This window comes from Anarrhichthys ocellatus, unplaced genomic scaffold, assembly GCF_004355925.1.
Source record: "Anarrhichthys ocellatus isolate YVR2014 unplaced genomic scaffold, GSC_Weel_1.0 scaffold3, whole genome shotgun sequence".
NCBI lineage: Eukaryota > Metazoa > Chordata > Actinopteri > Perciformes > Anarhichadidae > Anarrhichthys > Anarrhichthys ocellatus.
In genome coordinates, this window is record NW_022280033.1 from 7,815,079 (window position 1) to 7,921,330 (window position 106,252).

Below are 106,252 nucleotides of genomic sequence, written 5' to 3' on the forward strand. Positions count from 1 at the left end.
CCTGCGGCCTACTTCCCTCCCCCCCCCCACCATCACTTCAAGAGGAGACTGGGCCTCCCCTCTGGGTGCAAGAAACACCATGTGCCAAAACCGGAGAGGACTTCCCACTGCCCCGTAGACTGCGAAACCTCTGGTGAACTTCCCCCTGTCCGGGGACCCGTAAATTCTCCACGTTGCCCCGCCGGCCAAGATGAAGAAGGTGGCGGCATGGTTGGCAGAGGACGTCTATGACTGGCTGATCAAAGAGGGGATGCCAGAGTACATCGACGCCCTCCGGCAGACGGACGGCCCCGCTCTGCTCAGGCTCAACGAGGTGCACTTCCAGATGCCCCCCATCTCGCTGGTGTCGTCCGACGGCGGGCAGCAGCTGCTGGAGCGACTGGAGACGCTGCGGATAGAGAATCACATCGAGGCTCACAAAAACGGCCACGCAAACGGACATGCCGGCGGGCTGCCTAACGGGACTAGCAAGCCTCAGAGGAACGGCACGATGGGGATGGAGATGGTCCACATCCCCATCCCCACGGTAGAAACTATGCGCACCTCCTTCCCCATCGAGTGGGGGAAGACGGGCATAGCGTTCTTCTACGCGGTGGTGTGCTTTGTGGCCACCACGGTCGTCATTTCGGTGGTTCATGAGAGGGTACCGGCGAAGGAGCACACCCCGCCGCTACCCGATAAGTTCTTCGACCTGTTTGACCGGGTGGAGTGGGCCTTCTCCATTTGTGAGATTAACGGCATGCTGCTGGTGGGACTGTGGCTGATACAGTGGATTCTACTCAAGCACAGGTACACTCTACATATTATTTTAAATTTTTTTTCTTGAAATGGTCAAGTTATTAATTTTCTTCGTCTGTTTGTCCCAGGTCTATTATAGGCAGGCGATTCTTTTTCATTGTGGGCACACTCTATCTGTACCGGTGTATTACAATGTACATCACCACTCTGCCTGTTCCGGGGATGCACTTCAAATGCTCTCCAAAGGTATTACACACACACACTCACACACTTATTTCTAATGTAGGTCTGTTGAGCATGAAAGGCTTCTTTCCTACTTACGCTTTAGGCAAAAACGTGCTGAATGGGCAAATTCAGCAAAAACTGAGATGTCTTTTGTAAGCTGAGAGCCTGTGAGTGCTCTCCACTAACAACCGATTGTAAGATACAGTATATGCATGTCCACTGTTTTTGTGAGTCAGAGGAGTTCGAGTGGTTGCTTCACTTTTTTGAATAGGTCCTGTTATTGTAATATTGCAAATGCTCTACTAGAAAGCACTTTCATATCCTGTTATTTAAATCCACCGTGTGTTCATGTTGTGAAATCTTGTGGTTTTGTTCATAAAACAATCCCTGTGAGAGTAGATTAGAAAACCAATACAGTCTGTGTCGTCTTTGCATCTCTTAGCTTTTAGTGTAACAATGTGTGGCCTCTTCTACACCCGTCCACAGTACTGTATTTGGACTTTCTGCTACTTTTCATTTAAATAAACGAATACTTATATTTTAAAGAAAATATAATGGGACAATCTTCTTTTTTTTTGTGCCACTAAATGTTATCGAATAGGTTAATAGTTATTCTACAGATGATATCACAAGAAATGCTGCTACTACAACTGTACAGTAGGTGTTGCTTCTTCTCACTGTACTTTTGATACTTCAACTACATCTCACTTCCAATACATTTGTCCTTTACTCTACAAACTTTGAATGCAGGAATTTACCGTGTAAAGTATTTTTCACTGTATTTCAATATCTTCTTATGTAAAGCATCAGGATACCAGATAGCTCTGAAATGGGATTTTCTCCCCCCCCCCCCCGCAGCAGTTGTAAGTGCTGCTGCACTTTCTCCTCTACATCCTACTTTTACACATCATATCAGCAGCTATGAGTGATATATCAGTTTGTAATACCTTTGTAATAACTGGCTGCGTTTCTTTCAGCTTCTCGGGAACTGGGAGGTGCAGATGAGGAGAATAATGAAGATGATTGCTGGTGGGGGCCTCTCCATCACAGGTTCCCACACCATGTGTGGAGATTATCTGTACAGTGGCCACACCGTCATGTTAACGCTAACGTACCTCTTCATCAAGGAGTGTAAGTTCCACGGTGTCTAGACTATAGGTTTAGTGAGAATGTACACAAAGGTTTTTGCTTTAAAGCCACATGTGGCGCTTGTTTTAACCTCCTCAAAGTCTGTTTTTATATTTACAAATGTGCAGCAGATCATTTTGACGACCACAGCTGCCATAAACTAGTGCACTCTTCTTCAGTAGGTCAGTTGAGATGTCAAAAGAATGATGTACTATTCAGAGATATAAGAGTAATAAGCAGGTCGGCACTTACAGCTATCGAGGCGGATTTATTACGACATAACGCTCAATTTCATAACTGATGTTTTAGGTTCTCACACACGCACACCACCGTCCTCGGTAACATCTGCATCTTCCCGATAAAGCCCGGTGCTGCTTTGGCTTTCGCAACACTTCTCTAAATTGTAGCAGGAAATGTTCCGCTGTTCACATGTTAGTGTTAGTGTCACCGTGTTAAGACACCGCGTTAAGACGTGGTTACATAACCACATTTTCTGTTCCTCACCAGGCATTTCCTTTATCTTAACGTAGCTGGTTTGCCCGCTCACTTGGTTCACCGCTAAGCACATGGGTCAGAAGTCAGATGCATCTTAACTGCTTCTGGGTCAAGTTGTAGACATTGGTACATTTCTAAGGCTTTGAGTTATTAACTCTGCTACATCACATTACTACTGCAAAGCTTTTCCACCACAGCAGTGACATCTAGTGGTAAAAAGAAGAAACGTTTGGTTCATATTTCCTCAGCCACAGTTTGAATGTCTGAGGCCAAACACAATGTATTTGCACCAGCCCCAATGCCCCGTTTAGCTGTTCTTCTCGAGTTGATGCTGCTGGGTTCCTCCTGCGTCTCTCCTGTATTGAACCCTGCATGTTTTTCATGTTTGATTGGCAGATTCCCCAAAGCGGTTCTGGTGGTACCACTGGTTTTGCTGGAGCTTGAGCGCTGTGGGGATTTTCTGCATCCTTCTGGCCCATGACCACTACACTGTGGATGTGGTGGTTGCATACTTTATCACTACACGCCTCTTTTGGTGGTACCACACTATGGCCAACCAGCAGGTGAGTGCAACATGTGACATTAAAGTAGAGGGTTTATTAAGTGGAACCTGTATTTCAGTACCGAGGTTACATGGAGTATGTACACAGAGAGGGGTGTCCAGGTGGGAAAACATGTCATGTGACTTCCGGTGTTGTCGTCAGCTGCTTGCAGAGGCCTCGCCATGTACAGTCGTATAGCTTGTTAATCAGACACATTTTCTTTTGTTGGCTTTGAAGTTGAAAAATAACTTAGTTTAAAATCTATACATAGTCTGGCACATATCATCCTGTTGTTTTTACACTTCTGCTTTTGTATTAAACAATCGAGGTATGACCTGGATTTTTGGACAAAGCGAGGCTGTTTTGAATCTTTTCTTCTAGCGTCATCGAACTGACTTCTGGCCGTTGCTTCATATTTAACGCACAGAAGACAGTGGTATCAGTCTCCTCATCTGAGAGAGAAATGGATATTTCCAAAAAATACCCAACTATTCCTAAGATTTGTGCATTAATGTGAAGAAGAACCTGATGTTTATTTGGCTAATTCAGCTAATTTAATACCTGAAACTCATTTTTGTCTGGTTATTTTAGCTATGAAATGTTTCTCAAGTACAACATTGTATTCTGTCCGTGTACGTGACCCCACTTACACTATTTGTGTCTTTTTTTAATTTTTATTTCAGTCGCTGAAGGAGACGTCTCAGAGCAACTTGTTCTCTCGTGTGTGGTGGTACAGACTATTCCAGTACTTCGAGGAGAACGTCAGCGGCACGGTGCCTCGCAACTATCAGGCGCCGTTGTCATTGCGATCGCTGCAGTGGAGCCGCGGCGTGAAGTACAGCAAACTGGACACCCAGTGATCCCTGTCCTGTTGAAGCAAGCGAGGACTATGACTTCCATAAGTGCTGTTTTTACCCGATGGAAGACGGCACTGACAAACGTAGCGCTGACCTTTCACCTCCAGTAACAGACACATCCCTGTCCTCATGGGTAGCACTGTGACCCACCCGGCTCCTCTTTTAGTTTCTTTAGTTGTTCTTCTTTCTCTTCTGGTAGTATTGCCACCACAGAGCACTAATTTATATTTGTTTTGTGTGATTTGTTTGTTTTTTCCTCGTCGTGGGCCACACACCGGTTTATGAAGCATTTCGACAAACTTCTCAAAGATTTTTTTGGGCCACAAGGACTCTAAACTTTTCCCCTTTCTGCACAAAACCGTAGTTAACGTCCTCGTGTTCTTACAAAATAGTGTCGATCATTTGATAACCAAAATGCCATTAGCATTTTTCTTTTCTTTTTTTTTTTATAGCAAATTACTTTTTGTAAACTGTCCTTGCTAAAATGAGTCAACGGTGCAAAAAAATATTTTTTTTTAGTATGTCAAACTTTATTTTTCAAAAAGAAATGATGTCCAACAAAAGATTTTTAGATTTTTACCTTTTTCAAGATGGATAACAGAGCATAAGAATCTAATGTGGTATAACGTACTTCCAGTGCCTTTCTAGCTTGATTGTAAAACAGTTCAAGTACTCCGTGTCTTGTGTCTCCGTGCTGCGGCACGAGGTGGTACTTCGCTAACAGTCTCGTTCCCATGAATGTAAAAACAACTACGCCAGCCTTACCACAAGATTGGTTTTCACACAAATTAAGTGCAGTGAGTGAAATGTCCTGTTTATTTATTGATGCTTTATGATGTCAGTTTGTGCTTCGTTGGATAATGCGGTTCCAGCAAAAGAAAAAAAAAAAAAAAAAGACTGTTAATTGTATTTTTCTTTTTGTCTGTAACATTAGATTTTTTTACCAATCAGTCTTTAACCAACACCAGCCATGTTCAAAGCCTGATCATTGATGCTAAATTGTCTGTTAGTTTTACTTTTCCACAACTACATTATTTGCAAAACATCACTTCCTGATTGGAAATAGGAGACGACGTGTCTCTGAGGTGCCGAGTTTAGTTATACTGGACCTTTTGACATGTCTGTGCATCGTCATCATCAGTGTCTCCTCTCTTGTTCCCCACATTGAGTCCCATTTTGACACCAGATTCATCCTCATTACTGTCTGGTCTTGTAACCTTTGTGGGGGTGATGAGATCTAGAGGAAAATGTTCAACGTCAACACTGGTGTTAGGGAATCTTAGAGTATAAAGTTTCTGAGCATGTCTGTAATGAATCTGTGTGAGTACTTTGTGTGGTTTGTCACGCACTAAATCGAGCTGCTACCTTCCAGTTTAAAAACTAGAAGCAGCAAACACTCGACATGGAACTTGTGTGTTTGTGGGGAAGAAGCTGAAGCATGATGCACAGAGCTGGTGATGTATTTGACCGTGTGTGTGTGTGTGTGTGTGTGTGTGTGCAGGATGACATTGATTTCCATTAATGTGAAAAAGTGTCTTTATTGATAATCCTAATCATGTACATGTTGGCTTTTTTTTTTTTTTGTATAACTATGAACTGTAAAGAATACATGTTGCACAAGTTCATCCGTAGGGAAAGATTTAACGTTTTGTAAAACTTTAATTTCAAGTTAAACTGATAAGCTTTGATAAAGAGAAACTGCACTAAGCTTTAGATTATACAAATCCCAAATAAATATTAAGGATGATGTGATTTAATTTCTTTAAACTGTATCTAAAGAAGGTGGTGAGAAAATAGCATTACTTCCAATTGACTAAGCCGATACCTTTTCAATGCCGACAAGAGTCTTGTTTGAGACAAATGTCCCGTAGCGTTGTCCAATCATTTCACTTAAAGAACGGTTTCTCAGTTTTTAAAAGCACAGCAGGTTCCTCACATTCAGACATTTTTTGATTTGAAGTAACAGTCCAAACACGGCTCTCTATTAATGTCTTAAGGGTCTGGTAAGGATGAAAGTTGGAGTTAATGTTTATCTTCTTGTTTGCCAATCAAGTTGGATTTATTTTTTCAGCGTTTGTTATCCTCGTATGTTCCTCTGTAAACTTCTCAACAGCGTTGTCCCAGTTTGTGTGTATCCCAGATATTTGTAAGATAAAGGATTGTACTTGGGACGCTTTTGAATAAAACCTTTTACTAAAATGTATTTTATTTACTGTCCCGTGTCTTTTCTTTTTAAGTTTATCACGATCTGTTTTTCATGCAGCAGGTCGCGTTCTCGTGGCAACTCATTGTGCCAAAAGATGACGTCATGGCAGACCCACTAACGGCCAGCAGATGGTCATATTGAGTTGCATAAATAAGACGGGGTGGCCTCTCCTTCCTAAATGTGTTTATGCGTCCTGTTTGTGTTTACGTGTCTCACATAGTTCCCTTTTCCATTAATGTAGCTCTTTCTGGGCCTCATGTTATCCCTTTAAACACGTTATGCTGATGTTTCAAACTGTAGTCTTGTACCCTCTCCTCTCATCCACCCAGGTGTTTTAAAGTCTGCTGAGGTTTTCAAATACAAACACACGCTTACGCTTTCCAGTCCCTCGCAGCGACTGTTACATCTTTATAGTAATAACTTAAAGTGCCTGAAAATGTGGTTTAAAGTTTTTAACAATGAATAGTCATCACTTAAAGCTTGGGAAGATACATTGTCAAGCAGGTTTTCTGGGCCTTTAAGACAGCCATGTTAATGTACTCTTTGAAGTCTAAAGTCAACATGTCCAAAAAGTTTATCTTGCCAATTATCAAATGACTGATCCGTGCTGGTTGCTGTGGAATCTCGCCACAGCAGCCCCTGGGGATACGAGTGATCCAAACGAAAGCTAATTATATCACGACCTCAGGTGCTGCTGAACTGCAGCAAAGGGGGTTTGATGAGTTTTCTCCAGTTGCCTGCTAAAAAGAGCAAGAGGTTCCCTCATAATTCCTTGCATGAAAAAGGATCATCTGTGAGTCTCGAGCTGGCTCCTGGGCCCGCTGGGGAATTTGCTGGCACCCTGGAGAGACTGTTCTGACCAGCCAAGCCCAAAACTCCCACACAGCTGACTTCAATAAATAGGCCAGAGTGATGCTCTAAAGATAGCAGCTTAATGTGGCTGAACATATTTTTAAATATGCAGGTATGCGGTCTGCACTGTGGACAGAAAACAGACCGTTCTTAATTACTGCCAGCTTGCTTTGGATTTTAAAATGCGGGGTGTAAAAATGAACTGTGTGTCTCAGCTCGTCGAGGTTTTTTTCACATATTCTGCATTTTACAGCATGAATAATGCGCCTTACCATGTTGCTCTGGTGTTGTCCACTCTGCAGCTGCCTGTTTTCCAATTTTCCAATATGGCCACCCTCTACGCTCCGCTCCGTCGTCCATCAATCGCTTTTCCACATTTCTACTGCCTGTGCCTCAATATATGAAAATACAAACTTTATCTTTTCACACTTACACCCCTGCATCATACCCTCCCTTAAGGCCGTGAAGCCAAGAGAAACAGCAGTCTGATTCATGGGTTCCCAATGGGAACACATGTGAACACAAACAAAGTCTATTCTATTCTCAGCAGTGCTGCGGTCGTTCATCGTGATACCATACTTAGCCCGTGAAGATAATGTTGTTGGAGTGGAGTTTTGCCTATTAATGGTTGAACCCGGAAAGTGGGTGGTTTGAGAGAGAGAGAGGATTGGGCTAATAAAACTGCCATGGTGTATGCAATCATGTTCAAGAACATAAAGCCTGTTGATTGTTCGATGTCTCGTGAAGATTAAGAAGTTTCCAGTTTGAACATTAATGCCTCCACACGCCTCTCTGCGTTTGCGATCACTAATCTAGTGCTGTGGAGTGTTTTTAAGCAGCGTGTGAATGAGAGTACATATCCTCCTCTGATTGACATCTATAATAGTTGATCAAGTCACAATAGGCCTTAATACTGCATCATTTTTAAAGTCGTTATTGTTAGCAAACAAGCTTAGTTACACATCCTGCAGTAAGACTCCAAAACAGTGAAACAGTTAAACAATGAGCTGAAACTCACTATGAAGCTCCGTAAAGATAAGCTGCAGATTCAGGTGATGATTCACATTGTCATTTGACACAATGTTATGATAAAATATTGATTGTAGTCAATATACGGCAAGGGTTGGCAATGTTTTTTCAAACCTTTGTTATATTTGTTGAAATTCTCATTACATCTCGCTGGTTTTTCCATTGTTGCTGACCCCAAGCTTAATAATCTCTGTGCTGTTTTGGTTCACTTTGCTGCAAGCACGGATTTGAAGGACTGCAAAAAAAAGACTAAACTATCAGCACTCAAAAACAACAAGATGCGTTTTTATATCCATTTTATTGCCAACAACTTTTGACACGCCGCATGGTCAAGAGAGAAACAAACACGATCAACAGCAGGCTTTCCTCTCAAGAGACTTGATATGATCGAAGCACTCCAGACCCAGAACCAATGAGGCTGTTGCTGCTGAAGACAGTTGTAATGATGATAGTTATTTTCATCACACACACCATTATCAGTGAGATGTAATGCCACCCTCTCCACCATCAGGGCCCCACACACAATTTTAAGAGACCATGAAATGACCCCCCCCTCAGAGCTTGTTAATCTCGCCCGCTCTGTCAGTTGGGCCAACTCTCCCTCCAGCCTCTGACCACTTGAAATTGCACTGCAGTTTCCATCTACCACTCGAGAGGTGACTCAGTAACCGGCCTAACAGCCAATATGACAAGGTGATTGTCAGTGGTGGAGGTTACCCTCGGACATGCTGTGCTCTAAGAGAGTCTGAGAAACTCCAGCTCAGACTAAGTCGGGTCACGGCTTGTGACATTGCTTCCTCTCCCTTCTCTAAATCTCACAGGTTTTGGAGCAGGTTCCCGTCCGAGGGAGAGCGACATACTGAGTGATGTAACGAGTCAAGAGTCATCTCACGCCAACTGAGGGGACTCTCTGGAAACAGTTTCTGTGACATCTGTCCACAGTCCTCGCCACCAGCGCTGGCACAGCAGACCGATATGCAGATATGGACGTCCTCGGTATTCTCACCGCTATACCTGTGAGGACGATTTTTAATGCATCATCCTTCAAGAGACACTCTGATCTCTGGCTACCGAGTGGTTTATTTCTGTTGATGGATTTTGGAAACGGGCCATGTTCGGATGAGCAGATGGCAGCCTGATTATTGTCAGATCCTTGTTGTCAAAGTGTAATTTAGATAGAGACCACACCGCTCCTGAGCTGTGGCTCTATGGGCATTTATTGATCACTGTAATGTGGATTTAGTTTCTCCTCTTATTTGAATATGTGTACTAGTATGTGCCTTTCTTTTAACACCAGGTTGAAAAGCAGTGTTTGACTGGGTGCGGTCAGAAGAATGTCCTTTGTTACACCTGTAACCACACCTAACAGTGATGTCACAGGGTCCTGGGGGATGAAAGTGGTGAGAATGAACCAAAATTGTAAAGTTGCGGGCCATAAAACCAAAACAACCATCTCAAAGATGCTAAAAAGCTCTGTAGATCTGAGGGGGACTACAAATCTGGGTTCATCAAGTGACCCTTTTCACACTAGACATAGTCAAAATATTGTATCTTTGTATTCTCATTAAATATGATTATATTAGAGCAGATTTAATGTAGTGAATATAAGAATATCAATACATATTTGTGATTTATTGCTGGCTATTGGTAGACAGAACCTCTCTTGATATTTGAATTTGATATTGATACGAAGGCTTCATTGGTCGTTGCTCCTGGCATCCACAGCAGCATTGTGTTCTCTGGCTCTCTTGGCTCTCAAGGCATTGTGGGAAACTATTGGCTTGCTTCTTGCTGGTCATTGGACAATATCACAACTTCCTGTAAAAGCCCACAATGAAAAATCCAGACCTGATAGGGCGTTGAAAGGCCCGTGCAGTAAAATCAATAGAGAATGATTTTGAAGTACGGCAGCCGACTGCAACGTTGACTGAAAGCCACAAGCCTCCATCCTCCTATTTTGTCTTCCTTTGATTGTTCTCAGTGTGTTGCTGAGTAGCTCTGATGAGGATTCTTGTATTCTAGTGCTCTGTATCAAGCCCCGCTGTCACCGACTGCTACACACGTGGATTATTTTCTATTATTTTCTAAGTCATGGTGACTTGTTAGCTCCGGGATGGCATTTGGAAAGAAGAACAAAGATTTGATCAGCAGGTGGGGAAACAGGGGAAGTGTCAGCGATAAATTCAGACTATATAAAGTCGTATGTAACACTTATACGTGTTACTTCAGTCAGTCACAGCATGACTGGAGAGAAAATACGGACCATATACAGGGAGTGATGAGGCTGTTAAAGCCAGAGAGCAAAAGTGTCCCTGAGGAATATACCGGAGCACTATAGAGGTGCTCCAGTATATGATCTGTAGTTCAGTAGAGCTGAAGAGATCTCAACCCATCAAACAATCTTCTAGGCCACTGTTAATTTGAACGACTTACTCTGAATCAGTAATCTTTGATATTCAAAAGAGACTCTGTTCTGATGTTCTGTAGCTGCTCCATTCAGGTCTTTTTTTAAAACTCAAAAGTAGAGCCTGTAAACGCAGGTTCAGCCGCTGTCTCATCTTTATTGTAATTTAAAAAAAGCTGATTTATGTACCTGATCCTCTTAAGTCCACTCTGTGAAGTAGTCGTACTTTCTTTGGCCGTAGGAGACCTTTCGCTCTGCGATGACAAATTTAAAATGGAGGACAGGTTTGTGTGACAAATAACCCGACTAGAGATCAGATAAAAATGAAATATATATACGTCTGACATGGCCTCAGAAGCAATGGTGCTAGAAAATAGAGAAAAAACTGCAGCTGCAATCTAAATCTATGCGGGTGAAGAGTGACACTGTTTGTCTTGATGAGCATGCACAAGGTGAATGGTTTTTCCATCATGAAGGCCTGCATGGCTGATTTACTGCAGCACACGCAAATGAAGAGCGATCAGGCCTGGAACATGAAGACGAGGAGTGTTTAATAGCTGACTTTTTACCAGATACCTCCGAGTGCTCTTTCGGGCTGAGTCATCCACCAGTTTGTTTTTTTTCCGCAGCAATACAGTAATGTGTGCTCATCCAGAAAACTATGGTCAGATTTTTTTACTGTACGCTGTTACGCAACATAGGCACAGATTCACCCAAGCATCTATGAAGAAAGTCTCTCTGTTTCTGTGAATATCTCACACACTATCCGTGATATCCAAGAAATAGATGGCCACTCAGCTCGTGCATATTACATTAGTGAGCGGTTGCCCCTGGAGGCCCGACCAGTTATTCTGGGTGAGCTCCTCTGGCGCCATGCGATGTCGATTGGAAAGGAAGAGGGCGTCGCTGGCTACTAGGCAACTGCTACGAAGCGCAGATCAGGCGATAAGATCTCAATCTCCCCTAATATCAATCAGTCTAGTCTTTGTTATGCAAATAGGGAAATTACATTTGCACTTAATCCACAGTGAACCTCGAAGGTTTCTTAAATTAATCATCAAAGCCAATTGTTGCATTCAGCTGCCAAAGAAAATGAATTGTGTCATCTTCTTTATTTTTTTATCACAGTCAGTCAAATCTTTTCAAGAAGATGAATAAGGGAAACACTGTACACAATAAGAACGAGACAAAGAGAACAAAAGATGTTCCAGTGTGGTTTTATTTGGCTGGTGGAGAGGGGATCTCAGCTTGTGGAGGTGACTGAGAGATGTGGGCATTGTTTTTCTCACGTTTTTCCCACCACAGGCTCTGAAGTGACAGCTGAGACAAGACGCCGAGTCTTTCCTTCCCCCACTGTCAGCACTGTGGGCAAATGTCAGTCAAAGACATCAGCCTTTTGTTTTGAGCGTCAGCTGTATCCTCAACATCTCTTCTTGGTACATTCTCTTTATTGTGTATGCAGCATCAGCTCATCATCTCTGTTCTTCGCTTTGTGTTGCTGTATATCTTAAAAATACTTTTAAATCACTCCTCTCTTTGCCTCTGACGTTTCTATTTCCTATTATTATTGCTGGACAGTGTTCACTAACAGGTCCTGTAAGTGCTTTCAGACACTATTTGTTTTACAGCACCTTCCAGTTAGGCTGATGGTAAATGGTTTCACAGTGAGGGGGGGATTATTAACCCCGTAGAGTTTGTTGACATGCCGCAGGTGGTGGCCTGTTGAATGTCCAGCTGAGCCAGGAATGTGGGGGCCCTCTAGGTGTCAGGCTCAACCGTGCAGACGGGAGAGAGTTCTCCTACAGAGCTAATGCTAGCACTGTTAGTATATTAACGGTATGACACGTCCTCAAGTCATTGTTTGGGATATTAAAGCACCGTAAGAGGCTTTGGAGCATTCTACATATAGGTCTTTAGGTGACAAGTTGAGAAGGGTGTAGTTCAGTGACAGGCTGAGGATCGGCACAATGGCAGCAAGCTAAGCAGCATCCGAGGGCCCTGGGGGTCTCCTGCTGGTTTATTGCCGTGTCCCTCTGACCGCATGTGTCTATCTTTAGCAGCGCAGACTTTTATGAGTTTGTTGAAGTGAAGGCATGCTGTGGCACGGTTGTTCCAGCTCGCTGCAGACGCTTGGACCAGCCTCCGCTGTGACTTTACATTCTGTCCTTTCACTGGTTGTGCAAAGGGAGCTCAGTTTGCCGGGATCCCTGGAGGGAAAGCATGTGCCGAAGAATTCAGGGGTCCAATAGCTGTGATTTTACACTTCTGTGCGCCACAACTGCCACTGTCTTCTAGCTGTCAAGTGCTGTACTTAAGTTCACTTCTACTTGACTATTTCCATTTACTTGCTCTTTTTTTCTACTCCACTACAAATCAGAGGGGGGAATATTGCACTTTTCACTTCACCGCATTTGTTTAATAGCTATAGTGAAAGTTACTTTGAATAACTTCTAAATGGTAATGAAATGCTCTCAATTTGCTAGCCGACTGATGGCTTTACATGACCTACACAAGTAAACGAGGCCGTCAGTGAGAAGATTGATTCATAAATAGTTGCTCTTAATAGTTGTCAACTGGGCCACTGGGTTGCAAAATCAAATCAAATCATACTTCACCAGAAACTCCTTCAAATCAGACTACAGATTCGGCTTTGCTCCCGCTTTTGACCTTTAGTTGGAGCTCTGGCAGAAGGTGGAGAGCTCATACGCTGTACATCTCTGAAGAAAACTCCCAAGTTACATCAAACTCCATCTAAGCTACATACAACATCTTTCTCTTTTCATAGCAGCCCTTCACCTGAAGCTGAATAACAGGCTAAGGTGATTTGTAAAAGCTTTACAATAATCTCATTTTTAAGAGGAAAAATATTTTTCACATTTCTCAGTTCCTCTTCGGCACAAACATTCAACTGACCGCACAGTTGTTGCCCATCCATCCATTTTCCTCCGCTTATCTGGGGTCGGGTCGCGGCGGCAGCAGGCCAAGCAGGCTGACCCAGACTTCCCTCTCCCCCGCAACATTTTCCAGCTCATACTGGGGGATCCCGAGGCGTTCCCAGGCCAGCTGGGAGATATAATCCCTCCAGCGTGTTCTGGTTCTTCCCCGAGGTCTCCTCCCAGTTGGACGTGCCCGGAAAACCTCCAGTGTGTTCATTTTCTTATCTCTGTTTCCTGGACTACAGATGTAAATTAGCTTATAGTTAACTCTGGTAAACCAAACAAACTGAACACTGTCATTGTCAAATAAATAAAATAAATGATTACCAATATCATCAGTCTCATTCTGTATTGTCTAAAAATCATCAGAAACATACTGATTTAACAACAAATAAACGATATAATGAAATGACATTAGATATCTCACATGACAAACAATTTATTACCAGAAGACTATTTGGTTTCATTTCTTAAAATATATTTTTTCCATTTTTTTCAACAGTACATTTACGGATGGATATTTCTATCAGTAGAGCATGTTTTTGAATAATTGTTAAAATTATCCGACTTTTGAGGGCTATTAATTTACATAATTCTGTTTATTAACCCCTCAAAAACTAAACTTTTTTCGCTTATTGGACATTATCAGTCAGGCTGGATAAAGCACAACTTGTTTTTCCACAAGATATCAAAGCTCAGAATGTGTTCTGAATGGTTGATAAAACCATTATTAACTCATTGTATGTGAAAGCTTTGTGCAGATTCATTCCCTGACCCTCACAGAACAACGCCTGGCATACAGCCTCCATACAGTATGGTTTACAGGGGGAGGAAGGTGCTCTCTAATACTGGCTTCCATTAAACACATTCCTTGTTAACAGCCTGATAATGGCACACTAGTAGATCCTATAGCTCTCCGGTGATGTGACTCATATCTCAGGTGTGTTTACAGCTTGTTACACAAGAAAAAGAAGCTTCTCTGGAGACAGACTACCTCGCCTTGCAACACATGTTTCGAGCTCCAAGAAACAGTCCAAGCAGGTCATCCTCTCAGGCGGTTACTCATCGCAAATGTGTGGCGGGTGACGACCTTGTCAAACACGCGCTTTCGCTAACACAAACACAAAGGAAGAGAGGCAGAGATGGAGAGAGAGAGAGTGAGGCAGCATCCATGTAGGCCTACTGTATGTGTGAGGCTGAGAGGGCTGAGGTGAGCTAAAGATGTCAACGGGTCATTTCATTTCACTCAAAACCATCAATTACATCCCACCTCCACTGCTGTATTACTTTGTTGCTTTAGTACAGCTGCTGCACGGCCAGCTGGGGAGGAAAGGCGGCTACTTGTTGTCTCGCAGCCTGAGAGATGAGAGGAATTCTCCACAGCTTATGTCACATGTCCCTTTTCATTCAATACATCCACGGCTGGTCACCATAATATTTTGTTTACAGAGGTCAACTCCTCCATCAAATGCCTCAGTGCAATGGAAACAAACACACGCAGGAATTTTTCCTGTGATGACGACATCACAACCCTTTTGGCGCTGCTCCTTGATGGTAAAGTATCAGACAGCTTGGGACAGGCGTGAAAAGAGACACCTCTGTGTCACCCAAGAACTGATAGGGGAGCAAAAAATAATCCGGTTTCGAGCGAGCGAGTGCAGAGTGGCACAATATCCATTTTCTCAAGAAAGGTGAGCTGATTATGGAGCCATCTGGAGTCAGGCATGAGGGATAAGAGCTGATGAAGATATCCGTCCGGCTGTTGTATGTTTTCTCCTGAAGTGTCCACTCTGTTTGTCCATACAGCTAACACCTTCAGAGCAATATACTTATCGTGACTAGAAAACATCAGTGGACTTAGAGCGTGACAACAAAGTCAACAAAGTATTTTCATTTGCTAAAGCCAGTTTATTTTAATCACTAAAACAAAGGACATAGAAATGAAATACTCATTGTCTGCTAGATATGAATAATTCATTACCCTAAACTGTTATTTTCAGTTGACATTTTGCTGACAAAAGATGTAACTCTGAGACAAAGTCCCTCTGTCACAAGGTTGAAGACCCCATCAGAGTACGGTGGCCCTGAGAGCTCAACACGTGCAACTAAAGCAAACACAAAAAGACAAAACACAGCAAAATAGAGAGCATATCTTCTCCAATGCGACAACACGTGTACAGCATGACGAAATGTAATGCAAATATGAGGCTAATCTCACCCACCGTTCGCAGCTAAACTCAGCTATATTCCATGTAATCACCAACAAGAAAGTATACAACGCGACAAACACTGCTCAAAGAGGAGGTTAGGGTAGATGGCTGGGTAAAGCACCGGACGCTTATTTGGGAGACCACTGTTCATGTCCTGTGCTTAACCAGAAGTCACAGCGTTGATTTATTGTCAAGTAACTTCTGTAGTTATTTCAAGACAAACCATGACCTTTTCCCAGACCCAAAATAGTTGTGTTGCCTAAACCTAACAAATGGAGCAAATGGAGATACACAGAAAAACTGTAAAAGATAGCGGTTAGCTCGCACTAAGTACACAGATTAACAAATTGTGTGTATTTGCCAGCATATGTTGTCAGTTTCAATGAATTTGGAGGCTAGGTTGGCTAACGGTAGAAAATATTTTGCATTAAGATTTGAACCATGAAATCAGAATGTTTAACCTAGATTAAACTTAAAGTTTCTGGATTGGTTTATGTTTCCTGTATTGTTGCCACACATGTTGTCAAGTTGGTGATTGTATTTCCCAATTTGCCCATATTCTATTTACCTATATTTGCTGTGTTTTTTGCTTATTGCATTGTCAAACTGTCGATTGCTCGTGTTTGTGGCAGTGCTTTGAGCTCTCAGGGCCACCGTGCAATTGACTGAGGTCATTTACACAGTTAGTCACCCAGCACACCTGGAAGATGACGGGAATGCAGCATTCCAACCAGTGACCCGTGACCTCCTGTTCGCCTCACAGACACATTTCTTCTCTCCGTCACACCAGAACCAGAGCTTATTCTCACACTTACTGTCATCTTCTGATCACAATACAGATTTTTTTTCTAATTAGACTTTTTCTGCTCAAGCAGTAAAAAAATGGTTGATGGCTATATGGGGGCAGGGGAAACAAGCTGTAAACTACTGACATATTATATCTCTGTAAAGGTGATAAGGTGATGAGGTGATGAGGAGATAGCAAACTGTTGCCTTTTTACACATCCAACAAATACGGAGCAACATCAGCATTCACTTGTATTTGTGTTTCTGTCCACTTGATGAATTTAAGTCCAATATTCGCTCTATTTTCATTATTCTCTAAGTCGCAAACTGTAGAAACAGCTCTGAGTGAACCACAACAGTAAAACAACGAGTTAAAAGATGGTAAAAGATCTGTAAAGCTGAGGGGGAATGTAAAGTCGGGGGAGGAGTTCTCTTCGGGTTTATCCCTACAGATGTAGGTTCTTTGTTAATATAAAAATATTGATCATAGACACTTTAAAGAAGATTAGCCTCCTCTTAAATAATCTACTGGAAGTCAAGTTAGCTTTGACCGAAGATCTTCACAGAGATTAAGTGAGAAATAGATTAATGATGAAAGTAATCATTAGTTGAGGCCCAGGAAACGGTGAACGATCACCTATCTGAGTTTGATAGTGCTAATACAGGAAAGCAGGAAGTAACTATCATCATTGCGTTTTGCTAAGTCAATTTCCTGAGCTATGGTTCCACCCATCTCCGGTGTGAGCGGAGTGATCAATCTGCAGTTCTGGATATGATATCACGTTACGACGTGAGACTACATCTTTGTGTTGATATTGCTGCTGAAGTGCAGGATTTGCTGTGTAGTGTTTTATGGGACAGGGGAGGCTCAGAAATAGATTGCCCCGGGGCTAAAGCATCTCTCCCGTCCTCGTCCCAGGATGTCTCTCTCCGTCTTCCACCTTCTCCCAGCGCCCATATCGCCTCTCCTGGGATGGCTGGTCCAGGCAGGCGGCCAGCTGGTGGTGTCTCATTGGGACGGCAAGCAGAGACACCAACAGCACAGTCAGATGTAGTATCAAAGACAACGGGGGCTTAAGGGGGACGATACTCCAGAGACACAGCAGCATACAGTACCTCTCCTACCATTGCACTTACAGTAATCCCGTCTAAGGTTTCCATACTGGCATGATCATGTGTGTGTGAGTGTGTGTCTGTAGGGAGTTCAGCTTTGTGAACGGTTACATAAATCTCTGCATGCAAGTGTGTGTGCGTGAGTGATAATGATGTGCAAGCATATGTCTGGGAATACCCAAGATACCTCTCTCTAGTTCTTCTGTGTGTGTGTGTGTGTGTGAGCATGTGTGTGTGCGTGTGTGTGTGAGAGAGAGTGTATTACAGGAAAACAGTGACTAATGTCTGCCCTCGTCTCTTCCGTAAGCTGATCTGTCCCTGAGGCGAATGAGAGGGCACCGGCTCTTCTCTGCCCAGAGACGCTTCAGAAACAAGGCAAGGACGAGCACATGGAGCCCTTTATTACAGCGCGGCCATGCTCAGAAATCATGAACTCAATGGGACCCGTGAACGGCCACTCTCGCAAACGCAGCCAGAGCATATATCTCTGGGTGCAGCGAGGTTATCCTTGGCGTCCATTACCTATTGCCACAACTCACAAGGGAGATGACCCGTGTAGTGCTCAGACAACACAAGCTGGAACTGGTAGTGCAGCATTACTCACTCTGTGTAAACATGGGGAATAGTCGAGTACGCAACACAGATGCACCTCTTAGGCCAGTGATGCTGATATAGTCGTGGTGATGATGTAATCACAGTGTACGGGCGCCAATGGGGGTATTAATTGTGGTAATGACATAAGATCAAAGACATTCTAGATTGATGATACTCTGCATCTTTTTGTCTGGATGCATGAATGCCCATTTTGTGATTAGGATTTCAGTAGTGCTTTTCTCAGTGCACCCATATTCCCAGTGGATATGGACAGGGTCACAGAGAGTGACACTTCATTTTCCACTGTCATAATGGGCGCAGTGTCTGCTGCATACATAATTAATCGATCACTGTTTTCCACATTGATAACAACACGACCCGGGTCCTCACCTTGTCTTTGAATGCCGAGTGCATTCACTTCGCCACTCATCATTACTGTGAGACACGTGACCCACTCACAGCACAGAAGCAGATCATATGTGTTTCACGATGACTTGATAACGCTCATCAGCTAAGCTGGCCATCACAAGTGTCACATGGGAGATGAGGGTTTTACAACCATGTTATGGTGATATACTCCTCTTAGATGCATTTAGGAGGGCTGCAGGTTAAAAGGGGGAAAGAAAATGTCAAACAGTGTGTATTAAAACTCTGGAAAAAGACTCATACAGACACGCTTTTCCGGCAGAAAGCGTTCATCCCTCACCCAATAAGAAGTTGGAAGGATAAGAATGCAAGAAGTAGACAAGGGTGAGATATGTTGAACCACACCAGCAAAGGGAAGATCTGTTCACTCTATTTTTAACTCAGAATCTTAATGAAACATCCCCCTAGCGCCCATAAGCCCCCCGCCCCTCAATGAATTCATTGAGTTGAAACAGATTTAGGCAGCAGAATGAAAAATGGTGCATATAAATGACAGGCTGGGGTTTGGAGATTAATATTACAGTGGGGAGAAGCGATGATCTACTGAACTCTCTTCGGTCCGCGCAGCACACCGAGGATGAAAGTGATGAGCTGCTGTTGCCAAAGTATGGAAACTGATTACTCTAATCATGAAGACAACGGGCTCCGGATCGGTTGTGTAATTAACTTTACTTCATGCTGGATGCATCATGATAACAGACATTTATATTGTATCTTCTGCAACTTTGAATCATCCATTTTGTTGTATAAGACAAGATTTCAAATGTAACTTAATAGACTTTTTGTTTATCAAAATGGACTGAATTTGATGTTTCATATCCAACGCATTTAAAAAAACTAACTTTTTTTTATCCTTTGAGTTTAGATAAGATAGGATCAATCCCCTTGACAAAAAAAGGTGCATTAATCCTATAAAAACATGCATGTATGAAATAAACCAATCTTCACATATAGAGGGCAACCTCTATAAAGGCCATCTGTCTCATTGCTTTCACTCCACCGATGTGTGCCTACACCATGTGACCATTGCAAACCAGCTACCGTCCAGTCCACTGTCCTACGAAAGGAGTGCGGGTGCGGGACAATTGATTTTTTTTTTTTTTAGTTGCAATAGGTCGGGGAAGGTGATGTGGGTGTTTAACATTGCGCTCAAAAGGACGGCTCGGGATCGTGCATATAGATGGTAAACAAATATCTGACAGCAGCAGCAGCAGAGAGGCGGTGAACTACAGGAGTTGCCTCGGCTCTTTCAGTGCCCTGTTTGACGGCCTGCCCGCGTCCCTCGGAGAGAAAGAGCTGCTGTAATTGGTTTCTCAATGAAGGATCATCAGCGGCTCCCCGGAGGCTTGGTGGACTGTAGCGCAGCGCTCCTTTTCTCCTGAAATAAACAAGTGGACAGCGAAGGGAGCATCACCATCCTGCGCGTTCTTATAGGGGAGGGAGGGGGGGATCTGTGTCCGTTTTCACAACCTGTGCGAGTACTGGGAGATTTACTCGCTTTTTTTTTTTTTTTTGCCCCGTATCGCGGAGAACCGCAGGCAAAGTTTAACGTTAAGAAATTCCAACATGAGTGACCTGGAGGACGACTTTGCCAAGATCCTTCTGCTGAAGGAGGAGAGGATACGGGACTTGGAGAGGCGTCTGGCGGACAGGGAAGACGAGATCCAGGAGCTGAAGAGGAAATTACACAAATGTCAGTCCGTCTTGCCCAGCGCTCAACTTATTGGACCGAGGACCCGCAGGGCGCAGGGCATCTCCGCGGAGCCTCAGACGCACCAGGACCTGTCACGGCAGGCGTTCCGGAAATACGCCAAGTCCGACTGGTAAGAGCGGGCATTTGTGCTTTGTTTGCTCCGTGACGCCCATGTGCAAACTTTGTGTCCTGTCTTAAAATATATTTCTGAGTGTTTCTCTCTCTCTTTACTACCAGAATCATAATGTTTTGCCATTGATGGTGTGAATGTGTAATTGGGAAGCACAACTGTCTCTCACAAGAAATGTGCTTCAATGAACGTTCATGTGTTGATGGCAAATCTACACCCTCGAATACACTCTCATAGGTTATTGTGTACTTCCGTGTCCTCTCTCTCCACAAAGCTTTTCTTTCTGTCTGTTTTCTACCTTTACTTTTTTTTTTCTAAATGGGAGATGGAGACGTTTGCCATGAATGGACAAGCACTTTCATTCTTGGCGGCCGATGACGCAGCTCTAAGGCGAGCTTCAGAAAGAGCTCCTAATTGATCAGATCCATCAAGGCAGTCCCACGGGACACAAACAGGAAGTGCGATGCATTATTGGCTTTTAGTAGCTTGACGCTGAGGACCCGAAGTGCATGTCTGAGGATATTTAATACTCCATTAGAAAACGCTTTGTTTGACCATATGCTTCCTTCATCACCTTTAGGTGCTCGTTTTAGCTTCACGATATGGTTGTTCTGATTTTTGAGGGTTTCAAATCAGACCTGAGACTGAATAGTAGCTGCTATCTCATACTTTTCACTTTGCTGTAATTGCTCCCAGCAAAAAGTTTGACCCTCTTTGTCCTGATCTTTTATTTTTTTTTCTCATTCCTATTATAATAATCTCAGCAGGATTAATTACTTGCTATATTGATATCACACACACACATGCACACACACACACACAGGCAGAAACCTGACTGAATTAATGCCATAGACAATGGGGTTAATGTTGTTAAGATGGCTAGACAATTTCCAGTCTTCATTTGTATTATTAACTGGCGCTCAGTGTGCGTTCAAACAAACACAGAAGTCTTCAGAAAGAGTCCTGAGGGAAGAAAAATAAAACAAAAATACTTAAGAATGAAGTGCGGAGGTCATGAATGAAACAATGACTAACAAGCTACATTCAAAGAATACTACCGGTAATCGTATTCCCAACCTTCCTCAGGGCTCATTATGAGTATACCCAGCTGATGAGGCATGCTGTGCTTGAATGGGCCTTCATTGGTTAACTAGGTTAATTGCACATGGCCGTACACTCTGTGCAGTGAAACGGAAGTAAACCTGTTTGCATTCGTAAGGTGACATGAATGCTCTCAGTGCCACCAGTTTGTCTGGAGGAGGGGGGGGATCTGCGGGGTCGGAGAGACAGTGTGACCCCCATTAGAGTCAGGACGTGGCACCAGCCGGCGTCCCGCCCTGCTCATCGGATTACCGCAGCATGGAGCAAAGGATCCTGTTTCTATTGATCTGCATAGGAAAAGGGCTGAGCTGGATGGTTAGAGAGGTGAAATTTAAAGCGCAGAGGTGCTTTGAAGGACAGTGGGAGGGCCTTTTGATGATGGGAGGATGTGGGGATGCAACCCTGGACTGGAGAGAGCCTGAAGTCTCCAGGCACTTGCAGTTTCCCGATATGTAGGAAACTTTGCTGCTGATCAGGCTTTGTGTCCTGCGCCCTTCCCTTGACAGAGATTAAAAGAAGACATGATGTTTTTTAATTGGTTCAGAGGAGAAAGGCTGCCTTGTCTTCATTAAAACACTGCTTTGGAGGTGGAAAAATATACTTATATTACTTTGTATTACTTTAATGACTCAAACAGACAATAAACATAATTGTTTGTTAATCAGGTGTTCCTCACAGTTGCTTTATCTCATTCATATTTTTATATTACTCTGATGTCTGAAAGCAGGTTTAGAATTGTTTGCTTAGATGTGCATTTGTTTTTCACTGATGGCGCGTGTCACATGTCAGTATTTGCAATGGAAGAAGTAATTGTTCATTTCACACTGTACAAGCTATACCTATTTCAGTCACCCACTAAGGCAATGATACATGCAGCATAGGATCATTAAGTGTTGGGCATGTCTGCCTGCAGAGCAGAGAGGCATGATGCCACCGTGTTGTTGTTTGCATGAGTCGACGCATTATCCCACCACAAGGGGGCAGCTGCGATCTATTATTAGAACAACTGGCTCTCTCCAGGGTTGTTTACACGCTTTTCGTCAGGAACAAGATGCTATTTACCCCCAAACGCAAAAAAAAAAAAACCTATCCTAACAGCCAAAACAATCTCCTTCACTCTCCTTTTTATAGTCAGTCAGCCTGCTATACTTCCCACTCGTCTCAGCGCAGTGGTCGCTGCTGTGGCTCCTCACCCTATCAGATTGTCCTTGGCAGTTTACCCTCGTCTGAATTTGTCCAGGGCGCATGAGGCCAAATGCTGTTCGCTGAGCTTTCAGATGACTCATTGGGATAATATGGACAGACACCAGCAGCGCGCACAGTCACCGCAGACATGATCAAATGAGGAATGTGGAGCTGCTGTGGAGAGTCGTGAGCCTCTGTATCTTTGGCATATTCATGTCTGCTGGTGCTGCTGCTGCTATCGTTTTTCGCCGTTAGCACCTTCACTTGCCCCTCAGTCTTCAAAATGAATAGTGGACAGGGATTTGGGAAAAGCGGAAATATTATTGTCCACTTTGTGCCCAAAGCATAATTTGGGTTGAAATATGGAGCATTGCATTTTTGTCCATGTAGACAAAAACACACAGGTAGTCCGACACAATACATGCAGTCTCCTTCCCCAATGGTTAGAGAAAAAAAAACAAAAAATTCCGCGTTGTTTATTGTAACACTGAGGCTCATTACGTTTCCATCACCGTCAACCTCCATTAAGGCTCCGGTGCTCATCTATTTGTAACTTGGTAGCCTCGGGGCGATCTGCCGAGGTATGATGCCACGGTTCTCCGAGCAGTGGCTTTTCTCACCGAGTCCATTATTCATGTGAGACGAGCGCGCGACTCTCTCTGGAGTGGCAGACTGCACTGTGCCATGGATTCCTGTAGGCGCCCTCCTCACCATGCGCTCTCCCCGGGTCGCAGCCTGACGCACTCGGAGAGGACTGTCCTCCGCCGAGGGAGGGAGGGAGGAGAGAGGGGAAGAGAGAAGGAGAGAGAGAGAGAGAGAGAGAGAGAGAGAGAGAGAGAGGGGGCAAACTTTACGTGATAGTGGTAGAGACGCTTTACGAGCTCACCTTGGCAATCGCGTCAACCACCGAACATACCTTCGCTTACATTCCCAAAATCCGCAAGTGACGGACAGCGACGAGGATCCCCCCCCCTACAGGAGAGACAGGGGCTGCATCCTCTGACGCTGTTCATGCCGGATAAAGTTTATGAGCAGCGTGGCAGAGGAGAGGGGACAAAGACTAGACTGCATACCTTTCGATAAACTTATCGGGAAGTCGCTCGTCGCCGTCTGAAATGGGCACCTTGCGTGACCTCCAGTACGCGCTCCAGGAGAAGATCGAGGAGCTGCGGCAGAGGGACGCGCTCATCGACGAGCTGGAGCTGGAGCTCGACCAGAAAGACGAACTCATACAGAGACTACAGACCGAGCTGGATAAATACCGCTCCGTTATCAAACCGGCGACCCAGCAGGTCCACAAGCAGAGCGAGCTGCACGAGCAGCAGCGGACGAAGAGGCAGGCAATTTCGGCCGAACCCACAGCCTTCGACATCCAGGATCTTAGCCATGTCACCCTACCTTTCTACCCAAAAAGCCCACAGTAGGTGTCCAAATTATAAAGGCATTATGTTCATAATATATATTGTTTTGCAGTAGCTGTTGCGCTCCAGTTCTGTTGTCACCTTTCTGATTCCTGTGCGTAATGTTACGTGTGGCGCAGCAGGTACGGCACCTGTAGCAAATATGGATGAAGTGTGTGTGTGTGTGTGTATGTGCTACAGAGCACACACACACACACACACACACACACACACACACACACACACTAGATATAAGGAAATTGTGACATAGTGTCGTCAACTATGACAATGAGCGAAACAATGTCAGGAAACTGCATGATGACAATTATCAATAGGATTATCAGCAGCTTGGTGATAAAAGGCTGGATATCAATAAGCCTGATCCCAGCCTAGCATGAGAGAAAATTAAATGCCATCCAGTGATGGGAATTATAGGTTTAGAGAGCCAGTGACGGCAGCTTTGTCTAATGTACCAGTGTCAATTTTATACAAGCTGCAGGTTCTGTGACAGGCAGTCTTAACAGGCTCCCTGTGCATGTTTACCTTATGATTTGTTCTCTCTCTCTCTCTCTCTCTCTGTCTTTCCCTCTCTCTCTCTCTCTTTCTTCTTTTCAAACTCTCCCACAAACATCTCTCCTGCCCAGCTTCGTCAGCAACATGAGGTCTGGCACTCAAACTGCCACTGGCACTAAAATAGCAATCTGTTGTGAAATAATTCAGCTGTGTGTCGGGTTTGAAGTTGAAGGTTGTGATATTATGAATCAATACACTTACCCCCCTGGTGGACAGGACAAACATCCACTCTTCATTCTTCAAGCGCATTGAAAAATAGACGTATTGAATATAATCGATACATTTAAAAACTAAATCCATCTTTGAAATTGTATACCAGGGATGTCAAATCCCAAAAAAATGAGCAGAATGCTTTAATATCTACTTTTAAATCCATTATATGAAACAACGCTGTCATTGTGTTGCTGTTTTCAGACTTTGCAGAGAGATCAGATGTGTCAGGTATGAATGTAATTCATCTCTCGACACGCAAACAAATGAAGCTCCGTGGATTTCATGAAAGAAGATTCAAATATGAAGGGGATTTCTTTTATCTGAGCGGGGAAAGGCCATTAGTCTTTGTTGTAGCTGTCAGCTTTGTGCGTTGGCTAAAAACACAGAAAGCACACTGCTTCCTTGTGTTGTGTTTTTGTTTTCTTTGCCTCGCTATAAGCGTGAGACCCTGGATATGTAGCTTGGAATGGCAGATGAGGAGAACCAAATACAGTGACCATTTCATTATGATATTAAGCTTTTATTTTGTATACATATTTTCATTAAGAGAGTTCCCAAAGAAGCTTTTAGGGAGACCTTGATGGTAAGTTTGTTATTATCATCCTTTCGCAAAAAAACAACAACATAAAAACCCAAGAACAACCATTATCCTGCATATTGACATTTTTCAAACAACCCATTTTGATGTCTCGGCCATTATGGAGTTTCAATGTAATCATCTGTCAATTACGATGGGGAAAGAATGATTGATCCCCACAGATGAAACAATCAAATGAACTGCTTCTAACCGAGTTTGAACTTCCATCAAAGTCTCAACTATAGCTTTAATGTTCATAGCGTCAGCCACACCTTTTCATGATATTTATCCCTCTTCTGATAAGCAGATGCATGAAAAATTAAGAGAAGCCGACTGTTTAATGCAAATTACTTGAGCCTGTTTGAGCACTGTTCTCTTATTAGTTCGTCATTATTATCACTAGAAATAAAGAGGAATAGAAAACCTTTCTTTTTAATAAATTACGCAAGTGCCCTCAGGAGATGAAAACAGCTCCATTACATTTTCATTTTGTTTTGGTTGTTGAAGTGTAGCGATAATGTCTGTTGGATTTGGCTAAATGTTTGGATTTTTCTTCCATTCTCACTCACTTTATCTTTTTTACAAGACCCATAGACCATTCCTCACACATAAGCTATCCACCCCTTCCCTCTGTCCCCCTCTTATTTTGGTTAGCCTCTCCCACGTTTCTGCCACCCCTCTTCTTTTTTCCTCCCAAAAGAGCATATCTTCTCCTTTTAAGGAAGGCTGAACTTGCCTCAGCCCTAAACTTCACTACGGGATGAAGGCAAATATATCATCCTCACAAAGGAGAGGAAGGCAGATGTTTTTATAAGGGTCTGGTTATAAGACGTTGCCTAACGTTGCTATCAGAGGCTCAAGTCGGGGGTCCAGATCAGGGTTGAGAAAGCCAGACATCTCCTGGGAGTAAAGTAACAGAAAGAGGGTCAACGAGGCACATTTCCAGAGGGCTGGAGGTCCATTTGGGGAAATAATGGTTTCCAATCAGTTCCTGTTAGTTAAGTTAATGATATGCAGAGTTCTGCCATAAAACGGATACAATTAAGTAAAGTTAAAGCATCATTAACTCAGTTGGAACATCACAAGAATCATCACAGTCCAGACTCACTTCACACCTTTATTAAGAATCACTCCCTATGCATATCAGCACAATGTAACTTTACATTTTCAACTTCAAGGTTCAAGTTTGAGCTTTTACTTGTCATGGATACAAGTATAATCCTGAATAGACCTTTTCAGACTTCACAACATAAGCATTCAAAATGGGCCGTTTTGTATTTCTTCTAGCAATGTTTGGCAGGAAGTAAACAGCAAGGCCGGGTCCTGACAGAATGGCCTTGAAAAAGTATGTATATATATATATATCAATCTGCAACATAACCAAATATTTGTCTGTCAGGCTAATTTAGTAGTACAAAAATTGAGTTGCATAGTTTTTGGGTGCTTTGGAGGACTTTTGTAAATTATTTCGGGGTACGATGAGTCAGAATTGAAAGAACATTTTTCATATCTTAATATAAAAAATCTGTTGCTGTTTGGAGCCCTTTTAGTTGGGGGCCCCAGGCACAACAGTTATGTCTGGTTCACAGGTAAAAGCCCACCAAGGCCAGGGCGTTTTTTTCGCCGGTGTTTCTGACCGTGACTTGGGTGTGTGATGCAGATATGGCAGGTGTATTGCTCAGGACCCAAGGCAGCGCATTGTTGAGTGTGAATTGTTTGGATGAGCGGTTCTGGAGAAAGCCGCAGACAGCAAGACCACAGGCCAAGCAATCGGTCTGTTCTGAACAGATATGTTTTTAAACAGGCACTGCAGTAGTTAAGTCTAAATCATTGTCTCCTCTGTGCGCAGTCTCTGCTTAAAAAAGTGAAGTTTGAAGAATATAGATTGTGGGACGGGAATTTAAAAATAGGTGCAACACCTTAGTCTTCTTTCAATTCCCAGGAGTAGGGCGTCAGGATTGTTCTGATGCCCAAGGGTGGAATAAGATACCATTGGATCATCTTGGTTGCTGCACTGTCTAAAGTTGAAATAGATGAAAATCCTGACACTTTAGATGCTTGTTACCCCATTGTCTCTTTCTTCTTTCTCATATCTGGGGAGTGTCTAACAAATGAGTTCCCTGAAGTAAATGCTGAAAAGGCATGTCCTAAAATGACGGGGAAATCTGGGATAATGATGCTACCATAAGAAGGCATTGTCTGAAAATCAGACTTTTGTACAGTGGCATTTACATGGTGAAATTTAAAATATACTAGTATTTCTGACCTGTCACTGATATTATTATCCAATGAATCCAGTGTTTGCACTTTAAAATAACTAAGTAAGTAATCTGTGTATTCCCAGCAGATTGTGACAGCTAGCTGATGTTGGTCTTTGGTAATGTAGCTCCTATAGTCTCACTCCTCTCAGAGAGTAAAAGCAGAGTTGTTGGCCTTGGTACCCTTAGTGAAAATTCACCAGACTGTTATGAATACAGAGCACACATTATGAGAATCTTGTTTTTTGATATTATTGATAGCATGCCATTTTGAGACTCAAACCAAAACGAATCACTCAGCTGATGGTGTAAAATGTCAGTTGAGTAGATGCTGGCGGGGTGGAACATTTTGGCAGTTTTTCATCTGAAGGAGCAACAGTGTCTCTCCACACATTTGATAATGTGTCTCAAGAGTTGAGAGAGAAGCAGTCGTGTGACCTTATAAATTCAAGATAAGCCCTTGAGGAGAAGTCAGACACTGACTATAAAACATAACCTCACATCATAAATGTGCAGAAGGGGGTTTGCAGACACTGAAGTTTAAGAGCTTGAAGTTTGTGTTGCTGTGTGTTTTGTGTAGCACTTTGCTTTGGGCTGGCAGCAGGTCAGAGGAGCCTGTGTGTTGTGGGAGCACTGCTTCATAAATGCCTTCCAGGTTATTTGCCCTTTTAGCTTTAAGCTCTTCAGGTGATCAGCGTCAACAATGCGCCCAGAAATCAGTTTCTGAAAAGGGCACAGAGAGCAGAAAGGCAAGGCAGTTCACCAGTGCCCTTGAATCCTACTTGCAAGAGCTTGAGAGTGCTTTTAGGTTATACAAGTTTAGCTTCACAAGAGGGGACACCTTGTTGAATTAACCCAGATACATTTTTTTTTTAAACTTCATTCGTCCAGCTGACACTCTGTCAAAACCTGCCAGACGAGCAACTTTGACTCAGATGATTAAGCGCTTCAATGAATGAGTGATCTTGATTCACTTTCTGGAGACGGGTCCGCTTCATATTTCTCTCTTGTCTCTCTGGACACTTCTTTGACAGTTGCTTTGGCAGTTTGAACCTTCTCTGCGCCTGGCTCTCGTTCACATGTTGTCAACACATGAACGAATGTCTCTCTCCTCCGTTGATGGTTCATAATTAGCATCTAATTGTCTCTCGTTCCAAATGATAATTTGACATAATGTCCCCTTTAAGGCCGCCTGACAAATTGCTCTGTGCACCTAGCTGCACTTTGGTGACTGCACGTTTTACAGTTAATTACATTTTCTCCTTTCCTTACAAAGACATTGCAAAAAAAGACTTACCTGTGGAATGTCTTAATGACTCCACAGTCTTGAGGCCTTTTTGGCTTTCAGAAGTGCACCTCTGAATCAAAACAACTTGCTTTGAGTTGGCGACTCATCAGTCAGTACAGCAGCAACAAGGCAACAAATTTATAAAAAACATTAAGACAAGACATTTCTGATTTAAAACAAGACAGTCAATAAATATATACAAGATAAAACACATGCATCAATGGCTTTAAAGTGAAAAAAGTGCTTCGTTAAAGTGTCGTTTTATTGCCTATTTTTGTTTCTCCGCAGCATTGTCCGGTGTGAGCTGGGTGGGGTGGTGGGTGGGGTTGGGGGGGGGGGGGGGGGGTGATGGAGCAAACCGCTCTGGGGACAAAACTGTTCCTCAGCCTGTTAGTCCGGGTTTTGATAGTCCTGTATCTTCGTCCTGTTGACAGGGGAACAAACAGAGTGACCCGGGTGTGTGATCTCGTTGCAGATGTTGCCTCCTTCTGGAGGCGGCCAGCATACACTGTGTCCAGGTCAGGGAGGGTAACTCCCACAATCCTCTGTGCTGTTTTAACCACACGGGCCAGATCCCTCCTGTTCTCTGCTGTACAGCTGGCGTACCACACAGTAAAGCACTGACAGAGGATGCTTTCAATCACGCTTCTGTAGAAGTTTGAGTGAACTTTTAATTTCCACAGAAATAATTAACATGCCTGCTTGTTGAATTGTTATCTCAGCCAGGGTTTTTGCTTGAGATATGTGTGTGTGTGTATTTGTGATACATTTAGACTCTCTAATACTAATTGATATCCCTAATCCGATCTCATTATGTTTTTCTACTATAATACCACCGATGCCATATGAATCTGTGTTTGCACAGTGATGGTCTCATTTTGTTTCGCCTTTGTCTTCAGGTCCAAGGATCTGATCAAGGAGGCCATTTTGGACAATGACTTCATGAAGAACCTGGAGCTGTCACAGATTCAAGAGATCGTGGACTGCATGTACCCTGTGGATTATGGAAAGGACAGCTGCATCATTAAGGAAGGCGACGTGGGCTCACTGGTCTACGTCATGGAAGGTAAGAGCACCCATGCACCAATGTAAACATCTATCCTGCAATGAAACACAAGCCACAATGAGAAAGAGTAGACTTACCCCAAGAAGAATAGCTACTCTTGTTAAACCGATTCAAGTAGATCTGTAGGGCTGCGTCTGGCGAGCTTTAGGAGCGCCAGCATGACAATGACAGAAAAGAAATGAAAGGGCATTATTGATGGGTATCTGCGGAGCGATGAACTCAAATTCAAAACTTCACTTTGTGATGCTCTATTATTCACTCATGTCCCATTGATTTTATTTTGTGGGATGCTGGGATCCTTTCTATTTCATTCTTTTTTAGCGGTATTGTTTCAGCATGGGGTATTCATACTCATCTTTTTCTTTTGAAAATGATCCTCGATGATACAGAGTGTGAGAGCTCTGATGACATGAACAACAGTCCACGCTGCCTGGCGCTGATGGGATTTGTTGAAAGGGCATTTCTTCGCACAACCGACACCGCTACAAAATGTTCAGAGGGCCCTCGTCAATGACAATAGATTTGACCTCAGGGAAAATGGCCTCAATCAGTGCTCGCGCAATATAACTGATCATTACATAGAGCTGAACTTCGACACTCACCGACTTAATATAGATTAAAATATATAACGTCTAAATCACTATTATTGCTCACTGCCTCTTTAAAACCTTAATTACTTGCATTTAGCTCTCACATACAATCAATTGCATGGACGGTGTAAATGATCTAATATGGATTGAAAATGTTTCACGATGGAAATACATTCAACCAAAAACAACATGGCACAATGAAGAGAAGGAGAGAATAAAGAAACTGCAAAGCCATAAGCTTGAATCTTTTTGGTTGGTATATAGCCAGTGGCATTTAAAGGTTAATACTTTACTAGGAAGAATGCTGATATTGATTGTTGCCCCCATTGTTTCATGTTGGCCACTTACTATTTTAATTATTGAGTTGGAAAGACAATTCCCAGATGTGGGATGGTAGAACCAAAATAATGAGAAAGCAAATTTTCGAAACTTTTTTTTGTCAGTTCAGTTCCATCACAACTCTATAATTCTATAAATACATTCTCTTCAAGCCGAGGCAGGTAGCATTTGTCACACGTGAAAGGGCTCCAGAGATGGACGGTGTCTGTGTTGTGATGCCAGCAGAAGTTTTATGGCTGCTTTCCGTCTTCATCTGGTCTTTAGTGAGTCACTGGGTCTGAATTCAAAGACTTTTTGTGGCGCATCTAAGAACTGTGACTTTAAAGGTTATTGTATTAGGGAGCTGACTCGCTCATATTGATTAGTAGACCACCAGAGATCTCTCTCTCTCGACTGCCATCTTGGAGAAACGGATAAAGGGTAATTATATTAAGCACAATAAAACAAAAGCATAATGTATTACTTTAGGTTAACCAAAATTTGCGCTTATGCATGCGCACACATCAGGATGGGGAGCAATTTCTTCAGTGTTCAGCACACCTGCCGAGCACACCTTTCAACACCATGGACAGCGTCTCAGCAGATGAAAAAGTTATGTTTTGTCTCCCGAAATTCACCAGAACATAGTTGATTTGAAAACTGTCTAATAACACTAGTAAACACAAAATACAAGGATTGCATTTGTGTAATATAACATATTTATTGATTGTCAGATACCCTTTGAAAACTAAACGTTATTAGCCAGTGTGCACAAGTGCAGGCTGCCTGCTAAATGGCCGACTGTGACATATTTTCTGCCAGCTATTGTATATTGCTATCTGGCCGTCTTGATATGATCTTTTTTTATCGGCATTTCCACTGTACGTGACTGATAATGTACTCTTGCAGTGTGTCCATAAACGGCCTTTATGAAGGAAGGAGTAAGCCTCCTGGAGCTCTTTAGAAAAGACAGACTGTCTCTGCAGCGTGACAGTTAACCGTTAGCCTACTGTCAGGTTCTGTCAGAAAGAGCCGCAAGCGTCAACGCAACAGCCTTAGCAACGAAACACTGATTGATTGACACACATACAGGCAAAATCAGTAATGAGTTCAGACACTGTTTATGTTTTTATATTGGGTAAGGTAATAATGAGTAGCATAGAACATGACAAACATCTACGTGAGGGCTGAAAACAAGTATAGTATCATCATCTTAATCGGTGTAAAAATTGGGACAATGTGGTCGTGAGTGTTTTACAGATATTAGAACTCAGGACAACCAGCTTGAAACCAGGACAATCCCACACAGAAGAGGATGAATCCTTCTGACATTATGACCAAATACCTGCTAAACTAGTGACATTTCAATCAGCCTCAGCTGTACGCTGTGCGTTTTGGGCTAATTCTAGCACGCTAACATGCTAGATATTAAGATGGTGAACATGTTAAACATTATACTTGCTAAACCTCAACATGTTTACCTTGTAACTGTGAGCATGTCAGCATGTTGATTTTTCATCTCACAGAGATGCTAGAGTGGCTGTAGACTCTTATATGCATATCAGTCACAGGGGCCATTGTTCTGCAGAAGTACATTTTGCTGATAATACTTTACATGGTGGTATTGATACTTTTACTTCAGTAAAGAATGTGAGTGCTTCCATTCACATCACTGTTGCACTTGTCATCACTTGTCGCCCCTTATCTGCAGACTGCAGAGAGTCATATATGTAAAGAGTCTGACATGTAACTGGCATCATGCTAATTAAATGCAAGACTGTGGCCTGTACAAAAGTCACCTGAGAGCAAATTTGGGTATTTGGCACTGTAAAAAACAAATCGTGGATTATGTCTTTAATTCACTGGCAACCAATGAAAGAAATTTGAAGCCACATCCCTGTTTATTGATCCACCGTGTTCTGTTTAAAAAAGCTGTGGATGAAAACAGGAAAAAGAAACCGGTTCAGTTTTCCAAAAAAAAAGCGAAGGCACGAACCCCAGATGCTGAGCTGGTTGTCAAAAAAATCTGCGGTCTTTAATGATTGCTACCATTTAATAGGTACTGTATAGATTTTAAGCTCTCCCTGTTATGAAGGCTGTGAGAAGTCGATTGTACCAGAGGTGACTCGTCATGCTAGGTCACAAATGAGCAAGCGCCACACTGACATGATGAATAAGTTCCTGTTGAGTGCAACAGAAAGAGAGGGACGCAAGATACGAATCTGTAAGATAAATAATTGTTGAAGGGCTTTGTGATTTCCTCTCACACAGTGGTAGGGGAAAGACCTGTAGAATGAATTAAAACAGGGCTTCAATTCAGCAGTGCTCATGTGCCACTAATATCAAATGTTTGGTTAATTGATTTCCATTTTGTAATCCTTAAGGGAAGCTTAACATATTTATCTTCAATGAACGTTGTCAGCTCTCTCTTGCGGCCCCAAACTCTTTTCTGCTCCACTTTCTGTTCGTCTGCATGTTTCTCTCTCTCTCTCTCTCTCTCTCTCTCTCTGCCTGCAGTTTTCACCCTAACTGGCCTTGATTTGTTTTGCATAAAAAGCAAACGTTAAAAGCGTCCGCCCAGGGGTTGACGACTTTGTGTCAAGGTCTGTAGAGGGCCATCATAGTCTGTGACTTTTTAATGCACGCTGTTGGGATGTGTGACTGTGCCACGCCGTGTAAAACATACTGCTGCCACTGGTGTCATTTCTTAGTGAGACTTGGCAGGCTAATCATTAACGCTTTGCCACGGGGCTGACATCGTTTATCACACATCATCTAACCAAATGAGGGATGAGTAATTTTTTTCTTTTATATTGATCCCGGAAGGGGAAATTTGTCTCTGCATTTGACCCATCCCTGTAAAGGGAGCAGTGGGCTGCCAATGACAGGCGCCGGGGAGCCGTTCAATATCTTGCTCAGTGACACGTCCCAGTCAAGGATTGAACCGTTGACCCTGCGGTTACCAGACAACCCTCTTAAGCCACGGTCGCCCCAGAGTAAACTACACCAATGCAAAAAATGCAAAAAATGGAATCATTGTGTGTTACATCATAACCATTTATTTTTTTTTTTAAAGTTCCGAAAGCATATGCATAATTTATTACCCCCTATAATAAAGAAAAGACTGATATCACAGCCTCCCTGTTTGAACACCTGTTTGATGCACCTGATAATTAAAGATCAGACGACACACGAGCTGACGAAACAGAATGGATTCCGGCTCTGGCTCGCATCTACGATGAGGCCGCCGTAGCTGCCTTAATGAACGTTTGCTGTATTTTGGGCATCCGCCGGGCTGTAACTGACGGTCCACTTTAACATATTGATTGCAACTGAGACAATAGCTCTCACGTTTCCATGGAGACAAGAGACGCTTTTGATTGGATGCGTCGTCCACGAAGACCCGTACAGGTGGCTGATGATAATAACTAGTATAATCACATCCAATTACTATCAAGTACTGCCATGACAGTAAAACCCCATTGATTTTGTTCATAGTCGTTACTCAACGTGATCTAACGAGAGGTAGCCCTGGCTGCTGTTGCAGTAGTACACAGAGTACGCCTGTCAAAGGTGTAACACAGCCAAATCCTTAGCTTTGATATCGTGATCAGTTCGGATGGCATGAACACATGGAAAACTGAGCTGAGGCCAAAATGCAAATGCACAGGAATATAAAGGGCATACGATTGATCTAATTTCAGTCTAATCTGCAGTAACAATGGTGATCATTACACCTGTTAGCTGAGGAATAAAAAGGAGGAAAAAAGACTCAAAGTATATGGTTTTGTGTTGATACCAGAATAGGCTCATATTTGAAGTTTAATTTAGCTTGAGTTACAATAACGGATTGATCTTCCAGCATTAAAAGGTTAGCTTTAGGTTTCGTATACAAAATATTTATGTTTTTTGCTGCGAGTAAAGACTATTTTCATTACTGATTAATATGCCTATTTATTGTTAATTGATTGACAATTTTGGCTACAAAATGCAAGTAAATAGACAGATTGACAGATTTAAATGGCATGTTTGTCCCACCAGTGGTCCAAGGCCTCAAGACATTCAATACATCAACAAATATCCCCATTTGTGGAGCTGGAACAAGAGACCTTGGGGCATTTTTAAACCAGCTCAACTGAATTGCTTCAGTTATGTCTAGATATATAGGCCTTTAGATAGTTAAGTTAAATGGTTTGGTGATATAAGAGTAAACATCTGGGCTGTACTCTCTGTCTGCACATAACAACCACTTGGAGAGGAAAGCATTACTGAACAGTTTTGTCAGCTTCATCGTGATAACAGGATGTATGAGGTCTCTTTTAACTAGGTTTCATTTTGCCAACTTCGCATTTTCATATGAATGAATTTAATTTAGGATTCCTTCTTTGCTTCCTTCTTTTTCACCCTGTTTGGGAAACAAGTACAAGTGCATTCATTGGCAAAAAAGCCCGGCCTGGAGGATGCAGGCATAGGTGATACTGACTATACATTATTCATAGTATATTTTTGTTATTTTTTATACATACTTTTTGGGAGAACGAGCTGTCTTTACTACGTTTACTGGGAGGGCAGACTGAAAAGTGAGGAGAAAGAGTGTTAATGTTACAGTACGAGTCAGCTCCAAATCCCAGGTGTTCACAGTGCATTGACAGGTTCTCTGACAGGTTACCATGTTCAATGCGACCATCGATGCACTGTAGACCATTTTATTCAGCTGGAGATGTTCGGGGGATTTAAAAAGACGCCTAGGATTTGGCACTTTCTCAACACAAATTGGACAGAGTCCCAATTATTTTATTTGACCTGCTGTTAGGTAAGACAAATACAATATTTTGACAGATTTCTTCAAGGAAAACTTAAACAGCATCCTTTTTAATGTCTGAATGTGACAGAAACAAACGTGCTGTTTTGAGGCTTATGCCAAACTACTTCTGTCAGTCAATTTTCCTTTTCTTTTGCTGCTTTTACTGAGATATACCTCTGAATAACAATGAATGGCGATGTTTACCCACTGTGACTCGATACTAGTTTCTTTCGAGGGGGAGTATTTGATGGTTTTTTGACTCCTTGACACTCAAGACGCTTGGTAGACATGACTGTGTGTGTGAGCACTGACACTGATCTGTTTGTGTGCTTCTCTAATAAAATATAAACAGCATATTTTACCCTGTTAATAATCCCCCTGTAGCTTCCACTAGCACTTTATCTTACATGTCACCTTGTACACTACCTTACAGGCTGAGTTATTAAAACCTGACATGAAAACAGATATCCAGAGTTCCCTTTAACATTCAGTATTTTATCTGTTTTTATACTTCATCATCAGCCCCAGGATAAAATATATTGGTTCTTCAACCTCAAAATAATATGAACTTAATGGCAACCAGCCAAAAGAACAACCAGTCTACCACCTGAACAAGTAACAAGTGGACCAATTTGTTGAAGAAATACAACAGATGAATGTCTCTGTCTGAGGCTCGTCCTCTCACTGTGCCACAGGCTTGAGTCCATCGAGAGATGCCCTCTGTGCTCACTGGCCTATGAGGCAGAGTAAAGGGAGATGATCACCCGTCTCCTCCTGAGCAGAGTATAGAGATGTAATCAACAGGGGGCACCTGAGTGTGACTCAGTGTCATGTGTGAGAGGACATGAAGCAAATTACTACTGTAGCCACTGCCTTTGATAAACTATCGGCTGATTATTATGATATATTCGCATACTAATAAGCTAATATGGAGATAGAGGATGCATTGGGTTACAGAACTGCGAGTGCACAAACCCACTGCACCGCATTGTTGCCTGGCAACTTAACTAATCCAGCCCAGGAAAGCAAAAATGCTCACAGAATTTGAGTTGATTGGCCCCAGAGAATACAGCATGTAGCACGCATTCAATACAACAACCACTGCCTATTGTATCTTGACAGCACTGTACAGCGGCCAATTGTAGTTCAATAATGAACCTTAACCCACCGCTGAGGCTCAAACTCACCCTGCCGGCTTCTCAGGGGAACCCAATTTCAACTACTTTGGACTTAAATCGAATTGAGGATTGACATTGTGTGTGTGTGTGTGTGTGTGTGTGTGTGTTTCTTAGTAACATGGCATGCAATACTATTATGACCAGGCGATTGAGTCACATATAGCTGTCACTCTTCAAGGCTGTCGGCTCTCATGTTAACCCTATTGAGGTAAAAGGTGAGGGGTCTGTAATTGGACTGACATTTAAACACACTCCCTAGTCAGGATCAGGGAGTAGCCCTTTATCTGTCCACTTAAATGTGGCCGCCCCTCCCCGTTATAATGAAATGGAAGAAAGTGCAGAGGAACTAGGTTGACAAAGTTGCGCATTACTAGATGAAAACACGTGTAATGGCATTTTTCCATGTTGCTGCAGCCGGAAATGTCACAGAGTGATATTAATTCTCTTACACCTTTTAGAAATCTATACAGCACGTGTGCATGTGCGTGTGTAATCCTTTTTATTCACATGACTGTCTGCAACTGTTGAGGCATGACAAATCAATTACAGTGAAATAAAAAATCAATTAAAAAAATAAGATATTTGAACTTTTTAGCATTTTGATTTCTGATTCAAAGCTGAGTTTTAACCAGATGCAAAGGCTAGTTCAACGCAATATCAGAAATTGTTTTTTTTATTCATGAATGAGTGGTGAGAAGAGATGAAAACATGTGGACAGTTTTCTACACACGACACCACATTCAGGTGGCTTGTTGGATTTTAAGAAGGAATCCACCAGCATTTGCTGACACACAATAGCCAAATTATCTGAAATACCTCTATCAAGATGAATAAATCGTCCGCTAATGTGTCATTTATGTGCAAATGGTGTGCATGCGTGTGTTGCAGACTAATAATCCCACCAACGCTGAGCAGTGCACCATCTGCCCTGAACTAGTGAAAATACTCTTGTCTGGCAAGTGTCTGTTCTCATTTGCCCTCTCTACCTCGAAGTCCTTCCCTTTGTTACTTTTACACAAACGCACACACACAGGTTCAAGTTATCAATTCAAAATGCTTAAATACAAAACCAGAGACATGCACCAGTTTCCCCACCGTCACTCCTCCTCACATTTTACCTACTTTGACCCCAATCTGTCCTCTTGTCACCATCTTTCTCCACTTGCTCACTTCCACCTTTTTTTTTACAGCCTCATTCTTCTTTGTCTCTCTTAACCCACACACCAGTCCATCTTACCTCATTTTCATTCTGCTATTCTATTGATACTCTTTGCCTTTCTTTCCCATACTCCCCCTTTCTATTCTGTCTTTTAGTGTGAGATGGCCTTCATTTTTTTACACCTGGATAAGAATTGATCCCCATTTTCACTCCGCAGAGGCCGATGAATACACCTCGGAGCAAGAATTAATGTGTGATTTGTGAATGATCCCTGAGCCTTCATCACTCCTTTGTGGTTAACACCACTTTTCAGAGTTCCTCATCTGGAAAGAGAAGGTGTGTGTGTGTGTGTACATGTGTGTGTGTGTGTGTGTGTGTGTGTCTTAAGAGGAGTGGAGGAGGAGGAAGAAAAGGCAGAAACAGACAAAAAGAGCTTACAAACACCATTAAGTATTAAGCAAATGTATATTTTGACCCTCCATTCTTTGCTTTGACTTAAATAGGTATAAACTGTACTGTATTGAGGACGTATTTGTGTGTGTGTGAGTGTGTGTGTGTGTGCCTGTGGAGGTGGTGGCCATGGACTTGGAGTGATGCTGAGTGTCTGTTGTGACTGGATAAGCTGTGTGTTTGCTGAGGTTCACACTGAGGATACAAGATAGGGCACGAGTAATATGCTGTGCTACAGGGATAGATGAATCCCTTCCTTTTCATGGGCCCCTGGTTGTGTTTTAAAATGGGGGAGCAGACTTGGAAAGATACATGCTTGGCGGAATTTTGGGGGGTCATGTCCCCAAAATTCCTTTAATTTAAAACAAATTTCATGCATTTCTACACCATCTAACCTCTTGAATGGAGTCAGAGAAAAACGGACACTTGCCTGGATTAGATAGTTAGAAGATGCTATGAAAACCCCAAATATGCAGAGTATAAATAGCCATGTGACTCTTTCAACTGGCTCCTTCGCAAACATCCAATCTCCACCGCTGAATTATGTCTGTTCATCGAGCTAATGGGCTGGCTGGCTAGCAAAGTTAGCCGACATTTTGGTAACAGTACAATTTAAAGATTGATTGATTGGAGTCAGTGGGCCAGGCGGGTTCATTCGACATACATCATTCATCACAAATGAGTGATTACTTGTTTTTGTCAGTTGCTGACAGTATTAAAATGATCATCTATATAGGCTGCTTTAATATTATCACGGGATTGCGGGGACTGTATGATGATAAGTTTAACAAAGACAAAACGTGGGGTAGCAAAAGATTTTGCTCCCCCTGATTAAATAATGGGGATGCATTTGCTCCACTTGCTCCTTTCATCCTTAAACCGGCACATGCACTGCACACACACACACACACACACACACACACACACACGTACTGTATATATTTGCATGTGAAATAGCTGCAGGAATAAAGGAAATGTTGTACGCTCTGGCTTTAACCCACCTTCTCACCTGAGGACAGTGTGACGATGTCGAACCTTGAAAGTTGGTCTGTGTTCAAGGCTTTTATTGAGAAAAACTGAATACGGTGAGCTTGGAAAGGCCATTTTCATCAATCAGTATCTCTGGAGTCAAGGTTTACAGGAGACTGTGAGATAAGGGTTTCTTTTAAATTACTGTTCTCTGACTACATCTCTTTGATATTTTTTTTTAAAACTTTGATTGCTTCCTCCAATGTCTCTCCACTCCAGCATAGGAATTTACACATTTTGTGCTGTGCAAAGTACAATTCACTGTTATAAGCTAGCATATCTCTGTTAAATATCTCAACTTTTGCGATACTAAGAAAAACAGCCTTGTTTTAAGCTTAACAAAGCATTTTTTTTTTACATTAATTAAGAGATTTTGAAATGATTACATGAGCCAAGAAAGCTAAACAATTCTCAGCCCATCAAGCAGCACGTAATCTTTAATCAGGAGGAAAGTCTTTTTCTTTTTTCCCAAATACCTACAAAGCTAATGACTTTCCCATCAGCCTGAGCTTCACTTTGTGTTCAGTGCTAATTTGAATGTGCTAACATGCTAAATAAGATGCAGGACTTTGTCAACATTCCGTCCACTAAACATTAGCATGTTAGCATTTAACTCAAAGCTGTGCAGTACACCCTCACAGAGCCACTAGCGTGACGAGACTCCTGGCCTTGTTGCGTATTTGTTTCCCTTTATGCATGGAAATATTCAATGTGTATGTTGGTGAAAAAAACGTGTGTCCCCAACACTTTGACAACACTGACAGGGAATACAAATTTCCATACAAATGCCCTCTCATGTCTACAGCGATACAGCGGCTACTGAAATGGGAGAAGGCTGCGGAAATGAGAGGGGCCCATTATTGTAGTACTTCAGATGCCATATTAATTTGTATTCTGATGTTGACGCTGTCTAATTAAGTCTGGTCTGCATAAAAGGAACGCCGCAGTATGTGCACATGGCATGGACCCTAACTGCTAATTACAACACAGTGATTTTGTCTGTGAATATAAAATGATCATTTTCACTGCCCCCTGCTCAAGCCATCAATCAGCTTGTCAAAACAACAACCATAATCAGAGTTTGATGACTAAGAGACTAGCAGGGAGGGAACCAGGACTATTATAATGTTTTAATGAAAAAAAGAGATAGGAGCGGGTTCTAGACAAGGGAATTTAACTGTCGTGTCTCACCTCACATGTCCTCTTTCTCTCACTGTGTGAAAGTAGCCTACAGTGTGAGGCTGACAGGCTCCAAAGGTAGACGCGGTACTGCTGTGTGTTCTTGCTGAATCCCTGTCCCCAATGTAAAATGATATAAAGAGGATGAAACCAGCTGGCCCTCATATCCCATCGACGACGTTCTTTTTTTTTTTTTTTTTGCGTCTTTAGGTCTCACAAACCACTCGTACGGAAACTGCAGTGCAATTTCCCACTGTGCCGATGGCAGGAAGCCCTGCATGAGGGTGCCTCAGTTGAACTGAAAAAAAAATGTGAATTGCTCTCATCTCAAATGATGCGATGTTCAGCATCAGGTGTCCGTCCTCGTCTTCCTGCGTCGGCCCCCCCTGCTTTCCCTGTGTTTCTCTTCAGCGCTGCCTTCTTACATCTCTCACCCCACTCGCATTTTCACAGCCTTTTTATTTGCCTTCTGTTGTTCCTGAGTGTTTTGACGTCAGCCAGTTTGAACTGACAGCCGACATGTAAAGCGGTGAATATAAACACAACTGTCTGCTCTCGTCGGTGGTGCACAAAAACGAATGAAGGTGAACTGAGTGCACTCCAGCCATAACAGACAACAGTCAGAAAATGCTTATTTTGATTCTATTCTGCTTTTCTACCTTGATGACGGGAGTCTTGAGAAAAACACCGACATGACCACAACAGCGACCAATGAGATTCACAAAGAATCTTGAAGTTGAAATATTTTGGCACCACTTTTTTACAGCATAAGTGGATTTCCGCTGCACAGTATAGGAACTGCACTCTCCTCCCTCCATCTACAGATTCGGGACGCTGGAGAAGCTTTCACAGACTGCTCCACAAGTCTGTTAACAGAAGGCTGATGACAGTCAATAAGGGTCTTTTTCTTTGGAGATGATGCAGACGTGCCGCTCTGTGGAACAGGGATAGAGGACTCTGGGTAAACATCAAACTGTCTTTATGTTTATAGGCTGCAGCTTTTCCACCTTCTCTAACCACATCATCGTGTTGCTAAACAGCGCAGGTTGTTGCTCAAGGGTTAGAGAATGGTAAAGCAGTATAACATAATTAAACTGACTAGTATCATACTGTTCATTCAAGTGTGTGGTCATTTTGGAGGCTGTAGTTTGTTGTGCTGTTGAACGGTATTATAGAGAGATGTTTCTGTTATTTAACCTAATAAATAAAAAATAATAAAAATAAACAAAATAAACACCTGTAATATAACTCTAAGAACAGCACTGCCAACGGCAGCTTCCAGAATAATAATAAAGTTGAATTAATACCTCTTTAAAACATATTAAACAAAAACTGGCTTAGCCACCTGGCACAAAGTAATAGTGGGCAGCATTTCACCTCGGTCATCAGTTAAAAAAAAACAGCAATCCAAGCAAACAAGGACATTGCTGAATAAATGCCAGCGTATAGTTTTTGATAGACATCTGTGTGTTGGTGCCACTGACCAGGGATCTAAATCCAAAGGGGCAGAAACAAGAAAACGACCCACACCTTCATCTCGTCCTGCCGGAAGGAGAGCAGCGGGCTGGTGGAGCGCTGGGTCTAACCTCTGTAACGGCAGCTACAGAAGGTTTGCTGATCCTGCGGGGGGTCAGGGCAGTCCCCTGATATCAGATTCCCGGATGTTTAATTTGAGCTAATTTCTAACTGGGCGTAGCTGCAGCACGCTCTGCTCCCAGGAAAGCAGTCTCTCTGCGATGGGGAGGACGTGGCGAGGGTGGGAGTGATTTTCTTGTTTCTGCCACTTTAGATTTATTCCAATTAACTAACTTTCTTTCAGTACACGGACCATGGATTCATTATTGACAAGCCCTATCGTGCAGCTCTACTTCTTCCTTCTCGTGACTGAGGGCAGACTGCCACTCCAGTGACTCACCACCGCCTCTCGGGGGAACTGGTGGTATTACAAAAGATGACGGGCTGGGTCCGGCAGTTTTATTGCCATGTACATTACACATACAAGGAATCTGGCTTGGTGATTGGTGTGCGTGACAATAAACATAGTAACCAATAGTAAAATACATAATTTAAAAATGGAAAATATTCAAATTTGCAAAAGCAATATGATAAATAAACAAACAAACAAACAAATTAAGAACACCGTAGCTAGGCGATGATATGAACAGAGTAGATAGCCGCGGCGGCAGCAGCCTGCAGCGCATGGTACAGCTCTGGATTGGATCTAGCTGTTAGCCGTGACAGCAGAGTTGCACCCTGCTGCTGCTGCTGCTGCTGCCCATTCAAAATACAGTAAACCAACACAACCGTGTGTCAGGTACAGAGGTGGCCACTCACTGTCTGAGAGTGTCTCAACATACGCGTTGCACAAATCAAAGACAACACGCCTCAAACACTGGCGGTCAGCTAAGCATCATCCTGCTGCTTGTATTGTTTCCGCCTGCAGTTATACACACAAGGATTCTCTGAAACAACAACTTTCAGTGTTTGTCATTTTCAGCACCGGGGCGCTTTAAACTTAATACAAGTCCCTCCCATTCTGAGCCCCCCTACCCAATTAATAACACAACAGTGCCCTGACTCTCTTTCTCTCTCTTTGTGTTCATTCTTGCTGTTGGCTCCAGCTTACATCCGTATTTTCTTAAACTTTAGGGTTTGTTTTGTTTTTAACTGGAGGGAAAAATAATGTGTGCTTTACGCCTGAATGCTGCATGGTCACAGTTCTGTGATCAGGAGGAATGGCCAATTTAACAAAAAACATGTTTTAATTTAATAAGCGATTAAATATCTTCAAACCCAAACACAATCAGTTGATTGTGATTTCCAGCTCTTTGAATAACTCTTTTTTTTCAGAAAGTAGAAAGAGCTGTTGCTTTCATCTTGAGATCTATTTATTTTATTTTTCATTTCCTGACGGCTGCCCACTTTGTTGATTCATGTGTGCCATTTTTCATGACTGGGCAGCTATGAATATTTGTTCAGCTTAAAGTGTTTTTTGAGAGGTCACATTGGGTTCTTTGAAAAACAAGGTGAAAACACAAATAACAGCTCAGAGCAGATGCACAATGAAAGGCTGACACTTCAGGCCTATTTAAGTCAAACTTTTCAACGGGCTGCGATATTTGAGCTCTTTTAAACCACATCTATTTTTTTAACAAATGAAAAGCAGATAGTGATTTTTAAACTTCAGAATTTTCCGAGGCCATTTCAGTCCCTGATGAATAGATCCCACGCTCGACCAAAAAGAGCTTTCAGCATCAGTCTTCTTCCTCTCTTGGCTTCCTCTCCACAAAACCATTCCCACTGTCAGAGAGAACACAACATTTTTTTTTCTCACAGATCTATCATTGCTGAGCTGAAGTCCCTTTGTGTCAACTTTAGAATTTGAACACCGAACACCTTCAGTGGTAATGACCCCGTCTTTCCAGTGGGAGCAGGATGCAATAATGTTCGGCTTGATGTACTTTCAGTGTTGCTCTAATGGATAGGGATAGTATCGGGAAATCAAACCTCTGAGCAGTGACGGAAGAACACGGCCCAACAAGATGGGATAGTGGTTGTATGTTATGTTATCCTCTAGGGATTTTGAATTCCCCCACATCCTGTTTCCTGATGTACATTTTGTGATGCTTGAAAAACATAAAAACTGTCAATGAAAGAAGGGAAGTAATAATTAAACCGTATCCTGCGCCTGGCCCCTAAAACGTTATTTATAGAAGCGGCCTAATGGCCTCAGTGTGAAAGACTTTACGTGGAAATCAACAGATTCCCTTTTAAGAACATTGTGTCACATGCAGTTCACAGAGGCACAGCTGAGTAGACTCATTACAAAAATGCCTTTATCTTTAATTTAACCGTGTTAATCGTAGCCATGAGGTTCAGTCTAAAAGACAGATATCTTAATAGAAAATATCTTTTAATTTGGTCAGATATCCTTCAGATCGTAGAGGATTATTTAAATCACTCCTGTCAGAGGGTTAGTCGGAGCACATTTGCATTGACTTTTCATCTGTGCAGTCTTCAGCACCAGTGTGAGATAAAGTCAACCCAAAAGACAGCAGCTTTTTGATTTGGGATGCAGCCAGATTCGCATCTGATCTAGAGCCAGAGGGAAGTCTGCTCGGTCCGTCTGTCCTAAAGCCCCGCTGTGTGCATTCAAATGATCAGCCATTAACACAGCGACACCACCTCAGGGGGAGTATACACGCTGGAATACATTGACAGGAGAAAAATAATAATCCCTATTGCCAGTTAATATTATACAGGTGGAATGTTATGCATATTTTCTTTCTTCCTTTTATTGAGTTTTGAATTTGCTACAGACAGGACAGTAAACGGCTGTTATTAAATGGCTCTGTGAGATGTAAATTTGCTGTACTTTGATATCAGATCGACTGCCCAAGAGAGCATGTATTTGCCTGTGGTGTTGCTATTTGAATGGGATTTGAGTAGAACCTGCATATGTGAGGGGAATTACAAGTAACTGTGGAGCTATTGTAGTAAAGAAGTGTGATAAAAACAGGTTTTATTGAGGACAAACACAGGAAATGAGCTGGTTCACATGTTGGTGTGCGTGGATAGATTTAATGGGGACCTCTGAATAGCAATTTCTTTGCTATATTGCTAATCATTTAATAATTGGATTACTTAATTTCCTACCAATTCCCTCACAGCCTTCAGCCAGCAAGTCCTCCAAAACAAGCACTGTGCTCCAACTACTCACCTCTCTCAGGGATTAATTACGTGGCCATCAACAGGAAATGATTAGCTTTGTCCGTAGTCAAGTGTTACGTTTTTGCTCCCTTATGTTGTCTGTGTCCTTACACAAACCCATCCACAAGACACTGCTGTTATTAAACCTCAGACCGCCCTTCATTGCACTTAATGAAGCTCTGTGTCCTGTGTCCTTTTGAGAAGGGCGGCCATTATCTGTATTGATACAGAAATTAACTGCAAACGTTTTGAGTCACTTGATGTTTTTCTTCTTTCCTTCAATAATATATTAAAGTATAGTTCAGACACCAAATGTATTATTTACATCTGAAATAGTTTTTGGCCCCAAAAGTAGAAGAATTAAATTATTCAAAATGACTTTTAGTCAATGTCCCCACAGTGTTATATGTCTGGGGAGAATAAGAAGAATTGTTAGAACAATTTTTTCCTGATTTTGTATTCATTTTCCAGTCCAGAAACGTACAAGTGACTCTGGATCATTATTGAACCACATGGTGCTTGCGTTTGGGCTCTAATATTTTGGGTAGCCGTTTCTCTTTGGGCCCTCTGCTGTCTGAATAGGTTAAAACTGTGATATGTCAGTCCATAGTATCTTCAGCTAATAGTCCATTAGTTCTAACCCTACTTGTATTACATTATTACATTACAGTCATTTAGCAGACGCTTTTATCCAAAGCGACTTACAATTCAGAGTCTATCACATTTCTACACCGTAGGCACAGCTACGGGAGCAATTTTGGGGTTAAGTGTCTTGCTCAAGGACACACGCTTGCTGGCTGACCTACTCTTACCTTCCATTTCTATTATGACCTGTTGATTATACAGGCTTTATTGTGCGCTTGACACTGAAACAGGAACTTGTTCCTATTTAAATCTGCACACATTATAATGCTAAGCTCCAGTTTCTTTGAACAATTGTATTCTTATTCAACAGTTTCAGGTGGATTTTTGTCTCCTTCTGCACTTTCAATTGTCAGTCTGGTTGAACTAATTATTGTACAGCGTTTTGTTCTCCACGTACAAAACCCTTCTTACAAAGTAACATTATTTGTAAAGAGGCAATCTACGACCTTTTAATAATGCACGGAAGATGATTCGAAACATATCGAGCATTCCTCTCAGCCATCAGACTGTAACACATCAAGCTCTTGTGGCAGGCAATCCCAAACCTTTGAATAACAGTGTACATTGCATCTAGTTCACTGCAGAGACTTACTTTGTTTCTTTCTCCTGAAACACAATGTCCATGTTGCTACTGATGGATCAAAGCCAACCATTTTTGCTTTGCTTATTGTGATGTGGCAAGGCGTTAAGAGGCACACGAGGGGTCACAATTGTTGATGGACAGTCTCCTCCCTCACACAGAAATCAGTACGAACTGAACACCTGGTGAGATGAACAAACAAACACACAGGCTTTTGTCTTTGCTTACAATTTTCAAACTGAAAAAGGGGCTCAGGGGCTTTGGGAGGTAACGACTCAAATGAATCATCTCAACAGCCCTCACAGTCCGTTGATTAGTTTGGCAGATATATGTTGGGCTCATCGATTCTCAATGGGTGTTCTTGCAGCAAATCAAAGCTCAATAATAACAGTCATTACTTTGCAAAACTTGATTGACACTACAAAAGATAATTCAGCCATACTTGGGTTATGAAATGTTTTTACAGTTTCTCTTGTGAACAAGCGTTCCTTATTTTTACTGAGAGAAATCCCAATGTGCACAGGAAGATGTCTGTTTCATGCTCATGAAAGCAGAAACACCAGTTTGTTTGGAAATTGGAATTGGAAATGCAAGATGCTACAATCTACAATGAGTGTTTTCATATGTTTTGTGCACTGAAAAACAACCTTCGAAAGCATGGCACTCGTAGATGTAATCTATTATATTCGGACTCAACAAGCTTCTGAAAGCAGTCTGGTTAATATGAGCCATGCTAAACTGAAAGAGGTTTTTTAATCTATTTAAGGGAGCTCTTAAGTTGATAATAAAGAAAGATGCACATTGTTAAAAAGCTGAATGGCGAGACATCCCAGTTAGGTTTTTTGATCTCCAGCCGTGTCTCCCTTCGAGTGGAAATGGGGGTGTTGCAGGAAGCTGAGACACACAAAAAAAAATGCTGTGAAACATGGGCAGTTAAAACAGCGGGGAAGTAGACAGTAAGATGGTGACGTGGTTTATGAGCTGAAAATTGCGTGTAAAGTTTCATGCTAGGTGTTAATGGATGATGTATTGTTTACCACGATGCAAAAGCTGCACTATCGTTCCAATAAAGTGCAACAAGCACAATGTGGAGAAGATAATTAGTCCCGACACATGGCAAGTTTTCTGGAGGCTTTCTGTCAAAGGAGTTCACGGCCTTCTGCAACAAGATAAGGTGTCAAACTCTTTCCTCCGTGGATGACTCGCCTGCTCTTATCATCATGCCATATTTCACCAGTAGCCTAGAGCCGACTTTAACTGTTTTCTTTGGGATTTTTGCTCTCTGTGAGTCAGAGTTATGGTCCTGCTGGAATGCTGACTTTCCAGGAAAGTATACATGCTTGGTGAAGCTTTTCTAAACACAGTGGCAGCAGCTACTTTCACCCTGGTAATCGTGGAAATAAGCCGCTTCATCCGTGAAAAATCAAACATGAAAGAATTTGGAATCATAAACATAAACGGACGGGACATTGACGAGAAGAGCAACGGTATGACGTGCGTTGCAGAGCTCAAGATTCCGATGCTCTGCTTTGCATACATTTCGCCATAGTGTTGCTCACTTGTGACAGTGAAGAAAAAATAAAGAAAACTCCCCGACAGGAACAAACTGTCAGCTTGCTGAGATTTGGGAGGTGTGCACGTTGGCTCCTCTTCGACCTTCGGTTGCCGATAACACCCTTCTCTGCGTAGGTTCGCCAAGACGTTGACGTGTATCTCTGCAGCCACATGATTCCAGCTTTAATGTTTTTTTTAACATGGGATTTTGTTTATTTTATTGGAATATATTAGATTAATAAATTCAAAAGAAGTTAAATGGTAGGCAATGCTTTTTTAATGCAGAAATAGATCTGATCTTAATGGTGACTTTGTGAATCAAACAATACTGCAGTAGTCTTATTATTTGTGTGTGTTTGAATTTACTGGTCCTTACCTGAAGGCGTAACGTACTGTGTCTGTGAGCTATGGAGTGTTACGCTTTAAGTATAATTTTCACACGTTGGTACTGCTGCATTGCTATTTAACAGGGCCACGTACAGGCTTGGTAGGAGGCCAGTAGCCCCTGGAAACGCCACGTTGCAAAATAATCTTATTTTTTTCCAGCCCAGTGAGTCAATGGCACTGGCTGGGTGCCCCCCAAAATGCAGTAAAGGCCCCCAGACAGCTATCATCCACTCCATTTCTTCACCGAAATTTTGTTTGCTGCACATATTGAATGTAGCAGAGGACTCTCACGCTTGGTTAATCAGGCGGGAAAATGAATGTGCAATTTGAATATCAAATATGCCTAATGACGCACCTGTATTTCTTTGCATGTTTTCAGATGGTAAGGTGGAGGTGACGAAGGAGAGCCTGAAGCTCTGCACCATGGGGCCAGGAAAGGTGTTTGGAGAGCTTGCTATTCTCTACAACTGCACCAGGACCGCCACTGTCAAGAGTGAGTCTCCACAGACACCTGGAAAAACATCCGTCCAAAGTGCTCACATCATTCTGTGTTGAATGTCCACAGGTTCCCCCAGGTGACGGATCATGTCACCTGTTCACACACACACACACATACCCACGTCCACTGAAATCTGCTCCCTTGGTGTGGAGGATTAGGGCTCTTTCTGCCTGTAAGACATCAGTCTTGCGTTGACACAAAGAGGATGATCAACCAGTCACTGTATAGCACAGATAGCATTGTTCCTCGGTCGTGATGAAACACTCATCGTCCCCCTCCGTGTTTCCACAACACTCCAGGCAAGTGTCTTGCGAGACCCCCCTGTGAGGTGCATGTCAAGGTCTACTCTTTCATGTGTCAAAGCTCCAGCTATCAAGGACGCAGAGTGGGTGAGTAGGTGGTCTAACTTGGGATTTGAACAGTCAGCCTAATAGAGTAAGAAGAGGAGACAGAGAAAGGACAGGACAGATGGTGGACTGCGCACATTTGAGACGTAACGTGTTAGAAGAGAGTGTGTCAGGAGGAAATATGTGTGTTTATGTCAGGCAGGAAATAGGGAATAGCTGGAAACGTGTCTTTGGATAGAATATTAAATGGACTAAATGGTGAGATAAGGTGTCATGGGTGAAAGCATTTCTGTGCAGATGAATGCAGCTCAAATCAAGTGTCTGGGTAAGTGCTCCAGCTGGCGCTTACGGTATCATAATTCAGTATAATCACTATTGGCCTGGTAAATAATTCCACACACCGTGAGGCGATGGATTTCTGCGTGTGACCCAGGTGGGAATGATTGCATGAAGGGCAGTAGGGGTCCCTCGGGCCTGTCGACGAAAACGAGGAAGCGCCAGTTGGAGTGTTGAGGAAACCAGGGTTGATGGTGGTGGCAGCGAGGTCGCACTCCCCTTTCTGACCCCTTTCATGTCCTGTGATCACCTACCACTGACCAGCCAACCCGACGGAAAACTCCCGACTCCCGTTGCTACGGCAACGGGTGCCCGCAGGGAGATGAGCCAGCTCTTAAGGGATAAAATATTCCCCTTCCCACAGGCGACAGTGCGTCTGTCTTTTTCTTCTGTAAATCCTCTTGCCTGCCACCAGCCCACCGGCAGGAACTTTCTTTCGCAATCTTTAGAAGTGTACGTCAGCGCTTTGCTGGCGATGTGGCGGCTTCATAAGAACTCTGCATGGAACAAATGACGTAATTGTCTACATAGGCAGAAGTGTGTTTACGGTCTAACAGGGTCGGTGGCAGTGTCTTTACACAAGAGTGTACCGAGGAATTCAGCCGTTAACATAGGATATTAGAAGTGACGGCTTTCAATGGAAATCATGCAACTACCTGATGAGTGTGCATGAGTTATCAGCTTCCAATCAGATAACTTAATTTGATCTGCTCGTGGAACCCTGTAGGAGGATATATCCTCACTGTAATTTCATCATACATTGCATGGCTTCATATGCATGAATAATTACATATCAGTAGAATTTAGATGATTAACCTGCTCATGTGGACTCCATAAAGGTGTGTACAGTACCCCCTTCTGTCCTATTACTGCAAAGGAAACTCAAAATGTAATGACATTATTGCTAACTGTGATGATTATGAGATTATTGGAAGCTCACAGAAACAATTAAGAGCCATTATGTGCAATAACTAATTTAAAGAAATTGTTTGCAGTTATGATTTGAACACAGTCAAAGTGATCAAGCACACCTGAAGGCTTTAATGTCACATTGTGTTTAGGTAGCTGACATAATTATGACATTTGTTTGTTTGTTTCAATTTGTTTCAAAAACATGATTTCATTCACTCCAACAACAGTAAAATGAGCTTGAACTGTTGCAATCCAGCTGCTTTTAGTCTTAAAGCGCTGTACCAGCATATTTTAGACCTTTAACTTTACATTAGTGCCAACTATTTTCCAAAGCATTTTGGATTTTTCATTGTTTCTTTCCTATAATCCTCCAGGCCTCATTTGGTTTCTATTCATTTTAGAACATTAAGAAAGTCACTGACTTGAAACTGGCTAGATTTTGGAAATTCATCACAGCCAGTGTCTGTCTGCTGGCTTTCCAAATCAATTTGCACTTGCAACAATGGGATAAAACGACTCTGACAATAACAAGAGCAGACACAATATTCACTGTGATTGATTGTCTATCATACACTTTATTTTCAGTTCGATGGAAGTTGTTTGTCAAACCACACTGGTATGAATAGAAACCAGATCGCCTGGAAACACATTTTTGACAAATGGTTGGCAGTAATGGAATGAGCAATATCCATGATTTATAGAAAAATGTCTGATATGAAAAATTATGGATGTAGTCTATTAAATTAGAATAACATACAAAAACATAACACACTAAATCAATAATACAGGTTTCATTTTCAAAATGTTTAAAAAACACTAATTTGTGTGCAGAAATGTGCAATTATTTTGTCCAGTTACACAATTCTAATAAGACAAAGTTGCAAGCTCTTCAAAGTAATATGAGGATTGATTGAATTTGTATTAATTCTTGCACATCATACAAATCCCCGGAGGGACTGATATTTGCTTTCCACCAACCCCCCTCCTTTTTCAGCCTTTAGGGGATTTCACGTGTGAGCACTTGCTTGGACTCTCCCAGGAGAAATGGATCCCGTAAAGTAAGCCCTGACTTGAGCGCATTGTCTCCAACAAGCACCACCAATCAATATGTTGTGTTTAGTTTCAGGATACAGACACTCAAGTGCAGAGTTGTGGACACATTTGGGGTTTGGCTCTGCCAGTCCTGGGGAATGAGGTGGGATTTCATATGCAGCCTGAGAGAAAAATGTTCCCCTTGCCATCAAATTCTTATCAGATAATTTTCACATGATATCAATTGGGAGGATGCTGGCTGAAGATTAGAGAATAAGAAAGGGGTAGGAGTGAGACAAAAGAGAGAGCTGGACAGCAGTGACAACAAAATGAGGGACCCACCTCAAGGGAAGCAGGACAAAATTGGTATTTTTATTTTGTCTGCAGACTGACGGACAGTGGCCTTCTGCTAAAAAATATTCTTTGATAGCATCAAAATGTCACTGTTTCATGAAGACTGAGACAGCATAACAGGATGCAATTCAGCATGGTGCGGCATGAAGCTGTGCAGCAGTCGACTGTAGTGAGCATCACTGCGCCACATGACAACAGCAGGAAAGCAATAATTTTATCTTGTTGTTGTGGCTCAGGCTTTTGTTTGGAAAAAGCTTTAACTTTAGAGTGCAAGAATGTATTTGCAAACTTCAAAATCATGGTAAAAGGTTTATCTCGGCTAATAGCAACCATTGTCATGATCGATTAATATGACAATTATCTTTCTTGATTCTTTTTTTGGTATATTAAATGTCAAAAAATAGAGAACAATGACTGTAACAGTCTTCAAATGTCTAATTTATTTTAGAACTAACAGTCAAAAACCCAAAGATATTTAGTTTACAGTGATACAAAACAGAAAAGCAGCAAATCCTCACATCGGAGAAGTTGTGACTACCTGTAGGTACTGTCTGGCATTTCTGATTAAAAAATGACTTAATCAAATAACCAATTACTAACATAGTTGGAGATTACATTTGCTGATTGATTTAACAATTAAATAATTAATTTCAGAACCGCACCATAAATATGGTCAAACACTAGTGCACTTTACTCTGCAGGCTTTGTAGTTCCATCTAAATTTGCCAACAAGCCGTCACCTCTTCTAAACATACTTGCTCTAAATATTAACCAATCACAAGCACAATCTGCAGATGTGGCCCTTATTAAACATTCTACACTATGAATGTAGACCTTTTGACATCCTACTTTGTTTTCTTCTTCTGTAGCTTCTAAACCACATCTCAAGGTCTGTCTTTATAAAAAAGTGGACCGACAAAGATTTTTGTTGTTTCAACAGTAAAATTAATCAGTAAAAATGTATCCTCACATTAAAATATAGTCTTTTTTATTACTAGCAAATAAAATAGAAAATTAAGAATCACATTATGGCTCTAACAGATAAGATACCAGATTGCATCACACACACAAATAAGCGTAATGTTTATTCATAGGAGCACCAAACGAGTGTCCGGAATCCTGACATTGTTTTTGGACTCGTCCTCTCTTAGAGAGTGAGGTCACTGCCAGTCACGAACATAATCAGTCAGACTGATTATCAGTGTGCTCCATCTTAATGATGGTGGTGGTAAAGCAGTCTCAGACGTCTCTGCAGAAACTCAGCACAGCTCTCAGTTGCACATGCACATGAATACTTAAACATGCACTAAATTGTACTTTTGTAATAAAAACTATGTCATAATTCATGTTGAAAAGTACTTTGAGCATTTAAAGGGGGATCCAGATGAGGTGGGGGGCAGCGTGCGTTTGATAGGAAATCCTATTCAGCTCTACTCATCAAGTATACTGTAACAGTACACACACAACCACACACACTCATTTCACACTCATTTATCACTTTGGGTGACAGAGACTGTTACTTACTCTCTCTCAAACACACACACACACACACACATCAAATGGTATGTAGTGCAGTCAGATTCTGCAAGTATTTATTTTCATGATGCTCAATGTCCTAATATGGGTTGGCCATCTTTTACACTGGCACGCCATCCCTGTCATACTCACATGTAATTTTGAGAATTTGGCTCCAGCTGTTCCAACGCATAGTTGTCTGTTGGCGTGGGGAAAAAAATTAGAAAAATGCTAGTATTAAATTGACTGGAAACTAAATGAGAGTGTTTGCATGGCAAGCTATAGTTTTTTGCCCACCAAACAAGTCAAAATGGAGGTTTTTTTCTATATATTTTAACGATTCCAGACGAATACAACAGCTTTATTTGTGGCTTATAGTATTATCGTTGTCATCCTGAAGGTCACTCCATAAATGCACAATTGGGTGAAAATGATCCCTATTAATTGTAAAGTATCCTATTACTGGAATTATTACAGACAATGTGAATGATAATTAATTGATTAATTATATCAGGACATAGTGTTGTTCTTTCCTATATTTTGACAATGTATTGCAGTCACTCCCAAAGGAGGGTACGTGTTCCCCAGTGGGTTCCTCTGCAGCCAAAGTGACTCAACTCATTAGCAATTACAATTTACCAAAAAGATATATCCACACATCTGTGTTTAGAAGGAAAATAAACACACAAATAACGTTATAAATTGGTGCAATGCTAATATATATTTTCAGCAGCAATAACCAAAAAACTGTTATAATAGAACCCCTCAGTTGTGACCATACAGTAACACCACATAGTGCAATTGAGACTGCATTAAAGTAGTTACCAAGTGTGCAAAGAAGTCTAAATCAATAGCAGAATGATTGAAACTACCGGCTTCTGCCACTCAAACTTGACCAAAGCTACTGAAAAGGGGGAAAAAGAGACTGAGCCTAAACATCAACATTTCTTGCAGAAAGATCAAATTTTACATAATTACCAAAAACATCCAGTTTAAAATGTATTTACTGGTGGTCGATGAAAGGTTACATCAGACTTGAATGGTTGGGAGTTGCTGATGTACTGGTTCTAATGTATAAGATGCATATTAATGCCAACCAGTCCATGCATAAACATTATATACTGTGCTTCAGAGATTCATCTCCAATCGACATTTCCTTTGTCTTATGATTGCTTTTATCTGACATTTATTATCTCCTATCTGTAATTAATACAGTTGGCAGCCATCCAAGCCATGACTGAAAGATTAAGGGCTTTATGTTTATGAGGGTACATGTTAAGTAGTGGGACTTTGCAACATGCAGCATTGACTCGTGAATATAGAGCCCGAAAAGCTGTACTGACAGTAGTTTAATCTTTGTCTCACAGCTTGATCTGAAATAACCACCACCTGGTAACAGAGCATTAGATGGTGGTGGCTCGTAATGTGTTAAAATGACGTGGAATGGAAAGTCAACTGGGATCCTTTGTCGGGGTGGACACACCAATTGTCTGGTTCAACAGAAATGTGTTTTAATCAAAGGTGGCGTCGGGAGGTGGTCGGGGTAGATGGATGGGTCCAACATGGGACTTTCACCCAGTAACCAAATTTAAAGCTGTTTCGCGGAACTTTCATTTCTTGTAGATTTTGGCTGCCCCTGTGGACAAAGTGTGTTTCCAAGCAACAGAGTCTCTTTGGAAAACCTCTAGTTTGACAGCAACAGGGTCTAACCGTCCGCTCAGTCCTGGTTCTGGTTCTTCTACGCCTCCCTTCCCTCCAGTGGGCCCCCACTGCATTCATTCCTGTGATCTTTACCTACTGAATGTTTGGAGCTTTTGTAAGCACCCTCAAACACCTTCTAGACAGCACCTGACAGCTAGCACAGGCCCAGTGCTTGGGCATCAGTATCCACACACACACACACACACACACACACACACACACACACACACGTGTTACTAAAAAAAGCACTTGGTATCATGGTATCACAGAAAGAAAATTACACCTCAGCAGCAGCATTATCCTGGAGACCTCTGGAGAATGGCCCTTGTGACAGAGTGATAGCTCAGCTGTTTAAAACCCTTCCTTCCGCTGGGGATTGAGCAAACAGTCGTCTTTCTAATCAATCTGAGAGAGGAACATGTGCATGCCCAGTGTGTGTAAATGTGTGAGCGTGTGTGTAGTAGGCTACGTCTGCTCAGTCTCAGGAATCTCCCTGTTCCCAGTGAACCTTGTTTTGGCAGAACTAGATAAGTAGCAGGCATGACTCCTTGGAGAACCAGGCACCGAGTTATTAAACATTATGACTGGTGGAGAATGGCGGCCTTTGCTGGGGACTCTGTTGTGTTTATACAATAAAACATGCTGATTGTATGGCTGTCAGTGTGCCATCTTAGTCTCGTGCACTAGAACTCTCAAAGTACAGCATTGATTAAGAAAATAACGTTTCTGCACTTAACCATTTCCACATGACTTGATAATGAAATGTGAGATTGCCTCCAGCCTTTCTTTGGCCCAGCAGTATGATTCCTCAACATCAGTACCTGGTCATGGTCTCCTCTCACTCTTGGGGACTCCTCTCATGTTGAATCTGGCGCAGAATCCCATGCACCGGCTGTTTGCCTCGCCAGCAGAGAAAAACAGCAGCTTTTTTAATATGTTTGTTTACAGTATGATTCAAATCAAGTGAGTGCAGAGAATATAAAAGCACCCTCCAAACAAAAGGCATTATTTTTGTGCTTTTTGAAACCCAGAATGAGCACTTTCCCTTTGCACTTGAAATATGCCTATAAATTCAGCTGAATATTAGAACGACGACATCGCTATGTGTCCTCCACAGTGATAAAGGTTTTGCATGTCAACGAAGGAAATATGTTGGAGCAAGTGTTGTCTTACATTCATTCTAATTAGCAACTGTTAGCAGCTATGTAACCCACATTCAACATTCAAGCAAACAGCATTAGCTGATGATATAATGCAAGCATAAGCATTAGTTTGCTGAAACGCTTTGCAGCCGTTTGCCTCTTTTTTTCCTGTTCCTGCAGAACATTTTATAAGCGGAGTATACGCTGCTTGTATTTAATCAGCTGGACATGTTTTCTAGCAGAATGAAGCATAAATGCAGCCTCGCAGGCAGCCTCATTCTAGCTATCTGTATCTAGCCAGCTACGTTATTCGGTGGTGCTAAAAAAATATAGATAAAAGAAATTAGCGACAGCACCAGCAGAACACCACAGTAAGTGTTTCTGCAATCCAAAACGTTAGTGTCAGGTTGTGTAGTAATCTTTTTAAATGCGAGACTTTATGATACATTCCAGTTACAGATATATGAAAAAATAAATGTCAAATGTAGAAAAACCTGGAGAACACTTGCTGCCTTATATCGCATCATTTACCTATATTGGTTTTATGTAATTTCAGATTTTTATATGTAATATAAAAACTCACATAAGACACATTTGTAATTTGCCAGCTTCTTTCCATCTTTGCTTATTTTCATTCAATCATAGAGATAAGTTTGGAAAAAAGTGGAATATTCCTTCAAAATTCTAGATTGATTGTTATTGATTTACAATAACGCTAGTGCTATGTCGCTATAATTCATAAAGGTGTGTATGTATATATACAAGGCCCTATGTATTAAGTGAGAGAAGAGCCACATTTGCTGAAGATGGTAAAACATTGCTAAGAGTATTAATTGCATATAATGAATATCTTGGAGATTCAAAACCACTGCAGCTCTTAAGAGAAATGACAAATGATACTCTTTGTTGTGAACCCAAGGTGGTTGTGTGTGGAACCTGAGCACCGTTATTAGGCTGGGCCGGGCTGTGAAGAGTTGGAGATAAGGGCTCTTAGAATCAGGAAAGCTATAGCGAGTGCACTCTTAACAAGAAGCACAGAGGAACCATCTATTCTGCTGCTGCAGGCTACTCAGCACAATTAGAGGTGCAACCAGGAGCAGCGAAATAAGAGATTGATGGACATGCAAATGTGAATATGAGAGTAGGCATTACACGTCAGCATTCAGACAAGCAATTAGACAAACGAAGAAAACACATCTAAAATCGCACAAAGCAATAGGAAATACTAATGACTCACAAATTGGCATCTCGTTTGCTCCGACCGACATGTCTGTAATTTTGCTCAGATATTTTGTTGCAAAAGTTGAGACACAATCATTCTGTCTCCATCACACGGTGCAGATGTGTGCAGAGCTTCAGGAGCGATGTATTGCCGTATGATAAAGGGTTTCATTGGTAAAACAAATGAAATGCAGAAACGGGGACAGAGAGGAGAAGATAGGAAGAATGGCGTCGGTAGATAGAATTCCAGTGGGACAGCGCGGGAGAAGAATCTTCTCTGTTTCCAGGGCTGCCATGGTAACACTGTTGCCACAGTGCAGCAAGAAATGTGGTGGTGACATTGTGATGGTGGCGGGGAAGCCCCCACCCAGCTGTTTGAAGTCAAGGTTGTTCCTGTCTGGTGCCTTTAACTTGACAATGTGGCTTTTTTTTTAGTTCAATGAAGGCATCTTAATTTGTATGTTGTTAGTGTGTGTGTGTGTGTGTGTGTGTGTGTGTGTGTGTGTGTGTGTGTGTGTGTGTGTGTGTGTGTGTGTGTGCTTATAGACTGAGGGCCCCTGCTGCTGCTGTTGTCGTGATACTCGGTTGGAGCGCAGGTGTGATCCCGGAGCTGGAGGCTCTTCAGGGGTTTTAGACTGCTTGAAAGGTTAAACCACCCAGAGAGGCAGCAATGTACAGTCAGTCAGTCAAAAAAAAACGCTCCACGAGTGTAGCTTTAAGCAACTGCTCCTCTTGTTTTATGTGACAATATGGTCAGGCTGAAAGAAAGAACATATAGTTTGCTTCGGGGGAATATCAGGGTAACTGAGGACATCTCTCTGCGCTCAAACATTATTTTGTTGTTGTTTTTCTTCCTGTTTTACAAGCTGTTAGTTGCTGGTGAAGTTATAGCCCAGTGTCACTGAGGGAACGTGGCTCAGGGAACTTTGTTGAGCTGCTTCTCTTAGCAGTGCTGTGAATCAGGCGCTACTTGTCTGGAATCTTCTACCGTATCTACATAGTCACTTAAAGGTGCGGCATATTATTTGGTGGCATCTAGAGGCAAGGTTGCAGATTGCAACCAACTGAAATTTTTCCCGTGTGGTGTTATAATGAATACTTCAAGAGAGACCCTGTGTATTATTCGAGCAATCAGATTTGTGATCTGGCCAACGGAGGCGCATATATGTGGCTGTAGGTGTGAATGGATGTGCCTTAAATCTCATCTGGATTTGATCCAGATACAAGACACTTGAAATGGTAAGTTTTAACGGGCTCTCGGATACATATAGTGATCTTTGGAAGATGTTTGCTTGAGAGGAACATGAAAGGTAATCCTCCATAGACGAAACTGGGGCATGTGTGACTCACACCTTTGGCTGTTTAATGGACTTATTGATCTTAGGAACTTGTTGATTCATCTGTGGAAAAGGAATTCTGTAAGCGAGCTGTTTCTCACACAATGTAGAAAATGTAGCATGAAACAGTGTGAAACCAGATGCTTGTTACAGATTTAAATGTGTCGTTTTGTTTGATCTTCCCAGTGCAAAGATCAGATAAGTCTAGGATACATACAATTTTGCAATTAGTCACTATTTGTTGATCAAATCTGGGAGAGAAGGTGTGACTAACCGTTCCCCTTTAGAAGGTTGGATTGTTGTTTGTTACCTGACAAATACAATCATACCAGAACAAGCTGGCACTGAGTACAAGGGCAGAAGAGGAAGACATGAACGTTTATTAATCAGAGCACTCGCATAAGAACGTAGCACTGTCAGAGTGCTAGATATATTTTGAATTTATGAACGAATCTCTAAAATCAGCTGGGGGAGGCGTATAGAAACAGCGCATATCACAGCTGTCTGAGGCTTGATTCTCCGTCTCCTGTTGACTGTCCCTCCACTACCCTGTTGTTTCCCCTCTGTCTGTGGATTACTACAGTGAGGAAGTGGAATTAGGACCAAAAGTTGTTCTTACAACCAGGAAAAGCAAGCAGGCTAAAGAGCTGTACCTCTTTGTCCAATGATCTTGGCTCAGATTCAGTGCTACAGACAGCAACTACACACTCACTAACACACACTCACACACACTCACACACACACACACACACACACACAAACACACACACATTATTCTGAAACAGTGGGTGATCAATTCGCAAGGGAAAAAAGGGTTTCAATGATCTATGACTATGGGCAAGACTTGAGCAATTTGACTCTGTAACTTCTCACTCAGGAATACCTCTAAAAAGGGAAACAAAATTATAAGCCAGCTTTTACGTGCTATTTTGCCCACAATATTTCCTTTCCCACCTGCTTTCGTCACAATTTCATCAAGTAAATTGTGTCTTGCCAATTCTGGTCTGAGGCAGCGAAGAGGCCCTGATGTTTGGGACCATAGCAATACAATTAAAGTAACTGACAGAGAGGCAATGCAATTTCTATTTGCTGACCTCCATCCTCCCAAAACCAAGCTTAATTTCATGCCCTGTGAGAAGTGGACGATGGCGAACAAGATGTGCTATTTTCTAGCATTTATTTACAATATATCCTCTGCCCACTTTATATGTATAGGTGCTAGTGCTTTGCAGCAAGCTAAACACACCTCCTATAGAGGCCGAAGACAGGGGATGGCCATCAAGTCCTTTTATTTTATTTCAATATTTAACAGCGACTTCAATCTTTCCTTAGCCTTAACCAAGTGCTTTGACTGCCTAATTGTAACCATAAAATGCATTTATGATAGTTGCTACAAGCAGATAATGTATTGTAAGTGCAGATAGTGGAGGAAAAACCAATTAAGTGTGTTGTTTTGTTGCCACATTCAGTATAAACATCCTCCAAATATATTCATCAAAAATGTTTATGCTTATTATGTTAATAAAATATAATTCAGATGGCATTACGTGACTCTAAAAACACATTTGCAGTTGCAAATGTTTTATATACAAACACAATTTCTGGGAGACAGGGTTGCAGGAAGAAACAAAGGAAAGGATAACTATAAGCTAACAGGATGCTATAGGAAATGAAGTACAAATGATGGTCCAACAACTGCATTTTGAGGATTAATCAATACTTATCAATATTTGCTTGGTCGCAGGTCTAACAAAACGGTGGATGTACCAATCATAAACTCATAAACTCCTTTCGGCTGTTCTGGTACTGGTTGCTACTAGCAACAGACTGTTAAACTGAAACTAACTGTTGGTGGCAGAATGATAACACTTTATATGTGTTTACCAGTAGGTTGGAGATCGTGCAGAGGATAAGGACGAATATCAAAGGATACATATTAACGTGTGCGCTTGTGAAATGTATAAAGTAAGATGTTATATTTCAAACATGGCAGAATTGTTCTTTTTAATCACACAAGATCACTGAACAGAGGAAGCCATCTGTAATATCCGGGCCACACATTAGTTTGATTAATATTTGCATGGTTATGCATCTTTTCCTCCTATGATGAACAGTTTCTCAGTTTCAGAACCTGAGCTGAATCTAGGACTCCTGCAGAGTAAAGAGTCTCTTGTCAGAATAATTGCTGCCTCATAAAACAAAAAAACAAAAAAAGATCAAGAGTGGCAGACAAACGTATACAACGAGTATGTGCATCCATGCTGGCATGCAGTCACTCACTCACACACAGTTGCAGAAACATACATTCATCACGTTCTGGCAGTGGGGGGAATTATCACGCCGGCTTCGCTCTGTATTTTTGGGTGCTGACGCTTTTTGCCTCAACGGGTTTCAAAACATCAGCTTTGACTGACAGAAAGCCTGATGAAATGCAACAATGACATGAGTTATTTCTTCTTGTTGACAGAAACTAAAACAAGAACTCACAAGTCTGATGTAATTTTAGTGTAGACACTATGGTTACGTCATTCGGTAGGGTATCATTGCAGATATTAGACAGATGGTTTAGTATTTGTCCTCAAGGAGGGAATTATTTTCCACAGTAGGTGCATACATAGCACAAACAAGTAAGACATACAGATATAAACTAAATTATACAAAAAGACAAAGACAAGGATTAGCAATACACACTAATGTCTGGATGTCTTGTGATGTAAGTTACTTTTTTAAAATTTGGACCGATGTAGGGACAATCGGACAATGCGCCTCTTTCACTAATTTGTTCTTATAATAAGCACACACCAAAATTAGCATCGGAATACAGAACACACGTGCACTGTCCAAAGTAATTCTTACCGCCGTGCGCATGTTAGTGAATCAGAATCATTCTAAAATGACAGGCACATGTTCGCTATTTTCAATCAGCATACTGCCACGCCCACAAGGAAATACACATTTGACTGCCTGAAAAATCAATAATTTGACAAATTTCAGTGTGGAGTTTGAGTAGTCCACAGAACCAGATATATAGAGAAATATATCATCTGCTGTAACCTGATACAACCTGCACCAGGCCTAAAAATAGCCTACATGCTGATGAATAGCAAACACACTTCATTTCCTCCGTTTGATTTTCTACAGCCGGGCAGACTGAAACTTATCAGGTTATTCCAACTGATTTCCTCTGTGGCAAATAGTTTCTGGTAGCTTGTATATGACGATGACGACAACAAACAATTAAAATTGATCTTACAAACCGACGACGAAGCAACTTATGCTGAAAGGTAATGTTTTATTGGAGTTCAGAGTTCCTCCTCCTTTTGAACTCAGTTAGCAGTACTTCAATCTGACAGCATGAAATTAAATCTAAGTAGGAAGAACAAAAGATGAATTCCTGTTAATGGAAAATGTTTTTAACAAAAGACAGAAGCCTGTTGAAAATTGATTGGGATAATTAAAGGCTTTTAGAACGAACAACATGTTAACAGTTTGCTTCATTTTTCTTTAATATAATGCACTGGTCTTTTGTTCAAATTCACTTTGGTCTTTTCTTTTCTACCGTTCATGAATTACTCCTCAAAGAGAAATTCCACTTTCCTTCTTGGCCCACCTCCTCCTTTCCCCGTCTCTATTTCTAGACTTCAGATACTTCAAATGAAAAAAATTAAAATACATGGCATTTCACTGTCACGGTTTTGGCATTGCATTGTTTTGCCATTTCACTAATTTATCCCTATAATTACAATACTACCAACATTATATGTTTACATATTATATTAAAATATATTACATTACACAACATTTTTTTATTTTATTCCCTATAGCCTGTTTTTCCCATCCTTTAGAGGTTTATAATCCGTTCACTCTGCACCACACATAACATTCTCCCCGCCAGTTATGAATGTCAATACTACTCAAGTCCATTAACTATGACTCAAAAGGTTGGATTGCACTCATCTCATTGTACTATAAAATATATAATCACTGCTCTACAGTACTTTACAATTCAACCTATTTCCTTTTTACATTCCTTATAAAATGTGTTTTTGCTGTGGTATTGAGCAAAGCCTTCCTGTTTTCATGTTTCCCTTACATTGGTGACAGTTTGCACATTTCTTTCCTTCTGCTTATTTGAATTGTTAGCAGTGAAGAAGTGAGCAACAAGACTGTTTTCAAAATAGCATAAGGTAATGAAAATGTCACCCATCATGAATGATTGTCTACAAAGACTGCAGATCCCTTCTCGAGACGCTTCTCCTTGAGTGACTCTAGTAGATGCTATTAGACAATATGATGAGGTCAACTCAATTCAACTTTTCAACAATAATGCTTTTTTTATGCATAAGATTACAAGCTGGCAAGAAGAAATATTTACTGCTTTGCTTCAGATGTGAGTGAAATCACAGAGCTAACTTTAGACGGATGAACGGGATTCGTATTCAGTGCCGACACCAAAACTCCAGTCTTCTAAATGCGTGCATGTTTATGACGAACTTCCAAACAAGATAGGCCGTAATTGATGAATAAAGGTTGAGAGTGAGGTTTGTTAATGTTATAGAGACGAGCCAAAAGCATTTTAGATATACTCCTATTCAATCAGCCTTTTTGACACAAAGTTTCCAACCGAAATGTATACCGTCTGTGCTCACTGTTAGATTTATGCATTTAAAATGCATTTAGAAATTAATTTTAGTTTTGAAATTAAACACATTTTTATGTCACTGCAGCTGAAATAGAAACCCCGAATGTAACAGCAATGAAATCTGTTATTCTCTAAAACAAAAGATGGGTTTTCCTCTATACAACATAGCGTGGGTGGCATGTCGTTCAGCACAATATTTCTCAAGCAGCTGCTGCTCCAAGTCCATGGACTCCTGTCTCCCACATGGGAGCATTGGTAGAACTGGCAGCTGGAGACGGCATCTGATTAAGCCGGCTAGTTTTCCATGTCGGGATCCACTGAGATGTAAATGCTGTCAGAAGAGCACACAATACCACCCTACCTACAGACTTGCAATGCTCCAGATAACAAGGAGGAATCTGTATTTCCTACACGGTCTTGTGTTTCTTTAAGCCTCAATATTCATAATAATTAGATCCGTAATTATGAGGAGAATTCCTCAAATGTTTTTCTTTTTCGTTAGGCTGTGTGACGCTGGCGTAAATGACCTGTCCTGCTTTCTCACGCTCTAAAGAGCTCATCCAGATGTAATCAGACTTGGCTGATATTATTAATGACTTAGGGGGGAAAGAGATTAGACTCTTCCAACCTGCCGCCCTGACAGCATCGTTCTCTCTTAACCCTTTCCAAAACAAGACATGTGGGAGGCCTCGAAGGAGTAGAGTTCACGTGACTGTGATTTTAAGTGTGTGTGTGTGTGTCTCTGAGTCAGTGAGAGGAAGACGGTTGATTTTCTCATTTTCTTAGACATTACTAGGAAGTAAAGAGGGAGAAAGTTTAGGAAATAAAGTTGCAGGAGGAGGCAAGTCACAGATTCGACAGAAAGGTTTTTAGAGTGACGGTGAAAACCAATTCAAATGCCCACAAACCCAAACATTAAAACAATATTCCAGGGTGAAAATTCTTATGGTGGTTGCTTCCACTAATTAGTTTGGAGACGCCAACTCTCCACGTGTCTCAGAGCTGTGTGTAACCCCAATTTAAAAATCTACAAGTGCTAAAAGGATATTTCACAGCCGAGTACATCCCAATAACCAACATGGCACCAAAGACACATGTTGCTTAACTTTTCCATGGTTTTCTAATAAATGTTCTTTTACAATGATGCTGTAAAAGTGTGAGAACACAATGAACAGAAATCACAACTTAAAACATTGCTGTTAATAACATACAGTATTGTGTCAAGATACGTGTCATTATCTGTCTTCTACTTTAGTGTAAACACAGTGACGTACATTGAGCAGTGCATTACACTGGTGTTTATACTGTGTTACTAACAAATATTTTTCTTGCCAACAGAGTGTGCACGCTTCTGCACACACTTCACTGCTTGCGACTCTGGTCTAATCTTTATTTAAGTACCACTTTCATGTAGCCCTGTGGTGCTTTTGGAAAGGACTGTGGATACTTCAGATTAATAACCATCGTGGGGCCAGACGTAGACAGTTTTGAGTCATTTTTAAACACCATTAGAATTTACAGCACACTACCAAAATCAAGATTACAGTCACAGTAACAAACATATGCCAGTTCTGATGTGTCCAACCCCCCCACACTCTCTGTGGATGTAAACTGTCATGACCCGAATACAGAGAAGAAACATTGTTGAGCTCATCCTATATTTATGTCATTTAATGAGCCAAAATTAGATTACAAGAACAAACACACATGGAGCATTTGCATAATCCCCTAGGCTTAAATTCAGTAACAATGAATTATGACTGTGCCAAATGAATGGGGAAGGCCTTGTCCGGCGCTCTATCATGTGGCAAAATCCATATGTATATTACCTCTCACTGTTTTCCTCAGGTTAAAACACAGATCCTCTCTTTTGGGCCCTCTGGCGTGTCAAAGGAGCTAGTTGTCCAGGTTTGCCAGTATTCACAATCAACAATCTATTGTTGCAAATAATTGGGATGAATTGAAGGCTCAGGAATAACAATCCCTTCATCAAGGAGAGGGAAGTAAAGGAAGAGCACGAACAAATGACAATGATAACGTGCTCGGCTGTTGGCAGCATGGCTATGAATAGCCATCTCTTACTCCGAGGTGGGATTACATTCAGTTTGGAGGAGCTTTCAAGGGGCAATGAGAAAATAGGTGTTAAACAGTAATCCGCAGGGTTATAGTGATTTTCAATTTAGGGAGCAGCATTTTTTATTCAAATTTGTCAATTACACACTTTACATGTACTTAGGAAAACCAGCCGTTGTTAGAATGATGTGATATTTGATGAGTAATAAGCAATAAAGTGCAACAGACACCCACCTGTTGCACATGCACCCATTATTGTCTATGTACACCCACACACCGCTGGATGGATGCACATCAAGAGGCCACTTTCAATGGCGGTACATCTTTTCACAATAGCAGCAATTTGATCCCTTTGGGCACCTGGAATCGGCTCATCCTTGCTACACTATTCAAACTACCTAGTCGACGTGCATCAACACTCCTCAACGCTGCCAATGTGTGTTGCATGAAAACAGTTTTTTTTGGAAAGAGAACGAATGTGCACATGTTAAACTTTTCACCACCATATCTACTGCAAAACAGAAACGACTGAAATTTGACAAATGCTAATGATCATGTTCTCAGGGTATATATGATGTGCATTACATGAAGTGGGCATGACAACCGCAGATGAGTTACAATATGATGCAACAACAATACAATGCAATCAAGAGCAACATGCTCACCACCAATTTTCTTTAAAAAAGTACATGTCAAGCCTCAGTTGTATTGCATTAAATTGCACAGGTAGTCTTGTTTTTTTGTCTACCCCTGTACACATTTTAGTTTCATATCGCATGCATTTACAGCCCACCATCGCATGATTGTTGAAGCCCCATCCAACTGGAACAACACACTGCCAAATTCCTCAAAAGCTTTCACAGACAACACCCCTTATCTTTCCAGCACTGCCTGGGGTGATATGAGCATCCAGAAGGCTGTGAAGCTAATGGTCGGCAACCCATGAGCATTATGACATTCATCTGCGCCCTCACTACGGGAAAACTAGCTCCCCGAGTCTCACCGCAATTTATTCAAGTCTCCGAATAATACGTTTACCTACTGTGGTGCGCTGCAGGCTCCCTACATATCTTATTTCCCAGTGCCCAACACTCCCACACGCCAAAACACTTATTTGCACACTGCATAGTCATGTCTAACCTCCCACTCTTGTTGCTTCGGGGTCAAATTAGACGACTACTCTTCATAATTTCACCCAAGACCGATCTCCATATACCAGGTTGGCTGGGCCCTCAGTCTACCTTGGAATCATTTGTCCACATCACCCCTGCAGAAATAACCTTTTTGATTAAAAAAGACATAATGATATCCAGATAGGGAGTATCTTTTGTTTTTTACAACAATGCCTTTGGAAAGCTTGCAAGAAGGAGGGGAAATCATTGTGGAACATGTGTGTTTGGACTCTGATATCAGTGTTCCTATCCACTGTGCTGACCGTATTTCACGATGTATAGTTTTACGTTATTACTTAAGGCAAATAATATAACAACTAGAACAGTCTGATATTTTACTTTACTGTAATGCAGCCTTTAAAACCAGGAAAAGACAACACTGCCATATTATGATATCCGAAATTGAAGAAGATACCTCTCTTATCACGATAGTGATATAATATCAATATATTGCACAGCTCTATGTATCTGATGTATGTGTGCGCTCGTAAAGGATGTCTGCATGTCTGTGTCTACACACATCTGTGTCTGAATACATTTATATGTCATGCTGTGTGTTTTGGGTTTCCCACTCCGAGAAAGTGTCTTTCACCAAAAACCGTGTCAGGCTGTTTAATGAGGGCATTTCTCCTGTGGTTTGGCCCTATTTTAAACTGCAGCCAAACTCTTGGTCAGCAGAGGAAAAATTGTGGTGTCTGTGAGAGCGTGTTCACTCACTGTGTGTGTGTTTGTGTGTGTATTTGTACATAAATACCTGGAGTATAAGAGTTTGTGGGTTAGCACGCGTGTGTATTTTTGTATGTGTGTTCATGCAGCTATATTTAAATTACTAGTATTTTCCAGGTTGTCACAGACAATTTTAACTTGAGCATTAATCCTAAACTGGTCAGTTACATTAGCTATTATTCTTACCTAAAAAAACAATATTCCCATGAAGACGTGACAACTGGTAAGAATCCCAAAATATCCTCACTCTCTGAAGGTAGACCTCTATACTCACAAGAATAGAAACATATGCTGGTTTGCTGTGTGTGTGTGTGTGTGTGTGTGTGTGTGTGTGTGTGTGTGAGAGCGAGAGCGAGTGGGCATCACATTTATTAAGTGTAGCAGTATCAAATATCCACGATTATGGAATGCCCATTAAACTGCAGCCCCAGGCCTGCACTGTGCCTTGACAGATCCAGATCAGCTTTATCGTCCAACACCGGGAAATTTGTTTGGTCCAGTGCTTCAGACACGAGGATACCATAAAGTCCACAGTAAAAACAACAAGACCACAATATACTCAGAATAAAACACATTTGATAATGCTGAGACTGAGACAAAATAAACAATAAGGTGAAATTAAATTGAAAAAAACAGTCAATTCACTTTAAAATCAAACGTGACTTAACAAGAGACCTGTTGATTATTAAGCTATACAGTATGTTATTCTGGCTGATGACTTGAGGGAAAAGAGTTCCTGTATCCACCTATTTTGATTTTGTGACGAAGTCTTTCCCTGCGTCAGGTTGAAAATCGAAATGAATGGGGTTGGATACTATCCTGTAAAAAAAAGATTTTTGTAGGATAAGTTTGGTTTACAGGCTAGTGGCTGTTTCTTGGTCAATGCCATTGATTTTTCCCGCTTTCCTGATTTGTCATTGCAGCCTGGCTTGGTCCTTTTTGCACAAGATACCAAACACACAGATAAGACAAAAAGACAGCACACAGCAAAGTGAAGGTTAAATGATTCTCCTATGATCAATACATACCACATTGATATTGACAAAACTGGATTTTATCTTAAAAACTAATGTTAAATACGTGTCGGACTGGGAGGATGAGATACAACGATCAGCTTCTGCAACAGACACTCAAAACAAAATACCAAGCAGTCTGACTCTTATCTGATGAATTCTCTTCTAATATTACTACACGTCCCTGTGGCCACAAGGCTCCTTGGGGATCTCCAGTTTTTGGGGTCAGACTGGAGATTTTCTCTCTCTTTTCATTATCTCTAACAGTCTACTGTATAACTGCACAATTGAAGCCATGAAGTCGAAATGAGAGCATTTCTTGCAAAAGATAATGATCGGGGGAGATACTCCAAAGTAATTTTGAAATAATTACCATGAAATGCTATTAACAAAGTGAAGCACTGAATTCTGGAAGTTACTTCACAGTTGAAATATGGGGTTTTGACATGTTTTGTTATAAAGTTTCTGCCCCAACAAGCCAATTTATTCTGGGAAATGGAGCTGAATGTGGAAATATAATGACATGCAGGTGTGGGTTAGAGGTCCACTGCTCTGATGAAAACCTGCATGGCCTGGTTCCAACAGGGCCGGCTCTTCACAACAGAGATCTGTCGAGGTGAAACTTATTCTGATTAAAAGTGACTACGGAGGACCTCAAAGCTGCTGAGGCTCAAAAAACACTGAAAATGAAAAGAAAGGGAATTCTGAAAGACCCACGCCTCCATCAATCACCAGCTCGGCAGAGGAATGGAATAAAATGCAAGAGATTCAGCACCATTTCTGATCAGGGACTGGGCATTCTCTAAGGATTGCTGCAAGAGAACTTTATTATTCAAAGGGGTGTCAAAAAAATGTAGCGTAACAGTGATGCTTTCTGGGTATCTCTTGCACCGACTAAATCCCACAATAAGAAAATCGCCAAAACATGAGTTTTGCCATGCAGAGAAAACTATTACTCTCAAAAGACAAAGTATTGCTGCACGTGTAATGTTTGTCTCACATTACCTGGTTGCTTCATGGAACAATGCTCTGTGGACAAACGAGACACAGTGCGATATTGAAACAAAGAAAAACACTCTTTAACCTCCATCTACTGAATGTACAGCGAGTATTATGGTTATGGGGTTGGCGCCTCAGGGCCAACGCAGATTGCAATCATTAGTGGAACATTTAATTCCAAATTTTTTTCAAGAAATTTTACAGACAAATACCAGGGGTGGCTGTTTGTCATTTGAAACTTAACACAACTTTCACAGTTTTACAATTGTCATTAATACAAAGAGCAATCAGTAACTCAAGGGGTTGAACTAATAAAAGAAACTTGAGCATAATCAAGTCAGACACCTGACCTTACACCAATTACAATGATGCAGTGTGACTTGGAGCAAGCCACCCATGCAAAGTATTTCAACAATACCAATTAACTCCAGCTGCTGAATCAGACTGAGTATCCAGAAGTCCTCCTGTTTGCTTTGCAGGCCTGATCAGCAGCTAAAGAAAATATTTGGATACAACTTATTGCAGACAAAAAATGTACCCAAACGTAAAGGTCCACAGATTCCCCCACCTTCTCTCTGAGCAGTGATTTCAGTGTAGGGTTTTAGTTCGAACTCTCTCATGCTACATGCAATGACACAACTATGATTATTCTCACATCTCAAGTTCAATATCAAATGCTTTAAAGTGCATTGGATATTCACAATATCCATAATGCGTAAAATGTGCTGTTTAATTAATCTGAATGCCTGAGGGTAAAAACTGTCTTTCTCGACATTGCTTATCTCGTGTATTCCTCTTTCCAGCTCTAACAAATGTGAAGCTGTGGGCCATCGACCGACAATGTTTTCAGACGATCATGATGAGGACGGGTCTCATCAAGCACCAAGAGTATATGGAGTTTCTGAAAAGGTGAGAAACCCCAATTGTCCCACAGACAAATGGCCCTGAATAGGACTTTGATTTGAAATGCAATGAATGAATTAACTAAATGGATGAAGGAGAATATGTGTGAGCAGTTTCCCTGAGGATTCCTTATTCATTTGTACTAACAAATTATCTAACTCTAAATGAATTGCTGGTGTCTCACTGAAGGTGTCAGTCATCCAACTGAAAAAATACCAAGTAACTGTATCATCTTTCTTTAATATCCCGATCTCAATCGGAGAGCTTTGCAGCCTAACCACCAGAAGCCCATTATCACTTAAAAGGCCTGCATTGAGTATAGGTTAAAAGGAAAGACTCATCAAAAGACAACGGGAGAGCAGTTATCCGGATGCATGAGAGATTCAATTCTAGTATAAATCTCTCTTGTCCCCCTGTCTCTGTTCAACTTCCCTGTTTTTCTTTCATCCACTTTGGTCTTCATCAAGCCAATTATGAATATTATACCACATCTTCCCTATATTTCAAATGCCACACCATTTTCCCATGACTTTGTTTTCAGGGACGATATTAGAAGCTGCTCTATTGTCTTTCTCTCTTCCTCTCGTATGTTTCTGTTTTTGTTTAAAGTTGCCGGTGATAGATCATTTCTACTGAGCGAGGCCTCGTGAATAACTGTGATAATGATCAGACTCTGACACTACAGAGATGTTTCAAGGCAGGCAGGAAACCAACTTTTCACTAGATATTTCCAACACATCCTCATACCTAAACTACAAAATCGGTCGTACGTCAGTACCTTTCAACTCGTTTGACTGTTCCAGAAATGACTCCTATGCTGGTTTTTTGATGTGTAGCCTTTAAGGTCAAGGTATTGTTATGTTTTGGAAATGAAACTACCTAATTAATGATAGGGAAAGATCACAGACATGGTTAAAAGATACCATTGTTTACTGTTCATAGTAGACTGATGTAAAGTCAAACCCTTTGTACACCCAGCCATTCTCTTTCACCTCTTCCCTTAGATGTAAGGGCAAGGGTAAACCCAATTTTAACTCATTTGCCTTTGCAGCAGTATAAAAATGTCACACTAATTCTGCCTTTGCTTCTGAGAGTGGACTGTATTATTCACAGTAATGTTAGATATTGCCGGTTTGGGAAACATAAACACAAGTTGCTTCAAGTGTTTGTTTCTGGCGAGAACAGTCTCCCTGGATAGTGTAACAGTCTGTGATATTTGCAGGTCAGTCACAATAAAGCCACTTTGCTGTATCCTCAGTACCCTTTCACCACAAAGGAAGACATTTAATACCAAAAATATATTTTCCAAAACAAATCTACGAATCTTACTTTCATGTCCTAAGACTGAAGCAATTTTCGTGATGGCTTTGACTAAAGAAAGACACTTGCTATCTCTTCACTGAGAGCATGTACTTTGTGGCAGCTATGGCCTCTCAGCAGCTCTTATATAACAGGCCAACAGATGAGTAAATATTTAATAGATATCACTTGGTTTGGGCTCACTCTATGTGCGTTTGCTTTATAAAGGGGTAGCTGGGGCGGGCAATCAGATATTTATCGCATCATTTGTTATTGTAATGTAAATAATTATATGTGCTGCTTCCGAGAAGCAAATCTAATAAAAGAGCTGTCGTTAATTCATGAGTAAGAACAAACACGCTGGTCCCTAAGTCTTCTACCCACTGGTAAATTGTCCAACTATATATTTGCTCTCACAAGTTGTGGAGGAGGAACACAGATGAAAAACTGACAGGGAAATCCCACATGATATTACATACGGGTGCTTGTGAAGACCTTTTTCATTACCTCTTTCTAGCATGTATTAGAAAATCACTCCAGCACATTGCTCCAAGAAGAGCAACTGCGGGGGTAGTGTGTGATGAACAGACAAACATCACAAAATTGCATATTGCTGTGAATTGATATTTTTTAAAAGGTCGGTGGGCTAATAATCTACCCTCGGCCCCCTTCCACTTTAGGTAAAAGTCTAGCTATAAGGCATGGAATAAAAGCAGACGGCAATCCGCTAAACAATATATGAAAAGGGGCAGGAAATGAGCGTTAATCAGACCCCAAAGAAGTGCTGGTTTCTCTCTGCGTTTACAGGATTGCCAGAGAAATTATTTAAAGTTGTCCTATGCTTTACTCACAGTGGCACAGTGCCATGAGTGTAGTGATGTTAGAATGTTTCAAATGATCAAAAACACCACATTAGCGAAACGGCACTTGCCTCTTCAACATAATTAATTTCCTGCAACACAATTAAGTTGTTGGATTGGAATTTGACTACAACAGAGGCTTTTTGTTTGTGTCAACAGCTTCGCAGCTCAAGGGTTTGAAACTCCATATGTTTCATGTGAAGTAGGGTCAGCTGATTAACTAGAGCCTCTGTGGAGGAAGCAACAACCCGAGGATGAACACAGCGGCTTGGGCCCTGGGTTGGGGGCCAAGGCGAGATGGTTCAGATTACTGTAATAAAGCATGGAAAATGAGGGGGAAGAGGGAGATGGAGGAACACACAGAGTGATAGATGATATAGGGAGATACTGTATGCCCTTTGTTCACCAACAGGGGTTATTTTCCTCCTTGATAAACATTGGGCCAGTTTTATTTAGTAGGCCTGATAACAGGCAGATAGGGTTCATTTACGCTGCCGGGAAGCCAACAGAACAAACATTAGGGCCTCATACTGGTGTATTCAACCTAGGATCTGATTCCCTGCTGAGTAACTAGACACGTTGCCGAGGTTATGCTGAAATATTTATATGCACCATCTGTAATACAATATACAGGCCAACTGCCATAGCATAATATTGATTTAGATGTGTTCCTGTTGCTAGTTTTTATGTTATTCTCTACAGATCAAGGGTCTGCTTTGATTCTCGTCAACACTTTCAAAGCCAATACCTATACTTAGCTGCCATCCACGCTGCTTTCTACATCTTTTTTTTTTCCGACAAGAACAACAAAAGTCTGAATCAATAATATATGTAATGTGTAGGAACCTCTTCGATCTAAAAGCACTTTATTTTCTTTCTCCTGCAGCGTTCCCACATTCCACGACCTGCAGGAAGATATTCTGAGCAAGCTTGCCGATGTCCTTGAGGAGGTAAGTGCCTTGTTCCAAAGCCTGTGACACCTGCAGCACAAAGCAGATGTCACAAGCGTACTCCACACATCTTAATAGATTTCCATACATGCCCTTTCCTTTATTGCAGAGACAGCGGTGAACCAGAAGGGGAATGAGGACATAATCCAGATAGTGAGCTCTGGGTGAAGGCAGGTGCAGATTTTGGAGGGGAATTAAAGAAAGAAAGTGTGCATAGTGGGGATTTCAGAGTAATTGTTGCTCTTTCAGTATGTGCTCAGTGTGCTGATGTTAAACGAAATAGTCCACCTACTAAATGACAGTTAATTTCATGAACCTGTACAAGAAGTCAGTATACTGCTGCCAGAAGCTATTTCAGGTTTCGATGGGGGGCAAACAATCTAAGCAAGCTGAGGCACATCGTAATCACAAAGTGAACAATGTATTTTATAATGTAATGTAAACCAATTCTCAAAGAAAGACTTCAGAAAAACACATTCAAAAACCTGAAACACTTCAGCATATTTTGCAAATGGACAGCAGTTGAAATATGTCTAAAATATGCCAAATAATTAGTATGTCCTCGGTTTTTTCATGCTGATTTCAATGTGTGTTTTGAGATGTTTCTCAATATCACATTTTCCACCCATGTGCATGTTCGTTTGATGTTTTTGCCAGCATAATTTAGTTATGCAAACACATTCTCATTTACACTTTTGATTTGTGCTGCTAACATTGAGGCTTTCAATATGTTGAATTGCATTAAAATATGGCCTTTGCCTACTTTTTTATGTTGTTCAATGTTGATGTCTGTGTATGTGCAGTCAATTATGTAAGAGGAGTCTGTTCCAGATCCTTTTGCTTTTAAGAAAAGATAAAGGACATTGATTATTCAATCTGTTGCAGAGTTTTTTAACTATAGACTCATCCAGAGGATACCTGATTATGTAATGTTAACGCTGGTTTTTAGGAGTTTCTAGTTGTGTAGTCTAAAAATTTGAGATATAATTTAGTTCTTCGATATGAACATGAAAAATCGCAAACATCCCTGCAAAATGGTGGCTACTGTTACTCAGACACATTTTGAACCTGCAATTAGTTCCCAAACACTTAAACTATAAAAAAGATAGCATCACATTCAATTCATCATGTCATCATATCATCTTTGTATCAAATCATCATAGTGGAACAATTTCACATAATGTGCTATTTCACATTTCCCACAAAGTTTAACAAAGGTGAGAGTCTTACTGGGCTGTTATGCTGCTCAGTCACCCGTTTGTATGTGCTGTCAGTTTGTGTAGCTGTTAGCTATGTTTGCTCTGCCGAGCAAGCCAAGTTTCACTACGTTGTCCCGCTGCTTTCAAGTTTGATAATCCTCTCAAACAAATGCTTGAGATCCTGAAAGTCTGTTGTTGGACCAGGTACCATCCCCTCCGAATAACACACGGGAAACGTCCTCTCTGACAGGCTAGCAGTTAGCCATTGGAGGACCACTCCACGTTAAATCTGATTCTTTTTACCAGACGTTTGGTTTATAACAATAATCAAATTCCAAGGAGGCAACAGGTAATCAGCCCAATAGCTTCAAATGTGTGGCAAGAGCTTTCATTGTCAACGGCTTTGGAAATGTTGTTGTTTTCACACACTCGGGGGCACTTGACATTGCGTGGGAGACTATCCACTCACATCGGTCTCTTGAGTCAAGTGCAATTAAAACACAATTTATTAGATTGTAGAAAAATGATAAATAAAAAGCAGGATCTGAGGATGTATTAGCTATGTCATGCATTGATACAGAATTACTAAATGACTCAGTATCACTGGAACTACTATTTTTTTGCTGCCATCAGGTGGGTTTATATACAAATAATGAAACTAGGTAATAGTGTAAATAGTTTACCTGTTTACAGCAACTTGATAAACATACATAAAGTCATGTAACCACTGTGTCAATTGTATACTAATCAATAATGCACCACTGCAAAATCTACTGCATATGAACATACTGCTATGGTTTGACTTACACTGCTGTAATTGTCAGTGTCATAGCACAGTGTTGTGACTTGGACCTTGGCCAATACCATTATGTGTTATTTATGCCATGGTGAATAATAAGTCCCTTATTCTTATCATTGAATGTACGATGTACAACAACAAAGACAGCCACAGTATAGAACTTTGTTAAAGGTGGTTAAAGGTAAAATTGACGATAATTCAATCGGTTAAAAGGGTCAGCAGAGCAAGAGACTCGAGAGAATCAGTTCAGTTCAGCAGGATGAAGCAGCAGGGATGTAGATGGCCAGGAGAAGCAAGAAAAGGAAATCTATGAGCTTTCACACAACAACCTCTATAGCGAAGGACAACTCCATGAAGGAAAAGAAAGAGGTTGTAGGAAAGTACATCGTTGCGGGGGAGGCTGCAAGCTATGCCACCCACACAACAACGGCTGAATTTTAAAGTGTAAAATGGGAGAAATGCAGCTATAAGGAAGTTTGGGTTATGCAAGCAAACATAAAGCGGTTTCACAGATTTTGGGATTTTCAAGATCTCTGTCTACCTAAAACAAGCCTGTGTGGCGATATATGGCCAGTGACCCACAGTCTTGTCTGACAACCTTCACATTTCCGTAATCAAATCCTCCACAGCCAGAGTGCAACTACTTTGCCGGCAAATAAAATTAATGAGATTATCATTTTTGGCTTGGTACAGGGATGACACACCATGTTAACCCAGTGAAAATGAGACGTTTTGCATGGCATTCTAGAACTGCCTATTAAATGTACACTGATTAATATGTTTGCACTGTTGACTGAGGGGGAGATACTGTATTAGTGTTGGGTAGTTGATTGAATTTGTATTCAATCAAGCAGGGGTGCATGCATTTGACTTGGCCTATGCACGTCCAATGTTTCTTCTATTTTTAAGTAAGAGTCTGCGTTTTTCCCTCTACAAGCAGAGGTCATATAGGTTGGGTGTGCACATATGGCTAACTGCATCATGCTGTCCTATGTCTTGTCCTCTACTATAATAAATCATTTTTGTCTGTGATTGATTTTTGAATAGATAGAGCAGTTCTTTTCTTTCCTCCAGCTTTCTTCTCCTTGAGGACATGCTTGAGAAAAGGGGCCACATGATATAAATAGATAAACCTGAACTAAACATCATAACTGCAACCTACTATCAACAAGAAGCTCTGCTTTTGAGTGACGCACAGCGGAAATGAATCCTACACTCACTGCTTTGTGTGAAGTAAGATGTGAGGTACCGTAGGTGAAATAGTGTGAGAATAGAAACCTGGCAAATGTCAACTGGAGTGCGGAGTCTGCTTATGATCAAACAGGAAAGAGTGAGCTCTGTCTTCAGTCTAGACTTAGTGCAGCATATTGTGTATACAGTTTGCTGGGAATGTCAAAATTCCACCGGAACGTGCATTATGAAAATCAAAAACTGATGCTTGTTAACCTTAGGTCCCCTATAAGTGTTTTAGTGACTCCTTTAGCTTCTTGTGCCTTGGTTCTATAAATCATGTTATACCTCTGTATCCAGTTTTCTCCATGGCACGAGAGGTTTTTCACATCATATGAAGTTCTGTCACATCTCACGCATCAGGCAAGCAAATGCATTTCTTATCTGGCACTAAAGGTTATTTTCAACGCAAGGAGGAAATGTCTTTGTGAAAGTGTTTTTCTTTGCTCAACCAATGAATGCTGGGATACGCTCCGGCACCAGCCACCCTCAACAGGAACACTTGGTGTAGAAAATGGATTGATGGATGGATATAGCAGTTTTCCTCTTGGGAAAGGAGGTGTGATTTGCCTTCAGATTTGATGCAGTACTATTCATTTTATTTACTCGTTTTCTGTAGATGCTCATTCAAGGTCACGGTGCATGTCCAAACAAGCAGTGGGTGGAAAGCAGAGAACCCACCTGGACAGCCGGCCAGTCTCTGCTATTAACAAGGAAAAGCATCTAATTGTTATATAGCTCACTGCACCCAATTCAGCCTCACTTCCTCTGAAGGGTACATTTTGGTCCGTGGAGTGAGGAGTCTCACTCCCAATGTGGGAAAGGAGACAAAATAATGATAGTGTGCCTGAATAACACGACTCTTCTCTGGTCTTCTCTTCTGACAGACACATTATGGAGATGGAGAGTTCATCATCAGACAAGGGGCCAGAGGAGACACCTTCTTCATCATCAGTAAGGGAAAGGTGAGAACTGTCCTTCTAGCCTACCACCAAAATAATCATCATGACATCGCAACGGAGGGCCTTGTTGCACACATGGCAACAGACTTTGCTCTTTTGGAGCAAAGTGCTAGTATTTTTGGATGAAAGTTGGCCGTCATCAATCATCTTGGAGATAAGGGAGAGAGGCCGCCTCTGTCATCATCTCCTGCAGATGCTCTTGGAGCATCTAGAAAGGAGGATGGAGTCACTTTCATTTCACCTTTCTGTCATCAACACTGGCAAATACACTGAGCACAGATGACACACTGACTCATCCGGCATTAACACCGTTGGTGGGCTTTCATGTGCTTGCATTGTTAACATGTTTTGATGCAGCTACTCTTTCTCCTTTGCTTTCTCTCTGCTCTTCATCCTCATCTTGTTTATCCTCCTTCTGAGGCTCCTTCCACTGTTCCTGTTTCTCCTTCACTATCCTTCCTCCTCATCATCGTTATGTGCATTTGTTAACAACATAATTCTCATAAGTCTCTTAAATCCACATATGCTAAGATTTGAACATGTCTTACTTTTATATACAGTATATGTATCAAATTCCCTCACAAATCCCAGTGAGTGAGACAAATTCACAGTTATTATGTAGCATTTTCTAACAGTTGACATTTCCAGGATGTACCTGTCATTGTAAAGGATGAAGATACATTATGTTTCCTGTCTTTTTTTACTCCCATTTGACCCCAAACAGATCCCACTTCACAAGGTCGGCACAACTACATCAAAAAAAGAAAACAAAACACATTGGCGCAGACATGAGCGGACACGCTCCAGATTTTCTCAATGCTTTACGCTTGGCTATTTCCACATCACTCACCACACAACTGTCTCCAGTCAGACCACAAACACTAGAGAGCATGCCTCCAAATTTGCACAACACACACAAAACCTGCCGTTCGGACTGAACCTTTTACCATCTTTTGCTTCTTTTTGCTTTTTGCTTTTTGAATGAATATTAACGGTGTTACTCAGGTGTTGTTGTGACAGTGTGCTGGTGCTGGATACGCTGCTACACCTGTGCAGAACTGACTAATGGATGAAGACAAGATCCTTCATTAGGCGAAACGACCGTCTCCATTCACTTCCTCTAAAGATCTACGTACCATCACTTTGATTTGAAAAGACAACCGGCACGGCACAGTGCCATCACTCACATGTCATCTGGCTAATGAAGTAGTCTTCCAGATGCTCACAGAGATGGCAGTCACCTATTTGTAACACACCACCCATGAACAGAGATATCGGTCACACCAGCGCCCCTCCCCTGTTTATAATAGTGTGATTAACCTGCCATATTGAGAAGTCATATACTATCACTTTCATTTGGAGCGATGTGTAAATGAAATGTCCTCTCCTTTACTTGCCACACATCTTCATACTGTTATACATCAAGCCTTCTTTCATCACTTTTTTTTCATATCTTCCTTCCTGTCACACTACTCTTCTGTTTAACTCTCTTCCACCTGCATTTTCCTCCTTTCGCCAGGTTAATGTGACCAGGGAAGACTTGCCCAATGGAGAGCCTGTCTACCTGCGCAGCCTCGGAAAAGGAGACTGGTTTGGAGAGAAAGCACTGCAAGGGTAAGATTGTTCCGAATAACAATGTCTCTTCCAATTTAAATCTTCTGTTCTCCCGCTGTTTCTGTCTGCTTCTCTGTCACCCTCTTCCCTTCTAGTTTTCACTCGCAACCTTTCTTTAATATCCTCCCTCTTGTACCTAATGTGCATTTATCCTTTTTAATTTGCTATCATCAGCCTCCAGCTCTTGTCTGTCCCTATTCTTTACACCACTCACTCATCCTGAGAGGCATGATAACTTGCTAAGTGTTTGGAAATTAAAGCCCAAGCCACACATTACACAACTTCAGGCCTGATTTACTGTCGCTATTGCAGTCACATTTTATCTGTCTCTGAATCACATAAAATATGTTTAGTCTGACCTGATCAGACAGAGGGAGTCATTGAAATACATTTAAAAGAAATACAGTATATATTCTTCAACTGAAAATACACTGAGATACACTTTGAGTCGCAAACATTGACAAATGATTCGCTATGTAATTGTATTCCTTGCTAAATCTATATAAACAGCATGCATATCTAAAGATGCAGCTATTTTACCTTCAAGGCCCTTTGCATAAAGTAAAAATGAGGGCAAATACAATTACTGATGCATGCTCCTCTTTCTCAAGCTCTATTTTTGCCCAAATCAAATGAAAAAAACAGTGTGAATGTTCAGCGGACAGTGGAGATCCCTCACAACCACATCAAGTCACAACCCGTCTGTGCTATATTTTGCAAACAGCTAGTCACACAGAAACTACAGGGTAAAAGTCATTATTTTATTTAGACAATAATATATATGTGTGTGTGTCTCTTAGATTCTTTTGTCTTTTCTTCTCATTCCCTGTCTTGGTTGCCATATCAAGGGCCCAATCCCAATCTCCACACTCACAGACTCAGACTTCGAGGCGTGTTCCCGCAAAGACCCTGAGGGTTTAGAGTTGTCCCACTGTCAAATTGTCAGGTGCTTGAGGGCTCTCACAGACATCTTGAGACCTCAGTCCTCATTTGTGCAGCCTTTGCCTGTGAGAGTTACCCACAATTCATAGTATTGTGACGTTAAACACCGGGTTACAAAGGGGAACGTAGAAAGCAGAGAAAAACAATGGTAAATAAAGAGGATGGCACATGGGTGTTCAGCCTGGAATATTACAGTTACACAGAAACATTAACATCAATAATTTAGTACATATAAAACACTTGAAATCATTGGAATGCAAGCAGAGGCTATATTAAACACCTGGTTTATTCATCAACCGTTTCTTATAATTTTGCTTACTGAAGCTGTGTTGACAAAAAGAAGTAAATAGATTATTTGACAATTAACTCTCGTCTCATAAAGCAGGCACATGGAAGACGTTGAAATCAGGCATCAAAAAACATAAATTAAAAACCCACAATTGTACAGAACATGTTATGATGTTGTCATGGTACTGGTTATGTTGCCGCAAAGTGCTGTCCCACAGGTATTCAAACCATTTCATGCTCTCACTGCCTCTCACACACCATTCGCCAGGTGACGTCAGGGCTTAAGGCCTTTGGGTGGACATTGTGATTGGGCCATAGACATCTTCTTGGTGTCCTTGATTGTAACAATCCCTCTCTTTGATGAACACGTGTGGTAAGTATGTGAGCATAGTGGCTGTTCCTAACACAGAAGCGTATTTCAATAGAGTAAAAACATGTAATACAAACATCATGTTCTTTAGACGCCTCGGCCAGAATTGTCTAGCTCTGAAGATGTACTGAGGCAAGTTTGAAATAACCAGGCTTTATAGACTGTAGGGATCAGATGACTCACTGCTGCCGTACTGCTAACATTCAGTGGTATCCAAGCTCTCAAATACTTTCACTGAAAGGACACTTCAGTGTAATAAAAACATTTTATGTGGCTTCTGGCGTCAAAGCACCATGCCCCGATGGGATATTTTTACCCCGCTGTTTGTCCTGTCTTATACTGTGTGCATCTGTGTACAATGTTTTATTAAAATAGAGGGAGGGATTATACCTGTGAGGGGAAACAGAGACCATATGCACTCATGAGAGAACATTTGAATGTGTGCAAACACACGGCCAACAGTGTCAACATGAAAAAAATGTAGATGTTGCCATCTTGTGGCTGATGAAAGTGAAAGCCTCCTGATGTTATGTCTCAAGCCCTTAACAACCACATCTGGAGAGCATATATTAACGCCTTCAAACACAAAGAGACTTAAATTGACCCAAAGCAGTGTCCTGTGAAAAATACATGCTAGCTTATTTGTTGTCAAAACTGTCAATCATTATTTTTTTGATTTTTTAAGAGGTACACTCCAGATGTCAGATGTGAGGTTCGGGCGACAGCTGGAATTGCACAGATGGTTGGGCTTCTTCCCGTATGTTAAAGCTAACAACCATAGGATATAAAATATGACGGAGCATTAATATTCATGCAGAACATGTGAGGCACGGGAAGCTTGATCTCTTGGCAGTGGGAGGAGTAGGTTGTCCCAAAACAGACATTCAATACTTTACACTGATGAGACGTCAACAAAAAAAAATTGCTGTTTGATGAATGAGATCATGACACAAAGTACTAATTTATTATGGATTTAGCAGCTGTGCTACTTTTGTGTTGAACTATTTGAATTTTTCAGGAATTCAATGATTTTACGTAATCGTTTAAAAGAAAGACTGCAAAACATCTGGATGTCTCACGCTGACGATTTTGTATGTCCACACACACACGCACAACACACACACGTCTCTATATAAATACATGCCATATCACGCATTTCCGTGAATATATCTAATACATTTAGTATTTCCCAGAATAGTAGTGTGCCGTTTTGAAAAGCTCTTCAAAGCACCCTCTAGAGCATCTCATGCTTTCTTTTTTTATTCAAGAAAACAGTACCTTTTCTACATCCCACTAAAACAAAGTGCTCTCTCTACCTCTGCATCTGCTTGGTATTGTTATCCTCTTTTGGCCTGACCGCCTTTTGTCTTGGAGTGTCTTGAGCCAGAGAAGCCCATTCAACTACACCTTTGATGGTCAAGCGTGTCTCGTAAATTTGCATGATTGAGATGCTGGCCATCTTCGAAGTAGGCTTTTGATCACAGGGCTCTTCTGCAGGGCCATCTTTGTAATCAGAAGTTAACTGTGTGTGCCCATGCTCATGAAACTCAATAGCCCCTACTCAAAGGCTACTGTGTCCATCTGAAGACTTTGCCTTTGATCTGTGAGAACAACATATTTAGAAATCAAAGTCTGTTCCCCTGCCAGTGCCAGACATAATGATTTTGTTCGGGCTTATGTGTACATTGTAACAGCTGAAGAAAAATCACATTACATGTCTTAGCCCTGAATGAATCCTTCGTTGGTGGATGTTCCAGGAAAAGATGGATCAACATCATGCTGAAGTGTGAACTCCCAGTTGAGGTGTAGATCCATCTATAGCACAGACAATATGTGCCCTGACCTCCTCAGCCAAGTGTACTTAGTGTGTGTGTGTGTGTGTGTGCGTGTGTTTTAATAGAGTGAGAAATAAAAAAAGTGTAATGTCACAGACAGAAATGTGATTGGGATTGGTGTCAGTGTCAGACCACTTGAAGACCACACACACAATATAGCCCTCTGATTAATCACCCTGAGACGCTGTGTTAGTGTGGGTATGTTGCTAAAGGTATATGTTGAGAAGATGAGACATACATTGTTTATCCTATAGACACTAGATAAGAAGTGGACGTAGTCGTTGTGACGTCACCCATTGGTCTGTGGACTGCGGTTTTGAAGCCTCCCCATCTTGGGTTTTGGCCGTCGCCATTTTGGGATTTTTTTGTAACTAGTGAATGGAAGTGACCATATTTTGGTACCAACATTCATGTCCCTCTCAAGATAACTTGTAATCACTTCGGCGATCTCTTAAAGGGCCTTAGAGGTTTTGCACTCAGCAGCTCATGATATCGCTGTCTTGGAAAGAGAGGAGTGAGCCGAGGGGGATTCAGTTGGTTGCAATCTACCAACACACGGCTGATACCACCAAGTCCTACACACACTGTGCCTTTTAACTTTTTATCTAGAGCCATCATTAATTCAAATTGTTTATTTGTCTGATACTTTGGTTCACGACTAAACACAAAAACATGACATTCACATCAGCCTTGGCTGTACTTTATGTTTTGTGCTAATTAGCAAATATTATCCCAGCACGCTAAAATAAGATGATGAACATTACACCTGTTAAACATCGGCATGTAAATATTGTCATTTTAAACATGTTAGCATGCTTATGTTAACATGTAGCTCAGCACAATAGAGGTGCTACCATGACTGTAGAGTATCATTACACCTGGTCCGCGCCCATAATTTTGGCCAGAGCAATCTGCAACACAATGGTCTCATTGAAATCAATGCTATATTTTGAAGTGATGAAGTGCTCATTGGTCTAAATGCTGCTTTGTAGAATCACCCATCTCCCTTCACTCCAAGCCGTACCCTCAGTCTTTTAATAGCTCATCCCCCACGAGTCAAAGCATTACCTTCTGCCATCTGCTATTAACTACAAATCTGTATATTTGTCATTGCTGCTGTATGTTCCTGTCCGTATCCTCTGTATATTTTAGTTTGCTCTAAAGCATACCATGGATTTTTAGACTGAAGACATTTGTTATTTTATACAGCTACTGCTCACAGTTCATACCATTACAGCATGCAAATAAACCAACAATGATTTGAAGTTTTTTTGAGACATCTTGAAAAGTACTTTGTCAAACTGAATCCCATGTTGCCCCTTTTTATTTTTTGCATGCACAATTGTTTTGTTGATATGCAGATACGAACAGGGACTGTTTATTCAGACTTTCCCGCAGATCAAAAATGTATTTCAGATGTTGGAACCCAACTGTAGATGGGAATGGAGGAGGGGGAGAGCTGAAAACTGTTTCAGCTAGAGACTTGAATTTACAAAATAATGAACAATTTCACAAGTATGCCCCATTATGTCAGACTGAAATAATTTCCATACACGAGAAACACTGGTTCCCCAGTTAGTGTTTTCATGTGTCTGTGGCAAGCTCAGACATCTTGAGACTCAAGAGTAACCATTCCACATTAGCATTTTCCTAGTGTGTTTGGTTAATCGACAGCATAACATGTGACTGAAATAATCTTCAGCAGCAAAGACTTACATCTTGGATATGGAAGAAAAAAACAACACAAATGCACCAATCAGGAAGTTTTAAGCTCCCTCTGATTGAAATAATCTACCTGTGAATATCCGATCAAAATCATCCGTCCACTTTCAGTAATAACGTCTCTATTACTTTATATTTTATAACTTTATTACTTAATGTGATCACTGACTTTAATACTCTCCTATAATCTATGAATGAATGGTCTATTCTCAGTTTGACATCCTAATTTGTTTTTTCTTATTATTTGATATCTGTTTATTTTGTTTGTTTGTTTTTGTCACATTTGTATCTTTTGATTATCTTGTTTTGTTTCGTGTTAAATGTTTTGTCTAATTGTACTCATGTTGTATTGTTGTTGAGGCACCTTTGAAAACGAGATGGTGCATATCAAGGGTTTGTTCCTAATGAATCATTTCCAGCCAGTGTGAAAGTGGCTGCCCGAAAGAGGAGGATAAATATATTCATATATGTAAAAATGTCTGGTATGGAAAAGTGGTCATACTTTGCAGTTATGTGTAAAATCCGCAATTTTGTAGTTAATGGGAAAAGGCTGCACAAAAGCACTGGCACAGTCATTTACGTAAGTGATTTAATAGAAATCTGTGACACAGCTATCCAGGCCCACCTGAATACCTGCCAGTCACAGAGATTAAGCACAAATTATTGGCTGTTTGTCCCACAGCCACCTCTTGTTCCTGCCCCAGTACTGACCCCAGCTTTACTTCCCTCACTGCAGTCCCGTAGCTACTGCCCCACTCTCAGCCTCCAAGCCTGTACGTTATTTTCATAACCCCCTTCCCGGGACACCAGATCAATGTCCAATTACCAGGTTCATTTCAACTATCTACTGAAAATCAACACCACGGGCCCCCTCCTGTGTACGTCCAAAGGACATTCCAGACATGGCATGCAGCTGTTTTTAGTGCGTCTGTGTGCGAGTGGGTGTCTGTTTTCCAATGCGTTTCTTGTTGCGCTACAGTTAACAAGTGCAGAGCCTTCTTTGGCTTAGTGGATGATTTAGGCTCATCAGCATGCAAATGAATCATTCTGACACATATTGTTTAGCGATTGTGTTTCCCATAGAACATCGCTAGCATCAACGCAATTGCACACTAAGTTGTTTTCCTCAGCCACACTCGAGCAGCAGGGGACAGGTGTAACAAGCTGCTCTCTAACATGAAGCCCTTGCGGTCTCTAAAGGATAATTCATGCTTAATCACTCTTTCAATATAGCCCAAGTGTTGTGTTGTGTTGTCTTGTTCCATCACCATGGTAAGTGAATTACCCAAATACTGTATGCTTTCTTTTATGAGACAAATTAACTCGTGTAACAGATTGTTACTGTAGTTGCAGCTCATTGCCATGAGAAAACGGATGCGTTTGTGTCTGATGAGTTGACTCTTGTTTAAATATCGGCCATTTAGAAAATGTGTTGCATAAGCTTCTTGAACTTAAAGTTATGACAAAAGCTATTTAAAATGATTTAAATCCTTGGCATTCTTGAACAGACACACACTCGCACACAGATGCACAAGCAAAGACGCACTAAAAGCAGCTGCATTAATTCTCAGAATTGAATAAGCAATTTTGTTTTTGTCCTTGGATACGTACAGTATTTGACATGAATTAAAAAGCTTCTTCAAGTTACTCGACAGGCAGGTCAATTTGTAGAAATAGGGTCGAAAGCTTTTGAAGAGTGAGTCCACGGCAGGCTGATTCACAGCTGGGACATTACAAGCATTTGTGCCTCAACAGCCCTTAACAGAGCAAGTTGACCCCTCATTCAGCTTCTGAATATTTGAATAATCATCCAATTATACTAATACTGTTTCTTTTATTTAGTTCCTTTCATTACCCCACGGCTAGGAATTCAGTTGGTGAAATAGATTGAGGGAATTTGAAGATTTCGGTTTTTGGTCACACATTACATTCCCACTCAGTTCAATGCAATTAACAAATTGGATTCCAACTGGTGCCTTCCAGTCATTAGCTTCTCCAGCCTCTCAGCTTCATTACCCCACAATACAATAGTGCATCCAGCTAAGGACATAATGATAACAGTGGAGAATAATGTGTGAAGTTCCACTGTGAACCCAAATGTTGGTTAAAATTAATTGTGAGTGTTTTTCAACAGCAGTGAGCAGGATTTTTTACATTCATTAATTCAGCTTTATCGTTCAAAACTTCAGTTTATTGGATTACCCCGGTGTACTTAAATCAAACTATTATCTTAATCTGATTACTTTGTATTTTTGTGCATACACAACATAGTTAGTGTATAGCTGGACATATTTATCTATTGTTTCTCTGTAATTCATTCGTGTTAATTGTGCGCTGAAGTTCTTAGTTAAGTGAGAAAATATTCAGCACTTTTCATTCGTCAATTGCTTGTTGTTATTTCATAAAGACTATTTATTGAACTACCAGAACAGTTATGAAAGGACCTATATCAGGATAAAAGGGATACAGTATTCAACTCCGATATACAGTTAGGCCAACGTTTATGAGGGTTTCTTACGCCTCCCTTTACGAATAACACAAATCCAATAACTTTTCTTCACATCTTCTCTTCCCACCTCAGTCTTGAAAAATCATTCCCACTGACTGTCAATCATCACGACTATTGTTCCCCAAACAAATCAACACATAACCAATAGTGACAACCACGTTGTGTAACACAGTGTCTTCATCCAAACGGGGACATCAAGTGCTTTCACCCATTAGCCTGGTTATACTGTAAGTGTGCTTATTCAAATGGTTTTGGATTGTGTTGTGTGCAAACAGAAGAACAGGTGGAGCGGTGTTTGCCAGAGTATTGTGTTTTAAGAGCATGAAAGCCGGCCATAGGAGCTTATCGGGCATGAATGAAATACTGTATTAGCCATGATAGCGCGAGGGCCCCAATGTATCCTTTGCCCCCTGACAAACACTCCTCTGTAGTCCTCACCTTTCAAAATGTGTTGTTCCCCCACCAGCTGTGCCCTTTTATTCAAAGGGGTCAGCCGAAAGAGTGAGGCAGAGTGTATGTGTGTGTGAGTTTGTGCTCGAGAAGGGGGAGGGGGGGGCGGGGGCGGTTGACATGGCATGAGGAGGAATTGTCACCTCAGCTCATTGAAATAGGCTGCCATGTGTCTGAGTTTGGATCAGACGCAGAGAGTGATTGTCAGCTACTGTCAGCAATTCAATTTAATTGAATTAACTTTTGCGAATCTCGAGCAGAGTCTGTTTTGGCTTTTTATTTGCTCCCCAATGGGACAGTAAATTCATCCAGAGTATGATCTTTTTTTTCTTTTTAAAAGAAAATGGGGTTCGGAATAATCTGCTTGTGGGACATCCCCTGAAGAATTTCCCGTCTTTTTGTAATATTTTTGTCTGCGGCAAAGTGGGTAACACTACAATTGGATTGGAGATTAATGTATAAGTACGACAGACGTGTCTTTTGTCGGAGGGCTGCCCTGAGCAGTGCGCTGGTTCAGAGTTAGAGCTCATCCCTTGTGGGACTCTGTGTGCAGAAAGTCCTTCACAGTGAAGGATGGATTCTTGGGATACAGACTCTGAGGACTCGTGCGGTTGGGGCGACTCCTCTGAAGAAGCATCGTCATCAGAGGAAGACGAACTTGATGTCAAATATAATAAAGAGTAATGCCAGTCATGCATCGATGTGTGTTGCCCGTTGAGAGTAATGCTTTCATTGTGTGCCAGTGGCATTTATGTAGTGAATGGAGTTGAATAGCCCATCATTGATATGCAGGTGTTACGTTTCGACTGTTTCCATCATCACAGCTCTGACAAAACATTTAAAACTAATAACAATGTGATTTAATAACAGCCGCACAGTGTGTATTCATATTGGATCAAATGTGCCAATGTGGCTTCTGTGCCTGATTGTGTTGTATGTTCTTTTTGTTCAGGGAGGACATCAGGACAGCCAACGTCATTGCAGCAGAGGCAGTCACCTGTCTAGTCATTGACAGAGAGTGAGTATCAATAAAGTTTTCCCTCAAGAAACATAACGACTGTTATACATTATTGATCCTTTTGTTCCATCGGCATTAAAGTGGTCTGCCATGAGCAGCCTTGCAAAACAAGCCCACAAACTCTGCTCTGCTCATCATGGTTATGCAAGGACAATTTCTCGGTGGTACCTTCACTGAGACATCCACATGAACCCACTTCTGCACCTTATGGATGAACATGGCACACATTTAGCTGTCAAAAAACATCAAGCTCTCGTGGAAAATGTCCAATTTATCCTACATGATCTAATACATTACATTCCTACACATTCAATAAACGTAATGTGAGACAAGAATTGTGCATTCTCCAGGATCATGCTTCCCCTAAGCTTCAGCTCCAGTGTCTTGTTTGAGTGCTCACAACGTTTGGGAGTCCTAACAGGCGATGTTCAGGACTCACCGAATTCTCATGCAAGTTTTCTAATCACACAAAGAGCTAAAATTATTAGATTTACTTTTCAAGTAATGCCAAGAAGGCATGTGTGTTGAATCCTAAATCAACTTCAGCAAAGGATTTCAGTTTATGCCATGACTCACAAGGGCTGATTTTCCAGTGGTGTTCGTCAGGAGATTATCAAAGAGCAAAACCACATTTTTAGCTTTGCATTGCAGGGGCATGGTGTGACATTTTAACACAAAGCTTATCGTGTTTTTGTACTTAAAAATGTAGATCCTCAGAAGTTTATCTCCGGTCGCTATCTAAGGATTAAGTCCTGTGGTGAGAATAGAGAGACAGATGGATTGGGCGCAGGGAGGAGATGGTATCAGTTTACCAAGGGCCTCCCTCTAGCCTCAGGGAACACGGCATCCTCAGGGCTAACAGAGGATATCGTGAGTGAGTGAGTCATCTAGCACAGGTGATTATCACTGCCTTTCACTCTGCCTGTCATACGAGCAGCTAATACCCTCACTGCCCCAAAACTAGCTTATTGTGTGTGTGTTTATGTCTCCCAGCCAAGAGGTCGGTGCAGATTCCAAGTTATAGTATTTAAACCTTCTGTGTGCATGTATTTGTTTTCTTTATGTCCGTGCACGTGTGATGCATCAAAACGAAACGGTGCAGCTTATTAAGAGGTAAGATGAGGATAATTGCGGGAGGAGATGGAGACAGTTGGAAAGAGATGGGGAATGAAAACAAAAGGCAGGGAGTCGCCGATTCGCTACTGCAATAGAAACTGTAAGCAGCCAAACACTTTAAGGAAAAGCTCAGCATGGAAGCAGTCGCAGCTTACAGGCATTACAGTCTCAACAGGAGAAAACACCAGATGTATTACATCGTCTGGCTGACAGCTTGATGAGCCTTGCATGAAAACTGTCTTAGTTATTTGTTCTTCTAGGCAGCCATACATAGCAATGAGCCCAAGAGTAGTTATTATTTTTCATGTACAAGATCTCCCCAGAAGTGCAACTTTGGAGGATTTTATTTCAGCAAATTAGCTTATTATGTAGCTTGTTATTCTGCAGTCAACCTCTAATCGTAAACTTTCTTTAATGTTTGTATCCTCTGTAGTCATACTAATAATAATTAATTTTTTTCTGATATATCCAGTGACAAAATTGTTTCATTCACTATTGTAATTGTATTATTGTGGCCTGAAAAGAACATGGTTGTGCGGTTTCTTTCGGTAAAATAACGTCAAGAACAGAAAATATTGTTCTTTAGGTATTATAATATTGGTCATAATACCCAGTGATTTTTTTTTTAATCCCCCAGCAGGGTATGTTTTCTATTCTATAATTCATTTATTAAAACATTTCTTTGACTTTCTTTTGCCGCTGACACATCCACTCATCCCACGTCTGCTATCACACTGTTTTACACCTCTTCGAGGTTGCTCTGTCTTCTCATCTCTTCCACAGTAAATGCAGACTGATGAATATTTAATAGTAACTGGCAGTGTTCTTAATGACAGTCTGGCCATATATTGCACCAGCTACTTATACGGATCGCCTGTAGTGTACAAACTGCATTAAATAGTTACTATAAATTCTCAAACAAAACAAATCATGAATGTTTGCTGTTTTAACATTTTCTGTCTGTGTTTCAGTTCATTCAAGCACCTGATTGGAGGTTTGGAGGATGTGTCCAGTAAAGGCCATGAGGATGCTGATGCCAAAGCCAAGTAAGACAGTTATAATTTATTAGTATGCACGAATTCATTAAAATACCCACTATGCAAATATATCTTTTTACTTTGGGCTTACTTGAGTCATTTTTAGATTCAATAAACAACATTGTGACGGCCCACCGGTGGCAACACTTTATAAAGAAACATGCTCGAGGCCAACTGTTAATGTATTGTGTCTTATATAACAAGACAATACCCATGTGGCAGGCCAGAAAGCAGAGGCTACAACCTTCGCCTCTATTTACATTACAGTCATTTAGCAGACACTTTTATCCAAAGCAACTTACAATTCAGTCTGTCACATTTCTACACCGTAGGCACAGCTACGAGAGCAATTTTGGGGTTAAGTGCCTTGCTCAAGGACACATTGACATGCAACTAGCAGAGCCGGGGTTCGAACCGCCGACCCCCTGATTGAAAGACAGCCCTGCTATCCACTTAGCCACAATATTTTTGGAGGAATTGATATGTACTCTATTTATCGTCGCTATGGAAACAAGAGAATAGCACTAAAGACGGCAATGAGGTGGGCATCTTGGGGTACATGCAGCTACATATTGGCATAATCTGATACCTCGCTCGCCCGGTGCTATGTTGCGAGTCAAGGTGAGGAGAAACAAGAAGCCGGTAATGACAGATTACTAGAGAGCGAGAGAGAAGGAACAGCTTATCGCCCCGGAGAGGAAAAGAGAGCCGTAGATGGAGGGACTAAGGGAGGAGAGAACAACGCGGGGGACAAAGCAGATCAGACTTCTGTCCGACACTTTGGATTTCTAGCTGACTGCCGAGAGTGTCAGTCATCTTCTGCAAGTCAGTGGAATTTAGTCAGCAAAGAGCGGAACACAACACCCTGGTGTGTTGGACAGAGGCACTTAGGAAAGAGAGAGAAGACAATGGGGGACTGGTATAATGGGAGGGCTCGCATTGGTTTTTGCCTGTGGTATTTAGCTCTGGCCAGGTCCCCCTTATTGTTCACTACCACTGATGATTTCCAGCAAATATGTGTGATAGAAAGAGACCGGCGGTGTGCATTCTCTACCCCATCCCTCTCTAGGTCTGTAGGGAGGCTGATTTAAGACTGATTTCATGCAAATGAGCAACACATCATGGCCATTTGTAACCTTATAATCAACCCTATTTGCTACAGAAGTTTATCTAAAAAGCCACTCTCTCCCTCTGCTCCCTACAATCTGTCACATCAAAGACATTAAGGTATCTCTCCCTGCTGTGTGTGTGTCGTCTCTTGCTGGCGCTCCCCGCCCAACAGAGCACATTTGTTTCTTGGTGAGGAAAGCCTGAGTCAGGATCCCACAGTGATGGAAACTATCTCTAATTGGTCACAGCAGATGAGCGCCATGCAGCAGTATTCTAACTATACAGCAAACTACTACAGCTGCTCTCTGTGAGGTTGACAGGTCTTTTCTTCAAAGACTACCTCACTGCTGTGCTATATGTGCACACTGCTTTTGATCAAGTCGCTGCTTCTCTCTGCAGGAGAGGAGCTCCACGCTACAGAAAGTAGAGCCAATACATCAGTCACTGTTGAAATGTTTGACATTTCTGCATGCATAAAGCATAGATTTAAGTATTTTGTTTAGTGGAAGGCAAGATGAGTGTCTGTAGATGAGAGAAAAAAGATTACGTTGTCTTATCTAAATTCCCCTATCTTGAATACAATTGCAAAAGTCTTTAAAACATTGGGCCGTGGGTTATAGCTCCTCCGACCTCAAACTGCAACATCCCTGGTTTGCATCCGGTCAGGGACATTGTTGCATTTCATTCCTTAAAACTTCTGTTTCCTGGTTCTCAAATTCAAAAAGTAATTTATTTAAACTATCCTCTGATAGGTCAACAGCTGCTTTTGTTTTCCATTATTTTGTGAAGAACTTGATCTTGTTTTCCTTTCAAACTGTCAAACAAATTTCTCAAATCTAAGTTGATGAAACTTGCAGAATGTCCTGTATTTAGTATAAATACTTCACTTTCCACTCACTGCTAATCATGGCCCGTCCAGCATGACGAAGATTGATGAGAAAATATGAACCCAGTATGACTCACCACGTCCAGTGTCTGTTGAGCAGGTGTAGCAGATCAATACGCGGTTAATTACTGGTTAATAAAAGTGACATTTAATGAGAGTCAGCTTTAAGGTCAGAGATGCTGTCTTCTCCTCATTCCTCTCCCTTGAGTCAGGCTAGACCAAAGGAAATGAGGACAATAGCACACACACACCCAACCACATACACACACACACACACACACGCACACACTCTCAAATACACTCTCACACACTTAGACACATGGGGATTGCATCATTTATTATGATCTCATCCATTCACTGATACAGATTATCACCCACTGGGGCGCTATTTGACCTGCATAGGAACACTTTGCATTGCAGTGCTAGTAACAGATTTTCCACTTAACAGTAATAAGTTACAGTTCAACTTCATGTAAGGCACCTCAGAATACACAAAGGCCTCTATGTAACTTACTAGGGTTCAATTCTAATGTCTTTATTTGAAAAGGGACAATGTGCATTAATCAACATTCATACAAATGTAAATGTACACGAGTTAGCTGGATCACGCTGGATCTACTCGCCAGTATCCCACAGTGCTTCTTCAGCCATGGACATAGACGAGTGAGGTTCTGAAAAAAATCGATACGAGTGTTTGTGTTGCCGCTTTTGTAAATATCTCCGCAATACATCGACTACCAGAGAGCCTACGTGTCCTCGGCTGAGACATTCAGCGAAGGGAAATGTTTTTCCTGTAACACAACTATTCATTCCCATTCATTGCAATGCTCTGATAAGTTCACCAGCTGGTTTCAAGGTTGTCACATTGTATTCACTTAGAAGAGTTCATCCTTAGCACAGAATAGAGTGAGTATTTGGTCCTTACCTTGAAGCTCCTCATGGAGCAATGCTGCCATCTGTTGGCCAGATCCTACGATTACTTTAAAACCTTTTTAATGGCCTGCATGATGTAAAATGATGCATGATGTAAAATGATCCCCTCATTCCTGACCCCTTCATATCGATACAGAATTTACAGGACCTCCCTCATTATGGGCGCTCGTAAGTCCATGTATGCGCACGTGTCAGGCATCACGATCTCATTAATAATCCTGTTCCACACGCAGGAATGCATGTACTCTCGGTTGCATCTCTCCATCCTTTTGTTAAGCAGAGCGCATTTGGGGATTTGGAGTGTTTTCTGGGCCTGCTTCCAGTTGATGGGAGGGGAGGAAAAGATGAAAGGATCACCTACAAATCTTACATGCTAGTAGTAGTGCCTGTTTAAACACAAATAAACAGTGACTGTCCTAGAAACCCGATGTGTTTCTGAGAAACATCGTGGCTCAGTGACCTGCCAACACATGCCCTCACGGTGCCTGCTGGTATGCAGTTTAGGGAAACGGTTTTGTTGTCCTGGCTTGCAGTGTAACCGATGCATCTGGTGGATCTGGTGGAGTAAAATCCTCTTTCCACATCTCAAATGGCCACATGAGCTCAGAGTATCATTTGCCATTTTATTTATCAAATTCGAACCCAGAACTGAGTCATTGTTGAACTTTTATGTAAATAAACTCAATCCCTGCCGCAACATGGAGGAAGACTTCTGACTTATCGAAACAAGTATTCCTTGTAGGGGTATTTTTGGTAAATGTCCACCAGTGGAATACAGCTGTGCTGCTTTTGGTTAAGAAAAGGCCTGATGTTGAGGGCGATAGTCTTTTCTGACTGACCCAGAAAAGGCTGTCCGGGCTCAGAACTGTTGTAAGCCCACTGATCCAGAGACTGAGCTGATGAAACTCTGTCCGCATCAAAAAATAACCAGAGAAAGACACGGGGGATCTGGAGATACAGGTCGGACACGAGGAAGCAATCTTTTTCTGCTGACATGTGCAGGTCTGCAGTGCCATGTTGGGGTGTTCGGTGGCAGAGCCGGCGCATGTCTTCGTAGCCAGATGAGTAGTGAGCTTGTGCGGCGGACGTCCCATCTTTGGTTTTTTTCTATCAAGCCTGGGGACAGACAGTATGTGTTCAAAGAGAGGTCAAAGTGGTTTACCAGAGGACTAAACTCAAACACATCCTGTTCACATTAATACAATCCACATCCTCAATAACATCCTTGTTAGATTACTCTGAGTTAAGCCCTCTAAGATTTGCAAACAAATGAGCACACAGATATTTTGTCTCAGGTTGTTGAAAGTGGATTATCTCTTCTTTCATCCTTCAGCTAATCTCTAATCCTTTTCCTATTCTGTCTTTTTTCCCCATCTTTTCCCGGCACCGCAGATATGAAGCAGAGAATGCGTTTTTCTGCAATCTCAACCTAGCTGACTTCAACATCATCGACACTCTGGGAGTTGGTGGATTTGGCCGCGTTGAGCTGGTGGGGGAGCGCTGCACATTGACAGTAACATCTTCACAGTCGTCTCAGCAAGCTGTGTGGGTTAATGTGCAGCCCATCTTTGTGTTTCAATGTCTTTTCTTTTCCTCACTGCAGGTTCAGCTCAAGAGCGATGAGAACAAAACCTTCGCCATGAAGATCCTGAAGAAGCGGCACATTGTCGACACAAGACAGCAGGAGCACATTCGTTCAGAGAAACTCATCATGCAGGAGGCCCACTCTGACTTCATTGTTAGGTACACCCCCTGAGCAGCTTTGTTGGCTGTTTTTTTTTCTCCATTCATGTCACAAGAATCAGTGCTTTTTTGCCTCAGAGGACCTGATTCTTTAAGTGCTTGTGTGTCTAACTGTGATGCTCATGTGATGCTCATGTGATGTTGTCTTCTCTGTGTATGCTGGAAGATGTTTGAATCTCTTGTGACCCTGAAAGAAAATAAGAAGGCACATGAGAGTTGTTGTTATTCTACACTGTACAGTTAAAGGTATATAAAGGTCTAGTAGTATCAACATCACGGCTCTATTTCTGGCCATATAAAGATACGTACCTGAGGCATTTGACTGGAGATTGTATTTGTGTTAATAAAATAATTACATTCAAAAGCATTCATACAGATTTTTAATTTAGATGCATTGTGCGCATACTAGTGTCAGCAATCATTTTGTAAGAGTTTAACTTTGGAATATTAATTAAATTGCACTTATCCAACTAGATATTCACAGCTTTTGTATTTAAAAGCTGTTTTAGGTAACATTGGCTTTTGTGTTTTCAGACTCTATAGAACATTCAAGGACAGCAAGTACCTCTACATGTTGATGGAGGCTTGTTTAGGAGGAGAGTTGTGGACCATTCTTCGAGACCGGTAAGCTTCTTTTTCACCAGATCAGATACGAGTGAATTGTTTTAGCTGTGTCATATTTCTGTTCATGTGAGTGATGCTAACCGTAAGTACAGCGACCTGAATAGAGTTTCAGTGATAGTAATAGTCCTAAAACCTCAAGTATCTGTTGTCCTGCTGTGTTGCCAGGGGTTCATTTGAGGACTCAACCACCAGGTTTTACACGGCTTGTGTGGTGGAGGCCTTCGCCTACCTGCATTCCAAAGGAATCATCTACAGAGACCTCAAACCAGAGAACCTTATTTTGGACCACAGGGGATATGCCAAACTGGTAAGAGACCATTAAGGGATTACCACCCAAAGAAATTGCCTTTTCTGTGTCTTTTGTGAGAGAAATATCATCTTCCTTTAATGTTACCACGAATAAGCAAATGAAACTTGTACACTTGCCTCATGTTGGCAGTAAATAAAAGTATAATTAAACTACAAAGAAAAGTATAATTTAGGTTTAGTCGAGTTCTGTGTTTTTTGGGGTTCCGCCACTCCCTTTGTTGCTTTTGGCAGAGCAGCAACCAGCTGCTCAACTCTTTCTATCCATCATGTCAAAGCATCAAGTGATAACTGCAATACTGAAATAATTACACCATTTCCAACTTTGCCCTTATTAGACACAAGAATGTACATGATCTGATACAAATTAGGAAGAAATTGTTATGACATGAATTCATATTCCTGTTCAACTTCATCTGACTGACGGAACAAAACCTTTCTTCTTCTTAGGTCGACTTTGGCTTCGCCAAGAAGATCGGATTTGGAAAGAAAACGTGGACCTTCTGTGGGACGCCGGAGTATGTAGCACCAGAGATCATTCTGAACAAGGGCCATGACATCTCAGCCGACTACTGGTCTCTAGGAATCCTCATGTTTGAGCTCTTAACTGGCAGGTACACACAAGCCCGGGCATGTCCATACAACTAATATCTTAAAGAAACAGTGTGTAGAATTTAGGGGGATTTGTTGGCAGAAATAAAATGATGTTGATGACGATGTTTTCATTAGTGTATAATCTCGTGAAACTAAGAATCGTCGTGTTTTCTGTAGCTCAGAATGAGCCGTTTACATCCACATAGCGAGCAGGTCCTCTTCACTCAGTCAGTTGTGTTGAGCCGCCATGTTTCCACAGTAGCCCAGAGCTACCAAACCAAACACTGGCTCTAGAGAGGGGAGTACCTGAAAGCTATCATAGTTCTCCAACACATTTGGAAAGGGAGGGGGGACTGGAGGGGTATTCAGTTTACAATCTGCAACCTCACCACTAGATGCCACCAAATCCTACACACTGCTCTTTTAAGTGTTCCCATGTGATGGCATATATGGTTTCAATATCATACACAGCAACATACAAATCTACAACAAATGAAATACTATTAAGAAGACAACAATCTTTGCCTCTGTTATGTAGCCCTCCATTCTCTGGCCCTGATCCTATGAAAACCTACAACATCATCTTGAGAGGCATCGACATGATCGAATTTCCAAAGAAAATTACCAAAAATGCTGCCAACCTAATTAAAAAGCTATGCAGGTGAGTGCTGGCGCTTCTGGCTATAGTTGAAGCTCAGAGTAATTCACTTAAGTGGTCTGTGCTGAATCATCATGTGTTTTTTTTTGTTTTTTTCCATTGCAGGGATAATCCTTCTGAACGACTGGGAAACTTGAAAAATGGTGTCAAAGACATTCAAAAGCACAAGTAAGCCTTTCTTTAAATTATTATAATCATCTTATTTAATAATTTCTCCCAGTATAACTGTGTAGTAAAACATGGAATTAAGAAGCAATGCTGTTTTTCCTTTAGATGGTTTGAGGGCTTTAACTGGGAGGGCTTGAAGAAGGGTACATTGACACCCCCTATCGTCCCTAATGTAAGTGCACACCGCAGATACTCCTCGTCATTTTCTTTCTAGTTGCTCTTTTGTAATTAATCTCACATTCAAAATATTTTTTTTTTGTTCTTGTTTGGTCGTTCTGTGAACAATTCTTCTGTCATTCCACCAGGTCACATCAGCTGTCGACACAAGTAACTTTGACAGCTTCCCAGAGGACAACGAGGACCCGCCTCCTGATGACAACTCCGGCTGGGACGTTGATTTTTGAAGTCCTCCTCTCGTCTTAAAGCCAAAAGAAACTCTTCTTTTGTTGGCTTGGAGGCTGTCTTGAGGACATGGTTGTGTTGTAGAAAAAAAAAAAGAAAACTGCTTTAAAAAGAAAGAGAGGATATGGAAAAGAAGACAAACGGATGGATGGGTCACCGATATGCCTTTATTTCACTGTGGCTCTGGAACAAGCATTTATAATGGGACTACTGTAGCACTTCTTCAGTGTTGTCTTACACTCGGCTCTAAAGGCAAAGAAAGTGCAGGGATACACACATATACACACAACATAGGCTGATAATGGAGCCAGGTTTTCCCTTTGAAACGGGGAAAGATGTTTAGCGGGTGGATGAATGTTCGATCGTTTGTTTAAGTTTTGGTTCTAGGATAAATAAGAGTGTGAAAAATGTGGACTGCTCAAAAAGAGAGGAGGCCGATGATTGATTTTTTTTTTTTTTTCTGTGTTTGTTTCTCCGCAATATTTGATGAAATGTGTGGAGGGTTTAAGATGTCACTGCAGTTGCTCCCTGGTTTCTGACGTGCAGCTGCTTGCTGCAATCTCCGATACTTTCCAGAGGTCTACACACCACAGTTTGCAAGTAAAACTGGTATCAAGTGCTCAAGACTAACCTGAATGTCTCTGATTATCTTCTAACTTAACATCCTCGTGGCATACAGCATGCACAGAACCTTATATTTGAATGTACATTCACACACAGGCCAACAGCGAAATTAAATACTTTCTATGAGATTAAACTTGAAAAGCACAAACACTGTGCATTCAGTGGAAAGAGACTCTTAAAAGTGCCCTGCTCAATATTTAATGAAACACACCAACACACATTAAATAGTAGCTGATATTTCCATGAAGCAATGTGTCATTATGCACTTAAGACCATTAACTGAAAAATAAATTAGCAGTTACAGCTAATTTTAAGCTTCATTGGATGAAGTTACACTCTTTTTGTTGTTATTTAATATGCTTTTAATCACTCATATGAATGCTTCTCTGCATACTTCTTAATTTTGTTTTTAAATCACCCAAATGCCTCGTCCTCAGTTCGCCCCTGTATAGTTCTGACATAACTGTGAACATGGTTTCAATGTATTTGGTGCTGTTGATAAATTATAGTAAGCGATGGTGAAATGACAGTACTGGCTTTTGTTTTGTGAAGTGTTTTTTTGTGCTCGATTCCTTTGTGGCGTACTTGACTTTGCTCTTTAGAAAATTGGAGACTTTGTGTCAATTTGTAAACTTGAGTGAAGATTTGTTTGAAATCACTTGACACCATGTTACATTGTGCTAAGTGGTATTCTCGAGGTTTTTAAACAGGTTGAGTTCATCCATATAAATTAAGAATCCTCATCTTGAGAGGCGAAAGACCAGATTCACAGAATCTTAAAACTATCTTGACTTAACTTCATTTTACGGATATTTAAAAAAATATCTCCTAAGAACAAAGAAGAAAGAATGATAGGCAGATGATATTGTTTTAAACTCACAACTTTGACCACTAGCTTCACGATCTCTCACCCAGCTCATCACCTCTCATGTCCAAAAATCAGAGCATTAAATCTAAAGAAATATAAGTGCCTTAAATCAATGGCATACAAAATTAACATCACGAGTCCTATTCGATGCTGCATGAACACATATACACCTCAAAAAACGTGTGTCCTCTTAGATGGCTGCTTCTCATCCGTTTGTTATATCTAATAAATACATTAATCACCATGGAAAGAGAATTTCATTTGATGGCTGACAAAACTGCATATGAAATACAATTCCTGCTTTCTGCTTTTGATTTCTCTCACAGGAACATTATTATATTAAATTATGGAGAAAAAGAATAGATCATATGATACGCCTGCAATGACATGCTTGTCTCTCCATTCTAAAATGGTCTCATGAAGTCAACCACAACTGGCCTGATATAAAGTGCACTGTAAATCAAGGCTCAGAGGGACCATCCATCCATCACCTGTTTCAGTCATGACATCTGAGCATGTAGAGAAAGCGAGAATGATTTGCAGTTTGGAACATTTCACGGATTGGAAAAGCATCATTCCTCTTTACCACTGTTGACAATCATTGATGGCATGATGGCATTAATCGTAATGTATCGTCATCCAAATTCTCATTCTATAAAAGCTTCAACTCGTATTTCATCCCAGGAAGCCAAACAGACCGACACACTTACATTTACGTGATATAAATCGTTGAATGATGTCGATGGAGAGCTAAGGAATCTTAGTTCTGTGGGTATACCATAAGTATTTTTGCTGTATTAAGGGCAGGTTATGTTTATCACAAAGCCTTATGTATGCCATCACTTTACAAACCACTGGTTTTGAGTCTTATATTGACCGCCTTCTGCAATGTTACCTGATATTTGCCTTGTGTTATGTTGTTTATTCTGCTGTAAATTCATTTTGCAGAGTGCCACCTGTAAGATTTTTGAAATTATAGAGTAAAAAACAATACTTTTGAGTGCTGTCTGTCTCTTAAGTTATTTTAAACAACTCGGATGAGTGACTGAAAGTGGGTGCTGGGGAGACGTTACAGTTTGCTCGTTGCCACGAGAGGGAGCTGCAGGTAAGACAGATCTCCCTCGAACCAGCTCCGCCTGATGTGAATCGGTTAAAGGTTGCCTGAGATCTAGTAATCGGTGCTTTGGTTAGTGTCATCCACTTACTGGTAAGTGCAGATGATTCAGCTTCTCTGGTCACGGTGTTATTCGCACAACAAATCTGTTTGGGGGGGACAGGGAAGTGGCTTCAGTCATAACAACAGAGTGACACCTCTGCGAGATCAAAGGGGATCAAAGTGCATCAAAGGAGCTCACCTTACCAGCACTGACATTTAGTAAAGTGGAGATAAAAGCTCCACTTCAAAAGAGATACAGCAATTCAAACGTGCAAAGTGCCACAGTGTGTTTGTCAGGTGTCTATGGCGCATCTCTCTCTCTCTCTCTCTCTCTCTCTCTCTCTCTCTCTCTCTCTCTCGCACACACACACACGCACACATCCTCACACTCAAACGTAAGCTACGTGACCAGCAGATGACGTCCAAGTGCCAAGAAATCTTCATAGATACACTAAAGGACTCGTTTCCCATCACGAACTTCAGCACCTTGATATCGGAAACTAAAAAAACAAAACAAAGTGGGTCCTAGAATGCAGTTTCACTTCCCAGGAGCAAATGTGACTTAATTCAGGAGAACATAAAAGGGTGGAATTATCTGACTTGGACTGTGGTTGGTGGACTGAAGTGAAACACATACTTTTAAGACTTATTTTGAATATTTCAGGGTGCGCATTTCTTCCAGCCGAGGAGCCCGAAGGGTCAGAGAGCGGGAGAGATCAGAGTTGCCTTTAATCTCAAAGTGCCAGTCAACCCTGAAAGGCCGCGCCACGGAAGCCCATTAATTCGGTAAACTTTTCACACCCCTTAATGGTCTGCATATCCCACACATTGATGTCCGCCACTGGTGTAATCAAGCACACTTTGGAGGATAATTGCCACCCTTTGCAATCAGAAGGATCAAATGAAGTAGACCCAGTTAATCGACGCGAGTAACTTCAATCGCTGTCTTCACACAGCCGAAGGGTAGCAGGCTACTTGAATGTCAAATAAAACTAGTATAACCAAACAGCTTGTTTAAAGAAGCGCAATGGAGCTCATGGAGAAAGAAACCATCCCTCATTTTGAGTTTCTGTCACGGCTATAAGATAAATTGCATATAAATTGTGCTGCAATATTTTGCAGCAGATGCATTTGTTGTTTTAAGTTAATTTAGTCAGAAAGTCATTCAAATAAACTATAATTAATAAATGGCGAACTGTTGGCTCCAATGTTTTTGGAAAAACAAATGAAAATTCGTCATCTGAATAAGTGATTTTTTTATCTCATGAATGTTTTATTTGGAAACAAAACCAAAATAAATTATAGGAGTTATATCAATGTGGTGAGACTATCGCATTTTTTTTTCCTGCTCTGTGTTGAAACACAAAACTGGTGGACCTTGACAACATTTTCCTTTTCTTTTTTTGTAGAAATTCCTGTCTGCACATACTTTTTTTTAACTTAGTGATGGTAATACAGACTTTGCAGGTCATTATCATTACACACGCACATTGTGAAGCAGTCCTGTACAGTGGGGCTCTCTTTGAAATTCCACCCCTCCGCCTTTGTTGTGCTCAGCGAGGGGCGGGCAGACAAACAGGTCCACATGTATAAAGAGATCATCCCAGGACTATGAGGCAGGAGGCTCCGATAGCATCGTTCCGAAAACTCTCTGGAAACGTTGTGATTCAGGATTCAAGGGCCCTTTGGACTTTGTCAGACAGCCACTTTTTTTTTACAGCAAAACAGACGGGATCTTTTTTTCCCGTGTTTTGGCAACACAGCAGTATTTAACATGAGAATCATGGTGTTACCGACAGCGCATCGCTTCTTGGCTGTGTGTCTCATGCTGTTTGGATATCTTGGGGACGTTTACGCGGGGACAGTCCTGGTGAACTCCAATGCCATCAAAAACTTGCCCGGTGCTTCGGGTGTCAAAGGCACCGAAACCGTCAGTCCGAGTCCGCGCACCTCACCCTCCGGCAGCATGGCACACAAATTACCCGGGGACACCTTGCAGGTAATTCGCTTTCCCGTGCGTAAAAGTCAGTTCTGCGCGCCGGGACAAAAGTTATCGCTTGTGTAACGTTTTATATTTACTATCCAATGACACGCTGCTTTTGTTTCTATCAAACTTTAGCAGTCAGGTGTTTGCACGGATGATGAAGACTGTGAAGGTGATGAATTCTGCAACGACGCCCGCGGTGCCTGTCTGCCCTGCCGTAAGAGCCGGAAGCGTTGCGCACGGGACTCCATGTGTTGCTCAGGAAACCGCTGCAGCAATGGTGAGCAGAGGCATCCCATCCGAAATTATTACTGACATTCATAATGTACTAATTTGTTGATGATAATTCTGATAGTTGGGAATAGTTTGCTTGTAGTCATACTGTCTGAATGTTTACTGACTGTGGTAAATAGGGAGCCTAACTGAATTTTTTTCTTTTGACCATTCTAGGTGTTTGCCAGGCAAATGACATCGACCCTACAGATGCATCCATCGTCACAGGCTGGCAGAAACACAACACCACTCTGGAGCATCACACCAAGAAACCCACTACTGCCCACAGCATTCAGCCTCATGCATCAAAAGGTGAGTGTCCTGTTAAGAATTATCAGTCTTTATTAAATAAAAAATGACAGCACAAGCAGTTTTTTAGTAAAGTCTGTTTCATGTAACATACTTTCATCTCCCTCTATCTTCAGGCCAGGAGGGGGATACTTGCCTGAGATCTGCTGACTGCTCTGAGAGTCTGTGCTGCGCCAGACACTTCTGGTCTCGCATCTGTAAGCCCGTGCTGACGGTGGGCCAGGTGTGTACGCGCCACCGCAGGAAAGGCACTCACGGCCTGGAGCTGTTCCAGCGCTGTGACTGTGGCGACGGTCTGGCCTGCCGACCAGAGAAAGGAGAGCGAGACCACAGTGTCAGCAGGACAGCAGCCCGGAACCTACACACCTGTCAGAGACGCTGACACCAAAGCGTGCACACACAGAGACATAAATACACACACACACACACACACACACATTCATCAAACCCGCAAATCAGTCACAGACACTGACAAACACTTTTTAGCCTTCCACACACCAGAGATGCTGACACACACACACACACACACACGCATAGACACCCAACACCTAAGACATTCTTTCCTGCCAAAGTTGCTGACACAAACAGCACCCGGAAGGATAGACATGATTCCTGGAAAAGTGATACACCCAGAGGGATGCAACAGTGCAAGACGGACTGATCCAATTCCCCATCAACAAATGAGGAGTCGGAAGTTAGGAAGTGACATTTCAGAAGTCTTGAGAAGATCGATACATGTCGTCGGTAATGGCAGAGCTGTTTTGTTTCTCTTTTTATGGAACTTCAAGCCTCAGTTATTGCAGTAAATTACTGTATTGTAAATATTATTCTGAAGGTGGCACTTAATTGAGCTATTAAATTCTGTCAACACTAGTATTATAAAGACATGATGCTGCATGCTTTGTAAATGTGTTCTGTATATTGTTTTTTATAAGAAAATGTTATAAATAGAAAATTTGAATATATTTGTTTTTATTAAACATCATGTGATAACCGTACTCCTTCTTTCTGCCCATCATTTATTGGCAGTAGTCTTCGGATCTACTGTGTTACAAAAACAAACAAAATAAATGTCTTTTGGGACATTATTTCAGTGAGGTTTCACTCAAAACGTCTTGAATATAAAGTCTTCTGCAGCAGGCTCCAAACCATTTAGTCGAAATATTCAGCTGGTACAAGTGGGAAATGTTTCTTGCAAAATAACCACCACCCCCCTTTCTGGAAAGCAAAAGTTATTTGAACAATCACTTGATGGTGTTTAACTCGTAGCCCAGAATTCTCAAATCAGTGGTTGAGGCTGAGTGGATGGTTTGAATGTTTGGCCCAGATATGCTTCTCAGACTCACTACACACAGCTGCTGGAATATGTGCAGACAAACACTCCGAAAACATACTTACAACAAACTTTGATGAGTCATTACTGGAGCCTCAGCTGGCCACATCCTGCTATAGAAACAGATGATGGTCCATCAGGGCTATGTCATCAGACGAAGATAAAAAAAAACAGGACAGGATGCTGTATTATCCAATGATAACTGCAAAGGGGTAATAACAAAGTATGTGTGTCCTGGCCAGTGTTTGCCACCTAACCCTTTGGTGTTGCTGGCTAGTTTCTAATTATACTATTACTTCCCTGCCTTCATGTGCAGAAGAGCAGATAGCTAGCTATCCAAACTAAAGCCTTTAATTACTTCATCTTACTCAATCTACACAAGGATTCATGAAATGAGCTGCACCACAGTTTTTGTGACGTAAAAAAAAAAAAAGGATCTTGGTTCTCATTCGATCCAATTGCTAAGCACACCCCATTTCCTGGCTGTTGTGCAGCGGCTGTGCTCTAATGTGTAGGCTATGAATCCACCCAAATACACCATGGTGTCTGTAATTAGACCTGTTTAGATTAGAAGATGGTGAGGAAATTACTGTACTTTCTTCTTGATTCTCATGTCAGATCAAAAGGAGCACAAGACGCTGTTGATATCTGACCGAGCCAAATAACCTCTTCATCTGTTTACTTCCATAGACATTCATTTGAAGTTTGTCAACGGAAGACACGGTGAGGTTGAATCTGAATCTGTCATTGAGGATCAGTGTTTAAAAGTAACTCATGTCATGTACTCAAGTGCTTTAATTAAGTATAATTCGGAGGTACTTGTACTTAACTTGTGTATTTCCTATTTAAGCTATACTTTATACTTCTTAAGTACATTAGAGAGGGACACCGTGTACTTTTTTCACCACAACACTTATCTGGCGGCTGCTACTACCGGTTACATAGCAGATCGATTTTTTAGAAAAGTTATAATGAGCCTATAAAATACAATGCATTGTATAACAGCACGTTAAACTACCCAACAGTAACAGCAATAATAGTTGAAATTTGCTGTTTACATGTAGATGCATGTGTAATAATAATACACCATTATAATATATGAAAATATAACACTGACAGGAGCCATTCTACCTGCATATCTACCTGAGAATGGTACTTATAATTTTGCTGAGAAATATTTAAAAACTATCACCGAAGTTACATATGGGAATTTTACTTGTAATAGAGTATTTTTCCACTGTGTTATTGAAACTCTTACTGAAATAGTGGATCTGAATACTTCTTCCACTGTTGAAGAGTGATGCATTGACAAAGAGGCCGGCAGACATACAGAGACACACTCCATTTAAACAATTTAGTGTCCATTCTTCAGAGTAATTAAGAGTAATGGGAGCATTGTCAGCAGTACAATATACCATGCAGGCTCGGCCAAGTCATGTTTGTGGGGGTCCTGGAATCTGCGTGTGTGTGTGTGTGCCTGTCATCATTACACCAACCACAGGCTAACACAGGCCACAGGCATGTGCCCTATCCAGCAAGGGCACTCACA

General features: G+C 41.4%; 3 protein-coding genes across 4 annotated transcripts; all 3 read left to right on the forward strand.

The window, feature by feature from the left end:
• The first annotated feature begins 25 nt into the window (after positions 1 to 25).
• On the forward strand, positions 26 to 6,188 carry sgms1a (sphingomyelin synthase 1a). The gene is made up of 5 exons (XM_031878947.1): positions 26 to 789; positions 867 to 984; positions 1,941 to 2,094; positions 2,983 to 3,149; positions 3,812 to 6,188. The coding sequence occupies exons 1-5, from the start codon at positions 191 to 193 to the stop codon at positions 3,986 to 3,988; spliced, it is 1,215 nt and encodes a 404-aa protein (XP_031734807.1). The 5' UTR covers positions 26 to 190; the 3' UTR covers positions 3,989 to 6,188.
• A 13,500-nt stretch (positions 6,189 to 19,688) lies between these two features.
• LOC116397220 (cGMP-dependent protein kinase 1) lies at positions 19,689 to 100,641 on the forward strand. Of its 2 annotated transcripts, none has more exons than XM_031872479.1 (18): positions 19,689 to 20,364; positions 29,859 to 30,025; positions 48,988 to 49,101; positions 70,433 to 70,538; positions 73,578 to 73,641; positions 77,757 to 77,834; positions 79,351 to 79,445; positions 88,514 to 88,579; positions 90,667 to 90,741; positions 95,054 to 95,150; positions 95,265 to 95,404; positions 95,939 to 96,028; positions 96,194 to 96,335; positions 96,785 to 96,948; positions 97,467 to 97,589; positions 97,692 to 97,754; positions 97,860 to 97,926; positions 98,060 to 100,641. In XM_031872479.1, the coding sequence occupies exons 1-18, from the start codon at positions 20,108 to 20,110 to the stop codon at positions 98,156 to 98,158; spliced, it is 2,007 nt and encodes a 668-aa protein (XP_031728339.1). In that variant the 5' UTR covers positions 19,689 to 20,107; the 3' UTR covers positions 98,159 to 100,641. The 2 variants fall into 2 exon arrangements, with proteins under 2 accessions (XP_031728339.1, XP_031728331.1); XM_031872471.1 differs by lacking the exon at positions 19,689 to 20,364 and adding an exon at positions 23,491 to 24,070.
• Positions 100,642 to 102,462: 1,821 nt separating this feature from the next.
• On the forward strand, positions 102,463 to 104,153 carry LOC116378877 (dickkopf-related protein 1-like). The gene is made up of 4 exons (XM_031840786.1): positions 102,463 to 102,803; positions 102,924 to 103,068; positions 103,239 to 103,373; positions 103,487 to 104,153. Exons 1-4 carry the CDS (start codon positions 102,579 to 102,581, stop codon positions 103,750 to 103,752), a joined length of 771 nt encoding a protein of 256 aa, XP_031696646.1. The 5' UTR covers positions 102,463 to 102,578; the 3' UTR covers positions 103,753 to 104,153.
• Positions 104,154 to 106,252: the final 2,099 nt, after the last annotated feature.

Bases quoted from the DNA above. Each gene is read 5' to 3' on its own strand.
- LOC116378877 (XM_031840786.1), top strand. From the start codon at position 102,579: ATGAGAATCATGGTGTTACCGACAGCGCATCGCTTCTTGGCTGTGTGT. The intron at 103,069-103,238 runs GTGAGCAGAGGC...TGACCATTCTAG, and splicing joins AGGAAACCGCTGCAGCAATG to GTGTTTGCCAGGCAAATGAC. The intron at 103,374-103,486 runs GTGAGTGTCCTG...CTCTATCTTCAG, and splicing joins TCAGCCTCATGCATCAAAAG to GCCAGGAGGGGGATACTTGC.
- LOC116397220 (XM_031872471.1), top strand. From the start codon at position 23,766: ATGGGCACCTTGCGTGACCTCCAGTACGCGCTCCAGGAGAAGATCGAG. The intron at 77,835-79,350 runs GTGAGAACTGTC...TCCTTTCGCCAG, and splicing joins TCATCATCAGTAAGGGAAAG to GTTAATGTGACCAGGGAAGA. The intron at 97,927-98,059 runs GTAAGTGCACAC...TCATTCCACCAG, and splicing joins CACCCCCTATCGTCCCTAAT to GTCACATCAGCTGTCGACAC.
- sgms1a (XM_031878947.1), top strand. From the start codon at position 191: ATGAAGAAGGTGGCGGCATGGTTGGCAGAGGACGTCTATGACTGGCTG. The intron at 790-866 runs GTACACTCTACA...TGTTTGTCCCAG, and splicing joins TGGATTCTACTCAAGCACAG to GTCTATTATAGGCAGGCGAT. The intron at 985-1,940 runs GTATTACACACA...CGTTTCTTTCAG, and splicing joins ACTTCAAATGCTCTCCAAAG to CTTCTCGGGAACTGGGAGGT.